Source organism: Maylandia zebra, linkage group LG15 (assembly GCF_041146795.1).
Source record: "Maylandia zebra isolate NMK-2024a linkage group LG15, Mzebra_GT3a, whole genome shotgun sequence".
Classification (NCBI taxonomy): Eukaryota; Metazoa; Chordata; class Actinopteri; order Cichliformes; family Cichlidae; genus Maylandia; species Maylandia zebra.
In genome coordinates, this window is record NC_135181.1 from 26,346,645 (window position 1) to 26,485,377 (window position 138,733).

Sequence of the window (138,733 nt, forward strand, 5' to 3'; positions counted from 1 at the left end):
CCATCGCGCTGTCCCAAAAATGTACCACTGGTGACGTCTGATGAAGATCCATACACCGGCAGCGGAGGATGGAAAATGCCGTCGCAGGAGGATAAGGTATCCAGACCATCCATAGAGGATCGAATAGATTGGAGCATCAGGCGATCATAGACTAAGGGAGCCAACACATCAGTGACAAAAAAGGAGAACAGAAAGGCCGAAACAAAACTGCACTAGAGCAGAGCAAGACAAACTGCAGCCGGCAGCGGCAAAGCCAAACACAGGCGCCATCATACCGGAAGCTGTTAAACTCTAACCATCTGGTACACTAGCTGCACAGTCGCTCAGAGGAAAGCACTCCAGAGGGTCATTAACACTGCCTAAAGGATCATTGGGTGCCCTCTCCCCACGCTGGAAGATCTACACAGTAACCGCTGTCTTAAAAAAGCCCAGAACATTATAAAAGATACCTCACATCCTGCCCACTCCCTATTTGAACTGTTGGCCTCTGGCAGATGGTACAGAGCACTCAGTGTAAGGACAAATAGACTCAAACACAGCTTTTACCCAACTGCAATAACATGTCTTAATGCTGCTACAAAATAATGGTCATCACGCTGCTCTTGAAATGATCTATGCACTGGCTGAGGTATGTGTGTGTGAATGTATGTGAACGTCTGTTTATACTGTTAGTGAAATGAATGAGGTGTATGATGTCTTTGTGCATGTGGGCTCAGGCCATTGTCTAGGTATATTATTCTTATTAGCACTTTAAAATGTTTATTTTTGATTTTAATACAACTTTTTATTTTATGGATGATGCACTAATCGGAAACCACTTTCAATTTCGTTGTACCTGTGACAATGCCAATAAAGACATTCTATTCTATTCTGTAGCACCCTCAAGGACTGACGTAGGCAAGATGTAGAGTAATAAAACAAGGTTTATTCTGGTCTTGACAACCAATGAGAACTGCTAACGGAAGAAAATAATAATAAAAAACATAACATCGAAATGCATTCTTGTACTTTGTGTCAATCAATAAAAAAGTTATTAATCACAGAAAAAAAAACATTTAAAGTACACAAACCTTGTGAGCGGACATCCAGGAGGGGTTAAATAGTCCTTTATGGCCTTAGTATCTTATTCTCTATCTTCTTCCTTACGTGTTTCTTCTGTTAATCTAATTTTGAATATTACTTTCTCCATGTGTGGAGCTAACCGAGAGCTGCAGCATACATACACCATTGCTATGTCCCAATTCATTGTTTTCCTCTTTACATTCTTTTAATGCAACAGTGATCTAAACTCTAAGTACTAGAAAACCTAACTAGAAGCTGAATCTGTTAACTAAGAGTTCAAAACAAGAACAAGGCACAGAGTCAAACTCTTACTGGAGTCAAGATTAACACGGAAAAAAACCTTAATACCTCAAACACTACTAAAAAAGAAAAAAGACTGTTTATCAATCTGTGCCACAAAGAGTTAAAGCTGAAGGGGGTGTGAAAGGTGTACCTAATAAAGTGTCCAGTGATTTTATAGGTACAGTTTCAAAATCTTGTTTCATAAGAAAGAAAAGTGAAAGTTAAAAGAGCTTTAGGATGTGGTGACTGTAACTTCACACTTTGGTATTTGGGCTGCAGACTGTCTACATCTCAGTGAGGGGGGAGAGATCAGCACAGCAAAGGTACGCTCCTTCAGATGTCTGTTTGCTGTTGGTCATTTATTTTGATTTAAGGCAAACATTAAATAATTCCTTTAAATCTAAAAATAAATGCTTTATGTTCCAGTTATGGGAGGATTGTTTTCAAGAGCTCCTCCAGTAAAATGTAAGTTTGGTCAGAGCTGCTATTTTCCATCCAGTGAACATCAGTTATTGTCCAATGATGTCATTCTTTCTTTAACATCTGTTGTCAGTGCTTGATGCACCATGGAGGAAGCACTTTAACTGGGGGTAAGCATTTACAGGCCTCTGAGAAACATTTGTTATTGTTGATTATCACTTCCTGTTTCAGCCCATCACTTGTTCAGTGTCCAGAATGTGATGTAATGTTTTGTTGTCTCCTCTGAGCAGAAATAAAGAGGACGATCTACAGTATGTGAACAGCTACAAGCCTCAGACTAAAGAACAGCAGCTCAGGATTCTTCTACAAGGCCCAGTTGGAGCTGGAAAGTCCAGTTTCATCAACTCTGTTAAAAGTGTCCTACAGAACAGAGCATGCAGACAGGTCTCCTGTCCGAAGCACCTCCCATTCATCTTGCACAAAAAAGGTATGAAGCATGATTGTGGTGATAAGACTGAGTAAGAAATTATTCTTTTTTTCCATTGTTTAAAAGTCTGTACGGAGTTTTAAAAAAAAATTGATGTTGCTGTCAGCGATGGCTCATTCAATAAAAAAGTAGTCAGTGCTTCCCACTTTACTCTCTCATAGTCAGCTGATTTCTTAAGAAGAATTCCAGAATAAATCAGATGAAGTGGTAGAGATTTCCCCAGGAATAGGTAGTGGTGACTGGAGTGAACATGGGTGATGAGGAGGTGCTGAGTAGGTTGAGTGTTATGGAGAGAAATGGCTGTGGTGAGTCTGTACATCAAAAAGAGGGAGGAGCACTGGGTGATGTTCAGTACTGTGCAAAAGTTTTAGGCAGGTGAGGAAAAAATGCTGTAAACAAAGAATGCTTTCAAAAATGGAAGTGTTAATCATTTATATTCATCAATCAATGATTGAAACGTTTTTTCACAAAACTTGTTTTGATGTTTCACTTCAGCTTTAGTTGTGTATAATAACCTAGGTCAGATAATTCCATTAAAAAATGTTCCAAAACGAAGTAAATGAATATATTTTGTTTTTATTGCATATTTTAAACCAAAATGATTTTTAAAAAATGAGATGAGAGATAGCTGTCATTTGTCAGTTGCAGGTCTTTTGCCCACAACCGAGATGACAGACCTTGCCGACCGTACATACAATACACAAACATCACATTGGGGAGACAGGTCAGGCTAGGTAGCAAGGAAAAAAAAACATCGAAATGTGTAACACAGAAGGATAATGCAGGAATGCACAGATATCAACACACCATAGCACAATAAACACAGACAGCAACATGGGAAAGAGTTCCAGTGTGTCCATCTGATCTGGGACCGCTGCAATCTTTCAACTGCGCCTCCAGCTGACCCGATGTCCACATCAGAGGGGAGGTAAGCGTTGGAGGTGGCGTTGGATCCGGGGTAGGGAGGGTGATGCGTCAGTGAGTGCTTATCAGTATCAGTATATGTATGTGTGTGCGTGTCCATAGTTCAGCTGAGACAGTGTCCTTCGCCCCGCCAGGCTAAGTAAACAGTCTTCCAGCCAACCCAGGTGGCCTTGTAGGGAATGGGAAGGAACAGACTCAACACAGTCGTTATCAGGGAGTTTTTGTTCGGCTCCAGCCTTGAGCCCACAGCTGGCGCCGAAGGGGTAGCCGCATTATGATGGTAATTTTTCTTTTGTGACAACTCATGAGAATTTCAAAGCTGTTCTTTAACACTCCGACACTGGTCTCTCAATCTCCCGTTGGAGAACCGCGAGCTTCCCGATGATGGTATCAAACTTGCTGGTGTTTTCATTCTTTTGCCCAAACAGCCGAATCTGAGAACTCACAACTGCAGTGAGCTGTTCTGCAATGTAATCCAACTTTCGCTCAAGGCTGTTATTTTGAGCAGGCCTCTCCTTGATCTATCCCAATATATGTTCAGAGGTGTTATTCTGAGTATTTACGGCAGCTGTAAACGTCTCCAAGGTCTTAACCATGCTGCTTTCGAGCCCGTTCTCAGAAGTCGCGCCTCGTCCCATCGTTTCAATCCCAGTGGGCAGCCTTGGGGGGTTTTGAACAGCCGGTTCCGCTTTCTTAATTCTCCGATAAGTCAGGGCCAAGCCAGCTCAGATCAGCAAGAACCCTGTTATCATGGTTCCGAATAGGTAGATATCTTCAGCGTCCTCGATCGACAGTCCCGCCAGGCACACGACCCTCCATTCCTGCCACCCGTCCATCGTGTATCCGGCAGGGAAAGTCCCTCCAGGGCACTCGGGCTCTCCCGAGCCCAGACTTCTCGTTGAGAAAAGGGTGTCAATAGCATTCAGAGACCAGTTGATCAAATCCATAATTCTCTTTAGGTTTTAGAAACAGACTGTGAGAGAGTGTTCCAGGGAAAGTAATACAAAAAACACGAGACTAGACAAGGACATAAGCAGGGAAGATAAGGGAGAGGAGAAAAAGTGTGTCTGCCTCCTCCGAGAGCCAAAGAGAAAGAATGTAAAAAAGGCACCCAGCAACTGCACGAACACGTGCAGAGGTCCATTTCTGGGACTCCTTTAGCTGAGGTGAACTTACAGGACATTGTTGGTAATGTTTTTGTTGCAGTCATGATGAAAATAAGACTTACAGGTCAGCACTACTCCACACTCAATGACTCTGATATTCTGGTCCACAGTATAAAGCCTTCAAGATCCAAAAGGGAGACTCAAACTGCTATTACCCTTTTGTCTTGAATGACATGGCGGGACTGAACGCCAGCAGCAGAAAAATCAGACAGTTGCATGTGAAGGACGTCAAACGGGCCCTGAAGGGACACATCAAAGAAGGTTACAGGGTACAGTTGCTGTATTTCTGATATTGAGTTTAAAGAATTCATTCATTTGGTCACACATCGATACATTCAGTTTGTTTTTCAGTTCAATCCTGAACGTAAACTGTCCAAAGATGACCCACACTACAACAGCAGTCCTTCAGACAGCGACAAAGTGCACATTCTGGTTTTTGTCGTTGATGCCAGCACTATACCTAACATGAAGCAAGAGGACATGGAGGTAATCGAGGACATCAGAGATGAAGCAGATGAAATGGGTAAGAGCACCTTAAACAGAATCAGGATTATCAGTGTTTTTAGTGACACCAGTAGAAGTGAAGTGATCTGCAGTCATTGAGCAACCCTGTGTTTGCTCTCAGCTCACGCTCACTCTGAGTGAAACTTCAGGTAAAACAGTGATGAGACCTCCAGGAGAGCTCATCCCTGTTTGAATGTCATGCTGCACTAACACGGATCTAATCCTATGTTCTGCATGTCAGAGATAGAAATTAGAAGTAAATTTATAAAACATTCAATTCAATTTTATTTATACAACGCCAATTCACAACAACAGTCGCCTCAAGGCACTTTATATTGTAAGGTAGAACTCACAATAATACATACTGAGAAAAAGCCCAACAATCATATGACCTCCTATGAGCAACAGTGGGAAGGAAAAACTCTCTTTTAGCAGGAAAAAACCTCCAGCAGAACAAGGCTCAGGAAGCGGCGGCCATCTGCTGTGACCGGTTAGGGTGAGAGAAGGAAGACAGGACAAAATCATGCTGTGGAAGAGAGCCAGAGATTAATAACAGGTATTCATGGGTCATGAGCTGAGCTTTCCTCTCTGGCCCTACATGAGAAATTCATTGTCACGAATTCCAGGATGAAAATGGATTCTGCTCTGACACTCGACGTTCGTGAAAGCACAGCAGGAATATTCTGTTTTTTTTTTCAGTTGAGGCAGCTGTGAAAAATCATCTTCTGTCCACCATGTGACCTCGAAACATTAATACATGCTTTTATAACCATCTTGATTACTGCAATGAGCTTTTTATCGGGTTCAGCCAGGCCTCCACTCAGTCCTCAGTCCAGTTTCAGCCTCATTTCACTGGCTTCCAGTTTGTTTCCAAATCCATTTTAAGATCCTTTTATTTATCTTTAATGGTTGTGGCCCATTTCACCTACTGCACCCGTACGTCCCGCCTCGCTCTCTCAGATCAGCAGACCAGATGCTTTTACTCTTTCACTCAGAGGTCACAGGGCTTTCACAGTCTCCACTGCACGTCAGGCAGCTCCTGTACTCGCTGTTGTAAAAACATCATTTAAACACACGTTTTTTTCTCGACCCATATTTATGTTTTGTGTTTCCTCAGAGGTCCCACAAATAGTCCTTTTCACCAAAGTTGATGAGGCCTGTCCGAAGATCAGCAGAGATATCAGGAACGTCTACAAAAGCGTATCTCTAAAGGAAAAGGTGGATTAGTTTAAGTATTTCAGTGCAAGCTTTGGTTTGGTCCAATCTCTCACTTCTAAACTAAAGTGTTGTGATTTTCATATGTAGATTACTAAGTTCAGCGCAGACACGGGGATCAACATTGTCTACATCTATCCAGTGAAGAACATCCACTCAGAATCTGACCTGAAGGATGGCGCTGATGTTCTAATTCTGCACGCCCTCAGACGCATCATCGAAAGAGGACATGACTTTCTCAACAAATCCTAAATCCAGATGTTCTCAGTTTACTGAGTTTATTTCTAGTTTCTTATTCTTTCTAAGCTTTTTAGCCCCACCTTTTCTCTTTCACACACTAACCTCTTTCAATAAGGTGCATGAGCACACAGGAAAGGTAGGGCAGGGGCCAGTTAAGCTAAGAGATTTGATTGGTCAATCCAGTGTCAGTAATGAAGATGCTGTTAGTGCCAGGAGCAGTCACAGTTCTGCATGAAATGATGACTCGGACAGAGCTGAGAGCCAAACTCAAATCATTTTTATTCTTTTTTTTATATTGAACTTTTTGATCCCAGCTTTTAGTTATATATGACATTTGTATTCAGTGTATGTGTGGTGTCTAAAACATGTTTCCTCTGCTCTGATGAGTAAACACAACTTAATGAAATGAACACCTTAGTGTTAAATTTGATAGAAAAATGTTTGTATGTTTAACATTATTGATCCATTAATAAAGCTGCAACAAGCTGATAAAAAACGACTCCTTTTTGTAAAGGTCATTTCTGAGTTCATTTCATGTCTTCATTGGAAAGTGAAGATAGAGCGAGAAACGTGTTACGACCTTAATTTGGAGGAACAGAAAGTAATATTTTTTTAAAAATGGGCCTCACAAAAACTGCAGCTCTGAGAAGTTCTGAACAGAGATGTTCTGATGAAGTTACAGACACTGATGGAGGACAGAGACTGAATGACTCATCTGCAGTTCTCAGCTCAGTCAGACTTTAACAGCACAGGAAGTTGGAAGCAAGCAGGTTTACATTTTTCACTCTTCACCGAGAGAAGCTTCACAATTTAGACATTAGAAACTCTCACAGTCACTGTTGTGTCAACAGTGCACTCCAGCACTGACCTGTATGTATATATGTGCCTGTGGAGGGGTCCAGTCATGTGTAAGTGAACATGTGAAACTGTCAAGCTGTTTGCTGTTGTGAACTCAAACACCACACCTGTGTTTCAGGAATGAAAGCTGCTGACATGAAGCTGTGTCTGCTGAGCTGGTTTTATCATTGTTCTTGCTGAACTGTTACCAGCTCACAAAAACGAAACCAAGAACACAGGAAACAGGAAAGAGTACACACCCTGTGCATCCTGTGGTTACACAGCTTTAGCTTTCTCTACTTCTCTGTTCAAAGACAAACTGTCTCATGCATGTGTTAGAAATGATTAGAAGGTTTGCCTTTAAAGCTCATCTGGGTCTGCAGCATCACAGCAGCTGAGCCTTAAACCTAAAAGTGTTTTGTTTTTTTTGTTTTTTTTTAGCTTTTGTCTTCAGGACCCCTCAGAGAAAACTTCTTCACTTCACACATTTATGGTCTCACTTTTATGTGAAGTCATTCTATGTAATGCATTTCTTTGTTGTCATTCATAATATTTTTCCTCATTGAATCATCTGCCTACATCTCCCCCTATACCAGCATCCTCCTTCATCACATCCATAGATCTCCTCTGATGTCTTCCTCCTTTCCTCCCTCCTCTGCACATGTCCAAACCATATGAGCCTCTCTGACTGTCTCACTGTTCTCATGCATGTCCTGCACCACCCTCACATATTTGCTCATGCTGTACCACAGTTCCTGTTAGTTGGTGCTCATGTTCAGAGGCAGGGTCTGAAAAAATTGAAAATCATGTAAAAGATTCCAGAATAATTTTCTCTTGAACAGAATATCTCTTTATTGTCATTGTACAAGTACAACAAAACTGTGGGTGCCCCACGCCAACTGTGCCACCAACCGATGTAGGCAATGTTTCACAAGAACTTTGAATAATCAGCAGGTCGTGAGTTTGATCTTAGTGTGCTGCTAAAGAGCTCCAGCAGAGGGCAGCATGCTTTTACTTTCTGCTCTTTCCTTTTGGTGCTGCTGGATTTCAGGATTTCATCTCAAAAGATTCATCCGTGATGGACCAAAACCCGCTCCAGACCCTGAGGAGCTTAATACAAGAATAACAGACAAACATAAAGTCTGAACCTTCCGAAATCTTTAGAGTCGTTCTGATTCTCAGGGGAAAAAGAATAAAGAACAAAACGCCTTCAGCCAATGTGTTTGAGCATTAAGGTCAAACAAGAAACCTGAAGACTGACTCTTGTCTGCAGAGACTGGACTGCAAAAACAGATTTAGGTCTACATTCAAAAATTGGTCCTTTTGAATTAGATCTTTGCAAAAATAATTCAATTTACATCAACATAACTGAATATAATCTTACATTACAGGGTCAACGTTGGCATATTTAACATGAACATAAAGCTACGACTAGGGATGGGTACCGGTGTCCGGTGCCATGATGGCACCGGTTCTGACATAAACGGTAGTAACCAGACCGAAAAGCAGCGCACATTTCGGTGCTTTATTTCGGTGCTTTTTTTTTCCTGAGCTGTGATACACTTCTAGCCAATCATTTTACGTTTCCCAGGATAGTAGGCGGGGCCAGGTACGTACGTTCAGTTAGAGCAGAGCTACAGATTAAAAATGTCCAAGGCGAAGCGGTCAAAAGTCTGGCTGTACTTCACAGTAAAAGATGCAAACTCAGCAGCAACAAGTGCTTTAAGCTGATACTGTGATATTGTCAAAGGAGGTAACACCTCAAATCCGATGAAACACCTGGCGACGCATAGCGGTTTTTTTTAAAAGCCGAGAAATGCGCCGTATTTGATAGCTTGCTGCGAGACCTCACACTGTGCACGTTGGGTGGGTTGCCAGTTATCGGACCGGAGCAACATCCCCCCAAAACCCGAAGAATAGAGTCCTGGCCCCTAGCCCTGCCAGTGTAGCAGAAATGATGACGGATGATGATGCAGCAGAAGCCGTTCTTCTCTGCGTGAGTCGCTTAATGTTGTCCGTGTGTAATTTACGTTGAGTAGGCTAACCACGTTATTACATTAATGCATGTAAGGTGAACTAGCAAACATCATCATAGCTACATGCAGCTGTCCTCTTGTTTGATGGCAGATACTCCCTTCACCCTGGACAAAAAGGCTAAAATGACCAAAGAAAAAGTGGAAAACAGCTGAACATGAGAGGATTTTGGACAAAGTTTGTGTTTTTTTTCCATTGTTTAAGCACTGCTTCCAGCCAAGAGTGATACCATATATGCCCCATAGCTGCAGAAAAGGCTAACATTGCTATCTTTTTACAAAAAAAAAACAAAACAGCTGAACATGAGAGGTTTTTGGACAAAGTTTGTGTTCTCCATTCTTTAAGCACCGGTTTGAGCACCGTTTAAGCACCGGCACCGTTTCAAAAGTACCGATTTGGCACCGGTATCGGATAAAACCTAAACGATACCCATCCCTAGCTATGACCAATAAATTGAAATCTGGTTTAACACAGCTGTGTGTTATTAGATGTGTTTCCAGCCTGTTACAGTGAATCATCATCACAAGACAAAGTCTTTATGCGGAGCTAAGGTCAGTAACTGAAGCATGTGAGCATAACCTGTTTATGTCCACAAAACCTTTAATATTCATTAAATGTGATACATTAAACTGGACCGGCTTCACTCACTCTCAGGTTGAACTTGAGGTGACATCATTAAATGTCTCCTGATGTTTTTTATAAAGTGAAAGAATGAAAATCATCACTTAAATATTTGCTAACTGTCTTTAAAAGTAACCTAATCAATCAATCGACCAGTGGAAATGCAGATTAATAATTACTGATGTGTGCTGTGTTGTATCTAACCTGTGCATGTGTTGGTTAATGTATGTCTAGCCTGTGTGTTGGTTGTTGTATGTCTAGCCTGTGTGTGTTATGGTAAATGGTAAATGGCCTGTATTTATATAGCGCTTTACTAGTCCCTAAGGACCCCAAAGCGCTTTACATATCCAGTCATCCACCCATTCACACACACATTCACACACTGGTGATGGCAAGCTACATTGTAGCCACAGCTGCCCTGGGGCGCACTGACAGAGGCGAGGCTGCCGGACACTGGCGCCACCGGGCCCTCTGACCTGGTTGTTGTATCTCTTGTCTGTGTGTGTGTGTGTGTGTGTGTGTGTGTCGGTTGTTGTATCTCTTGTCTGTGTGTGTGTCGGTTGTTGTATCTCTAACCTGAGTGTGTGATGGTTATGTTTTCAGGTTGTTGTCAGTTTGATTCTGGGTGTTGTGTTTCCAGCAGCAGAGCAGAGCGCTGGTTTCCATCACAGCGTTCCTGAGAGCTGCTGCTGCTTTTTGACCCAGTTTCTCTGCTTTACTTGACTGGGCTGCTCCCAGTGCTGTGGTGGAAGGTCCCTGATGGACCTCCTTCATGCTCGCATTTCTGCACGCTGAGGTGGAGACGTCCTCTGAGGCAGATGTTTCATTGAGGGCAGAGCAGCAGCTGTGCATGGGAAACCTTCATGTGGATGATTTCTTCTCTTCTCTGAGGCGCACACTTCAGATAGTTTCACTAAAAGGAAGCTGCAACAGCACAAACACGATCCAGAGCTCCAGTTCAGCTAGGTGAAGGTTAGCAGACAGCTAGTTAGTACCGGCGCCTGCGTCACCATCCAGGTTAAGGAGGCCACGCCCCCTATTAACACAAACTTTAAGCCTCAATTCAGTTTAAATGGGTGACTTATAAAAACATCCTCCCCCGTACAGGTAAAGGTGGAAATGGTCTACAGAGACCAAAAAATCAGTAAAAATGTATCAGGATGTAAACATGTTTGTTTCTGCTGTTAGCTTTACCATGGGGACTGACTCACTGCTGCCCCTGTTGGACACCAGAGGAACTGCAGGTTTGGCCCTAAAGGTGAATAATAAAAACTTAATCTCCAAACAGAATAATCCAGAGCTGGACTCGTATACACAGACTTTTTTATTGAAATAAATAAATGAATATAATACATAAATACATAAATATATTTACTCCTTTTAAATATTTAAACATGTAAACGATGCTTCTTTCTCATTGGTGCTCTTTTTACTAATATCCTCTGGTCATTAAAATAAAGAAGGTTTAACTCTGCTGCTCGTCTGAAGAGTACAGTGCAGTGAGGAAATGTGCACACAGGTCTGAGTTCAACTGGGATTTCAGGAGGGTGAAATGGTCCCTGTTTATCAGGCGGTGAAGTTTAAGAGCATGGAGAGAGCAGGACGCTGAGCATGATGTGGAGCTGTGAGAGTATTTTTAGTTTTGACAATAAAAGGGTCACCATAGCGTCTTCTCTCAGTCCCAGCCTTCACATTATTTTAATACAGCTGAAAAAACTAAAATGAGAGAAAAACCCTGCAAAAAGGATCCTAAGAAGGTTTTGAGCCATCAGTCAGACTCTTTCCTGGAGGGATGAACACCAAGCTTTTCTCACTTGGTGTTTTCATGGTTTTGAGATCGGCTAAAATCTCAGACTGGGTGAGATTGGCTGATTGTGAAGGCCTCTTATTCGCTTCATCCTCATCTTCATCAGCCTCAGTGAGGACTCATGGACGGAGAGGCCGCTGTGATCTGGTGACCCTCAGTGACTCGTTGCTCTAAGAGGACAAATAGACCCAAAACACGGCAGCAACTTGAACCCACAGACCCCCCACACCCCCAACCTTACAGCGCAGTGGTTCTCAAACTGTGAAGCAGGTCTCACTGATGGGACAGAACTACAGCAGGTGGATGATGAGGGTAAAAATATGGAGAGAACTTGATAAAATCTGAAATTTGTGGGGAAAATGAGTCATCTGATTCAATTGTGTTGGCCTTCAATTCACTAAAATTAAACTTGGATTCTTCTATACTGCAGCAGTGGGGGACGTAGATGGACTGCATTTACTAGAGTCAGAGGTTTTTCCTTTCAATTGTCAAATGTTGATGTTCTGCTGCTTGTTCGTATTTAATGTCCAGCAAAAAGAAGAACCTTAAATCTTTAGTTTCAGTATATAAGCTGAAAAATCGGACCCATTTTGTTTGTCGTTAGTCAGAAGGTGAGGTGATGTTTGAAGATCAGTGATGTTTGTGTTTTATTTGATTCTAAATAATAGAACGTAAACTCACATGTAAGCTGTTTCTGAGAATCAGAGAATCAGAAACTTTATTGTCATTGTCATGAGAACAACGAAATTAAGAATGGTCCCCGATCATTGCATCATCCCTAGCAATATCAAAATATAAATAAAACAATAAAATTCAATAAATAAAATAGATAGAATACTTAAAATACTAATAAGATATAACAGTAAAACATTCACATACATTCCCACACACATGCTTCAGACCGTGCATAGATTAACACGAGTGGCGTGATGGACATTTTTTTGTAGTATTCAGATGTGTTATTGCAGTTGGATAACAGCTGTGTTTGAGTCTATTAGTCCTTGCTCTGATTGCCCTGTACCGTCTGCCTGAGGGCAACAGTTCGAACAGGGAGTGGCCAGGATGTGAGGTGTCTTTTATGATGTTTTGGGCCTTTTTAAAACAGTGGGCGTTGTGTAGAACTTCCAGTGTGGGGAGAGGGCAGCCAGTGATCTTTTGGGCGGTGTTAATGATCCCTTGGAGTGCTTTCCTCTGAGCCCCTGTGCAGCTAGTGTACCAGATGCATATGCAGTAAGTTAGAACACTCTCAATGGTGGCTCTGTAGAAGGACACCAGCAGTCTCTGTGTGATGTTATTCCTCCTGAGAATTCTCAGGAAGTACAGTCTCTGTTGGGCCTTTTTCAGCAGCTCGGAGGTGTTCACACTCCAGGAAAGGTTCTCCTCTATATTGACTCCCAGGAAGCGGAAGCTTGCCACCCTTTCTACACAGTCCCCATTTATGAATAGTGGTTGGATCTCTGCCTTTTTCCTTCTGAAGTCTATTATGAGTTCTTTGGTTTTTGAAGTGTTGAGGAGGAGGTTATTGGCCTTACACCATGACGTCAGCTGCTCCACCTCGTCTCTGTACGTAGACTCGTCTCCCTTGGAAATGAGCCCCACCACTGTGGTGTCATCTGCAAATTTCACAAAGATGTTGCTGTGGTGGCGAGGAGTGCAGTCGTGTGTGTAGAGAGAGTAGAGCAGTGGACTGAGCACACAGCCCTGGGGTGAGCCAGTGCTGAGACTCAGGGCTGAGGATGTGTGATGGCCAACTCTGACTCTCTGTCTACGGCCCGAGAGGAAGCTATTGATCCACATGCAGGTGCTGTATGGAAGCCCCAGGTCTTGTAGCTTGGGCACCAGTTTGTGTGGAAGGATGGTGTTAAAAGCTGAGCAGTAATCCACGAAGAGCATCCGCACATAGCTACCATGCTCTTCCAGGTGAGTTAATGCAGCATGGAGTGCTGTGGCTACAGCGTCTTCCGTGGATCGGTTTGCTCTGTAGGCAAACTGGTGTGGATCCAGGCTGCGGGGCAGGGCTGCTGTGATGTGTCTGCGGACCAGCTTCTCAAAGCATTTCATTACCACTGGGGTGAGTGCCACCGGTCTGTAGTCATTCAGGCCGGTGATGTGGGGCTTCTTAGGCAAGGGGACTATGGTGGAGGACTTCAGGCAGAGTGGGACAGTCGCCTGTGCGAGGGATTTGTTGAAAATCCTGGTGAAGATCCCAGCCAGCTGTCCTGCACAATCCCTCAATATTCGACCTGGCACACCATCAGGACCCGCCGCCTTCCTCGGGTTAACAGCCTGCAGCATGCGCCTCACCTCGTGCTCTTCCAGGGTGAGGGTGGTGCTGCTATGGGTGGCGTGTTGCTGCTGTGGCTCCAATACCTCCGGTACCCTGGTCTCAAAGCGGGCAAAGAAGATATTCAGCTCCTCTGCCAGCTCCAGGTCACCGTCCGCAGCTCCGAGATTGATCTTATAGTTGGTTAGGTGCTGGATGCCTTGCCACACCTGCCGGCACACGGCTTTCAGATAATTATTCTCAGCTTTCGTGTTTCTTGTTGCTGATTTAACACCAAGATGATTTCCTCTCGTTGTTTCTGTCTGGTGAAGATTCAGGATGATTATGTTTTTGTTTTGTTTTTCTATTTGGGGAAATAAACTGCTTATTTCTACTGACCAACCCTCAGACTGTAAAAAAGATCATTTGTGCTCATGTTTCAAGCTTTGCACAGAGATATGTTTCTAAATAATTTTAAGCACTCGGGAACATCTCAGCTCTTTCTGTGGCTGCAAACAGGAAGGATGAGGAGCACGGTCATAAGATTAGTCACAAAACATGAAAAAGTGACTCCAACTCATCTGGTTATCAGACTTTTTTAAAGGAAAAAAAATGTCCTGGCATCAGCCCTCCACCTCCTCACAGAGAAGAAGAACCGCTGCAGCTGCTGATGGATGGCTCAGGTATTTCGGGGGTGAAAAGGTAAAAACACCAATCAGTGTTGCAGGCTTATCTGACCGGGGTTATTAGAGAGGTCATGGGAGGTGTGAGACCTGAAGAGTGGGTTTTTGGGCTTTTTATTATTATGAGAAATTTCTGCCACTGACCGCCCTCTTTCCACCTGTGGCCTTGCAGGTGGCATCAGCCCCCTGAGATGAGGAGAAGTGAAGGACTGGGATGAGTGATGTCAGTGGAGAACCTGGAGGGGGATACGAGATCGGAGAGGGGGGGGGACAAAAGGCCAGGCCGGCCGTGCCTCTGCTGCGGTGAGCAGGGAGACGGGGATGTTCAGTGGGCATCCAGTGAAAACGTTAGGTATCTGTGGTGCCACCGGTGGTGCTGGACCCCAGCCTCCTCCTCCTTCATCTTCATCATCGTCATCATCATTCTCCTCATTCCACCAAACACCTCCGTCGTTCAGCCAGCTTGTCCAGCAGCTCCACTTCCAACTGCAAACACACCACAACACAAACAACAACAACACCATCAGCACCATCAGCAGCAGCGTCCAGCAGCATGGATGCACAGCAAACATCCTGCAGGAGGGGAGCAGCCGAGCACAGGAGCTGAATCAAAGGGAGGAGGAGGAGGAGCGGATGGATGCCAGGCTGGGATCAGCCACCAGCAGCACCGACAACAACCCTCCTCCGACTGGGACCAGCTCCGAGTTTAATCATTATTATGGGAATGGAAGAGGAGGGCCTAGCTTCGATCAACATGGCGGACAACAAAGCCCAGGGACTGGGGTAAGAGCGGCGCGCTCCGTACTCAGCACCATGGATCAGGTCCACAACTCCCACGAAGGCTACAGCAACAACAGCCCCTACAACCACTACCCGAACTACCGGCCCGGGTACGGGAACAGTGGATACGGTGGCATGATGAGCCCGTCACGCCAGGGGAACAACCTGCTGGGCCCCGGCAGTGGCGGCGCAGGCTCGACCGCTGCTAATCACAGCAAGGCGGTGATGACTGCTAGCAGCTCCCCGGCTGGAGGCGGCGGCGGGTTTCAGCGGTTTCCCGGACAGGGTCAGCAGCAGCAGCAGCCACAACAGCAGCACCCGTCAGGGGCTACACCAACTTTGAACCAGTTATTAACTTCTCCGAGTCCGATGATGCGGGGTTATGGAGGTGGATATCCAGATTATAATAATCCCGCACAGCAACAGCCGAGCATGGGGCTGGCTAAAGACATGGGCTCCCAGTACGGCTCCGGGGCTCACGGCTGGGGAGGACAGCAGAGAAATCACCCGACCATGAGCCCAGGGAATCCCGGGCAGGGTGGCGGCAGGGCTCAGGTGAATAACAGCTTATTAACACCGTTTATAACCTGACTAATGACAGGTGGACATCGCACCACCGGTAACCTGCTAGCTGCTAACAGCCGCGATGCTAACCCAAATAGCTAACGGCAGCTAGCTGCTAAGCTAGGTGTGTGTTTTTCTTTTTTTTAATTTTCACTGCAGACAGATTCATTAATTAAGCACCGCACCCACGTGAGTCGTTTAGGACTCTAAAGCAAACAAATTGTATTGTGTGATTACTTGCTTTTATAAATGACAAGCATTGGCGACTGTTCGTGATGACAGAAGCTGGGGAAGTTTTCGATTGTGTCCAAGGTGACTTCGCTTTTAGCCCGCTAGGCTAAGCTATCATTAGCATATAGCTGTCGTTAACGGCAAAGGCCTTCGTGTGTGAAAGTAGGCAGCTTGCTGATTTTATAAGAGGTCGAATTTGTTATAAATATATATAAAAATGTAAACTGGGTGGTTGTAATCAGTTTTATTGTTACACTTGAAAAGATCGCGGTTTAAATGGTGACAGGGTTGACGGTTGACAGCTCCGCTCAAATCTGACAGTTCGCGTATGCTAATGATGTGTTTTGAGGGGTCACCGGTAAATAAAGCTCTTTCCTCGGATTTTATCTGTTTCTCTACCCCGCCGGGAGAAGACAGTGTGGCGGGGACTCGGGTCTAATCAGGTGACGCTTCCTCCTGCAACAGCGGCCACTTCAGCTTCTGATTCCGGCCACAACTTTCTTGGCAGGCAGCCTATTAATAGCCCCATCTCCGCTCGGGAGCCCTGACCTTCACTCATGCAGATTAGCCATGTGCCCATCACCACCGGCACAACACTGGGGCTAACACACTGGCTGACCCGCCGCTGCAGCCCGGCCTGCAGGAGGCCTCAACCCCGGTCATCCCTACTCCATGTCAGTGTCACTTTACCTGGACCGGCGGTGCACTGTAGAAGCTCGTCAGAGTCACGGTTTAACTGCAGTTAATAGACTCACAAGATCTTTTTTTTTTTTAAATGATTTCTTTATGGAATAATCGACAGGTTATTATTTCGAATTATTAGCAGGTCTTTAAAATAGCAGAAAACAATGGAAATGCCGGTCTGCAGGTGATTAAGTCACCATTGAATAATGGAATTATGATCCCTTAATTTATTTTCAGAATCATTTGACTGGATGCAAACAAGGAATTTTTCAGCTACTCAATAAATCAGCTTCTGTTTTAATAAAATGTGTTTTTAGTGAATAATTATCATTCACTAACCATCCGTTACCTCCTCCGAATGGGGACAAGAACACAGTTATTTGTTAGAAACGATGAACCATGCACAATTTTTTTTTTTTCACAGGTAGAAATCTTTGTCAGCAAACTGTCTGCTCCTGTGTCTGAGATCAGGTTCAATTAGCTAAACTTGTGTGTTGGCTTATTGGAAAATATGATGCAATACGTGCTTACATGAAGAAACTCTAACTTGCAGGCAGATGGGAGAGCACAGCTCAGTGTACAGGATGACACGAGGCAACAAGACTGATTCCTCTTTAAATTTGTTTCAGTTTTAATTCCACGTGTTGATGCCCTGAACAGAAATGAGGATTTGTGTAATCACACTGTGTTACACAAAAAAGAAAGAATGAATTCGTTGCACCCACAAAGACTGAACAAAGAGGGCCAGGTTATTTAGTGAACCGGAATAAAATCTATCTGGGTTTTTTGCTTCTCAGTTGGTGTACTGGACTTTCATATGGCAGTCAGCACAATCCTCTCCTCTCATTTGTTGTCTCAAAAGGGCCGAGGTTCATATATCGTATTATAACTAAACTTAAAACTAGTACTAGGTGGCAGTCAGCATTTTAATTAGCAGAATAAAAATTTTAAAAGTTGTGAAATTACTGTTACAGCAGCTCAATAAACCCAACTAAAAGGAGGTGAAATATGAAATGAATGCAGATGTTGTGTGTTTGTCCTCGTCTACGGGACTCTGAGTCAGCTGAGGACAAACTCTAAACATTTTCACTCTGTAAACCTCCCGAAACTTATATAAAAACTGAAATCAGAATAAATACTAAGGAAAATAGAAACTGTAATATCTCTGCTGTGGATCGGCCAGCTCTGCTTTGTCGTTTCTATCCGCCTCCTCACTGCCGGCCTCGGCCTGTGTGGACGCTCCTTGTGGAGCATGATTTTATGATTTTGTTTTCTAGTTGAAATAAAGACTTTTAGGGCAACGCCTCAGAGCCTGCACGTTTCATACACGAGTTTATTCCTGTAGTCGAGCTAATGTGTTGGTTTATGGAGCTGGTGATCGGATGACTGACATGCAGGAGTCACACACACGTTGGCTGTGTTTTCAGATATTAAAGTTTAAAATAGTTTAATTGTTGGGTCTTCTGTTAGTAACGGAGAACACCAAATAAAACCAATAAAATTGGTTCGGTAATACCGGTAATAACAACAGCCCGCTTGTATGCTGTACCAAAAAATGTGCTTTGGTGTGAATCTGATGGACAAAAGCCAAACCAGTTCCACATCACTGAAGTTGCACCATTTTTACAAACCATTTCTGGTTCATCTGTTTCATTCAACGATCCGCTTTCGCCCTTCTCATTCTCCGTTGCTGCCATGCTTTTTCCGCCATGTGCGTATGAAAACAAAAGTGCTGCGCATGCGCGTTTTACCCATATCCTATCGCGATTTTTCATTTTCTTATCATTACCTAACATTATACCGGTATTACCATGAACAGTATGATATGGCCCGGGCCCAGTAAGAAGGATGGAACGTTGATGGTGTTGTAGGTTATAAGCTTGTGAGTGAGAAGGCTGCAGTTTGTCCCTTATTATGTTTGCTTTGTTCTCGGCATCGTAGACTCCAAAAACTGTTTGGTTAGCTTTAGAAAAGGTGGTTTGGGTTAAAACGCGCCTCTGCAGTATTAACCCTGCGTGTTAATGATGCTGATCTATAGTGTTTAAATGTGACGTCAGTGGGTACATGATGAAGTGGAAGTGAGGGACTCGACATTTATCGACATAAACCCGATAAATCATAATGACTGCGTGTTTCTGTGAGATGCTGATGGCTCAGATGAAACGGCAGAATTTGATGTTCTGGGAGTAAAATTGGGCTGTTTGACTGGAAAAAGGTGCAGGCTCGATGTGATGCAGTTTTGTATGTTTAATAGAAAAAAAACAGTAGAAAATTGCGATTCCTGACAAACCTCCTGAGATTAAAGCAGTTCTGTACCACACCACATGGTGGCACTACTGTGGCCTATCTCTGGGTCATATTATTCATTATATTAAACATGCCTGTGGTCTGCAGGGTATTTGAGTTAATGTGATTTGTACTGAGCAATGTTATCTTACTTGAGCGCCACCTTGTGGTAAAACACGCTGACTATCAGCCGTTTTATTTTCGTAGTCTCTTTTTGACTTGATTTGGCCACACCCACCCGTTTGTTAGCCAGTCCCAATCTACGATATATGAAATGAAACTTGTGTTCAGTGATTTTATTTGCTGGTTTTTGATGATTAAAATTTATAATGGCTAACCGGCACCATATTGGATCAAATGCAACAGAGGAGGATGAAGCACCCCATTGAGTTTTAATCTTTTTCCTGCTTTTTCCAACAATTCCCATCAGCCTCCATTACAAGAAATCAGCCAGTAAAACACTAAATATTACAAATGTTGCGTTGACCACAGGTTTGTCCAAATAAAACACACGTTCTGCAGTTTGGGCCAGGGTCGTGAATCGTGATGATAGCAGTACTCAGGAAAATGGATCGCAGCAGCTTCCTGTCCTCCTGTTTTCATCCGGTCTGTGGATCCTCTGCCTGACTTGAAGCAGCTGTGTGGGCTTGGCAGCGCTCCAGCCTGAGGTTTCTCTTTATTTACTCTGCTCAGCTGACTGCTGTGTAGTGAGAGGAGATTAAAGGACAGGATTAAAAGTCTGCATCAGTTTGTTTTAAGCGTAAACTCCGTCAGCGGTTTCTATTTTTAGCTGCCGGAGCGGCGGTGAAACATCTGTTCTCTCTGAGTCACTCCTCTCACCTACTATTATTATGTCAGTGTGTCAAATACAGAGTGAGTGTGAATATTAAAGTGTACCCAGGCGTGACTGTTGACTCCGGCTTAAAGTGGCCTTGCAGGCCTTCAGCATGCCGCAGATGAGGGTTCACTCTCAGAGACACACCTGACCCCCTCACACCTGAGCACATGCCATGAACCTCAGTGAAAACAGACAAACCAAATCAGTGGGTAAGTTACTAGGATAATGTGTGGTGTGTTATCTGCAGCAGGTGGCAGTAGGCCAAGCCCCGAAGCAGACACACAGAGTGGAGCTTATATATAAAGATATTTAACTTTCCATCGGTCCATCAGTGTGAGCGTGCTCAGTCAGACGGATGGATATATAGATGGATATTGATGGATATAGAAGACTGAGCTAATGGTGGAAGAAAACTGATGAACGGACAGTTTGGATTTCTCATAGTGGAAACAAACAGAAAGATGCAGTACCTCCTCAGTCTTACTAATATGAATGTTGATGATGTCATTGCTCTGTAGTCATCAGAGGGTTTGTCACACTGATGAATCAGAGTCACGTGTTGTGTCTTTAAACATGGTGTTAAGTTCATGGCGTCACTAATTATCCACCGTGTTCTCCTCCTCAGGTGTCGCCCATGGACCCGATGGCGATGAAGCGTTCTCAACTATACGGGATGAGCAACAACCCGTACTCCCAGCAACAGGGGGCGCCGTACCCTGGACAGCCCTACGGCTCCCCTACCCCCCACAGATACCCAATGGGGATGTCCAGCAGGGGGCAGGTGGGAATGGGAGGGATGCAGTATCCTCAGCAGCAGGTAGGAGGCTCAGATGTGTCTTTAAGGTTCCATTTGGACGAATTAATGTAAAATAATTCTTTAGTTTAATTTAACTTGTAGTTCTGGGTGGGATTTCAAACTCTGCAGTTACAGGATCTGACGTCAATAAAACTGAACATCCATAAATCTGATCATAAATCAGACACCTGAAAGTCTTCAGCTTTACTTTTTTTATTGTCACAGTAAATAAGTGATGCTTATCAGTAATTTACAGGCTTTCATTTCTTTCTGTGGCTGCACTGGCCAGTTAGAAGCAGTTTAGTTGTATAACAGCATCAAGACCATCTTCAGATAATGAAAAATAGAAATCTACAATTTCCCTGAAATTACTGGAAAGGTGATAAAAATACATTTAAGATGGGATTTAAAATTTAAATGATTTGATGAGTTTATGCAGAGTTTAACTGGTTCCTTAAATCCACCCAGGATGCTTGGTTGACCTACGGCGCTGAAAGGATCCTGAGCTGCACACTGTGGGAGAATTTGTATAGACAAAAGTTCCCAATTAAAAACCTTCATGTTGGGGTGAAACCTGCCAGTTATCTGACTCCACCCTCCTTCCTGATCTCCCACCTGCCTGAAGTTAAGCGGGTAATGCAGACGTCTGTCTCTGCAGCATCTCGACATGGAGGAGCAGGAGCTCTCCTCTGAGCTCCTAAGCCTGCCTCTGTGGAGGAGCTCGTGTTTGTGACCTCACTCTTTCAGTCATTATAACTCTCATGACTTTATGTGATGTTGGAAAACTGTTAAATCTGAGTGCGAGGCAGCCCAATGTGGTGGGTGGTGGTGTTCGTCTGGGGTTGGTTACTGTAGGTGATAAAATAGACCTGATCAGTGCCCAAATCAGTGCTTTCATTGTGGCTGCAGAGCGGTGAGACATGTTTGCAGAGCAGCATCAGGCTGATATGTAAAACTCTGATTTCTGTAGAGATCAGGTTGCTTTACTACAGGCCAGAGGACCCGAGAGCTTCCTGTAACTCTCCACATTAGGATACACGTGTGAAGCATTAACCAGATACTCATTAACATGCAGACTGTTGGCTCGTTAATGTCCTCCCAGGATGACTAATGAGAACATCTCCTGTGAGTTTGCCGTCCCTGCTCCTGCTCTGCTGGTCTTCAGCAGCCTCTGAGCTGGTTTATGGAAACTAAGGCCTTCGTTCCCTTGGTGCTGATTCATCTGCAGCGTCACCGTTTTGTCACTGTGGACAAGGCCTCTGTTGATGCAGTCAGACCGCACGGCTTCTGCCGGGCCGGTCCGGGTCAGGCTATTTCTGGTACACCCTGGGCTCAGGCTATTTTTAGACTCCAGTTTGAGTCTGACGCTGCAGCTCAGAGCAGACTGGATCCTTTGGTGGGTAAACACCGCCGAATGCCACAGAGAGCAACAGACGGCGAAGCTTCTTCTCAGCGAACGAATCAGGAGGTAGAATAAATCTGTCTGTCCCAGTGATGATGGGTTAATAATAATCAGCCATCGCTGAATTCATCCACACATACTGTGGATTTTAAAGCTTTCAGAGAAGAATAAAGAACTAAAACACTCAGCAAGTGTTTATCTGTACATGTCAGGTCCTAACACTTGCAGTGAGTCCATGTGAGCTCTGTAGTTTTCTGGTATTTGATAAGGAGATAAAAAGTCCCAGTCAACAGAAGAGTTTTTAGAAAAGTAGCTTTGTTAGACTGACAGTGATTCAGTCTTCACCCAGAAGATGAGGAACTTTTAATTTGAAAAGTTACAACGGGAAGTTGTTTCAGTCTTTGATGAAGATTGGAGCCGCTGTGTAGTCATGTGTGAACTTTATTTTTTCTGACATTAAAGTTGAAAATTTGAAACTCTGGCTGTGAGCAGGACAAGGAGGAGTGTAGCCTGGCTGAACCTGCTGCTGTGAGCCACAGAACCTTTCTTCAGGTTTCATCACTGTTGGGCCTGAATCTAATTCTGAGGACAGTAAGAGTCTGAAATTGTCCTCCGTGGTTCAGCTGTTGGAAGTCTGCACCTGTTTGTGCTGGTTTGAATCTTCTAGCAGGCGGAGAAGGTGGAAACATCTTGTGGTTCGGCCTCTGCGCTGTTGTCAGGCCGTTGAGCTCCGATCTGAACCTGTGTGTTCTCGAGTTGGGTTTCTCTTCCTTATAAGATATATGTTCAGCTTCAGTCAGTGAATTTTCAGTTCAGGCTTCGTCTCACCTTTCTGTTACAAGCTCTAAGAACCTGATTGGTTTCAGAGCTGTGAGGAAGGCACCTGCAGGTGTTTCTCCCTCTGACTCTCGGGCTGGACGGTGTCATTATTGTTGCAGATGGTTTAAGCCTGAGGGATTTTGTGTCACCGCTGTTGTGTCTGATTACGCAGAGAGAGAGAGAGTAATGAGTTTCATGGGAGCGCAAGGCCCAAGTGGCCCCGGGACTATTATTCTCTGATTCCACACAAAATTTGACCCTTGGCTTCCCTGTCTGAGCGCCGCAGACTCAACCTGGTTTCAGGAAGTTACCGAGTTACTGTTAGAGCATGAACTCCGACTGTAATCTCTGTTTCAGTGAAGCTGCAGTATTGACGGACATGCTGGTGAGGAAATGCTCTCGATCAAACAATGTGCTGGAGGTGAGGTCGCTTAAAGGCCCGTCCAGGCTTTCAGAGTCCACGTGCAGCCTGAAGTCTGTCTGAGTCTTCCTGATATTTATGCAGACATTGCCGGCTTTCTGTCCCACTTTAGTGCTCTCGAGCAGGGCGGTTAATCCCGCAGCTGCAGCTCTCTCGGGTTGCACCGAGGTTGCATTATATTGCATTTTGCGGTAGGGCTGCTCAATTAATCGAATTTTAATCACGATTACGATCTGGGCTTTCAACGATCATTAAAAATGACTGAGCCGATTATTAGCCCCTCCCTCATTTATCCGCGACACCTTAAAGGCCGGTCCATGAAAATATTGTCGGGCATAAACCGGTCCGTGGCGCAAAAAAGGGTGGAGACCGCTGATTAAGAGGACCCGAGGGAAGCTCGGAAAGCTAAGCAGAAGTTATTTGGAGAGTGACTGCCGTTGGTTGAAAAGAGTTTAAAAAAAAAAAAAACTTCAGTGGTGTTGCACACTATTTTATATTATTTTTTTAAAGTCATTGTTAACCCTTTAAAGCCGGTCAAAGCAGCACGCTCGTTTTGTGTAACTATTTTTAAATCCCTGTAGAACCTGAACCATGTAAGCTAGCGCAATAATTTGTTTTGCATATGAAACCAGAGGAGTTGTACTTACATCTTATGCCATCAGCTTGTCCTCGGTCTCGGTTTCGTTCCACATATAGCTTTGCAAAAATTGCATAAAAAGCGCTTGCAGGAACAAAAACATAATATTCCAGAAACACGCTTTGCCGTTCCTATCAGCTGTTCGTAACACTTCCCACAGTGAAATGATGCACCTGCTGTTTTCTTTGCAAATTTGCATCATAGGATTGTTTTTTGTTTTTCCTGCAGTATATAAAAATTGCTGTATCTCCAAAATAAAACTATGAAGACACTCAAAATAAATTTCCTGTGGTGGGAAACTATTTTTTGCAACTTTATTGTATTTAAAGTTTTGAGGGATAAACCTCTTAAACTTCTCCAAGTAGAAATATATGTAAACAAAACAAAAGCGATTTTCAATTTTTTTGGTAGTTTATTGCACTTTTTTGCAATTTATGTAGTTACTATGCACTTAATGCATACATATTATTAAAATATGGGCTATAACAGTTGTATTGATGTATAGCAACTTGAAATGCTCCCACAAATGGCACTACAGCATGTAAAAAAGAAAAATAAAAATAATATAAGCTCTGGTGGACTTGGTTCTATAGTAGGTCTTAAAGGGTTAAATAAATATCGTCAAATAATCGTGATCTCAATTTCAGTGAAAATAATCGTGAGCCCTATTTTGCGGCATCTGCGTCGAGCCAGATAACAATCTGAGAGAGAAGCTGTGTGGATGAGTTTCAACACATCTGATTTTAAAGCAGGTTTTTAAGGTGGTATGAATTTTAATGAGGAGGAGTACGATGGTTGGTTTGGTATTAAGATTAGAGCAGGGCGATATGACCAAAAATATTTATCACGATATACATTTGAAAATCTGCGATAACGATATAACTGACGATATAATTGACACTAGACAAAACACTTTACAACTCCTCAACTTTATTAGTGCAAAAAAAAAAAACATCAATGTATTTTCACTTAAACAAGCAGCTGTTTTTTATGTGCATTAAAGTTATATAAAAATTTAACAGTGCAAATGCAAATTCCTTGCTGACAGTTTAACCAAAAGGCATTTTCATTGGAAACTGGCCGACATATCCTCAGCATAACCATGTATAATATCCACAAAACTTAAAAAGAGGTTATACACACACAATACGGTAATATTATGTTGAAGCACAGTACGTATCACTCCACAAGGCTCCTGCCTACGATAGCCGTAATTCTCCGACAATCCATCAAGCAGTCCGGGTTCGTAGCGTAGCAAAGTCGTACTAAAACATTTGACAGATTTTTGAGCGCCGTGTATGACATAAAATCGTTTCGAGGTCAGTAAACACAACCAGAATTCATACATAAGGCCCATTGGATTATAAGGGGCACTGTCGATTTTCAGAAAAATCAAAGGATTGATTTTAAGTGTGCTGTATTTTCCAAAAAACACGGTAATAACGACGGCCGCCAACCCGCTAGCACGCTCTACCAAAAATAGTGCTTTGTTGTGTATCTGACGGATGAAAGCCAAACCAGTTCCACACCACTGAAATTGCAGAATTTTTACAAAGCAATTCTGGTTCATCCGTTTCATTTAACGATCTACTTTCGCTCTTCTCATTCTGCGTCGCCGCCATGTGCGTATGTAAACAAAGGCAGTGCGCATGCGCGTTTTACCCATATTCTATCGCGATATTTCATTTTCTTATCGTTGCCCAACATTACACCGGTATTACCGTGAACGGTATGATGTAGCCCAGCCCTAATTAAGATGATCAGTTTGAATCAGTGAATTTATGTCTTTTCATCTGCCTCCTCCTCTTCTGCACTCTGCGTATCTGGAAGCAGACAGATCGGGTCTTAGAGGAGGAATGTGTTAAAGATCGGAAATGTGGCTCATACTGACGGTCATCATGTGGTTCTCCTGTGATGCTGCAAAACACGAGGTCAGGGGTCAGAAGTCTATGACCGGAGGAAGCTTCCTCCAGTATGAGAACAGATCTGATCTACAGAGGAAGTCTGAGATATTCAGGAAATTAAATTTAGAGGTCGCTTTCCAGGAAAAGGGCGGTGTGTGATTCCTGAGCGGCTTCACTGTAGAGCAGAACAGATTATTATTATCATTAGAGGAACAGAGATGCTTTTGTTTGGCTTTTAATTGACTCTTTAGCTAAAGCAGTGAAGGCTGGGGGCGTCTTGAGGAGGCTGCACAAGAGTTAAACTGAGAGCGTCTGTGAGGAAGAGCCACTGAAGGAAGTGTTCAGACTCTGTGCTTAAGTCTGAGTCTCAGTACTGCTTCTATAATATAAGTTTATGCATAAGTACTGATTATGCAGAAACATATTTGATATTATTATTATTATAATTATGATTAATTAATATGTATATGCGTTTCATAACTTCTGTACAGCTGAGCAGCTGCATCTATAGTAACACAGGATCGTGTGTTTTAAATTTTATATTTTAACTTTATATGAAGTAACTACTGTTCAGCAACCTCTTGGTAACCTTCGGTTGCTAGGGAAAAATCTGTCCTCCCCAGGTGGTTGCTGGCTGTTGCCGGGTTAAGCTGCTCACACAGACGGTGCTGTGCTAAAAACGTCCTGATGATTGCTCTGGTCGCTCAGAGCTTGTAAGAAGACACTGACTTGTCTGCAAACACTCACTAAACATGACGAAACACTGAAACACAAACTAGAAACACAACAAATCGGCCTTTTCCATATAAACTGTAGGAAACTGCAGCAGTCTGTACTCACAAGTGCAGTGCTGTATACCTGTTGGCAGCTAATGTCACCTAGCAACAGTTCTCCAATATTTAGCAATCAGTCACCAACCGGTTGCAGAATTTTTATTTTTCCAGAGTTAGTAAAATCACTGTGTGATCGAAGCAGTCACCAAGTGATTCTACTTTAGAAACATGACCAGGTAGAAACGCAGCCTGACTGCTCATCGGCGTGTTACCCGATGAGTTTGGGCTCTGGCTGCTGGACTGGGTTCTGCATACACTGCGTAGCATAATGCTCATGTTTCTGTCCTGGATGCAGTTCCCACTTTACTGTCCGCTCTGGTCCTTTTGTTCAATAAAATAGAAGTAAAATGTCGACATCCATGCTGCATACTGCATGGATGCATGGATTTAATGCAGGTGATGATTTTTCACAAAATAAAGAGTCATTCAACTTTAAAGCAGTGCTGATGCTTACTGTAACAGTACAAAGGAAAGACGTGATTTGTTGCTAAAGAATACAAATTGTAAATTTGAGTTTGTTTTATTTCTTTGCACTCTTCATGTTTCTGACCTGGAGTCTTTCTGTCTGTTTAGCCTGTGGAAATCTATCGGCCATTCAAAGCCGTAACCTTGTGTTTGTGGTGTTAACAAGGTAGTATCGATTGGCCTTGTGTCTCTGATGTCTGTGGTCTCTTCTCAGATGGGCTCTCAGTACAGCCAGCAGCAGCAACAGCAGAACATGAGCGGTTACTGCCAGCCGGGCCAGCCGCCGTACTTCAGCCCGCCACAGCAGCAACCCGCCGCCCCCAGTCAGCCACCGTACATGCAGCCCCGCCCACTGCCACAGCAGGTAGGACTGGGATTACAAACCTAAACTTTATTTTGTCTTTCTGATTTCACTGTTAATTCACTCAAATTCCTGCACATCTTTTCACAATAAGAGCCTTTTATAGGAGTAAAGGGAAGGGAATGAACCTCTTGACAATTCTTATTGTGAAAAATAAGAAAGAGGCTTCAACATATAACCAGAAATCAGAAGATAAGAAAACGAAAAGTTGTATGATAATGCTGTCAAATATAAAAGAAGTTGTGATGCTGCTGTGGATGTGTGGCTGTCTTCTGTGTGGATGTTTCGGAGGGGAAATGGCTCGAGGCCTCCAGAGAGCTTTAAGCTGCCAGACTCTCCAAGCCTCACAAGTTCAAAACATCTCAGAATGGCTCCTGAAATGCCTTCAGCTAGCAAGCTCCACTTACTTTTGTCTCTGTAGCACTTAAAAAAGACATGAAGTGTTCTACAGAAGTCAAAAAACAGTATCCAAACTGGAATTAAGCAGGAAAAAACTAAAAGAGCACAGACATTAGAAGTAATAGATAAATTTAATAGAAAGAAATTCCATCCATCCATTTCCTCCAGGCCACGGGATAGCACGTTAGTGAGACTTTAGCACGCCATTCCAGAGACCTGATCTGTCCACTGGGGTCTGCTCATAGCTGGGTGGGATTAAACAGCGACGAGGTAAATCCTCATCAGCTTCTATTGTGAAATTTTCCCATGAAGGAAGCATCGAGCTGAGCTTCGGTTCTCTGAAAAGACCAGATTAACTTTAGTATTTAGTTTGTATTTGCTGATAATGACAATCCTTTCTGTCCTGTTTCTGTCCTAAAGTGTTACTTCATTTGGTCTTTCTCCACAAACATGGCTGTCTTTGTCTTCAGAGGATCGTGTTACACAAGGTTTTGTGAAGACATGAAACAGAGAGAGAGAGAGAGAGAGAGCATCTCCTCGAGTCTGTTTTTTATCTGATCACTTCAACCATGTCAGACGTTCATGGTGTTTAAAAGGAGTTGGCTGCAGGCAATGGGGAAACCCCGACCTCCAGCTGCTGTTTTATCATCTTCATCTTCCTCAAGAAGGCAGCTGAGACTCTGACCTGCAGCAGGCAGCAGGAGCCGCGCTTTGAGACTCCCAGCAGCTACCACAGCTCCACCTGCAGCCGAGAGATGTCCAGGACTTCTCTGAGATCTGCTACAAGTGCATTGTGGGATGTCTTTCATTTTTTCTGAATGGGTTGTTGCGTCTGGCTCATTCAGGACACGTCAGAGAAGGGAGACCCGCTCAGCTCGGGTTTTCACCAAGTCCATTTATTAATTATAAGTTAAAAAAGGAGAACAGAAGAAAACTTGGTGCTAACCTTTATCCAGACTTCATGTAGAGACGACTACAGCTCAATCAAACCAAATGAGCAATTGTAAATTGACACAAATTGGTGCGATTGGGTCTTTTAGGAAACCAACATATTACTGTGGCCAGTGTCCATGTTTACCACTTAACTAGGCCTATGCAACACATCTATAATGAAAAATCCAACTAAACAAAATCAGCAAATGTGAAGAACAACCACTTTTATGCACCGAGGAAGACGTAATGTCCCGGCCAATATGATGCTTCAACCGCACGATCAACACAAAAATGCCACCGATGGGGCTTCAGACAGGATTTAGATAGAAAACATTATCCCATGTACTTCATCTGCCTCACGCCTGAGGCCATATCTAAAGTCACCATCAACCCAACAGAGCACACAGAGGAAACCTGCAGGCTCCACACAGAAAGACCTGAGCTGTAAAAAGAAGACAAAACTAAAATTCAGCTGCCCGAAACACAGCTAACTTTCAGCGACTTTGTTTTTGTTTTTTTTTGCCGTTCGTTCCTGTAAGATTTAAATGCTTTGTCTGTCTGTCACCCTGCAGGAGGTGCCGCAGGAAGCTTACGGGGGCCGGGGCCAGTCTGCCGCTATGACTCCTGGGAAACCAAACCACGAGGAGATGAGTCTGAGTCAACAGGAGAGGCCGTCCAGTCTGCCAGTGAGTTCGAACACACAGCTGCTCTCTGCTGGTCAGGCACAAAGACCCCCAACCCTACACACGCACGCACGCACAAAGTTCATCACCAACAACAAGCCAGAGTTTCCATTAGCAATGGACGATATAACCTCAGAATATTATCACAATATTCCACAGAAGGTTGTGATAATATTTCAGATGATATTGGAAAAAAGCAGCTCACAGGCAGGAGGATTTACTATTGCGAATGAAACAAGGACATTTTCCATCCTTCTGTCCCAGTGAGCAGCTGTCTCTGGGTCAAAGAGTGGATCAGTAACTGTAATAGTCCAGCGCTGCAGCGGTGCTCGGTGGGTCACTCATTACTAGCTGCTAGCATCTCCTACTCCTTGTTGCAATAGGCAACATAACAATATGATGTCACTATGTCATTAATATCATAATATGATACTTTAATAATAGCAATAAAAATTAATACCAGTATTATTACGGATGCTCTGAATGGTTCCCATCCCTGTTTGGTCAAACCATGCCAGAGTTCAAAGAGTAGAGTGATGGTCGTGGTCACCCTGGGTCATAAATCAGACTCACCTGAAATTTATCCTGTGGGGCTGACACACTGATCCTCAGTCAGTACCACATCTACACCACAGAGTTCTTGTCCTGGTCTTTGACTGATGGCGGATCTGAAGGACAGCAGGATTCAGCCTAAAAAGCCGTTTAGTTTTTATGTTAAAGCTTCCTCGAACTCCTGCTGCAGAATAAACCAAACCCAACCTGAGGAGTTTTCTATCAAACAGGCACGTTCCTGTATGGACGGGCAGTTTCTTAATCTGCCTGCACCACTTCTTAAAAAAACTGATGAACCATCTGTGCCTCACTACACACAGACAGACTCTGTGTTCAGTTAACTAATAATTAACTAATATTAATGCTTTTGGCTATAATAATCGAGTAGTGATGATCGGATATGGTGACAGACCTGCATCAGACTTGGTTTTTATATATAAAATATTATTATTGTAATAAAATAAATATTAATGATAATAATAAATGTTTAGTTTGAATGCAGTTCTAAGGCTGTGTTCTGTTGATCTGTGGAAAGTTCTGTTCATGAGGTTTGGAGGCCGAGGTCAGACAGTTTTCCTCCTGGTGGGTCGGCTTTCTTCAGTCCCGACTTCTTGTCCTGTTCTGATTCCGCAGGCTCGGTTTTAGCAGAATAAGAGCTGTTTGTTGTCAGGCTCATAGCTCGTGATTCAGCCTGCGTGACATATTGAACGCGTTTCATGCCCCCCCACTGTCCGCAGGCCGGCCTTGTTGTCGATAATGACGCCGTCCTCTTTTCTCTGAGTTGAAGCTCGCAGGTTTCACGCTCTGAGCGCCTGAGGCCCCCCGCCGCCTCAGCCTGTGTCGCTGCACCACTCAGAAACACACGACTGAAATAATGATGGCGACCTGCGACGGCTCTCGCAGGGAATCGCCATTTACATTTAAAATAGGTTTAACCCCGAAAAGACTCAGCCCATTAGCAAGCCAGCACGTCTGCTGCTGGATGAGCACGAGTCAGTTCAGACTGATTTTATTCACCACATTTCACTTCAGGCTGAATCCTGAGTTACTACAGAGGTTAGCTGCAAAACCAGTGGATGCAGAAGCAAGAAGATTGTAATCAAGAATACACACCATAGAAAATCAGGAAGATGATGATTAAAAAAACAGCAGAGACCATAAAAGAATAAAAGTGTATGAAGCAGAAACACATATCTGAGTGTTTGAGGAGGATGACGTGACAGCCAATAGAGCAGGGCGATATGACCAAAAATATTTATCACGATATACATTTGAAAATTTGCAATAACGATATAACTGACGATATAATTGACACTAGACAAAATACTTTACAACTCCACAGCTTTATTAGTGCAAAAAAAAAAAATCAATGTATTTTCACTTAAACAAGCAGCTGTTTTATGTGAATTAAAGTTATATAAAAATTTAACAGTGCAAATGTAAATTCCTTGCTGACAGTTTAACCAAAAGGCATTTCCAGTGAAAACTGGCCGACATATCCTCAGCATAACCATGCATAATATCCACAAAACTTAAAAAGAGGTTATACACACACACAATACGGTAATATTATGTTGAAGTCCAGTACGTATCACTCCTCGAGGCTCCTGCCTACGATAGCCGTAATTCTCCGACAATCCATCAAGTGGTGCAGCTTCGTAGCTTAGCAAAGTTGTACTAAAACATTTGACAGATTTTCGAGCGCCGTGTACCACATAAAATCGTTTCGAGGTCAGTAAACACAACCAGAATTCATACATAAGGCCCATTGGATTATAAGGGGCACTGTTGATTTTCAGAAAAATCAAAGGATTGATTTTAAGTGTGCTGTATTTTCCCAAAAACACGGTAATAATGACGGCCCGCTAGCATGCTCTACCAAAAATAGTGCTTTGTTGTGTATCTGACAGACGAAAGCTAAACCAGTTCCACACCACTGAAGTTGCAGCATTTTTACAAACCAATTCTGGTTCATCCGTTTCAATCAACGATTTGCTTTCGCCGCCATGCTTTTTCCACCATGTGCGTATGAAAACAAAGGCGCTGCGCATGCGCGTTTTACCCATATTCTATCGCGATATTTCATTCTTCTATTGTTGCCCAAAATTATACCGGTATTACCGTGAACAGTATGATATGGCCCAGCCCTAACAGCCAGGGCTAATTTTCATTTATATTTCTAAACTTTTTGGTCGCTGTAGTTGTTGGCTCTGCGTGTTTCTCCTGTTTGTACAGAGACGTGTGATCTCGCCGTTGGACAAACTTTACCCAAATGAAAGAAACGATTTCACCTGTTTGTGAGGGTTTAGGGTTGTTACCTTCTCACAGTGCCCAGGTGTATTAAAGGTTTTCAATTTAACCATCATCACCACCTCTGTCTGCAGTATAAACAGAGAGATCTCAGTGGTCATGGGAACTTAAAACCCAGATTATAAATCCATCTAATCATATTATAATAATAAAAAGTTGGCACTCAAATTTCTCTCACACAGACGTCACCATGAGAGAATCTAGAACAATGGCACAGCTCATCATCTTTAATTAAACTCATTATGAAACATCAGTGAGGCCAGAATGGAGCCTTGAGGAACACCAATGTGTGACTTTCAGTTCACGTCACACCTTCATCCCACTCGATGATTTCAGTCTGTTAATTTCCCCACCTTCAGCTGCAGCTCTGCTTCAACCTCTCCACCCATCTCCATCACTGCCTTCGCCTCTTTCCTTCACGCTCGCTTGTCCTCCTTCCCTTCCTTTTCTCTCCTTCTCCTCTCTGTCTCTGTTGCTGTGCCTCATCACCCCTCTCTCGCTGTTTTCCTCTTTATCTTCTGGAGCCTCCTTTTGAAGTCGTGCTGCTGATGCAGTTGCCATGGCGACTACTGGTGGAAAGATGAAGGCTCTGTTGCAGGAGGAGAAAATCAGCAGAAATCAGCTGCACCCGAAGGCCTCGCAGATTCTTTAATAAGTTGACTTCAGTTCAGAGTTGGCGATGTTCAGTCCCAATGTTTCAGTGACAAAAATCCAAAATGTGTTTGTTTTTTGCTGACGGTTGCTCATTTTTCCGTGTCTGCTCAGTCTGAAATGAAGAAAAGAACGCTTGACGCCTGTAAATGGGTTTGACCTAGCAGCGAACAAGGACACGCTTCCCTAATTCTCGGAAAGACATACGTGACAGAAACACTGACAGAGAAGAAGAGACGGGTCCACGACTACAGATTTGTTTCTGCCAGATAGCTTCACAGTTTTTAATCTTTTTTGTCGTTCAAACTCACGAACTGGTCCCTTTCTGTTTTAAAATGTTTAAACTTTTGAGTAGGACTGGGTGATTAATCCGATTTATTATCAACAATAAAAACATAACTTGCAATCATCAATAAGTACTTAGATTTAAAAATGAAACGTGAGCTGCTCTAAAATTGATCCCCATAGATCAATCAGATGATTGGAGCGCACCTCTGCACTTTTCCATGTTTGACTCTTTCTGTTCTGGTGTGTGATCACATGACGCCGGCGGTGTTCATCGCTGTTTAATGGAGAACCTGTTTCAGGGAGGTGCTGTCTGTTAGAGGAGGAGGAGGAAGAGGGCTCGCTCCTGTTGGAGAAACAAAGAGAAGCGTGTTGTTCTCTCTGCAGGAAAACTCCGAATGAGCGATGAGGTCGGAAAATTCTCTTCATCCAATCAGAGCCTGCGAGGCTTTAATGAAACAGGGTAATTACGGCCATAAATCACCGACCTGCAGCACGTCGCTCCGTGGCGGCTCCTTCACCTCCGCTTGCTCCTCCCTGTTCTTTCTCTCAGCCGCTCGGTGCTCTGCTTTTATTTCTGTTACTGATGTGTTTCTGCTTTAAAGTCCAGTCCTCTGTTTACTCTACGGACTCAGCCTCTCCTGATAAATTACATTTTCCACAAAGAACTCACATTTTTCCTCCAAGAACAAACAAAAACAGCCAGGCTGAATTTGAAACTGTGGAGATGTGGAGCACAGACAGTGGAGGAGTTGGCGTAGCCTTCATGTTTTAAGAAAAACTTAATGAAAGTCTGAAAACAGCAGAGCTGTGAGGCCAGATTGCATTTAAGACAACACAGTTCACCTGCTTTTAGCTGGCATGATTCGTGCTGATGGCAGCAAAGGTTTGTAATAAGAGACTGGGACTAATAATAAATCCTTATAAGAAGAAAAACCTTAAAATAGGTGTTCTACGACTATCCAGAGAGCATAGCAGGCTTTGGGACACATCCAAAGGTGCTTTCTCAGGTGAGGGTGTCCAGTGTTAATGACGCCTGTCCGCTGAGCCCCAAATGACTCTTTCGGTGGACTGAAATGAGGAGACTCGGCAGGTTTCAACTGGGGTGTAACGTTCCTTCATTGGTGTGCACATGAACCCTCGTTTTTACAGATGACAGCCGTTACATTGCTCTGAACCAATCAGACTCACAGATGCAGCCATTTGAATCTTTCCTCAGTGCTGTGTTTGGCTGTAGGTTCATGTTCAGCCTTTTTGATTTTTCCTCTTTTTAGTCAGCCAAAAAAAACTTTAATTCTTGGCGAGTAGTTCCTCCTTGTAGTTTTTGCAATTTTGTACACTAACGAGTGAATATTCAGGTTTTTTCCACCTCTGTACATGACTTACAGTCAGCTCTTGTTAATCAAAAACAGATGAAGCGCAGCTAGAAATCCATTTTCTCTGCACCAAGGTCCATGGTGACCTCTCTGTTCGAGGTTTGCCGTGACGTTCGCTCCTTCAGAAGCTGCAGACTCAGAGCAGTTTCCACTCAGCTCTGCTGCTTTGAGGTTAATGTGCTACAGCTGGGACGTTTCCACCTCCTTGCCTTATTATGGCGTCTGCTGAAGGAGGCGTTTACGAGCCGGCACCAAAGAGCGGTCAATGATCCTCCTGTGAGGGTGTTACTGATGTCATTTACCGAGCAGCAGCGGCTGTAACGATTCACCAGAAGACGAGTAAGAAATAAAACAGAAAGCTAAAGTCCAACGTGCATCAGAACAGCTGCTAGTTGTGGTTGGTTCACTCAGTTCAGGTACATATGAGTTTCTGTCAGTTTACTGTGTGGCAGGTTTTGTCGGAAAAGACTAAACTATGATCATAAATCACAGAAGTCAGCTGAGGTTGTGTCTTCAGTTTAAAGCACTCGGCCGTTTTCTGTCCTTAGAAGTCACTTGAGTTGATGCAAACAGGTAACAAGTGTGAAAAATGTCCAACAGGTGTTTTATCATCTGCTGCTCTGTGCTGTCTTTCAGGACCTCTCCGGCTCCATCGATGATTTGCCCACTGGCACAGAGGCGGTGGTGAGTTCGGGGGGATCGGGCTCCGGCAGTGCTCAGGGCGACCAGGGGACTCCAGCCCGTTCTCCATTCTCCCCGCACGTCTCCCCTCGCCTCCCTCCGCCACCTCGCACCGGACCCTCCCCCTCCCCGTCCCCCGCTGCCTCTGGCAGCCAATCGCGATCCGGACCTCTTTCCCCCGCCACCAGCGGACCAGGTGGGAGCACAGTTATGAGTGTTATCACAAGGTCCTGTGATGCGTTTGATGTTCCTGTGGAGTAACAACTCTGTTTGTTTCAGGCTCTCAGATGCCCCCTCAGGTCTCAGGTCCTGGTCCAGATGTTGGTCCCCATTCCTCCCAGTCTGCCATGACTCAGGACAGAGGTACAAGTCACCAGTACAACTGAGTTATTGTAGATTAACCAATCATTTTAAATCTTTGTATGTGAGCGTCTGAGGTTAAATGAGGTTTAAGGTTCATGGTTTCTGAGTTTTTACAGTCTGTCATGTTAGCTAAGCTACTGCTAGGCTAACCCTGTCCCTTCCCCCCACCACCTTTATCTTCATCTCCAGGTTTCCCACCCACCATGCAGCGCAGCACCTCTGGGTCTCAGTTTGGGCCCCAGCAGTCCTCTTCGTCAATGACCCCTCACCCAGGGCCGGGGGGGCCGATGCACCACAGCTCCTACCAGCAGGCCGGCCACTCCTATGGGCAGTACGGCCCTCCAGGTTGGTTAAATCACAAAAACACTTTGTTTTCTAACTTCTCACTGCATCTCTGATAACTTGTCTGGTCCTACTCAGGTAACTACCCGCGGCCCCCACATTATGGCGGGCCGGGCCTGGGCGCGGGCTCCAGCCTGGCCAACAGCCTGGGCTTGAACGCCAGCAGTCCCATGCACGGCCAGGGCCCGTCCACCCCAGCGGGCCGTGGTCCTGGCCCCGGGCCCGGTGTGGGTGGGCGGCCTTACCCTGCAGGAGGAGGCACATTGGCCCCGACCTCACCTAGCATGCCGCAGGCCACCGGGCAGGGCATGGGGCCCCCGGGACCCAACACCAGCTGTAAGCCACCTGAGGTTGTCCCAACCACCGGACCCGGTGCCAACTCATCATCAGCACCGTCTACAGCAGCCAATCAGAGCAGGTGAGTTGACCCACCGAGCTTTAGCTACAGTTCGGTGAGGTGGCCTGGTCCTCACAATCATCAGCAGCTTTTAAATATAAATCTGTGAAATGATGCTGTTAGTTCTTAATTCATCCTAACTTTTCTTATTGAGGGGTTAAAAACTAGAGTCAGTTTAAATCTGCTCAAACCTCCCAGTGTGTCCATGGAAAACTCCCAGAGGACGAAGCCGGCGCTCCTGTGGAGCCGACTGAATTGTGATGAAGCTTGTTTTTGATTTTTGGGCTCAGACTGATGAACGTTTGTTCCTTCTCTCCCTCCATCCTCCTTTCATTTTTCCAGACCTCCCTTCGCTCGCTCACCCATCTACCACAGCCCATCCTGGCACACCGGTCGACCTGCCCTCTCTCCCACCCTCCACCCCTCCCACCCTCTTACCCACCCTCATCAGCACCACTCCCAGCAGCTCAGTGCCAGTGCTCAGCCCCAGCAGCCTGCTGTGCAGGCCCCCTCTGAGCATTATGGGTAGGTTTGTTAGCAGACAGCTGTGAGGGTCTGCTATAGCTCACAGAGGGTTAATGACACGTTTTACTAACTACTTCTTCTGTGGTTCTGCTGGCTGCTGCTGCTGCTGCTGCTGTTTTATACCCACAGCTGAAGCTAACAGTCACAACATGTTTCAACTTTGATTCAAGCTCTCTTAAAAACATCATGTTCTTCTTCTACAATGCTTAAATGGTACCAGCGCCACCTGCTATTTATCCCACCAAGCAAATTTCTAATATAACAACAGCAGTTTTAAACTGGACACTGGATTAATATTTGTTCTGGATGGAAACCTGCTTGGGTCAGTGCTCTGACCTGCTAAGCCCTCAGCTCTGCTTCTTTGGCTCCTCTAACAACACAGTTCCAGCCTGTTCCACGCCTTTGTAATGGTCATTTATCCTTTTTCCTCTCCAGGCAGGGCAGCTACCCGGGCATGACACCGCTGGGTGCAATGGGCCCTGGAGGTCCAGGAGGCCACGCAGGTCCTGGAGGTCCTTACAGTCAACAGCCAGGGAGTAACTCTGGGAGGATGACGCCACAGGGACCCCCCTACAGTGCCCCACCATCAGGTAGGAACGCAGACCTGAGCACCTGTCAGAGACTGGTTGGACGTTGCGGAGGTTATGAATTCTGATCTCTTGGTCTTTCAGGCCCCGTGATGATGCCAGCTGAAGGGATGGGTCCTCACGCAGATGCCAAGCAAAGGGTGGAGCTGAGCAAAGAGGGTGTTGGTCCTGTAGGAGAGCCCAAACCCAAGGTTTCTCTCTTTGGATTTTTTTTTCCCAACAATATCTTTATTATTTTTTACATTTTAATGACTTACAAACAGTCAGACAGCAAAAAGAAAACAAAAAAGTAATCAGATTTGTCACTCCGTTAAAGGCCTAAATTTATCATTATCCCAAATCAAATGTCATTGCCCTCAGTCCTCGTCCTCCTCAGATAATACAAATCCTTCTACAAAATTCACAAATGGTCTCCACACCTTCTCAAAACCATCCAATTTCCTTTTCAGTATACATGTTATCCGCTCCAATGGCAAAGCCACCATCATTTGTTTTTTCCACTGTGTGATACTCGGTTTCCTTGTTCTTTTCCCATTTTAGTGTGATTAATCTTTTTGCTTGTAACAAACCCCTCTTTGGCTTTTTACTAACCAATTACAGCAGCTGCTTGGTCATGGTTCTGGCTGGTTTAAAATGGAGCACTGTAACAAAAAATAATTTCCCCCAGGGATCAATAAAGTATTCTGATTCTGATTTCAATTCAATTCAATGTCTTTATTGTCCCACAAGGGGAAATTAGTTTAGTTTAGCAGCAGGAGGATAAAAATAAACAGAACAATACTATAAAATAATAATAACAATAATAATGACAGAAAGTTCAAGGACAATTATTTGCCATTAAGGAGACAAGACGCAGTAGGGATAAAAGAGAGCTTTCTTCTCTGAGCACGCTCAGACAGATGCACGAGCGCCCAGTCTAACGTGAGAGCAGCTTAGCCTCTTCGTAACTGAAGTTCTTCTGATTTTACCACAGTTTAAGTCGGAAGTTTATTTGATGATGTCATTAAATTGCACCTGCCGCAGGTCCGATGCTAGCAAGTTAACTGCTGTTTTTTACACTGATGTGATTAAAACGGAAATAATCCGCAGAGAATTTGTAAAAAGTGATAAACCCGTCTGAGCGTGTCGGGGACGGCAGGTCTGTGGGCGGTTCCTGTAGGAAGTGATCCAATGAACTGCTGAACCATCAGTGCCTTAAGCCCCACCCAGTGCTGATGGTTGGCTCCTTGTGGACTCTAACATACTTACCAACCTGTCACCTGACAGTCAGCGGTATCCTTTAAAGAGTTTACCTTGAGAATGGTTATTTCACTGCATCTCTGAGGCTCTCTGTCGGTCTGTATGTGTGGACGGCCTTTAAGGCTTACTGCCGTGAAGGTGAAGGCTGTGTGGCAGCAGATGCTGAGCTGACGCTAACGTGCAAACGGGATCTATTTGTGTTTGTGAGAATGAAGCTGGGGGTAGGAGAGCGATTCCCCCAAGTTTCACCCTTCCTCTCGGGCAGTTCTCTTCATCATGGCTGACAGCACTGATCAGTTTACTCCTAGCAGCATGCCACTCATTACACCTGAACCCATCTTTGCTTCATCAGCTGGTTTGGAAGAGTAACAGAAACCCAAAATAACCAACACGAGGCGGAGAGCGGCGCTCTCTTTTCTCTTGTCTGTTTCTTCTTGTTTTCCTCACTCGGCTTAGCAGCTGCAGAGTTTCTCCTCCTCCTCACTGCTCTCTCTGACTCTCTTCACCTCGTTATCTAACAGCGAAGTGTCGGCCTTGATCACATCCGCTGCCGAGCTGTTTGTGGCAGTCGGGGTTACGCGAGGCGGTTCAGGTGATGAGCGGAGGCTGCTTTGTTTGCAGGAGAGTCTCAGCTTGGCTTCCTCATTAGACGCCGCCGCTGCTAATTTTTCCCAGTTTGCGTTTCATGCGGAAGCGGTTTGACACTCCACAAGTTAGGTGATGTTTTTTATGTCAACTGTCAGAGAAACTTCAAAATAGATGTGAGAAAACGAGGAAAGTGAAGCGAGTCGTCTGTTCTTGTTCCCTCGATAACGAGAGGAAACCCGATCGGCGTAAACCGTCACCACCTACAGGAGACGGCTTCATCAGCGTGAGCATTTATTGAATCTGTGTTGAGTGACATTTTATACAGGACGGGTTTTATGCTTGATGAGCACTGACAGGTGGAGAGAGCTGCTAAAAGTCACATTTCACTGAAATGAGAACATACAGGATGATGACAAGAGACGCCGGAACAACTCTGCTTACAAACGTGCTGCTTTTTTTGTGCGTTTCCCTGATTTGTCCTTGAGGGCCACCGTACCAGGCTATGTGGTTAGTTTAACAAAGGCTTCACATCCAGAGCAGCACACACCAAAAACCAAGGAGAACCAACCACACAAGTGTGTGTCTTCACTCCTTTCCTGTCGTCTCTAACAAAGACAGACACACACACACACACACACACACACTCTTCCGTGTTCGCTGTAATTAACCAGAGAGCAGCGGCTGGTTCTCTGCATTTAACCAGCTGTTGGCAGACATGTTGTTTCTGCTGTCGGCTAACTGCAGGTGCTCCAACCTAGACTGCTGCCGGCTGTGAGAATGAAAACCTGAGGAAGAAACAACTCCTTCTGATATGTGTGTGTGTGTGTGTTTGTGTTGTATCAAAGGACTACAGCTCACAGTGTGTGTCCCAGCCCCCCACCCCCTGCCCCATGTCCCCCAGCTCGGCCAGCCTGTCGTCCTGTCACGGCGAGGACAGCGATGGCATCAGCAGCCCCGCCTGGCTCAGGACGCCGAGCAGCCCGGTAAGCAGCGCAACGCACAAACACAACAACAGTTTGCACTAATTACATCGACACTTCCTGCTGCTCGTGGATGAAAAACCTCTGACTCCGGATCCCGTCACTTGCAGACGGTTTTTTTCAGACACAAACCGCATGAGATGAATCCGCGTGGTTCAGATGTTATTTTGTGTCCATTTCTTTATCATTCATTGAGTTCATTTGCTTAATTTCATGAAATGTAGCATGTGAGCAGCAAAAGAAACAGACCTGAGGGGTGGGGCAGTTGGTAGTTATATTAAAAGTCACAGAAGATCGTTCTGTGGTTAACGTTCACTTCTGAACGGGCTGCAGGTGATGTCACAGTCATGCAGGCGTCCACCTCATCTGAACTTCCTGTTTTTTTACCTGTTTCTGGAGATCTGAGATTTTCGTAGGATGAAGCAGCAAAAAGCTGAGGGTTGAGGTGCTTCTCCCTCCACGCCAGCGACTGCTGCCATGTTGACCTCTTGAACTCTGATTCGGAGTTTCTGGTGGATGTTTATTAGTAACATGGACAGATCTGTCTGAGTGGTTTTAAAGTGCCGCTCATGACTGACGTGCTGCAAACTGTCACCTGTAGACAGGTGTGGGTGTGTCGGTCTTATTTAGAGGTTCCTTTGCAGCTCTGACATGTTGGCTCCGCCTCTGTGATATGGAAAGCTGAAGGTGCTGTCTGTGTCTCTGCAGAAGCCCAGCGTGGCCACCATGACCAACGAGAAGATCACCCGGCTGTACGAGATGGGCTCTGAGCCAGAGAGGAAGCTGTGGGTGGACCGATACCTGTCTTTCATGGACGAGAGGGGCACGCCTGTCCCAAACCTGCCCGCCGTCGGGAAGAAGCCACTAGACCTCTGCAGGCTGTACCTGGCTGTCCGTGACATTGGAGGACTGGCCATGGTGAGGCAGCACTGATCCTCTCTCTGTCTCTGTTTCCTCTTCTTCCTCCTTCAGGGTTCAGCTAATGCCTCATTCATTAGGTCGTGGAGATCGATCGGTAAATAAATTTGGTTGTGCGTTCCTGCCATCTGCTTGTCTCTGAATCCGTGTTCCCGTTGTGGCTCTCAGGTGAATAAGAATAAGAAGTGGAGGGAGCTGTCATCCCTGCTAAACGTGGGGACGTCCAGCAGCTCAGCCAGCTCGCTGAAGAAGCAGTACATCCAGTACCTGTTCGCCTATGAGTGCAAGATGGAGCGTGGCGAGGAGCCACCACCCGAGGCCGCAGGGCCCGCCGGAGACGCCAAGAAACCTCCGTCACTCCAGGCCAAGATCCAGCCGCCCTCCCCGGGTAAGACAGATCTTCTGACACCGGAGAGGTTCACACTCAGCTTTGTGTCTGTTTCCAGCTGAAAGTGTAAAAATCAGAAACGAGAGTGAGACTGTGAGAAAGGAGGTGTTACTGATGCTGCTGTAGGGATCACACACACACACACAGCCAATTATGTAACACACACTGCGAGCTGTCAGGCAGGCTGGAGGAGAGTGTGAATGTAAACATCAGTGACCTCATACTGACCTAATTTCCCACGATGCCGGTCTTGCTCTCTCTTCACTGCAGAGTTGTCTCTTTGTCTTTGTCCTCTCAGTTTCCTTCTTTATCCTTGGTTTCACAGACACACCAACACCAAAGAAACACTGTAGACTGATGAGAGCGCTCTGAAAACATTTCGAACATCTTAAATTTAACTGTCAAATCACAGAATGATAAATAAATGATATTAGAGTAAGTGAATATTTTGCAGTTAAAATGTGATTCATTCCTCTCCTGTCGTTTGCTGGGGAAGTTTGCCTGGGACCCGAGCCCCATGGCTCGAAAGCAGTTTGCTCACTCTGTGTCTGTCATCCATTTTCCGTTTTGCTGGTGACAGCTACGTCTGCTCATCGATCAAGGGTATTCCCAACTCTGGAGTCGCCGCCCTGCCCAGCAGGTCCACAGGTTTAATTCAAGTACCGCTGCAGTCAGCTGTAGATTCTGCAGATAAACCGTCATCAATTCGGTTCGCCCTGCTAAACGTTCACTCTATAGTAGAGATGGCACGATACCACTTTTTTATGTCCGATACCGATATCATAAATTTGGATATCTGCCGATACCGATATGAATCCGATATAGTGTTTTTTAATCAACAAAACTGTTTTTTAAATATCTTGCTGCATTTTGTATAAGTTCATACTCAAGTTTAAAACAACAACTACACTAAAGCTATTCTGTTATACCTGTATGCAAAAAAAAATATTTCATAGTTCAGCAATACTGATCAATCTAATAAACTTAAACCTACACCATCCTCCCTATTCTGGTATTTTAAAGAGTACTTAGCGTAAATATTAAGCAACCTAACTAATAGGGTTCCAACTCCCAGCAACAACAAAAATAAATAAATAAAAAATAGGGAACCACCCCTCACGCTCCACCTCATGATGCTTAATCGACGTAATCAACCTTAATTTGATGCAGTGTGAAAAAAAAATACACAGAAATCAATTATTTTTCAAGAAATATTAAATAGATTCAACATCTTTCTTCAACAAAATTGCAGACTGCACAGATGGTACCTTCCCAAAGGAAAAAGTACTATAGCTTACTAGGGTATATATATTAGACTTAATAGTTACTATATACAGTAATTGACTTCTATTCATTTTACATCAAATTAAAACTTTGGGTGTCAGATAATTATTTATTAAAAGCTAGACATTTTAAATGAGAATAAGAAAGAAAAGTATGTCTTTGTGCCCCCTTTTCCCTGTTAATGCCCTATCGGCCCCCCTGGCTAAACTTTGCTAGATCCGCCCCTGCACAGTTACCAGCGTCAGCTACATAGAAAAAGATCCTCGAGTAGAAAGTAATATTAAATAAATTCTAACAATAGCTGATCAAGCTTAAACGTGCTGCTGTTGTTCAGCCGCTGGTTTCCTCTTTCTGGTGCAAAGTGGGCCAAAAGCAAACTAGAGACACGGACTCACGACAGAAAAGCCGATCAGCTGATCGTTAAGCAGTTTCATGATTGAAGTAGCAGCAGGAGAGGCAGTCGCTTGTTAAGCTTAACGCAGGAATGCTTTACAAACATTCAGAGATGGACTTACACACTTGCTTTACTTCTCTCGGGATAACTTTGTCGGAGATGAAATGCCGGGTTGCTAGCGAAGCTCCAAATGCTATCCAGACCACCGACAGGTCCAGCATGCCACAGCCGCTCTATCACGTGATGCATACTGCTCCGACGTGCTAACGTTCTGAGGTGAGTTACGGCGTGTTGCAAGTTTTGTGAGGTGCTTTCGTGATATTTAATGGATCGGATTACATTTTTTATTTTTCTCCGATATCCGATCCAGTAATTTAGGTCAGTATCGGACCGATACGTAATATCGGATCGGTCCATCTCTACTCTATAGCAAACAAATCATTTATTCTAAATGATCTTTTTATTAAAGAGTCTCTAGATTTTTATGTGTCTGACTGAGACGTGGCAGCAAAATAAGGATTATGTCCACTTGAATGAAATCTGCCCGTCTGGCTGTTCTGTCATTGGAACTCCGCGTCGTTTAGGACGTGGTGGAGGACTTGCTGCTGTTTACCAGGACAGACTCATATGCAAACTGATGACCTCGGACTTCTTTTCTTCATTTGAGTCACAGATGATGAAGGTCGGTTCTCTGAAAACCTTTTACTGTATTTTAATCTATCGACCTCCTGGACCTGCTGGGGTCTTTCTAACTGAATTTAACGACCTTCTGACATCGATCATTAAACTGGAGAAGGTTGTAATATTGGGAGACTTAAACCTTCATATTGATGACGCTTCCTGTAACACTGTTGCTGAGCTCATCACTATCACTGAGTCTGTTAACTTTAAGCAGCATGTTTCTGGCCCCACACATACAAAGGGCCACACTCTTGATCTTGTTTTCTCCCTGGGTTTAAATATACATGATGTATGTGTGGAAGATGTCCATGTGAGTGACCATAGTTGTATATTCTTTAATTTGTCATTTTACGTGGATCCTTCACCTCCTAAATTGATGATCCAAAGGCGGATTATAAACCAGGATGCTGCTAGAAGGTTTTCTGCCATGTTTGTCCCTCGCATGGCTCAAAATGATATGGATTCACTTATTTTGTCTTTTAATAATCAATGTAAATCTATTTTAGATACGGTGGCACCTCTGAAACTAAATGTTGTCCATTCTTCAAATTTCTGTCCTTGGATAAATGAAAATATTCGAAATTTTAGGAGATATTGTTGCAAATTAGAACGTTTATGGAAGGCTTCCAAGCTTGAGGTCCATAGGGTACATCTCAAGGAATCAATTTTCTCACTTAACGACATGATAAAAAATGCCAGAACGGAATATTTTGCTAATCTAAAAGCTTCAAAAAAGAAAAATCCCAGAGTATTGTTTGATACAATTAAAAACATTGTCTCTCCTGATATTCCTCATGTACCAGTCTATACTAAATCTGATTGTAATGACTTTTTTAACTATTTTGTTAATAAGGTCGCTGCTGTCAGGTCTAATATTTCTCCATCATCCTCTCAGTATCACACTGACACGTTGCTTACCTCTGATACCTGGTCCTCTTTTACTCCTGTTACCTTACAGGACATCAGTGCTCTGCTTGGTTGAATGAAACTGACTTCAAGCCACCTTGATGTACTTCCTCCATCATTTTTCATTAGTGTGTTTGACTCTATTGGCCCCTGTATTCTGGAAATAATGTTTTTTTTTTGTTTTTTTTTGCCTGTCCCGTTTGGCTCTTTTGCCATCAGAATTGTTGTCTAAAGGCAAAGAAAGATGCCCAACAGATTTACTTTACCAAATTGACCATCCCAGCCTTGCCGTAATGGTCCATTTGATTCACCTTTTATTGTTTATTTTATTTTCACTTGCTGAATACGGGACAGACTTGACTGGAGGAAAGAAGGGGAGAAAGAAAGAGGGAAAGAGAAACAGCTGAGAAGAGGGACGGGGGAGAAGGGCAAAAAACAACAGAATGGGCAGAAAGAAAAAAAGAAAAGAAAAGAAAATGCATATATCGATCACCTGGATCACCTGTTGAGAAAGAAAAAAGAAAACAAGCAGAAGAGAACAAGAGTAATAGAATAAACAACATCACAATGATATATGGGAATATGACAGTAAATACTAAATATTAAACATTATTGTGCAGCACATAAGATCAACAGAACACAGTGTGCTTTGAGGTAGGAGCCAAAAAGGGTGTAGTTTGTGGGTGTGATCACCCGTGTGTACACCTGTGAGCATGGACGCGCTTGTTTTTTTAAAGGTTCCTTCATGTAATGATCTGCTAGAGGGTGTGGGGGGGCCACAGCCCCGTCCTCCAGGGCATGAAGCAGGTATGGAGGAGATCAAAACTCCAGACATCCAGAGGCCCCCAGAACACAAGAGACCAAGGAAGACCAACAGAGGGGCAGCCGCGCCACTGTCCCAGAAAGAGCTGAGGAGAGTCCCAGATGAGGGCTCACTCAGCAGCCGCGGAGCAGAAGCCAGGGGGAGTTGCAGTGATGCGCCCGTGAGCTCCGCCGGCAGCCAGCCGTGCCTGAGTGACCGAGCCCCAGGCCGAGAGGCCGGGGGCACCCCACCTCCGAAGTGGCCCGAGCGAGCCCCAGGCTCCAGGCCCCGATAAGCGGCCGCAAGGAGTGAGCCGGTGTGTACCTGGACGCCCACCCCCAGACACAAAGAACCACCAACGCACCGATGTCTGAGGGAGTCCGCCACTGGCAGGGGAAGTGGTGGGGGGGGGGGGGAGATAGACCTCCAAACCTTGGAGGGCCTGAGATGTCCCCAGAGAGGTGGCGCCTGACACCCAACCTGACATATAGACACAGACATACAGGCACACACAGACACAAACATCCATTCCCACCCTCATGCTCTCATATGCACTTACTCCACACTCAACCAACGTGGAGACAGACATAAAGAGACGCTGTACACATGATCACACTCCCCAAGCGTACTCTACGAACCGGGTCTAGGTACCCTTGCCCCTGGAGGGGGGAACTGCACCCAGACCGTGTTACCCTTTTCCCTGCGGTGGGGAGAGGCAGACCGCCCCGACTCCGCAGCAGCAGGGAGGCCCCACACTCCAGACCGCAGTCGGACGGCCAACTCCTCCTAGCCCCCCCGCTCCAGCAGGTCGCAGAGAATGGGGGTGAGAGAAGACTCCAAACCTCCCTCCACCCGCTCATTGTAGTGTTGATGCATGTGTGTTCTAAGGTGCATTTAAAACCCAGGAGGGCTTGGAGCTACCTGCCAGAGAGCAGCAGGTAAGCGCATAGTCCCTCCTGCTAGCCCTCAATGTCTACATGTATTTAAAATTGAGAGGTGGGCAACGACGCCAGGGGTGAGGTGTACACCCTGATGGTCTTTTGGAGTCCGTGTAGCGTTCCCACCCCCAAGATCCTATATGTATGTGTAATGAGAGTGTGAGTAATGTGAATGTCTAAGTTGTGGGATAAAATTGAGGCAGAGGCAGCCAGAAGGGGACGGGGGGGTAGCCTCCTCTGCACCCTGGTGACATACCCCTACTCCAAGGCCCTGCATGTGTGGGTGGTTGTGGTGGAGCGGGAAGAGGGAGGCTGCTGGAGATGGGGAGGGAAGGAAGGGAGGGGCAAGTGACCCCTCCCTGGGGCCAGCTCCCCTGCTGACCCCAGTAGGCACCCCCATACTCCGCGACCCGCCAGGGAAAGGGGGCCCAGGCCAACCAGGACCCAAGCCCCCGAGGCCCGGCCAGGGCCCCAGCCCAGAGACGGAGAAATAATTAATACTTCTCTTTATACTGGCTCAGTTCCCAGCTATTTTAAACAAGCTATTGTTGAACCAATATTAAAGAAACCAAATTTGGACCCATCTCTTCCAAGCAGTTACAGGCCGATATCAAAATTATCATTGGTGTCAAAGATCTTGGAAAAAACAGTTGCAGAACAACTTAACAACTTTTTGGAAAAGAACAATGTTCTGGACATTTTCCAGTCTGGTGTCTAGTGACATTCTGATGGCAGCAGACTCTGGAGAGTACACTGTTCTGGTTATGTTGGATCTCAGCTCTGCTTTTGATACTGTTGATCACAGCATCATGATAAATAGGCTGAAGGACTTGTTTGGGATTACTGGTGTTGTTTTAAAATGGTTTATGTCGTATCTATCTGAGAGATCCTTTACTGTCTGTATAAATCATGTGCTGTCGGAAACATCAGTTCTGTCTTCTGGGGTACCTCAAGGATCTGTTTTAGGTCCTATTCTCTTTTTGCTGTATATACTCCCTCTAGGCCACATTATCAGACGTTACAATAATATTTCTTATCATCTCTATGCTGATGACATTCAGTTGTACTGTTCTTTCAAAGCTTCTGAGTTGTATAAATTGTCTTGTTTAAATAATTGTCTGTCAGAAATCAAACAATGGTTAAATGACAATTTCCTTCAGTTAAATGCAGATAAAACAGAAACCTTGATTATTGCACCTGATCACATGCTCTCAGAAATTAGGCAGCATATCAGTTTTTTAGACCCTTCATTTCAGTCGAGTCTCAGAAACTTAGGTGTTATATTTGACAGTTCAATGTCTCTTGAGAAACACTCTAAACAACTTGCCCGGAACTGTTTTTATCATCTAAGAAACATTTCTAAACTCAGGCTACTGGTGTCAAAGGCAGAACTTGAGATGATTCTTCATGCTTTTATCTCTTCTCGTTTGGATTATTGTAACGGTCTTTTTACGTGTCTCAGCAAATCAGCTCTGGATCGCCTTCAGTCTGTACAGAATGCAGCGGCAAGACTTTTAACTGGTACAAACAAGAGGTCACACATTACTCCAGTTTTGGCTTCTCTTCATTGGTTGCCTGTAAATTTTAGGGTTCATTTTAAAATTTTAGTTGTAACTTTTAGAGCTCTGCACAGTGAAACCCGTGCACTGATTTATCACAGAGTGGTGAAGGTCACAGCTATCGGCCGCATCACTTATCAAATCAATCAAATGTTTGGTTTGTAAAATGAGGTTTGAGTCGACTTTATTTATTTTGTCTTACAAGACGCAAACAAACCTAAAATGTTCCTATAAACTGTTTGAAAATATAAAATTCAGTGATTTGTGGGTCAGCCAATTGATTAGACAGCAGCTGATGAAGAAGGCGTGTCTGAGCTCTGGTGTGCGGTGTGATGTCACATGATTATGTAACTCTGGTCTGTGTCTCTGCAGCGAACTCGGGCTCTCTGCAGGGTCCAAACACCCCTCAGTCCAGCAGCAGCTCCCTGACCGATGCCCCCGGAGACCTGAAGCCCCCGACCCCCGCCTCCACCCCGCAGAGCCACATGGCCCCCCAGCCTGGAAACAGGTAGGGGCAGAGCTTCAGTGTTAAACACACCTGAGCAAACTGCACATGAAGAACATGAAGAAGCCACAACAGAGTGGAACTTAAAGGTTTTCGTTCGCATCACGATTTCACAGCTGCAACTGTGATGCCTCCGAATTACACATCAGGCTCAGTCTGTTGGTGCAGTAACCTCACAGGCGCCATGTTATTGGTCACATGATGTCACTAAAAAGGCTCCAGAAGGACCAGCTCAGGTGAAGCTAGCAGACAGCTAGCAGTTACAGCTGCCTCTGTTACCATCCATCTGCAGGTTTTATGCTGCGTGTGGAGGTAATGATGTGAACCCGAACACTTTCATGTGACTCTCATGTCTGTGTTTTATGTTTAGGAGCGTGGGAGGAGTCAGTGTGCAGGACCCATTCTCTGAGGGTAGCGATCCAGCCTTCCACAGCAAACGAGGCCTGGGACCCGGCGGTGCTCCCTACCAGCAGGGAGGTGGTCCAGGAGACCCTATGAGGATGCAGTATGATGCCAACAAAGACCCTTATGGAGGAGTGAGGAAGGGTGAGGAGGGAAGAACTGAGGAGGACGTGTTTGTTTGAGAACCAGGAACACTGATAACACTTTGTGTTTTCAAGAAGCAGTAATCCATGCAGTTCTACTGTATTTAGTCCACTGCTTCCCCCTGGTGGTTGAAGCTTGAACTTTCAGTCTGACTGCAGTCTTGACTGCAGGAGCTGCTGCAGATTACATCACATTATCGTACATCACCACCGAGCCAGTTTCACATCAGGGTTCATAGTTTAACACATAGCTCAGGATCAGTGTGTCTTTCTGGGGTTCACAGCAGGTTTTTGATTCTGCCGTCAGGTCCGGGTCCCGGCGAGGCCTTCAGTCCCGGTCAGATGCCCAGCGGTGGAGCCATGCAGGACATGTACCACCGTGGGCCACCCTCTGGACCGCTGGCAGGGATGGGCCCCAGATCCCAGTACTCCTACAGCCCCGGCTATGAGCGCAGGTGAGATTCTGCTCAAGATTTAAAGAAGCGTTAGCCCCACACAGATGTGAGTCTGTCTGAACTCAACCACTGTATTCCCACCAGTTAGACTAAAAAAATGTCTTTCGTGTTTCACAGGAGTCCAGTTTTTCTGAATGTATTTAAAATCTATGAATGAAAAAGTGCACATAACTGTGAGTGATTCAGTTTTGCCCTGCAGCACGTCTGCTGTTTGTACACACACAGTTTGGTTTCTTTTTGTTTGTATTAAAAAGTTTAGCCGTGTAACTGTTTATCATCATGGCACTGTCAACTTTATGAACCAATTATTAAAAATGTTTTAGAAGAAGAAATAATCTCAAAGTGCAAACAAGGCTTTAAAAAAGTCTTAGGTGACAACTTTAAACACGGGAAACCAGCTGAAGTGTCTCTACTGCAGGAGTTCACCTGTTTGTTTCCCACAGGCCGGAACATGCGATGGGCCCTGAGGGAGGCATGGCGCCCCCCGGAGGCCAGAACAGCATGGGTCCGTCTGCAAACGAAGCCAGCATGTTTCCCACCAACAGATTCCCCCACCAGAGGTGAGAGCGTGGATGTAACCAGCCCTCCATTATAGAGCTTTCATGTGATGTCATCTTTGTCATTTGTGTGACACTGTCTGTTCACGGGAGATTTGCTCCAAATATCAGATCATAGTCTAAACCCGGCCAAGTTTAAACAGTTTAACATGATTATGTGATCATTTAAGTTTCCTGTGTTGGCTCTTCAGGCACGGCCATGACGGTTATGGGCAGCAGTATCCTCACGGCATGGCCTACAGTTCCCATCAGTCCCTGTACCCTCAGCAGCAGGTAAGCGCCTCCTAAACGAGTCCCGATTGGTGTGATAAATCACGTCACTGAGGGGTCTGGGGGTACTTCAGGTCTGGATTCATTTCTGGTGTTTGTCTGCAGGGATACAAGCGTCCAATGGAGGGGATGTACCCGCCAGCGAAGCGTCACGAGGGCGAGGCGTTCGGCGTGCAGCAGTATGGCTCTCAGCAGCCCGACATGTTCCCCGTCTATGGGGGAGGAGGTGGGGGCTACATGGGCCCTGAGCGCCGGCCCATCCAGGGCCAGTACCCGTATCCTTACAGTCGCGACCGCCAGGGCCCCCCGCAGCACAGCATGATGAGCTCAGGGCCGGCGGCGGTGTCTGGGGGGTCCGGGGAAGTGCCGCAGGCCAACATGTGGCACCCCAGGACAGATATGGGCTATACGTACAGCCGGCAGGGTCAGGGACCCGCCTATCGAGGGGATGACCAGGAGAGCAGGGCTCCACAGGACGACCAGTGGGCCCCCGGTCACCCGAGCCAGCGCCAGACTCCATACCCCCCCCACTCTTCAGCCGCCAGCGCCACCTCCATTCCTCCTCTGCCCTCCAGACAGCCTCCCGCTTCTTTCCAGGCCACACCCACCATCCCCAACCACGTGACTCGCTCTCATAGCCCCTCCACATTTCCCCGGCCCATGGGGAGCTCGCTGTCACCCAACAGCGCACCCTACCTTCCCTCCATGAAGAAACCACCAGTGCTGGGAGCGCCGCAGGGACCGCTGACCTCTCAAACCGTCTCACTCATCAACAGGGAGGTCAGTTTCCCCCATGGCTCTGTGGAGGCCACGCCCCCCAAACTGAAACCACGGCGACGGCTGACCGCTAAGGACACAGGTGCGGCACACACACAGAGACACACACATCAGAGGGAGTTGTTTCTTCTTCAGGTTTTCATTCAGCCGGCAGGCAGCCGGGGTCAGCTGACACTCACTCTGTGCTGTTATTGGTCAGGAACCCCAGAGGCGTGGCGGGTGATGATGTCACTGAAGTCTGGCTTGTTAGCAGAGAGCACATGGGCATTGGACACCATCAACATCCTGCTGTACGATGACAGCACCGTCGGCTCCTTTAGCCTCCCGCAGGTCAGAGCCTCATCTTCCTCACTGCTCATCGTCCGTGTGTCTGATGTCTGTCAGTCTGACCTTTCTCCTCTTCCTCCTGCAGCTGCCGGGCTTCCTGGAGCTCATTGTGGAGTTTTACCGCCGCTGCCTGATCCAGATCTTCGGCATCCTCAAGGAATATGAAGTGGGAACTGTGAGGCAGGGTTCCCTGCTGGGGCCCCTCCCTGAGGAGGAGGTGACAGAGGAGCTGCTAGCCGCTGCGTCAGAATCCAACGGCCAGACAGCGTTGGAGCAGAAGATTCAGAGGTGGTCAGCTGAGCAGGCGGAGGACATGCCGCCACCGCTGCTCATGCCTTCTGAGGAGGAGGTGAAAGAACCTGTGGTCAAAGAAGAAGCACAGGTGAAGGAGGAGGAGCACATGGAGGAAGCAGAGGCCCGCCTCCAGCAGGCCAGCAAGTACGACAAGCTGCCAATCAGGGTTGAGACCGGCGATGGGTGGGAGGAGGTGGAGGAGCGCTGGGCCAAGTTGAACCGACCCAATGGCTTCATCAGCGGCCTCCTCCACTGGAAGGCCGGAGGAGGAGACTCCACCACTCACATCCTGACACACTTCGAGTCCCGCACAGGAGACTTTGTCCCTCTGCACCCACCCGAGTGGGAAGAGAATGCAGAGGGACAAGAGGGTGAAACAGGCAAGGAAGAGCTGGGCGGAGGAGAAGAGCAAAACCAGCCAGACGGAGGAGAAGGTAAGACCTGAAGAGAGGAGATATGGACATTTATCAATATTATCACCAATAAAATGATTAAAGTGATTATTGATTGTCAGACTTTAAAGGAAACTTTTTATCACCTTAATCCTGAAACTGTGCATCCTCTAACTTTCTTACATTTTGCAATTTTACATCTACAATAAATAAAAAATACATAAAATTATATAATTTAGTGACGGAGGAATAAAGTTACATTAAATACAAATTTTACATTTCTAAAAAATTTTATGTCACAGTATTTAAATTTTTTAAATTTTTCTTTAATTGCAAAATTTTAGTACTTAACATCATGAAGTTATGACTTGTTTCTCAATTTTAATTTGATGGAACATTATGTTTTGACATTTATAAATTTACATTTTTTGCAATTTAAAAAAAAAATTCAATTAATTTTTAAAAATCTACAATTTGTTCCACCACTAGGTGTCTCTGTTGCCCCTTTAATCTCACTCTGCTCTCTTTGTCCGCTCAGAGGTCAGAGGTCAGGATTCACAAGCTCAGAGTCCCATCAGCCAGCTGGAGGATGAGCCTCGCTGCTGGGATGAGGCCCCGCTGTCCACCGCTGAGCCGTGGCAGGACGCGCTGGCCAAACGCTGCGTCTGCATCTCCAACATCGTGCGCGGCCTCTCCTTTGTGCCCGGGAACGACGCCATGCTATCACGGCATCCTGGGCTGGTGCTGATCCTGGGCCGGCTTGTGCTGCTGCACCACCGCCACCCCCGCAGGAAACGGACTCCGCCCACCTACCAGCGGGAGGAGGAGCAAGGTCTGGCATGCAGCCGGGACGAGTGGTGGTGGGACTGCCTGGCGGCGCTTAGGGAGAACACACTGGTGACGCTGGCCAACATCTCGGGCCAGCTGGATCTGTCGCTGTACCCAGAGAGCATCTGCCTGCCTATCCTGGACGGGCTACTGCACTGGATCGTGTGCCCATCTGCCGAGGCGCAGGACCCGTTCTCCACGATGGGCGGCTTCTCGTCACTCACGCCACAGAGACTCGTGTTGGAGTGTTTGTGCAAGCTGAGCATTAAGGACTGCAACGTGGACCTGCTGCTCGCCACGCCGCCCTTTATTCGCCAGCAGAAGCTCTTCTCCACACTGGTGCGTTTGGTGGGCGAAAGGAAGAGTCAGGTGTGCCGGGAGATGGCAGTGGCTGTGCTGTCCAACCTTGCGCAGGGCGACCCCACGGCGGCAAGGGCGGTTGCCCAACAAAAAGGCAGTGTGGGCACACTCATTGGCTTCCTGGAGGACTGTGTGGCCATGGCCCAGTACCAGCAGAACCCGCACAGCCTGCTGCACACTGCTGTGCCGCCAGAGCCGCCCAGCATCAACATGATGTGCCGCGCCGCCAAAGCATTGCTGGCCATGGCACGGGTAGAGGAGAACCGGACGGAGTTTGTTCTATATGAGAGCCGGCTGCTCGACATCTCACTGTCATCCGCACTCAACTCCTCTGTGGCGGCCATCATGTGTGAAGTACTGTTTAAAATCGGCCACTCATGACACAAACACCACCACGGAGCGTGCTCAGTAGCACTGTAAGCAGCTCCGCCCGTGTGATAAACTGGCTCCTATTATATTTTTATTTAAGAACAGAAAAGAAATGTTTTTACATACAAATGAATATATATAGAATCTATAAAGCTCCGACTCCATCTGCAAATGTTTGTTTGGAATTTTTAAGTAATTTTAATACAAAATATTTAATACTTGTATTTTTAATTTTCTAATTGTTTCGTCGGTTTCTTGTTTCGTTTGAACCAAAGTGTGACGGTGGCTCGGGTTCCGGCTCTCTTCAATGTTTTTTTTTAAACATTTGTGGTTGTTCCTTTCTGTTTGCAAGGCTGTTTGGGGGGGCGGGGTTATTTAAATAGTGTTGTAGATAGGTCTTTTTTGTTTTTTCTCACGTGGTATGACAGAGGAAATACTGATGTTCAGTCACGTACTTTGTTCTGGTGCAATATGTTTGCTTGGGCGTTTTTTTTTAATGTGAATTATTTGACCATCTGCCGTTTGACCATCAGTATTTTTGCCGAACCACAGCAGTATCAGCCAATGGGTTTTTAAGAACTTTGTTTTGTCCACCAATCAGATCCCTCCACCGTCATCCTCCTCCTGTAAATAGTTGATGTGCATTGAGCTCCAGAAGATGGCGTCCCGACTCTCTATGAATTTATAATCACAACTCTGAACATTCGAGTTTCTGTATTTAAGGACAAAAAAACTCATCTTCAGGATGTTTCATGGGGTCTGATCTGACAGGGTGTGTTTGATTTGAGAGACTGTATGTACAGGAGGTACGGGGGTCAGTTGGGGCAGGGCAGGCAGAACTGTACTTATATCATGTTGCTGACATCAAAACAGTTATAAGAAATGTAAAGAGAGAGGAAAAAAAGAAAATCTCTACATCCAGAACGTCTCCTGTTTGATTTGACAGATGCTGTTTCTTCAGTATGAGATCTTTATATGTTCCACGACATGTTAAAGAATAAATGTACATGAACTCTGGTTGAGCACTGTGAGCGCAGCTCTGAGCTTGTTTACTTTGGCCTTAATTTGGTGCTGACTTTCATGTAGGACCTAAAAGAACCACATTACACCAGTACATCTGATAGATTTTAGTTTGTTGAACAAGGAGCCACAAAAGTTAGCTGTGGAGTTCCCCTTGGCTCTGTGCTGGGACCTCTACTTTTATTAGAAAAACAGATATCCATGGCTACGCAGACGTTATAAATTCATACAGCAGCTGAGAATGCAGCATGTACAAACTGTATACTGGAGTACCAGCATGACGAAGAAACAGATAACTTGGATGTGATGAAGCTGCTGCTGTCAGATACATGCTGTGTATGCTAAGCTAACCTTAGCGTGCTGATTGACGCTGTCAACATCCTGAGTACTTTGAATAGAAATTAGTTGAGGCATCAGAGCGATACATAAAGAAAAAGGTGCAAAGAGCACATTTCATTAGTGATTTCTGTTGTAAAAGAATAACTGCCTGCAGCTGCTCAATATTAACTGCATTTATCTTTTCCTTAAATATTTCAACTCCACTGAACGTTTTCTCAACCTCTTATTCCTGATTTTGATCCTTTCACACAGTATTTTCAGAAATGTTCTACCTTCTTTACATTCATCTCACAGCTTTGAACACTGCCAGCAGCAAAAAAAACACAAAGAAAGCAGCAACTCAGAATGAAATTATAGAATCACATTCAGAGAAAAATATCATTTCCATGGTCTTTACTAGAACTGCTTCCATCGGTGGGGAAAACTAATCAGAACTCAGTCTGTTCGTCTTACAGCTGATCCATTATCGACAAGCTGGAACCAAATTAGAACCAAACTGGGATCAAAGTGGTTCGTAGGTTCATTCGGCTCCTCCACTGCTTCCAGAAAAAAACAAAAAGCTGCCAAGTGTCTGAGAAACGCCGGCGTACACGTTCGATTTCACCCCACTGATGATTTGAGTCACTTCGACTTGAAGACTGCATCCCAGTCCAGAGGTTCAGATCCAGCTATGTCGCTCTTTGGGATGGACGGGAAGAAGGACTGCATCTTCTGTCTGAACTCTGGGAGCTGAAACATTATACCAACAAAAAAGAAAAAACAGATAAAGACAAGAATGAGAACTTTTCATATTCTTTCAGTAAATTGAATATTTGATAACATTAAAATGTGCAATTATTTTATTTTTCTAAATAATTTAATTTTACAACTTGATTTTTCTTTATTAAGAAAGTTTTAATTAGTTTAGTTTTACGAAGTCTAACTTTCTCATCTACATCAACTACTCTCTCTTTAGACCTTTTTTTTTACTTTAACAACTAAAATTCGTTCTCAGAATTTTAGTTCAACACTTTCTTCTGAAAATGTTTCAAACATTATGTCCAAATTGTAATTTTATTGGTAGGATTGTAGAAATTATTCATAAATAAATTGCCTTTATTTCACAAAATTTATTGTTCTTCCTCTCAGAGACTATAATCCTTAAAGAAAAGTTCAGGTAAAGAGGTGATAAAATCCTGACTGAATAAAGCTCATTATTTATGAAATAAACATAAAAGTCAGCACTGAGCCATTTGCAGGTACATACGCTGTGAACGCCGAGGACTTTCCACACGCTGAAGCCGAGCAGGCCTACTCCACACCAGGCGAACAGCGAGCCCCACCCCAGAGCTCTGAGGGCCAGAGATGCGCCGCTCTCCGGGACTGCCGCCGTCGCTGTGACGCCCTGAACAGGAAACAAGCAGGGAAAAAATCTGACATCAGGTTTTACAGCTGCATTTGGTCTTACGGGAATTCTCCAAAAGTTGATTCTGTTCATCTGGACGTAGCGTTTTCAGTGGGAGAAACGTTTCCCCGTTTCTTACGGGAATTATTTCTCCCAGAAGCTGTGAAATTACTTTTACAGCCAAAAACATGAGGGAATTCAACAAATAGCTGAAACGGACGTTAAAGTGTCAGCTGCATGTCCGGTTGGTGGAGCAGTGTGAGGTCATCCTCTCTGTCACATGATGGAGGAATCTGAACTGTGCTGAACCAAACTGGAACAATTCCAACAAACATGAACCCCTTCCAGCAGCTCACAGATAAATATCACAGAATCACAGAAATGTTTTTGCAGCATGTCCTGGACTGCGTCAGCTCTCGGTCTGTGCCGTCCCTCCACATCACTTCCTGCTGCATCCTGAAGCCCGGTTCGATCACATGTGGTCCGAGCGTGGCAATCTCTCTCGTTTTAACGCATCAGCTCCCGGTGCTCCCTCTCGCCGAGCTCATCCGCTTCACACCTCATGATGATCGCTTGGACGGCTCCAGCTCTAAAAGAAAAACATCTCTGTAGCTCCTCGAGGCTAACTGGCCTAGCAGTAGGAGTGGCAGCACGATCTCCTCGTTAAGCTTCTCTGGGGCCAAGAGTGCAATGTAAAGCAAAAAAAAAAACTATAGTAGATCTGTAAAACCTGTCTTTATAGAAAAATAAGTAACTTTCACCCTCAGAGTGAGCAAAAAAAATCCAAGAGCTGCTGCTGAAGGTCGCCAATCAGACAAACCTGAAGGGTTCTCGAAAACTAACTTCAGCTCTTCACTCAGGTGTTTTGGTGACTCATGGCTAACAGGTGCTTGAAGCTCTGAGTGACATCAGGTTAACTCCTTCAGTGTGAAAATGACCCATACAATCGCCATGAACTGCAATAGTGTTACACCTTTATCTCGTTTTAATGGATGCTCCAGTGCTCGGGTTCTCCAATTCTTCAACAGTTTGGTGCTGGTGGCCATTATTTCCTCAGAAGGAAATCTGAGGAAAAAATAAAAGCTCATCTGTGCAAGATGTTCTCTACACACCTCCATCACCTCCCTGAAGGATTTACAACCTCCATGTTTGAGGACAGGAAGCACAGCTGACGTCTTTCCTTTTCAGCTGAAACGGAGTAAAAGCTGCACTTTAATGACCTCAACCCTCTAATCAGATTTTACATTTCCTAACTGAAGCTCAGCCTGAGGCTTCGATTCAGAGACGACCACAAAGACGAGTCTGTGACTGAAATAGATCCGTCTGTGCTTCCACGCCAAATTTATCTCACATGTGCGTCAGCATTAATCGGATCCCGCCAGTCGCCAATAACTCAAACAGCTGTGGCCGCCACGCGCCAGGACTTCACGGAAAGTCTATTTTCAGGTCGAGACGAGTCAGGAGGGAAGGCGGACGTCATCGCAGATGTGCGGACAGCCATCGATTGTCTTCAGGAGGCTGAGGCCATAAACAAGCTGCTGTTAGCATCGGTAGCTTCTCACGCAAGCATCGCTGAAACCTCCGAATGGATGGGAAAAGGACCGGAAGTAGTGTGTGCCATCCATCAGATCCTCAGTCCAGCTACATTTTCAAGTTAAAATATCCACAATTTTTAAGTTTCCAAAGACTGATGATTAGCCTCAGCTCAATAAAATTATAAATACTGCCGGCGCTGCCTCCAAGTAGACACACCTACGGCATTAATTTCAAAATCCTGCATCATCGTATCGCATTCACAACATTTTAGGGAAACTTGACGTCTGACCTTGAGGTCGATGTCGAGGTCACTGAGATTTGAAATTTAGTAGGTAACAATTTGAAGAATCTACGTCGCCTCGTTTTTCACAAACTTTGGTGTCCACGCCGCCCGCCCGCCGGGTGACAACGTTACTCCTTCTACCTTTTAACAAGTGAAAAGTATGGAGATTCTCTGTGAGGTTCTGCAGTTAGAACGTTTTCCTGCTGTTTCTCAGAGGATTTATAGATGTTTATTAGTGATGACAATCTACAAATGTGTGCTTCATGAATGAGTTTCTGACTGAGTTATGATTCTGAGAGAGAAACAAACACCTGCACTGTGAGCTCAGGTTAAGTTTACCTTGTTGAACCACTCCGGGCTTTTCTTCTTGGCGAGCGCCAATGTGGAGCCGAATCCTGCGATCATCCCTGCGGACGCCACCGTAGTCAGAAATGCTGCACCTGCACACAGGAAGTGATCTCACTCAGGTGAGAAATCACCACAAGTTCACAACCACTCCATTAAAGCAGACACAGGACATGCTTCTACATGTAGCTTCTCAAATGTAAACAGCAAAAAACCTTTAGGAGGAAGAGTTAGAGTGGCTAACAGGTGCCACTCTGAAGTTTCACCTTACAGTCTGAATCTTTTTGCACAGCTGCTGATGTACAGGGTGGGTCATTTATATGGATACATCGTAATAAAATGGGAATGGTTGGTGATATTAAAGTCCTGTTTGTGGCACATTAGTATATGTGAGGGGGCAAACTCCTCAAGATGGGTGGTGACCATGGTGGCCATTTGGAAGTCGGCCACCTTGGATACAACTTTTGTTTTTTTCAATAGGAAGAGGGCCATGTGACACATCAAACTTATTGGTAATGTCACAAGAAAAACAATGGTGTGTTTGGTTTCAACGTAACTTTATTCTTTCATGAGTTATTTACAAGTTTCTGACCACTTATAAAATGTGTTCAATGTGCTGCCCATTGTGTTGGATTGTCAGTGCAACCCTCTTCTCCCACTCTTCACACACTGATAGCAACACCGCAGGAGAAATGCCAGCACAGCCATCCAGTATCCGTAGTTTCAGGTGCTGCACATCTCGTATCTTCACACCATAGACAATTGCCTTCAGATGACCCCAAAGATAAAAGTCTAAGGGGGTCAGATCAGGAGACCTTGGGGGCCATTCAACTGGCTCACGACGACCAATCCACTTTCCAGGAAACTGTTCATCTAGGAATCCTCGGACCTGGCACCCATAATGTGGTGGTGCACCATCTTGCTGGAAAAACTCAGGGAACGTGCCAGCTTCAGTGCATAAAGAGGGAAAAACATCATCATGTAGCAATTTCAAATATCCAGTGGCCTTGAGGTTTCTATTGATGAAGAATGGACCCACTATTGTTGTACCCCATATACCACACCAAACCATCACTTTTGCTGTTCCAACAGTCTTGGAGGGATCCATCCAATGTGGGTTAGTGTCAGACCAATAGTGGTGGTTTTGTTTGTTAACTTCACCATTCACATAAAAGTTTGCCTCATCACTGAACAAAATCTTCTGCGTGAACTGAGGGTCCGGTTCCAATTTTTGTTTTGCCCATTCTGCAAATTCTGTGCGCCGATCTGGGTCATCCTCGCTGAGATGCTGCAGTAGATGGAGTTTGTAAGGGTGCCATTTGTGAGTAGCTAATATCTGCCAAAGGGATTTTCGACTAATGCTACTCTCCAGTGACATGCGGCGAGTGCTACGCTGTGGGCTCTTGCTGAGTGAAGCTAACTGTAGCATGGGAGATGGGTGGTCTCGTAGGGTGTCTTGCATTGAAATCTGCTGCAATGACTCGGTTACTGCGTTCACCAGATATCAACACAATTTCGATCTGCTCCTCACGTGTTAACCTCTTCGACATGTCAATGGCTGTGAACAAAGAGAAACTTGTAAATAACTCATGAAAGAATAAAGTTACGTTGAAACCAAGCACACCATTGTTTTTCTTGTGACATTACCAATAAGTTTGATGTGTCGCATGGCCCTCTTCCTATTGAAAAAACAAAAGTTGTATCCAAGATGGCCGACTTCTAAATGGCCACCATGGTCACCACCCATCTTGAGGAGTTTGCCCCCTCACATATACTAATGTGCCACAAACAGGACTTTAATATCACCAACCATTCCCATGTTATTACGGTGTATCCATATAAATGGCCCACCTTGTATTTCCGAAATCACAAGAACCTTAAATAGAACAGAGTTTGAATCGTGTTGGGTCTGTGTTTCCACAAACCCCGCTAATTCTAGACTTATTCATCATGAAGAAAACAAGACAGTCGATCGATCGATTATTTGCGCAAGGGAGGCCTCGTCTGTGTCCACCACGAAAATGACCCCCAGATCTGACCTCCTCCTGCTACCTTTTATTGAGAGACCGTTCACACAAAACACGTCAGAACAAAGCCACGCCCACATGGTCCTAAGACAAGGCATTTGTATGCATATGTGTGTGAACTTCTGTAAGAATGTGTGTGTGCGTGTGTGTGTGTGTGTGTTATGTGAGAATGTGTGTGTGTCAGACCTCCTGCTGACCAAAGGGTCGTAAACCCAGGAAGCCTACATCAAAAGAAACAGATCTTTCAGATAGGATGTATCTACAATTAAACTTTCCCCAGCACAGAGTGGTTGGAGAGGTGGTCAGGATCAAAGGAATGGCTTTGATCCTACTGCTTGAACTAAGACTGTAAAAATTTAACAAACACAATGGCTGATTGGGACCCACACCCAGTTTCACACCTTGGCTCAGGCGATTAGAGGATCATCAGGGGGTCCTTTTGTCCCTCTGTGGGGGGTCACTCCCACTAGGTTTATATCTGGGACTCTCCACCATTTGACCTTAGAACTGAAGAAGCTTCTCGGCTGAGAGGTGAAACGTCTTCAAGTAACTTCTTTAAGTTACTTGAAGACGTTTCACCTCTCATCCGAGAAGCTTCTTCAGTCCAGACGCCCCTCTTTACAAGCTCCTTTGACTACGATGACCTGGATGACTGAGAACCTTCACAGACTTAAAATAACTGTTTGTTCCAAAGAAAATTCATTAAACAGCCTGAGTAAAATAACTTTATAACATTTCTCAAATGCTCCTTTATAAAGACAACCCTTAAAATGCAATAGTTCTGAACTGAGTCTGGCGTCGTCTAGAAAAAGATATTATTTGCAGGAACACACGAGTCTCTGTCCTCGATGCTGGCGTTCCTGAAAACTGATGTTTTTTGAATGAGGTCTGGTGGCTTGCTGTGAATTCAAAACAACGACAACAATCCCTATCACATTTGTTCTGTGCAGAACTCTCAAAGCAAGTTCTTTATTTCTACAATTTTTAATTACAAGTACTAAAACACCAAAACTCGTGATACCCGAAGTTACTTTTCGATTAGACATTAAAATAATTTGACTTGAATTTGAGAACAAGTGTCTGATCTGCTGAAAGGGACTGAAGACGAAAATAATTTAGTAACTACATCAGAAATAACCAATCAACTCGACTTTTTTGTTTAGCGGAACTGAGCAGAAAACATTTAAGCTTCAGGAAAAAATGCTTTATCTTGTGTTTCTATGCGGCGGAATCCTTTAACAGCGAATCAAATCTGAAAATGTCCGATTTTTTAGCGGAGTCTGGCGCAGCAGCTCGACATTGTCGTGGCCTCGAACAGAAAAACATACAGCAGAAACCTACGAACACCTCCTGCCAGCGTGGACAGCAGTCCGGTCAGGTGACCCCCTCAGGTACCTTTTAACACCTGCAGTTTGGCCTCTTCATCTCGTTCTGCTCCCGCGGTCACATCCAGGTCTTCCTCAGCTGTCATGTTGCTTCGGTCCGTTTCCGTAAAACGTCCGAGCAGAAACAAAGCAGCTAGGAACACAAGTGTGTTTATGTTAAAGGAGAACACAGAATAAACTTAAATGTACAAATAGTACAACAGCTTTATTTTATGATTTTTTTAGTTTGTTTTTTTTTTTCACAGAGCAAAGAACCACAGAGACGGAATCCCGAACCAAAGATCGTCTATTTTTAAAAAAGATTCGATGTCGGGCTCATACAGGAAGTCTCACTCCCAAACATTTTAAAGGACACAAAAAGGAATCTGTAGTCCGGATATGATTCTGATACAGCGACCACAATCCTGAGACTGTGCAACACCTCTTCTGGATCTGTTCATACGCTAGAACATTTTGGAAAGACTTCAGTAGATTCATTGCTGGACATCTCTATAAAGACTTTACTGTGAAATGAGAAAATGTTGTATTTTGTTTCTTTTGAAGGCAAAAAAAGAAGATGTTTACTTTATAATAAACTTGTTAGTTATCTTAGCTAAATTTTATTTTCACAAATGCAAATACAGTAACAAAAAGCCTAATTTTAAACATTACTATAATGATGTTTTATGTTACATAAAATTGATTAGTGGATCACTTAACAAAAAGGCTATGAAAACTATTACTATTTGTAGTAATTACCAATTATTTGAATGTTTGTAATTCTTTGTATTACACCCCCTGGTATATGTTAATTTTGTTCTGGTTGTACACATGTTCTGTATACTATTTCTTAATAAAGTTTAATATTTAAAAGAAAATGTGCATGTTAGCATATGCTACTTCCGGTGCGGAAACTCCTGTGGGGAGCTTTGTTTCCGGTGTCCTATTCATGCCCTGTTTACGGTCCAAAACAAGTTAAGCAAATGAATGAATCAAGCGGCAATTTACATTTCTATAGATGTCTCGGGCATTTACCCAATATATCTGTAAATGATGTTCATCGACTTGTCGATATTTTCCCCCCGCGCCTCAGAGCAAAAGAGAAAAGGGATTCAAATGTTATATTTCTCAGCTGTCCCTCGTTTATCACGGGTGTTATGTTCTAAAAATAACCAGCGATAGGTGAAATCAAGTAGCCAATTTTATTTTTTGTGGTGCAAAACGTTTCATCCTTATCATGAGCATACAGTACTGCACTTCAGAGTCACACTGCTAGCGATCGATGCAGCGATTCTGTACTGTACAGGAGAGACGTCACGGAGGAGATTGTCTGCAGCAATCGGGACGCAGGACACAATGTGATGTAAAAAAAAAAAAGCATGCAAACTTGCACTGAAAATTCTGCGAAACAGTGAGGTGAAAGGTGAACCGCGTCATAGCGGGGGACCGCTGTAATTTTGAAGGTAAGTCACAAAATACCCTTTGTAAATACTAATGTATAGAAACCGTTACCAGCAATCATTCATTTTTTGTGTGGCTTTTTTCACGGTTTGTTAACATGCTGTGTAGGTGTGTACTTGACTAGCTGATCTCGACATAACGGGAAACATCTGGTTTGACTATTCTTCACCTGTAGTTTGAATGCTGAACATTTGCCTGTTTAAATCATAAGACCAGTCACTATACAGAGATGTGCTTCTGAATGTGGACGATGTGTCTTCTGCATGTAGTGATGCAGTTCTGCTTGTGTTGAGTGATGTAAACAACTAATCGATCTAAATGCTTTAAACGTTAAAATTGATCATTAGATATTTTATGACACAACACTGGTGAGTGTTCCCACCTTCTGCTCTTTGTAACTTAACACGATCTTTCCGTTTTCAAATTTTTTTGAACATGATTTTGGAGTATATCTTCGACCGCAAAGTAAAGCTACCGGAAATGTACAACCCCACATCCGGTCTCAAACCAGGAAGTTAGCATTTTCTCGTGCACAGGGTCTATTAAGCGACCACTTTCAGTTACTTTCAGAAATCGCGAACCCGGAAATACGAATGATACTCATAGAAACTCACCAGTCAGCGTTTAAGTAACATGAAAGACAAAGCCCAGAGAGTACAGTAGAACAATGATTAATTATTATTAATTATCGAGGGCTCGCTAAATCCTCTGCTTTGTCTGTGAGGTGAACCTCCTCCGTGTTTATTCTCCTGTCAGAGTGGATCACCACCTCAGTGGAGGATCTGTGCAGCTCTGCGGAGGATCGGGATGCTCTCCATGTCCTCCTCCTCCTCCTGCTGCTGCTCCTCTTCCTCCTCCTCCTCGCAGACTCAGACCATTCAACACCCTGGATCCTCTCCCGTCCTCAGACCCGGACCCGCGTCCTTAACCCGGGATTTAAACCTGGACTGCAGCCTGTGAGGGGCAGATCAGGGTGCGAGGCGGGGGAGCTGGGGGAGCTTCTTGGACGTGGATCCAGCGCGCGTGCGTCTGACCACGAGTTCGTGTTTGTTTATAAAATAACGCGAAACAAAAAACGTGTTTCTCCTTTTAAGATGACGGATCCGTTGTCTTTTTTCCGACTCCTTATTAAAAGATTCACGCGGAGACCCTGAACGCGGCACCGGCAGCGCGCGTACACCTCCGGTTTATGTTTCAGTCTTTTGTACCTGCGCGCTCACCTGTGTGGACGCATGTCTCAGATCCAGCACGCGGCTCTGGACCAGCAGGGCCGGTACAACCAGATCTGCACCCGTGGCGGCAGCTGCCCGCCCCCCGCAGACGGTTCCGAGCCGGCCCACTGCCCCGGCCACAGGAGCCGGAGTCCCCGCAAGAAGTGGCAGGTGTTCCCAGGCAGGAACAGGTTCTACTGCGACGGCAGGATCATGATGGCCCGGCAGACCGGGGTCTTCTACCTGACCCTGGTCCTCATCCTGCTCACCTGCGGCCTCTTCTTTACCTTTGAGTGAGTAACAGCAGCTTATAGTCTAACGTGTAAAGGTTTGAAGGTGACCTTTGACCCCAGCTGAAGGCCCCTGTGAGGTCACAGAAATAAAAAGGCCCTAAAATAAAACTTCAAATATCCGGTTAAGAGTTTCAGGGAGGATTATATTTTGTTCCTGAATGACTAAAAAGAACTAAAATAAACAGATCAGAGTCATCAATCTGGGATTAAATTCACATTTTCTAAGTTAATTTCAGCACTTCCTAATAATTTTAATAATTTAATGTTCTGTTTTCAATAATTTCACCAAAGTAGTTCGGAAAGATTAAAGTCTAATATATCGTTGTGGGAGGAATGTTCTTTTATTTTGAAGCCATCATTCTGGTGCTTTTATTTTTTTGTCCAGCTTGGTGAAGAAGAGCAGCAGTTTTGTCTCTGAGCTCAGGTGTGTTTACCTAGATCAGGCTGAAGTCATCTTCAGTTTCTTCCTGATGTTAGAACTCATGAAAGCTAAAAGGAGACACCGAATCCTACTGACTGTTAATCTGAAAACACTGAAAAGGGCTTTGAGTCTTTCACTCTTTGACTCTTTGATGCTTTGGGTCTTTGCCCTGTGTGTCTGATTTTGTTGGGTTTTGTGTAAAAACAGTGAACAGTTTCAGGTTCAGCTTCAGCTCATAATAAATTATTTTTTAGTAGAAAATGAGAGTCAAACTAAATGAAGCGGTGCTGTAATAAATCCTCCTTCAGGTTAGTTCCTTGGTTCATGCAGAGCTAATTATCCCGGGTTTTACCTCCGACCTGATTTAATAACAGTGTGAATAAAAAAGAAAAGAAAGTAGCCCTCAGGGACGTCTGGAGGGTTAATTTTATTTTATTTTTCTTCCTCCCACATTCCTCTTGGTGACTTCCCTTCAACAGCATCCCCGTGCTTCCCGTTTCCACGGTAACTGTCTCCTGCAGCTCATGTCACTACGGTAACAGCAGGAGATGGAATGGGGGTGGGAGGTGGGGGGGTTGTAAACCTGAGACGTCTCTGACGCCTCCGCCAAAGACTCAAAGTACCAGCGAAGAAAGAAAAAGCTTGGTGAGAGTAACATGAATTTAAAAACATATAAACCTAAAGAAGTCTGCAAACCAGATTCAAGGCTGATAGGCAGTATAGATACGCATGCACTGATACGTTACCATATAAAGTACACCGAGACTAAATTTCCTAAATGATCTGAAATGTAAAAAGTGAAGAAAAAAACAAATTATTTTTGGGGCTCTTCTACAGGGAGTGCAGAATTATTAGGCAAATGAGTATTTTGTCCACATCATCCTCTTCATGCATGTTGTCTTACTCCAAGCTGTATAGGCTCGAAAGCCTACTACCAATTAAGCATATTAGGTGATGTTCATCTCTGTAATGAGAAGGGGTGTGGTCTAATGACATCAACACCCTATATCAGGTGTGCATAATTATTAGGCAACATCCTTTCCTTTGGCAAAAGAAGGACTTGACAGGCTCAGAAAAGTCAAAAATAGTGAGATATCTTGCAGAGGGATGCAGCAGTCTCAAAATTGCAAAGCTTCTGAAGCGTGATCATCGAACAATCAAGCGTTTCATTCAAAATAGTCAACAGGGTCGCAAGAAGCGTGTGGAAAAACCAAGGCGCCACATAACTGCCCATGAACTGAGAAAAGTCAAGCGTGCAGCTGCCAAGATGCCACTTGCCACCAGTTTGGCCATATTTCAGAGCTGCAACATCACTGGAGTGCCCAAGAGCACAAGGTGTGCAATACTCAGAGACATGGCCAAGGTAAGAAAGGCTGAAAGACGACCACCACTGAACAAGACACACAAGCTGAAACGTCAAGACTGGGCCAAGAAATATCTCAAGACTGGTTTTTCTAAGGTTTTATGGACTGATGAAATGAGAGTGAGTCTTGATGGGCCAGATGGATGGGCCCGTGGCTGGATTGGTAAAGGGCAGAGAGCTCCAGTCCGACTCAGACGCCAGCAAGGTGGAGGTGGATTACTGGTTTGGGCTGGTATCATCAAAGATGAGCTTGTGGGGCCTTTTCGGGTTGAGGATGGAGTCAAGCTCAACTCCCAGTCCTACTGCCAGTTTCTGGAAGACACCTTCTTCAAGCAGTGGTACAGGAAGAAGTCTGCATCCTTCAAGAAAAACATGATTTTCATGCAGGACAATGCTCCATCACACGCGTCCAAGTACTCCACAGCGTGGCTGGCAAGAAAGGGTATAAAAGAAGAAAAACTAATGACATGGCCTCCTTGTTCATCTGATCTGAACCCCATTGAGAACCTGTGGTCCATCATCAAATGTGAGATTTACAAGGAGGGAAAACAGTACACCTCTCTGAACAGTGTCTGGGAGGCTGTGGTTGCTGCTGCACGCAATGTTGATGGTGAACAGATCAAAACACTGACAGAATCCATGGATGGAAGGCTTTTGAGTGTCCTTGCAAAGAAAGGTGGCTATATTGGTCGCTGATTTGTTTTTGTTTTGTTTTTGAATGTCAGAAATGTATATTTGTGAATGTGGAGATGTTATATTGGTGTCACTGGTAAAAATAAATAATTGAAATGGGTATATATTTGTTTTTTGTTAAGTTGCCTAATAATTATGCACAGTAATAGTCACCTGCACACACAGATATCCCCCTAAAATAGCTAAAACTAAAAACTACTTCCAAAAACATTCAGCTTTGATATTAATGAGTTTTTTGGGTTCATTGAGAACATGGTTGTTGTTCAATAATAAAATTATTCCTCAAAAATACAACTTGCCTAATAATTCTCCACTGCCTGTAGACTAGATTCTCTTTATAATCCTTTATTTTAAACATGAACCCTCAGCCCCCAGTCTGTAACCCAATGAGTAAAATATATGTAATAAATCATTCATGTCACTTTTGTTCACTGTGTTTGGTTCAGTACTAAAGTACATATACTAGTGTTAAAAATACTGCAGTAAAAGTTGAAGTACTGATTCAACTTCTTTACTCGAGTAAAAGTAAAAAGTACTGGCTCTGAAATGTACTTAGAGTAAGAAAAAAAGCAGCTCTTTGGAAGGCGTTTCTGTTTTTGGAAAAAGCTAACAGCTTTGTGTTATAATAATGTACTAATAAAATAGTATCAGTAGATGGGAATACAAACTTTACTTTAACTTGTGATGCTAATTACACTCAGCTTAAATCTGCAGAAAAGAAAAGTAAAATAGAGATATTTATGTTTTCTAGTGCCTCCACTGTAGAGGGGGACTTTACCTCTAAACAGGAAAATGTGTACATTCATGGGTTAAAGTGGATTCAGCAGGTGGGGTGTGCGTGTGTGTGTGTGTGTGTGTGTGTGTGTGTGTGTGTGTGTGCGTGTGTTTTTGTAGTGTACAGGCTGTGATCACCTGACCTGCTTCTCTTTGTGGATGTACACACCAGAATTCAAACAGATGTGAGCAGATGTTTCCTGAGTTGTCCTACTCTGACAGTACACTGTTTGTACTGTCTTTATATTAGACACTATACAACCATCATCAACTGAAATTCATATGAATCTCTGCTACACTTGATATAAGCTAACTGTGACCATGAAACCATGCACCAGTCACACACTGTTCTTTACTGTAAATCCACCACAGTGCAGCAAACTAACCTGATTTTCATGCAGCCTTTAAATAACACAGTCTGCCTCAGTTTGTCACATGTCACATGTACAGATTTAAAAACACGAGGACTTACATGTGAGCTGTAAATGAGCAGTCCTTCCCTTTAAATCTAAGCGCTCTTCTTCCTCTCCTGTCCTGTCTTTCTTATCTTTCTCCATCTCTGAGTGAAGCTCTCTTTCTTTTCTCTCCCTGTGAAATACAGCAGCTGGATCTTTACCTAGCAACACACTGTGTCAGATTACCTGACACCTAAAAAAACGTTACTCCCTTTATGCTCACTCCTCTTCTGCAGCACTAGCTAGATGCTGAAGTACCGGGAACACAACTTACCTGTAGTCATTTCAAACAGAAAATTGATCCTCTGCTTTTTAATATTTACATTTTTCACCTATTTAAGAATAAATCAATCATCTGAATAATGTAGATTACATCCATGACTGATTCTAATAGTTGCAAAGTTTCCTGTTGTGCTGTGGTGTTGCAGAGTACAGGGACTGTTTGTATAAAAAAGGAAAATTAGTTTTTCCTCCAGTTCATCCTTCAGAACGTTATTCTTCTCCACCAGGAAGAAGCTTCGTCCCCAGCTGTAGAAACTCTTACATCAGTTTAGAGGAAAACTGTCTCATGGGATCCATTTTTGGGCTACAGCCCATTTCTTCTATCTCCTCACCAGCTAGCCTCAGTTAGTTAGCTTAAACTGCTAACAGACTATAACAAAAGCACCGAGTCTCTGTAGTAACTGAGAAGCTTCAGCAGAGCAGCATATGTTGTTTTTATCAATATATTTGAAACATTTATTAAACACTTTATTGGACAAAATAAGAGTATCTTTCCTCCCTTCCAGTATCACAGTGTACTGATTCATGTCATGATCCATGTCACCAGACTGTGGCCAAAACAAAATCCAGCTGATACCCACATTTACCTTCCTGAATGACCCAGAAGCCCCAATTCCACAGAGTCTGTGAAATACTAATGGCACGACCATTTTCACTCAATTTAAAAAACACCAGAAATGTGATTTAAAACCGTTTCTGTCCTCGAAGCTAAAAAACGAAGAAGAGACAGAAAAGCCTCCTGAAGTGTCCTGAAGAACTCACATTTGTTCTCATGTTTCTCTCCGTGTTTCCTCAGCTGTCCTTTCCTGGCGTCCAACCTGACCCCGGCCATCCCGGCGGTCGGCGGCGTTCTCTTCATCTTCGTGATGGGGATGCTGTTCAGGGCAAGTTTCAGCGACCCCGGCATTTTACCCCGAGCGACACCAGACGAGGCCGCCGACCTTGAGCGACAGATTGGTGAGCAAAGAGCGACGGGCGTTACGAGACGTTAGAAACATGGTCGTTATATGTTCATGTTCCTCTGCAACACTCACAAGTCTGATTTAATAAACATTTAACAGTTTCTGACAGAAAAAACAGAATTCATACAAAAACTGTAGATTTGTTTAAAGTTTGCTAACAGGTTTTTCCTGAACCTTTCCCAGCATAAAGTTACAGGAAAGAAAAAATGTTAAAGATTATAAGAAGACAAATTAATGGATGAAAATCAGAAAGAAATTTTCTGTAAAAGACACAAAAAAAATTTGTATTAAAATATTTTTAGAAAGTGACCTTGATGCAGAGGTTTAGTTGCTGCTCGCTCGCTTTCTCACATGTTTCTGTGAAGATCAATCAGAAACATTCGATAAGTTTTACAGTTTATGGTAACTTAATGAGGCATACGTGAACAGTCTGTATTTTCAGTCCTCATCTTTGTTACTTGTGCAGTCCTCTGTGGTGTGCAGCCTCTGGGCCAAATCCTGATTGATGGAGATCCCGCCTCATCATTAAAAGGACTGATCACAGACTCTCGATAGGATTAAAATCTGGGCATTTTACTGGCTGTGAATCCAAACTGCTGATTTGATGATCTCCTCTCAGTGATGTCTTTGGCCGATTCTCAGACTATCACCAGACGGCTCCTGGATGATGGAACGAGCTGGTGTTTGAGGACATTTTTAGTTTGGTTCATCCATAAAAAAGCTGGTGAGCTGAAAACAAAATAAAAGTCGGCACCCTTTCAAAGTAAAATGCTTGGATTAGATAAAGGTGAATGTGCCGAGTCACTTCATCACAGTTCTCATGATTATAATGAGAACTTCACAGGTTCAGCGTCTGTCAGACTCACTAATTATCTGAGTCACTGCAGGTCTGTGTGTGTGTGTGTGTGTGTGTGTGTGTGTGTGTGTGTGTGTGTGTGTGTGTGTGTGTGTGTGTGCGCTCAGTCACATGTCTCCACTCTCGTCTCTGTCTCAGGCGTTTCCACAGAAACTGAAGCTCTTGTATATTTTTAGAAGCCTTTTATTAAATTTTCTGGGTTGATTTATTTACTTTTTTCCTTCATGCTGGATCCAGAATCTGCTGCCGGTCAGCATGCCGCCGCTGTGCTCGCAGAACGACCAAACTTAGGCATCGCCTGCAAAACTCGCTCAGCTCAGTGTGTGAGAAATATGAGAGAAGGATGGAAATAGAAAGAGAGGTCAGGAGTGTTTTCTGTGACGCACAACTTAAAACAACATCCTAACATCATTTTTCAGGAAAAAAACCAAAGGTGAAGTCTTTAAAATTTTACAATATGAAAAATAAAAAGGTGAATTTAACAACTGTTTACAGAGACGGCGTTGATCTTTAAACCCTTTTAGACACTTTTAGCTCCTGGTTTTTGGTTTTCTGGCACATTTACAGGAACATCACAGAAAATCATTTAAAAAACACTTAAAGGCATTTCATAATTTTGTATAATTTTATGTGTGTGTTGCTGCACAGCTGTCTTTGTGGAGACTTGTGTTCAGTCTCTATGAGGACATTTCTGGAAGGCAGGGATATTTTTTGGAAATTCAGAATTATTTTTTAACTTTTGCTTTATGGAGAAAGACAGTTGCATCGTCAAAAGTGGGCCCATTTCTGAGAGGAACATGTTTGTTTTTGTTTTTTTGCATAAAATGGGGCCATTTTCTTCGAAATTCCCAGGCAGGGCCACAGGCTGGTCCCAGTGAGGGTTGCTTCAGGAAAGCCATTCAGCATAAAATCTTTGCCAAATCAAACATGTGCGTCATCAGTAAGAGCGACCACTGCTGCCCAGTTAGGACACTGGTTTGGAAAACGAGGGCATTAAGTGAGATCCTCACTTTGGGACAGACTTTTAACAGTCTGTTTGAAGGCTCCCACACTCGTTTCTGTCGCACACTGTTCAGGTCCTGTTAACAAAGCACCAAATCACAGCAGCAGTCGTCTCAAAGTGTTTTATATTGAAGGTAAAGGCCCTACAATATACAGAGGAAAGCCCCACGATCAGACGACTCCCTTTGAGCGAGCACTTGGTGACAGTGGGAAGGAAAAACTTCCATTAAGGTCTCGGGAATGTATTAAACTAATGAGAATCCCCACAAAGGCCCAAATACATTCCTGTGTGAGTGAAATCAGCTGATTTTATCTTAGAAAGAAGAACAAAACTCCAGATTTACTGAAAAAGAAAATAAAAATAATTCTGTTCTGAATCTGAAAGGTCAGGGCGAAATGTCACGGGCTGCCTCTCTGTACGGGGTCGTCACATTACCCATCTGCTGCGCGCTTTCAGACTCTGCAGGATGCTCCAGGCCGCCTCCTCGGACCCGAGAGGTTCTCATCAACGGGCAGGCGGTCAAGCTGAAATACTGCTTCACCTGCAAGATCTTCAGGCCGCCCCGAGCATCGCACTGCAGCCTGTGCGACAACTGTGTGGGTCAGTGCGTGTCTCCCTGTGTGTCACAGCCTTAGCTCAGTGCTAAAGCTGCTGGCTGTGCTGCTTGATTCCAGCTTTAAATTAAACATGAGATCAGACTTTCTGATGTTTTTCCTCCCACAGAGCGCTTCGACCATCACTGTCCGTGGGTGGGGAACTGCGTCGGGCGGAGGAATTATCGCTTTTTCTACCTGTTTATCCTCTCCCTGTCCCTCCTCACTGTCTTCATCTTCGCCTTCGTCATCACACACGTCATCCTCAGTGAGTAACGGCACCGCCCCCGCACACATTTTCCTCTGTGGTCTCTACATCGACCGTAGTTCTGTTAGTTAGGTTAATGTTCTGCAGAGATTCGTGCATGTTTGCGCTCAGACGACATAAAAACTTTATTTATAGAAGCTCCTCTGATACTTTTTGGCAGGAAGTAAAAACTGAGAAAATATTTCAAAGAAAAAAGGAGAAGAAGCAGAAACGTGGACGAAATAAAGACTCTGATCAAACCAAAGCAAAGTTCTTTTTAGAGACGATCCTGGTGACCAAGTGAAACCGAAGAAAACCATCAGACAGGAAAGTAATCATCATTCTCCACAGTAAATAAAATAAAATATCTGGGCACACGGTTTTGTTGTTGTGCTGACGATGACAGGATATGCAGAGCTATCAGGAAGTGTTCAGGAAGAGGTCAGTTGACCAGCGAGCGCTGTGTCTCTGCAACGGTTTCTAATCTGTGTAATGTAACTCACCCATCAGTGACCTTCAGCCCCACCCACTGTCCTGTGATTGACAGGCTGATCAATGCGAGTCAGACAGACTGGGCCAGTTTTTTATGCTCAGAAAGCTGCAGATCAAAGTCCTGTTGGAAGAAACTCACCAGCTGATTTAAACGTTTCCTCACTTTGACCCAAAGGTCGTTCTTCTCTTTGCCGTCTCTGTTTCTGGCTCGTATAGACTCAAACAGTCTGAATAGGTTCAGTCGTCTCATCATAGGTTCATTCTCGTTGGTCCCTCTTGTCTCACTCCGGGTCCTCAGGTTAGTGCCAGTCTTTGTTTGGTCGTGACTTTGATTCTGGCCTTGCAGGAGTTCTCGGACTTGTTTCAGTGTTGTGGGTCTCGTGTTGGTTTTGTGAGTCTTTAAATTAAGATTAGTCCAGATCTTAATTGTGATTTTCCTTGTTTGAATCTTGCCTGGTGGTCTTTTTGCTGTGGGTGTTTCTCAGGCTAAGCTTCATCCCTGTTTGACGACAAAGATGTTTGATTGTGAAACCATGTTTGTGGAATTCTCTTCTTTCCTGTTTTTGTGGAAATCCACATAAACTGGTTGCTGCCTGGGAGGAACTGTAGCACAGATCATTGACTTTGTGTTTCTGGATCTAAAAGCGCCTGCTGATTTCTCTCTGTCTCTGACCTAATTTTGCACTTAGGCTGCGGATGTTTTTTTCCTGCCCTGCATGTCCAAACCGTCAGGAACCCGAAGCCTCGAGCTGCCGCCGTCTGAAACTAATGACTGGCAGACTGGCTGAGATGAAGACGCAGCTTCCTCTGAGGGCTGCGCCGCTGGTTTTCTGTTTTTGGCTGTTGTGACTTTGATATAAATGCAGGGAGCTGTGACATCAGCCATCTGTTTTCAGCAGTTTACATCTTTAAGATGACGACCGAATAAGCAGTTGTTGCCTATCCTCACTGACGCACCCAAACATAAATGCACTATACACAGGAAAACAGAGGGTTGGTTGACACCAAGGCAGAGGAAGATCCGCAGCAGCAACTGAGCCCAGAAATGTATTCATGTGGACGTAGAAAATAAAGACACGTAGATGTTTCTACCTGGTCACATTGAAACAGAGCATTCAGTCGGGCTCTGTTTCAGGGCTCTTTAATGATTGGATGCTGTAATGTTCTTTATAATGAGAGCAAGACTGTAGGCAGTGAGGACTGAACACTTCAGCCCAGATGATGGTTTTCTCTCTCTGTGTTCTGCAGGATCGAACCAGACGGGTTTCCTGGGCGCGCTCAAAGACAGCCCAGCCAGATATCCTTCCCCATGGACAGATTCAGCTCCTTTTTATTCTGAAAACAACTTTCAATTGTTCACATGCAAAATATTCCTCCTTCTTCTTTTACTCCATCTTGGTGCAGCCCTTCAGACCATCCTCTGTCTGAAACAAGCTGTTGTAGCTCCTCCCCCTGACAGCCCACTCTCTACTAGCCTCTGGAAGCCTGTTGAGGGGCAGCACTCGGTGCTTTTCCATTGTAAGTGTGTAAGGAGCTGATGGAGGACACATTCAGATATTTTCATAGAAAAATAAAAACAGGTTCCATTTGAAGACTGTGAACTTAAACATGCCTCGTATTACAGGAAGGTTTGGACGCACTCGTACTCTTTAGTCATTTTACATTTTCCATAAATGATTGCAAGCATTTAGTTTTGGTTCTGTAATATCAGCACAGTCATGGCCACGTTCACCTCCTCAAGCATCTACAGTCTGATTCATTTGGTGCGCAGCCATAAAGACACCAGCCGGTCCTCCATCACTGACGTGCATTACATTTAACATCAGGTTAGTTTGTGTTTCTTACAGTAATTGTTCTTCCGGCTTCTCAGTTGTGATTTTTCCAGTTTTGTTGGAGAAATAAAGAGTAGAGTCTGCCTGCAGCCGCCACAGAAAATCAAACCCGGGCGTTAATTACCCCTCATACGGCTTCCTTCCAAAATCAATCCGTCTGTTGCTGTCACCATCAGCTGTGACCACTGGTCAATATGTCCCACAATGTACTGCCAAGGTCAAATTCGCTGACCCTGTCACACCAGAAACAGTAAATCTTCTGTTTCTGCCATTTTCAGTTTTTACTGCAAATAAAATCACTTCAGTTCGTTAATGCAGACGCACAGAAATCCTCCCGTAGCGCCACTTTATCCCCCATCCAAAGACCCGAGTCAGTCCTTGACCCTGCTCTGCACCGTCCTGGAGGTGGTGGTGTGTTTCTTCTCCATTTGGTCCATTGTCGGCCTGTCAGGCTTCCACACCTACCTGATCAGCTCCAACCAGACCACCAACGAGGACGTGAGTATACCTGAGGTTCGAGGACCTAAACGTGAAAAGGGCCTGCAATGTTTCTGATACTCTTGTCTGGTCCAGATTAAAGGGTCCTGGTCCACCAAACGAGGGAAGGATAACTACAACCCGTACAGCTACGGGAACATCCTGACCAACTGCTGTGCTGCCCTCTGTGGACCTCTACCTCCCAGGTCAGTAACCAGCTCTAAAAACAGGACTAGACTCTGTGCTTATAATCAGGACTAAAACCAGGAATACAGAGAGTTATGTGCAGGGCTAAAAGAGATTAAATGAAGAATTGAGAGTAGGAGTAACTCTGGGCTGCTCTGAGGTGAAACTGATCAAAGTCTGAAATCCAGCATGAGCTCTGCACTGATCACTGAAGGTGTTACTAAAATCAGGACCGACTGATAGTTTTCAGGAATACATGAAATGAATCCCGGTCTAAGAAGGATTAAATAGATCAGGATTATAAAAGACTTAAGTGCACTGACATTAGTCCTAAAACAGGGCTCAAATTTAGACTACAGTTAGGACTAAAAACAGGATTAACATTTGAACTAAAATCAGCACTGAAACCATGACTAAATTAAGCACCAAGCTTAGAACTAAAGTCAGGACTAAAGAGAGTTCTTCAGGACTTTACTTTGAGCTAAAATTGGGAATAAAAAAAAATCTGGAGTACTTTGCATTGTATTTAGAAATGACCTGTAATCACTGTAATCTGTGCTTAAAGCTGAACTGAGGTCAGGATTGAAATGACTTCAGTAATAAACAAACAGCCGTGTTGTTGGATTCGATGGCTGGAGCTTTGCAGCCTCAGTTGTTTGTTCCTGGAAGTCGGAGCTCCGAGAAACAAACAAGCTTTTCTTTCTTGGTTTACGCCTGAAAACTTTGCCTTGCTGCTCCTGCTGAAGCTGCTGATGTTTCGCTCTGCTGGTCTCTGAACATAAAGGTGCTTCAGGCGGTCTCTCTTCTTCCCCCTCCTCTCCGCAGACGCCAAGTTTCTGTGTTTAACGAGGACAGTCTTCAGCTGAGACCTTGCACAGAGTAATTACAGCCCTCACGGCTTCCCGTCTCTCAGCTGACTGTCGGCTCGTCTTCTGCACAGAATTAATCAAAAGAACGATCAGAGCGGCCGAGCGATGGCTCTCCTTCATCGTTACCGCCTCCTCGCCGCTTCCATGAGCTCCTATGTTTCCATCCCACCTGCCGTATATCATCATTACAGCGGGAGACCTGGGCTGGGACTCTGCGACACGCTGCTGATACTTTTTATCGGTTTGTCAAAGCAGCTGATCGATGACGTCTTGCTCAGCACAAAGTTAAGCTTTGGTTTCTAACTAAGCGCAGGAACAGACACAGACCGCATCCCAGTGCTTTTAATTATCTGATATATATACTGCATACTCGCCTTCTTTTATTCTCTGTGCTGTTGATCATTTCACCTCTGGTCAATGAGCTTCTATTGACTTCAGGGCTAACATCAGGTCTGTCTGCTGTGAATTTAAAGCTAAACAATCAAAAAACAGGATTAAGAGATTAAATAATCTGAACAGAATCAAACTGATTCCGGACTAAAGTTGGAACTAAAAGTAGAAATCATTTAACATTAGCTCAGGACTGCATTCATCACTGAAGCTAAAGCCAAACAGAATAAACTAATCAGGGTTACAGTCAGGAATGCTAGTACCTGACTTCAGCACTTAGCAGGACTAAGATCTGATTTGTGGTCTAAATGAAATAAATGAACCGGTGAAATCAGGACTAAGTCAGGCCTGCAGAGCACTCTTCAGAGAATTTTTGCAGTAAGCCCCAAAAGACACGACGGTTAGCACTAAAATCACTCATCCTTTGAACAGGATTGCATTAATATCCTAATTCAGGACTAATCCATACAGAGAGCAGCAAACAGTTAGTCCAACACAGAATTAGATAAAAGAAAAAAATTAAGCCGAGCAGCAGAAAGTATCTGTGTGCAGCTTGAGTGATCAGATCCCTGCAATGTGCACGGACTTTAAATTTCATTCTTCAGGAGCTCTCAAAGGAAACGTTGATCGGCCGGCCAGAAGCTTTTCTTGTCTCTCAGTTGCTCTGTGATCCGGCTGCTTTTAAAAAAATGACTGTTTGTTTTTGCAAATGAAATTTCTCTTTTTGTTGTCGTTAATCTTTGTGAATGTTTTTGAAATTATCTCCAGGAAAAATGTTTTGTAATATTTTCACATTTTTTCAGGTTTTTCAGGTTTGATCGTTGATCCGGCTCACTGAAGGACGCCTCTTATTTAATAAACATCGTTTATTGAATGAATCCAACTGAAAAGAGTCTCGAGTGTTTTAAACAGTCAGTGAAGAATGTTGTGTAGAGAAGTGTTGGTGTTTGCAGCCCGGTGCCTCTGTGGAGATTCAGTTAAAGAGAAAACTGTGAAAAGAAAACAGTGACGAAGGGTTTTCCTCTGTGTCCGTGTTGTTTCGTCCTCTGAGGTCACAGACGGAGGAGACGAGGCTCTGATGATGCGTCCAGACGGGTCAGCAGGAGCTCTCTGACGAGGCACCAGCTTTAATATTAATATTAATAATGATGATGGTGTGTAACAGCGAGCTGCCTCTGGGAGGATATGCAAGGAGGATTTTCAAAGTAAAAGGATGATGAGCATATGGAGCCTCATTATACAGTCTGCTTGTTTACTCATGGCTGGCTGCTCGCAGCGTTTGAACATGTCGACTCCACCTGCTTACAGGGCGACAGGTGGCGGCGTCCATCTGCATGCTCACAAACACAAAAACACACGTTTCAGGTCAAACTCACTTTTCCTGCAGCCACAGACTGATTTATTTAGCTGAATCTCCCAGGATATTACTTGATCCTGAAGCCAGTTTTGGCCCCCAGGAGGGCGGGGATGTGCGTTTCTGGCCAGGCTGAACTGATCCCCTGGTCTCTTTACTGGTTTTGATTTCCTCAGAATGTGATTGTTTGTGATTCTTCTTTATCAGTCTGATTGACAGGAGAGGTCTGATCCAGTCCGGCACGCCGCAGACCGTCTCCCAGTCCAATGGCACCAGCAACAGCAGCTATGCCTCCACTCAGCTCCACAGCAACATGGTAGGTGAAGGACGCCGTCATACTGCCCGTTACTGATGCGTCACAGAGAAAAATCATCATAAGGATCTGAAACGCACGTATTCAAAACTGTTTGAATGTAGATTTTTGTTTTTCTTTACGTTTCTTGGGTGTAGAAAAGAAGCTAAAGCTGTTTGGCTGGTGTAACATAAAACAAACTGATAATAAAAGGTTAAAGGGGATAAAAATAAGTAAAAAACAGTAAAATGTGACTTTATTTTAATTATTTTAATTATTATACAGCACATGTTAAACTTCCAAAATTGATCAGAATGAACTGATCAGAATGACGTAAACATCGAAAGAGTAAAAACCTCTGATTGTTCATTTAAAGATGGCCTGGCTTAAAGCTGCATTCTTTCTTGGGTCCAGCAGGGGGCTCAGCCCTGATGATGCGCTGGTTTCGGTCTTTTCACTCATCCTGGAAACTTGAGCAGCTTTTGTGGCCATTCAGGTGAATGTGTTGTAAATAAAGTTTTATGGTGTTGAATGTCTCTCAGTGTGATCAGGATCAGTGCATCCAGAGCACTAAGTTTGTGCTGCAGGCTGCCACCACGCCTCTGCTGCACAGCGACCCCGTCGTGCTGGCCCCGCTGCCAGGTAAGACCACCACTCTGGGGGGCCCCTGCGCCTACCTGGCCCCTGCCCAGCCGTCCCTGCCATCCTGCGGAGGCGATGTCCTGACGCTGAGGGACGCCGCTGTCGACTCCCGCTGTCACCACCACCTGCACCTCCATCACCACCATCACCACCACCACTTTGTGAGTCCGGAGGAGACGCCATGTGCCACGCCACAGGGTGCCCTGCCCTGCCCCGCCCACCTGCACCTCCACCACCAACCCCACCCTGCCATCCCCTCCCCCATTGCCCTGTACGACCCTGCCAGTCAGGACGCTCTACACGAGGACTCGGTCAGGGGGCTAGTGAAGCTCAGCTCCGTCTGAATGTGACGTCCGTTGGACAGATTTTTACTGTCTATGTTAAAAAAACTAAACAAATAAAACAAACTGTTTCCAAATCGTGATGATAAAAACGAACACACCTCAGTAAAACATCTGATCACAAACTCAGCTGATGGGCTGGTGTCTCGGGTGAAGATTGTCCTCAGAGCAAAGACTTGTCTCCAGACGCCAGAGAAACGCTGACACTTTCTCCCTTTTAGACTTTTTGTCTTTGACGCTTCTCGATTTCACATTTTTTGTGACTTTGTTTGGCAGCTTTTAGAAAGTCCACCTGTTCTGCCCCGTTTGTCCTGTATTAAATATTACTTTAGTAAACTCAAGACACTTTCGCACAAAAGCACCTTTTCTGTTTGGACTTCTGTCTGAGGACCAAAGCTGGACTTGGTCCTCGTCCACTTTCCGTTCGTGTTTCATCCTTCGACCAACCTTCATTCTTTGAATTCCTGCTAAAAACGTTGAATCCAGAATAAGCTTCTTCAATGCCAAACGTTCAGCTGCAGCAGCAGCAGGACCAAAACTACAAACTCTGACTTTTTATTTTATTACATATAATAAATAATATTTGATTGTTTTTTGGTTCTGATGGTAACTGGTTGGTGTTCTGAGACCAGCATTTGCCTCAGCCAATCAATGTTTGTGATACAATGTCAACAAATAAAAAACAAAAAGCCAATTCAAAGATCAGTTTGAGCTGCATGATGATATTCAAATGTCTTCATGTCATCATGTTTCTGAGTCAGAGGAAAACTGAAGGTTTAGTGTTTGGTTTAAATGATGGACGAATCCATCATGCGTGTTTTTCCTGAGTACACATTCATGCGTTAGGATGCCCAGATGCACCACAGCAACGTGGAGTCTTCATGTAGGCGTCTGTGTGCTGCATGGATGAGTTAACAAATTCCATTAACCTCCAATTAAAAGCTATACTCAGATGTAGGGATGGGTATCGTTTAGGTTTTATCCGATACCGGTGCCAAACCGGTACTTTTGAAACGGTGCCGGTGCTCAAACGGTGCTCAAACCGGTACTTAAAGAATGGAGAACACAAAATTGGTCCAAAAACCTCTCATGTTCAGCTGTTTATTTTGTAAAAAGATAACAATGTTAGCCTTTTCTGCAGCTATAGGGCACATATGGCATCACTCTTGGCTGGAAGCAGTGCTTAAATAATGGAAAAAACACAAACTTTGTCCAAAAACCTCTCATGTTTAACTGTTTCCCACTTTTTCTTTGGTCATTTTAGCCTTTTTAGCCAGGGTGAAGGGAGAATCTGCCATCAAACAAGAAGACAGCCACGTAACTACGACGGTGTTTGCTAGTTCACCTTACATGCATTAATGTAATAATGTGGTTAGCCTACTCAACGTAAATTACACACGGACAACATTAAGCTACTCATGCAGAGAAGAACGCTGCTGCCATCATCATCCGTCATCATTTCTGCTACACTGGCAGGGCTAGGGGCCAGGACTCTCCTCTTCGTGTTTTTGGGGGATGTTGCTAACTCCAGGTCCGATAACAGGGACCACACCCGCAGTAGATGCGCTCGGTGTGACTCGCAGCAAGCTATCAAATACGGCGCATTTTTCGGCTTTTAAAAAAAAACGCTATGCGTCGCCAGGTGTTTCATCGGATTTGAGGTGTTACCTCCTTTGACAGTATCACAGTATCACCTTAAAGCACTTGTTGCAGGCTGCTGAGTTTGCATCTTTTGCTGTGAAGTACAGCCAGACTTTTGACCGCTTCGCTTTGGGCATTTTTAATCTGTAGCTCTGCTCTAAAAGAACGTACGTACCTGGACCCGCCTACTATCCTCGGAAATGTAAAATGATTGGCTAGAATTCAAAGTGTATCACAGCTCAGGAAAAAAAAGCACCGAAATAAAGCACCGAAATGTGCGCTGCTTTTCGGTCTGGTTACTACCGTTTATGACAGAACTGGTGCCATCATGGCACCGGATACCGGTACCATCCCTACTCAGATGTTTATCACATGACAAGTAAATGGTACAAATGAACGAGCTAAGAAGCCACAAAGACGATCCTCAGCAGCTTTTTATAACAGGGGTGTTGTCATGAACACTGACTGGCTGAGGCAGATGTTGTCCTACCATATAGATGTTTATTTCTGAGGATAAGAAATTTCTGGAAAACTTGTGCAGATCTGAGTGGAGGGAAGCAACAACACTGCCAGACGTTCAGCCGAGGATTGCAGGTGCTTTTTGGAGGTCCCTGCGTTTAAAGTTGCTTCGTTTTTAGGCGAATAAATGGCCAGTATGACTTTATATGTTGTGTTGAAGAGATGTAAACTCAAGCTGAATGCTAGCTGGGCCGGGTGTTAACGTAATACCAGCTCTTACCACATGATGGTGCAGTCCCTGAGGGAAACCTTTAATTAACCTAGTAAGTCGTTAAGAACAATTTTATTTAAAATGACGACCAAAGTAAAAGGTCAAGTCTGTGACAAAATGGGGATACAGCTAAAAACACACGTGCTGGTAAAACGCTGCCCCCTGGTGGTGAAAGCTTTTGGGGATAATGACAAAAAGCACCTTTAAATCATTGGGAAAACTTTGCTTGTGGTGTGGAGTGACAACGAACCAAACCTGTCTTTTATTCATACAACATAAACCACCCAATAAAACAAGTTTACACTCAGTTCATTTTCACACTTTTCCAAAGCTGTAGAACCAAAATAATCACCAAATGGTCCTATAATAAAATCATCAAATGAATTTAAAATCACATACACATAAAAAAAAGCCAGACTCTCAGTGTTGGACCTCCTCCTGACCTCCTCATACACGCTGACCATGATGTGGAGCCATCTCTCCATCATACCTGTCCCTCTGATCTTCATACCTCAGCCTTTCCTCCTGTTCCCCTACGTTAAGAACGGCTTCCTGACAGGCGTCCTTCCACTGAGATCATTTCTGAAGAGGCTTCGGTGAGCAGTGGATGATCAGCTGAAGGTTCAGATCATTTCTCGGGTCCTGTTTCAGGTCTTTTTTTTTTTTTCCTGTTTCAGTAGTTTTTAAGGTCAGGACTTTCAGATACTGTTTATCAGTTATGCACAATCTTGCACTTAAGTCGTCATCATCCATCACTAATTAAAAAGCAACAAGAGAACAGATCTGATAAAGGACTTGTGCAAAAATATCAATCACAAAAGCGTGACAACTTCTCTGACTGATCTCAGTCTACCAGGTGAGGGTGCTCTTTATTCTACAAAACAGATGATTAAAGATACGTTTTTGGACAATGAGAAACAGTTTTTAAACTTTGCCTCTGTTCACCTCCATAGTCGATTTTAAATAAAACTAAAATGATGCAATGAAAATGAAGACAGCTTTAAATTAAGGGGTTTAACAAAAGTATTACATTAGCTATTTTGGAATTTTAGCCATTTTTATTCATGGTCCCCATTTTCAGAACTTTCCATAAAAGTAATTGAACAGTTGGTTGGTGAGGACACCTTCAGAGTCTTCATCAGCAGGGGGAGAAATGGACTCACTGATGATCGCCATGTTGGGTGGCCCTCACAGACTTTGTGATGTTCTCACTCCTCTCCTTTGAGAAAGTTTTTTTGTTTCATGTTCAGATCTTATTTCAGGACAAAATGTATATCACTGTTGTGTTAGAACAGCGGTCCCCAACCCCCGGGCCTCGGACCGGTACCGGTCCGTGAGTCGTTTGGTACCGTGCCGCGAGAGTTGAGGCTCAGATGTGAAATGTATGGTTTTCAGGGTTTTTGTCGGTTTTCAGCGTTATTTTGTTATCGTTTTTATCGTTTACTCGGTTTTCCTGGGTCTTTCCACGTGTGTTATGAATAAATCGTTTATTCAGTACCGGTACTAGTTTTATTTTGTTGTATTTATCCGCAACACCTTAAAGGCCGGTCCGTGAAAATAATGTCGGGCATAAATCAGTCCGTGGCGCAAAAAAGGTTGGGGACTGCTGTGTTAGAAGACAAATCCAGATAACTGTAGATTATTTATTGGCTGGAATCAAACAGTTTGAAGAATAGCTAATATTTTATTGATTTCTTTAGAAAGAAAACTGTTTGAAAAACATCATCTCACTATTAAATTTATACGCAATAAGATGACATCAATGTTTGTTAGTTGTGTTGTTAGTTGTAATGTGTCTTGTCAGTTTATTACATTCTTCCTAATATACAGTGTTTCGCTAACATGGTTCCAAGATTCTGTCAGTGTTTCTGTGACTGTCTGGCTGCTTTCCATCCTACTGAACATATGAAGGAAATATAGATGACTGACTGTATAGCAGCAGCCTTCAGATGAGTCACTCGATAATTGATTGACAGGAAATTAATCCTAATTATTCAGATTGCAGGTTGTATTTTGTGCTTCACACAGGCTGTGTGCTGGCAGGGTTTAATGGATTTATTTGTTGTTGATGATACTAAACTGAATATTTTCATAATGATGACTCTGAATTCAGCTGCTGGAACCTCTAACTGATATTTGATGGGAAAACATTCAGTATAGAAGAAAACCAGAAGCCAGAATACTTGGTGTGAAGGTTTAACACTGCTGATCCTTTTGAATTGACTGAATATTAATGGACTGACGTTTCCAGTGACAGTGACTCAGTGTGTGTCCATGAATGCATCATGTATGCTGCAGTTTCATGGCTCCATCTAATGGACTGATAGTAGAAGTAGAGCAGCTGAAATAAATAAGATAATGATAGAAGCCAGGATGACAGGAAAAGAACAAAACACTGTCAGAGAAGACTGGAAACAAGCACTAAAGACTCCAAATTCATCCATGTTTAAAATTTCAATATATACAAAAATTGTTTTTACCCAGACGGAATCACAGCTACAAGATGATCCTGGTATAAAATGTAGGTAAAAAGTATTTCCTTCATATGTTCTAACCTATTCTGAGCAGCAAGCCAAGATGAGTCCTGAAAGTTTGCCCAAAACACACTTTTTGAAGTTTGAAGTCCAGTGAATTATAAGATACAGATTCAACATCCAGAGTACTGGTGCTTGTTTCTGTTCCTCTGCATCACTGACATTAAGCTGGTGTAGTTTATTCACCTCCCTATCCCTGGCCACCTCCTCCAGCTTATACATCTCCTACACTAGGAGGAGTAACGGCTCTACTCTGAGGGAGAGGCCAGCCATCCTTCAGAGAAAGCTCATTTCTACAGTATGTATCCACAATCTCGTTCCAGTCACTACCCAAAGCTCGTGACCATAGGTGAGGGTAGGGACATAGATCGACCGGTAAATTGCACGCTTCACTTTTACACTCAACTCTCTCTTCACCACAACGGACCAATACAGCGTCCGCATCACTACAGCTGCAGCACCAATCCATCTGGCTCCCACCTTTACTCGCATCTTCAACAGATCCCTGGAGCTGTGTGAAGTTCCCTCCTGCTTCAAACGCTCCACCATCATCCCTGTTCCCAAGAAACCCACCATCACAGGACTGAATGACTACAGACCTGTTGCCTTGACGTCTGTGGTCATGAAATCCTTCGATCGACTGGTGTTAGCCCATCTGAAAGACATTACAGGCCACCAGCTGGACCCTCTGCAGTTTGCCTACCGGGCAAACAGGTCAGTGGATGATGCAGTGAACATGGGGCTGCATTACATCCTGCAACACCTTGACCGCCCGGGAACTTGTGCCAGGGTCCTGTTTGTGGACTTTAGTTCGGCTTTTAACACCATTGTGCCTGAACTTCTCTCCTCGAAACTCTCCCAGCTCAGCGTGTCACCAGCTACCTGTCAGTGGATCACCAGCTTCCTGACAGACAGAAAGCAACAAGTGAGGCTGGGGGAGATCACCTCTGAAACTCGGTCCCTCAGTATTGGTGCCCCTCAAGGATGTGTTCTCTCACCACTACTGTTCTCCCTCTACACTAACGACTGCACCTCCAAGAACTCGGCTGTTAAACTCCTTAAGTTTGCAGATGACACCACTGTCATTGGCCTCATTCAGGATGGTGATGAGTCTGCATATCGGCAGGAAGTTGAGCGGCTGGTACTCTGGTGCAGTCAGCACAATCTGGAGCTGAACACTCTGAAGACTGTAGAGATGACAGTGGACTTCAGGAGACATCCCTCAACTCTGCTCCCCCTCACCATATCAGACAGCCCTGTGTCGACTGTGAAGATCTTCAAGTTTCTGGGTACCACCATCTCCCAGGACTTGAAGTGGGAGACCAACATCAACTCCATCCTCAAAAAGACCCAGCAGAGGATGTACTTCCTGAGACAACTGGGGAAGTACAGTCTTCCACAGGAGCTGCTGATCCAGTTCTACACTGCGGTCATTGAGTCTGTCCTGTGCTCCTCCATCACAGTCTGGTATGGAGCAGCCACTAAACAGGACAGGAGCAGACTGCAGCGGACTGTACGGGCAGCAGAAAGGATCATCGGTGCCCCCCTGCCCTCCATCCAGGATCTGTACCTCTCAAGAACCAGGAAACAGGCAGGGAAAATCATCACAGACCCCTCACACCCTGGACACAGACTTTTTGATCTGCTGCCCTCTGGCAGACGGTACAGAAGCCTACCCGACATAGGAACAGTTTCTTTCCCCTGGCCATCTCCCTTCTTAACAGTTGACCTGTCACATTGCTCCCACTGCCAGACTGCAACTGCACCTTATGTACATTCTGTAGTATTCATTCCACCTCATTTCATTTCTGTATTTTATGTATATAAGTTTAGATTAGTTATTTATAGTTGGTTTACACAGCTTTGTGTATGTATGTGTACGTATGTGTAATGTGTGTATATAGACACGTGTGTGTGTGTGTGTGTGTGTGTGTGTGTGTGTGTGTGTGTGTGTGTGTGTGTGTGTGTGTGTGTGTGTGTGATTTACATTGCTGTGCTTGAGAGCCACCATCTGCCGGAACCAAATTCCCTGTATGTGTCTGTGCATATACTTGGCCAATAAACACGATTCTGATTCTGATCTGTCAATCTCCCGCTCCCTTATCGCATCACTCGTGAACAAGACCCGGAGATACTTGAACTCCTCCACTTGGGGCAGGAACTTGTCCCTGAGCCGGAGTTGGCACTCCACCCTTTTCTGGCTGAGGACAATGGCCTCAGATTTGGAAGTGCTGATTCTCATTCCCATTCTGAGACCCAAATGAAAGCCTTCCGCAACTTGGCTATGCCTAGATATTCTGTCCATACAATTATGAACATAATTGGTGACAAATTGCAGCCCTGGTAGAGTCCATCACCCACCGGGAATGAGTCCGACTTATTGCCGGCTATGTGGACCAAGCTCTTACAATGGTTGTTTAAGGATCGAATAGCCTCTAGCAATGAGCAAGACACCCCATACTCTTGAAGCACCTCCCATAGGACACTCCGAGGGACACAGTCGAATGTCTTCTCCAAGTCCACAAAACACATGTAGACTGGTTGGGCAAACTCCCATGCACCCTCAAGTATCCTCGAGAGGATAAAGAGCTGGTCCAGTGTTCCACGACCAGAACAAAAACCGCATTGTTTCTCCTCTATCCAAGGTTGGACTAACGGATGGATTCTCCTTTCCAGTACACTGGCATAGACTTTCACAGGGAGGCTGAGGAGTGTAATCCCCCTATAGCTGGAACACACCCTCGGTCCCCCTGCTTAAAGATAGGAACCACCACCCCGGTCTGCCAATCCAGAGGTACCACCCCTGATCTCCACACAGTATTGTAGAGGCGTGTCAACCAAGACAGCCCTACAACATCCAGAGCCTTCAGGAACCCAGGGCAGACCTAATCCACCCCTGGTGCTCTGCCACGAAGGAGTTGTTTAACTGCCTCAGCCACCTCACCCCTAGAGATAGATGAGCCGTCCCCCTCGTCCCCAGACTATGCTAACTCCACGGAAGACGTTCCAGTGGGATTAAGGAGGTCCTTGAAGTTTTCCTCCCACTGCCCAACAATGTTTTCATTCGAAGTCAGCAGCTTCAGCAAACAAGGTGTGGAACATGGTGCACTCAATGTCCCCACTCTCCCTCAGAATGCTGTTGAAGCTCTGCTGGAAGTGTGAGTTGAAGATCTCGCGGACTGGGGCCTCTGCCAGGCATTCCCAGGTATATACTATACGTTTAGGTGCACCAGGTCTGTCCAGCATCCACCCCCACCACCCGATCCAACTCACCACCACCCAATGTATCTCACCACCAGGTGGTGAACAGTTGACCCCTCAGCCCCTCTCTTTACCTGAGTGTCCAGAACATATGGCCGCAGGTCTGGTGATACAATTACAAAATCAATCATCGACCTGCAGCCTAGGGTGTCCTGGTGCCACATGCACTTATGGACACTCTTATGTTCGAACATGGTGTGGACAAATTGTGGTTTGGACAGAACAAAACACTGCTCGGGTTCAGATCCGGAAGGCCATTCTTCCAGGTCTCACTCTTGTTGCCCACATTAGTGTTAAAGTCTCCCAGTAGGACAACAGAGTCCCCTGGTGGAGCACAGTCAGGACCCGTTCCCCAACCCGAAGGCACAGGGAACAAACCCTCTTGTCCACTGGGAGAAACCCTAAAGTACAGGCAGCAAGCCAAGGGGATACTAGGATACCCAACCCAGCCCACCGCCTATCACCAAGAGCAACTCCAGACTAAGATAGAGTCCAACCCCTCTCCAGGAGAATGGTTCCAGAGCCCAAGCTATGCATTGAGGTGAGCCTGACTATATCTAGTACCTCTCAGCCTCATGCACTAACTCAGGCTCCTTCCCCACCAGAGAAGTGACCTTCCAAAAAAAATCACAGTTGTAAATAAAGCACTACTGAACTGACAAACGCAGAAGTGTCCGTCTGTGGGTCATGTGTCACAATGAATTTCTAAGGAAATTATATGGTTACAGTTGCTCCAAGACAATAATAACAGTAACAGACTGATATTTTTTGTGGTGGTGTTTTTAACCCAGTTCAGTTCATTATCTGTGTGTACCCCGAGGTATTTATAGTCCTCCAAAATGTCCGCATCAACCCCTTGAATTGAAACGGGGGTCACACGTTTCCTGGTCCTCCTACAGTCCACAATCAAGTCTTTGTTATTTGTCACACTGATACTGCTCACACCATGTGACAAAGGAGTTGACCACAGCCCAATACTCCATCTCAACACCCTCACTAATGTATCCACCCACTGCAGAGTCATCAGAAAATTTCTGAAGATGGCAGCTCTCTGTGCAGTAGCTAAAGTCTGTGGTGCTGAGGGTGAAGAGGAAGGGGGAGAGGACGGTCCCTTGTGGTTCCCCTGTGTTGCTGATCACCTTGTAAGACACACAATGTTGAAGATGCACATATTGTGGTCTTCCTGACAGGTAATCAACAATCTGGGACATGAGAGACACATCCACCTGCAACGCTGTCAGCGTATCATCCAGAAGGGTTGGCCTGATGGTACTGAATGACTGGAAGGCTGGGGACTCAAACGACAGTCAGGACCCGATCCTCAACCCAGGGTATGAGGGACCAGGCAGCGAAGGCATAGAGGACACAGGAAAAAAATGTCTTCTGGGCACTCCAGATTTTCATGTCAACCAAAAGTATATATATGTACTAATACTGTAGCCAGAAGAACACAATGAACAGTTTCATACAGTTTTATGACTTTCAAGGTTTTCAAAGTATTGCCTCTCTGTTTGAAAACCTCACATATTACATACGAGGGATTTTACATACATACAACAAACTGTTGATTTTCTGAAGCTCCAAACTTTGCATGACCATCTCATAAAATAAGGTCTACTATATAACCCTGATGACACAGACGCACAAACCTGTTTGTTTGTCCTTCCTAGACCCCCACCTATTCACTGTGTTGTCTCCTCCTGAAGTTAAAATGTTAAGCCACATCTTTATGTCATTATGTACCAAAAAAAAAATCTGCAAACAAAAGAAAAATTTAAGTAAACCAATCTATAAACAAATCTAAATTTATGCTTGCCTAACTGATATTAATGTTGCAGTTCTGGAATGCAATGCCTTCTCCTTAAATTACCCTCGATACACACTGACACCATATCCTGGGGATTCAGCGCACGAATGGCCTCAGGATAAAAACTCCTCTTGAGCCTCTCTGTTTTTGTTCGGATGATGCGGAACCTTCTGCCTGATTTCAGAAGCTGGAACAGTTCGTTACTGGGATGTGATGGGTCCTTCAAAATCTGAGCTGCTCTAGTCCAGCATCTCCTGAAGTAAATGACCTGTAGGGAAGGGAGAGCAGTCCTGCAGCAGCATTCTGCCATACGGATCACTCTCTGAAGAGCTTTTTTATCCTTGACACAGCTGTTTCCATACCAGGATGCAAGGCTGGACTGGGACAAAAAATCGGCCCGGGCATTTTGACTAGAGACCGGCCCACCAGGATAAAGATTGAAAATGTGATGTCATTCAGGGGTAAAACCGCAAAGGATTCTGGGAACTTGTGGCAAGAGGTACTAGCGCACGCAGGCTTTCAATTGAACTCAGTTACACAGCGCTTAAAAGAAACCCAAAAGATGGCAAGAAGCTGTTGTATTATTAACTGCAATAGCCGGTCGCATGACAGCCACGGGAAGCCGACGGGTAAAGAGATCGGTTGTTATCAGATTACGTCGTTGAAGAGAAATTGTTCGAGCCATGTTTCCGAAGTAACAAAGAGGCGACAGATGGTCTGGATATACCAAATATAACGTCTCAGAACACTCCAGCTCACATGTTAGTCTGCTCCAAGCATTCCCACAAAGGTCAGAGTTTTGTAGTAGTTAATACGTCATTTTTCTTAACATAATTGGTGATATAGGTTACAAGCAAGTCTGGCGCTGAACAGAAATTGTCGCGCTATGCTCCTTTATTTATTGTGCATAAATAGTGAATTGTCCTGACACAATATTGCGTTTCGCTTCTGTTATTATGGTACATTGACAAAAACATATACTTTTATTCACAGGATAAAACAGTTGTTTTGTATCACTAATTGTCCATTGCGATTACAACATACAATATTATTGTCACTGCTACATTTCTGTAATGCTACCAGAAATTATTTCCACTACTAATCAATTAAATGGTAAATGGCCTGTATTTATATAGCGCTTTACTAGTCCCTAAGGGGGCGACCGTGGCTCAATCGCATCTGTAACCGGAAGGTCGCCGGTTCGATCCCTGGGCTCTCTGTCCTGGTCGTTGTGTCCCTGGGCAAGACACTTTACCCTACTTGCCTACTGGTGTTGGCCAGAGGGGCCGATGGCGCGATATGGCAGCCTCGCTTCTGTCAGTCTGCCCCAGGGCAGCTGTGGCTACAACTGTAGCTTGCCTCCACCAGTGTATGAATGTGAGAGTGAATGAATAGTGGTATTGTAAAGCGCTTTGGGTGCCTTGAAAAGCGCTATATAAATCCAATCCATTATTATTATTATTATTAAGGACCCCAAAGTGCTTTACATATCCAGTCATCCACCCATTCACACACACATTCACACACTGGTGATGGCAAGCTACATTGTAGCCACAGCCACCCTGGGGCGCACTGACAGAGGCGAGGCTGCCGGACACTGGCGCCACCGGGCCCTCTGACCACCACCAGTAGGCAACGGGTGAAGTGTCTTGCCCAAGGACACAACGACCGAGACTGTCCAAGCCGGGGCTCGAACCGGCAACCTTCCGATTACAAGGCGACCTCCCAACTCTTGAGCCACGATCGCCCCCCTAATTACCGTTGAGCTCAAAGGTTATATTAATAAACGGTTAACAAATGTGTATGTCTGTGAAGGTTTTCAGTCATCCAGGTCATCGTAGTCAAAGGAGCTTGCAAAGAAAGGCGTCTGGACAGTGTTTTAGGTGTTTAGCAATGTTATAAGTGGCTGAGTTTATGCTACTGACTATGGGTCTGAGTGGGACAGCTTCCTTGTGGATTTTAGGAAGTCCGTAAATGCAGGGTATCGCATCCCCTGGGTAAAGGCGGTGATATGTAAGGTGGTCAATAATTTTGTCCTTTTCAAAGTCTTGAAGGCAAGCTATAACTTTCTTTTTGTAGCTGCTTGTGGGGTCTCGCTTTAAGGCTTCGTAGGTATTGTTGTCACTGAGGAGAGTAGTGATCTTTGTATGGTAATCTGTAGTGTTTAGGACCACGGTGCATCTTCCCTTATCAGCTGGTAAAACAGTGATGTTGTGGTCTTTGCTCAGGGAAGCGACGGCCTTCTTTTCCTGTATTGTGAGGTTGGATGGAGGGAGCGTGGCTGAGACTTTCATCCTGATTTGCTCTGCTTCTGTCTGTGATAATTTATTAATCCGTATGACAGATTCTGTGGCTGTGATGAGGTCCACTATGGGCAACTGTTGTGGAGAAATGGCAAAAATTGCTACCATCCTTGCTCCTCTTGTGGGGAACACCCCACACCACATCAAGAACTCCACCGACTTCACCGACAAGGTCCAGAAACTTACCCTGGATCCAGATGAAACCATGGTGTCCTTTGATGTAGTCTCTCTCTTCACTTGCATACCCACCACGGAGGCCGTGGAGACTGTCAGAAAACGACTACAAGAAGACAGCTCCTTAGAGGACAGGACCAACTTCACACCCGATCAGATCTGCACACTGTTAGACCTCTGCCTCACCACTACATATTTCAAGTACAACGAAGGCTTTTACAGAAAAAAACATGGCTGTGCCATGGGCTCCCCCGTGTCACCTATTGTAGCCAACCTTTACATGGAGGAAGTGGAAAGGAAAGTGGAAAGTTCAAAGGAAGAGTACCCAGCCACTGGTACAGATATGTGGACGACACCTGGGTCAAAATCAAGACACAAGAAGTGGAATCCTTCACTGCGCACATTAATGTGGTGGATAAAGACATCAAGTTCACCAGGGAAGACACAAAGGACAACTGTTTGCCTTTCCTGGACTGCGCTGTGCACATTGAAGAGAACGGCAACCTCAACATCGAAGTTTACCGGAAGCCCACACACACGGACCAGTACCTCCTCTTTGACTCCCATCACCCTCTGGAACACAAACTTGGAGTAATTAGGACCCTACACCACCGGGCAGAACATGTTCCCTCTAAGCCTGAAGGAAAAAAGAAGGAACACACACATGTAAAGGAAGCACTCAAAACGTGCGGCTATCCTAAATGGGCGTTCTTAAAGTCAGCAAAGAGGCACAGAAAAGAAGTCCAGACACCAGCGAGGGAGGATAAGAAAGACAGACGCAACAACATTGTCATCCCCTATGTAGCCGGTGTATCAGAAAAACTCAGGAGAGTTTTCTCCAAGCATGACCCAGCAACACGCTCAGACAAAAACTGGTTCACCTGAAAGACAAAACGCCAAAACACAGACTTAACAATGTGGTGTATGCTGTACAGTGCAGCGAGGAATGCTCAGACCTCTACATTGGAGAGACCCAACAGCCACTTCACAAGCGCATGGCACAACACAGAAGAGCCACCTCCACAGGACAAGACTCAGCTGTCCATCTGCATCTTTCTTAAGGATAAAGGACACTCTTTCGAGGATGCCAATGTTCACATTTTGGACAGAGAGGACAGATGGTTTGAAAGAGGAGTGAAAGAAGCCATCTATGTCCACTGTGAGCGACCATCTTTGAACAGAGGCGGTGGTTTACGACACCAACTCTCTGCCATCTATAATCCAGTTTTGAGATCCCTTCCCAGACGCCTTAACGCCCACTCACATCCTGGGCCATCTGATCTCAGGAATTCGCATGATAAGGTGGGGCCAGGTTTCACAATGAACACACCCGAAACTCTGGCTGATTGGGACCCACACCCAGTTTCACACCTTGGCTCAGGCGATTAGAGGATCATCAGGGGGTCCTTTTGTCCCTCTGTGGGGGGTTACTCCCACTAGGTTTATATCTGGGACTCTCCACCATTTGACCTTAGAACTGAAGAAGCTTCTCGGATGAGAGGTGAAACGTCTTCAAGTAACTTAAAGAAGTCCAGACACCTTTCTTTACAAGCTCCTTTGATTAACGAATGTGTATTTATGACGATGATTTGTGAGACTGGTAAACTTACCTTTGTTCGTACGATGGTCTTTCGTTCTACACGGTGCATTTCAAGGTCCTGTCCCATCCGTCGGTAAACTGTACCTGGGCTTGTTGCAGTGACCTGAAGTTACTAAACTTCATGAGTGTATGCACTCACTCCAAGAACCGTATAATTATAAATCTGAGCGTGGTGAAAGTTGGGCAGCACGCTAACGTCTTTTGTCCACTCTGTGTGCTCCTAAGGGTCTGACCCTTTCACTCCTTTTATTTTTTCCTCGTATCTTTTCTTTGTCTTTTTGTCGAGTCTGTCTTTGTACGGACCGGCATTGTTCTCCTTTTGTTTTGTACATTCCTTTTTTGTGCGGCAAAGAAAAAAACAAGAAGGTATTGGAACCGGAGAATGAACGTTTTGCGGTGCTGCAAATGCTTGCATTTGATGCGGTGTTTGGATTGTTTTGCCACGAGTTCCCGGCATGCAATGCGCAAAAATCACGTGATTGCTAAACAAGGGGGAGGGTGCATCCGGCCTCCTCGGCTGTAATTGGTCCAGCCCAGAGTCGATCATGACCAATTGGCCAATCCAACACCTTTCATTATATATACCCTTCCTAAAAAAAAAAAAAAAATCCATCGGCCCATAAAAACAAAAAATCGCCAGCGGCCCACCGAGCAAATGCCCGGTATGCCCGATGGCCAGTCCAGCTATGCCAGGATGTGATGTTCTGTGTGAGGATGCTCTCCACAGCGCCTGTATAGAAAGTCCTGAGGATCACTGGAGAGACCCTGAACTTCCTCAGTTGTTGTAGGTGGTACAGGTGCTGCCTAGCCTTCTTGGTCTGGACCTGAATGTGGGCAGACCATGTCAGGTCTGAGGAGATGTGGACACTGAGATACTTGAAGGACTGCACTCTCTCCACTGGAGCTCCATTAATGATAATGGGCTTGTAGTCCCTGCTGACCCCTTCTGAAGTCCACCATCAGCTCCTTGGTCTTGCCGACGTTCAGCTGGAGGTGGTTGTCCTGGCACCACGATGCCAGATTCTTCACTTCATCCATGTAGCCCGCCTCATCGTTGTTGGAGATATAATATAACTAATTTGCATATGACTATTGCTCAAATGAATGAGTTATGAAATCTGACCAGCTTAAAAGTATTATTCAATTACATTTATCAATTATCATTATTCAATTACTCGCCTCTGTCAGTGCGCCCCAGGGCAGCTGTGGCTACAATGTAGCTTGCCTTCACCAGTGTGTGAATGGGTGGATGACTGAATGTAGTGTGAAGCGCTTTGGGGTCCTTAGGGACTAGAAAAGCGCTATACAAATGCAGGCCATTTACCATCATGTGAAACACTGAATATAAAATGAACACAAATCAATTAACAATAAAAAATACATTTATGCTCGGACAGAGTGAAGTGTAAACGGAGCACCTTCATGCTTAACAAGAAGGAATGTCCGAATATCAGTGTGATGAAATGAGTCATTAGAGTCTTAAAAACAAAACAGCACAATCATAATATTTCTATTAATAGCCTACCCATTTATAAATCCAGCCAGAAGACAGTCATCCACATGAAAAACAACCACTATACATTACTTAGAAATGCATTAGCAGAGTAAAGAAAACTTTTTTAAATATAAAGTATCTGGAGTTTTCAGGAAGCCCCACCCCTTCCTGGTACTTTACTAGACTATGGCTGTGTCCCAATTCAGGATCTGCATGCTTGAAGTACGTGCACTACGCACGGTGCGTACTATAAGTACGAGAAGTGCCCGCGAGAAATGTTTCATACAGCATTGTGTGACATAAATGAAAGAGAAAAAATGTTTTGTTGGTCATTCAGCATTCATAGCATGCAGAAGTTGCATTTCACTTACAATGATGCAATGAGAATCCTACCTACCATCTACCTAGAGGAGGGAGTGCCAGTCAGATGTTTATGTTAGGTTAGGGTGTTTGTACTTTTAAAGTACTTTTGAAGAAGTTAATGTTCACTTTTGTAGAGTATTTGGATGCTCCGGCTAACGCTATGATTTCAGCACTCACAAATCCTACTGTGAGTTATTCCCATCATTTATCCAGTCTGAGGAAGCTGGTTTAAGACTTTATGTGTAAACTGATTTCTTTTAATTGTACTGTTTGTAGCATTGGGCCTGTGTTCATTATATTTGTAATATGGTTTAATGTTTAAATATATTTTTATATTTTCATTTTGGTTTTATAAGTTGTGCTTTGTGTAATCATGGACTTAAGTCTTTTATTAAAGCTTTCATTGATTCATTGATTCATAGTTGTTTATTATTACTGAAGATATTTTTGTTATTTGGAGATAAAGGGTCAGATAAGGGTTTCTCATCCAGACAGATTTAGTTATAGTCAAATATGTTTACAGTTTGATTACAAAATGCATCAAAAGGATCATGACTGTTGCCGACAACAACTGGAAAACTGAGTCACTAAGTCCATCCCGCACAACAGGGGGCGAAACTGAGCGACCCGATCTCGTCAGATGTAACCCGGAAGCAGTAACACGAAGCTCTCAAGCTGGAAGGAGATGTAGGTTTAATAAGATCGGATTCATGAGGAAAATGAAATTCAAAGTTTGTCTCCAGAGGCTGACAGCTACTCAGACCGCAGTTACAACACATTCAGGTGATGGGAGCCAGAAAGACTCAATAAATCTCCTTTTAAATCCATTTTTTCTGCTCAAGTGACCGACATTCCTCCAGAATCCTCTTGGCGCTTTTACATTTTTTGTTGATGCAAGTGTTTGTTTTCTGATATGACAGCTCATTTAGATGAGAGGAAATCAGAAATGGCGGCAGCAGAAATAAAGACTGATTCAGGTTAAATAACGGCGAGTTGATGGTAGACCCTTTAAAGCAGAAATCGGTTAGTATCCGTTAATATGTGTGGATCCAGCCACATGATTTAGAACAACCCGCTGAACTTAACCTGCACGAAAATAGATGTAATTCTTGATTCTTTAGGCGCTAAAGTCTCATTATTACAGAAGCGTTTTTTCTTTGAGAAACATTCTAAAGTGTTTTTGAATCACAGTATAAAATGTTTAATATGAACCAATGCAATATTTTTTATCAAAGTCTGAAAGGTTTCGTAAGCACTCGTTTTAATCATTTTGTAAACAGCAGTTACGAAAGGTTTTGTAACCCGCACAAACAAAGAGTTTGAATTTCCCGCAATCGTTTAGGGGTCACGAGAGCACTTCTCGCGACCTGATTGGCTCGGTCCCTCCCGACTGTTTAAAGGGGCTCATTTAGCTGCGTGCCCATTGGCCAGCAGTTCTAGCGCCAAGATTCCAATAAAAGGGCGAGCAGCGGAAGCCCTATACTGTCTCCGTCTATCTGCAGCTACTAAGCTTTAGCTTTCTGCTCCTTTTAGCTTCTTAGTGTTTTTTCTTTGTGTCCGTTTGAACCCGAAAAGTCACAATGCTGACCGCGCGCTCCCCGCTCTCCGTGAAGAACGAGCAGACCCTCAGCGGGCAGCTGGACAAAATGTCTCTGGACAAAGAGAACACGGTGAGGCTGCTTCAGGTTCCCGCTCACAGAGGCCGCCGATTCTTTAACGTCACCGAACAATTACAGGTATCGATAAAGAGTCGCTGTGTGTGCTGACGGTCTGTGTCTCCTTTCAGCCTCCGGGCCCGAACAGCAGCCGCATCCTGGCGTCCAAAACCGCGCGGAGGATCTTCGACGCTGCTGCGGTAAGTGAGAGAAAAGCCGCAGGAAGCTTCGCACATTTAGCGGATTCCTCATATCAGCGGACCGAGTTGATGCTGAGCTCACTGACGGCAGCAGATGTGGCGCCTAAACTGTGGCCGTGGCGCCAACAGTGAGCGGCAGGGCTGAGGTCGGTTCAGGGTTCTAGTTTATTAGGAAGAGCTGCTGTGGTGTTCAGGTTTTATGCCGTTTCTGTTATTTTGTCCACCACCTTCAGATCAGTGAACGATACAGGCAGGAAATCTGCACAAACTTTAACTTTTCACTGTTTTTGCTCCAGAATCGATGAATAAGCTAATCAATAATCCTGAGCAATGATCTTTGTCTTCAGCCCAAAGTGAAAAAGAGCAGCAGCTCGCAGGAGGAGGAGCCTCTGCTGAAGGACAACCCTCGCCGCTTCGTCATCTTCCCCATCGAGTACCACGATATCTGGCAGATGTACAAGAAGGCAGAGGCGTCCTTCTGGACGGCAGAGGAGGTAGGTAGAGCTGTAATGGGGCGGGGCTTGATGCTGGACGCCGTGATGCTGACGTGCTCTTTCTGTGCAGGTGGATCTGTCCAAGGACCTGCAGCACTGGGATGCCATGAAGGACGAAGAGCGCTACTTCATCTCCCACGTGTTGGCCTTCTTTGCCGCCAGCGACGGCATCGTCAATGAGAACCTGGTGAGCCGCTGCGCCTGCTCTTACAGATGGTTTTGAGGTCACGGACCGCTGTAACACTCTTGTTGTCGCTCTTTGACCAACAGGTGGAGCGCTTCATGCAGGAAGTGCAGGTAACGGAGGCCCGGTGTTTCTACGGTTTCCAGATCGCCATGGAGAACATCCACTCAGAGATGTACAGCCTGCTGATCGACACGTACATCAAGGACCCCAAAGAGAGGTACGCAGGAGGCGGGGCCAAATACTGTTCTGTAGTGGCTTAACTGGCCTGTACTGATCTAACTGGTGAGTCACGATGTGTTCCCGCCCTCAGAGAGTACCTGTTTAATGCCATCGAGACGCTGCCGTGCGTGAAGAAGAAGGCTGACTGGGCGCTCAACTGGATCGGCAACAAGAACGCCACCTACGGTAAATAAGCTGCTGCCCATTAGGCCACCTGACGCAATGGTTCCACCTCAAGCAGCTTCATTGATTATTGTCTGTTTATTGATCTGCAGGAGAGCGCGTGGTGGCCTTTGCCGCTGTGGAGGGGATCTTCTTCTCGGGTTCGTTCGCCGCCATCTTCTGGCTGAAGAAGAGAGGCCTGATGCCCGGCCTGACCTTCTCCAACGAGCTCATCAGCAGAGACGAGGTGAGGCGCCCTGTTGGTGTCAGATTGCAGGTATTGATCCAGTGATGATGTCACTCTTAACGTGTGTTTGTGTGCCTGCCGCGTTTAGGGTCTGCACTGTGACTTTGCCTGTCTGATGTTCAAACACCTGGTGAACAAACCGCCCAAGGAAACTGTCATCAGCATCATCAAGAACGCCGTGGAGATCGAGCAGGTGAGTCCCAGCTGCAGGTGAAGCTGCTCTGCTGGGCCCACTGGTTCATGGTGGATTTACTGGTTCAGGATGGCTTTAATGGGTTTATTGGTTTGTGTGCAGGAGTTCCTGACTGACGCTCTGCCCGTCAAGCTCATCGGGATGAACTGCGACATGATGAAACGGTACATCGAGTTCGTGGCCGACAGACTGTTGCTGGAGCTCGGCTTCTCCAAGGTAACGCCCCACACAGGTCATGTAATCATGTGACTGACTTAAAGGCAGAAAAACAGCATCACAACACTCATCTCAGTGACAAGCTAAACTTAAAATAAAACATGATCAGTTCTCCACACAGACACATTTCAGGAACTCTTTGACCTCAGAGAGCAACATGATGAAAGTGATGGTGTGAGTGATGATGAAGTGCGCAGGGGTACGGACCTCAGCCAGTGATGGGGGCTGAGTGCTGCTGCAGAGTCTGATCAGAGGACGAGTGGTTCTCTGATGGGCAGCGGCAGTGCGACACAGACGCCTATCTGAACTCGCCCATGGGTGGGGGCGGGTGACCTCAGGGTGGGGGCAGTGGGTGGAGCTGACTGACATGGTGTTTCTGTGTGCAGATCTACCGGGTGGAGAACCCTTTTGACTTCATGGAGAACATCTCCCTGGAGGGAAAGACCAACTTCTTTGAGAAGCGGGTGGGCGAGTACCAGAGGATGGGCGTGATGGCGACGCCCACGGACAACACCTTCCGGTTGGACGCTGACTTCTGATGGTGGAGCGTCCCTGCCGTCACACTACCTCCGTCCCGGTGCATGCTGGAACAGACTCTTGGACTTTTAGGGTCAAATGATGAACTGAATCTTTATTTACAGACTTGAGTCTGTGAGCCGCAGCATTAGACCTGATCAAATCTAACTCTGTGGCTCAGCGCTTTGTAAATATGTCAGGGCTTTAAATGTGTACAGTTTACATTTGTTTTTTTTAGTGTATTTTTAATACTGAGCTTTAATAAATGACTCCGTGAACAGGAACCAGCTCTGGTCTTTTTCTTCTGACATTAAGTTGAACTGAAAAGTTTAAAACATTTTTAAAATCTGGTTCCTCAGGTTTCATCTGATTTGACTGCGTAAACTTAAAGTCATGTTCATAGAGAAAACTAATCTGAACTCAACATCTGACCCAGCGTCACGGCTGGGCGATGATCTGGTCCCTGTTGTGGCGCCAGCACCACTATCATCAGCAGCTGCTTTTGGAACAAAACAGCTGGACAGATGTGAGGAATGACAGACTTTTATTTTGAAGACACTGGACAAGACATGGGTTTTTAGTAAAAGAGGAAATGAAGTTAGAATCTGTTAAATGATTGGTTACGGAGGAGGCGTCAGTGGTTTTTTTATGGCTTCGTGTTCATGATGGTTAGCAGGCGCTCAGAGGACTCTGACGACAAGCAGTGTCACATCTCCTTTCACCTCCACCTGGTTGATGGCGCTCAGTTCCTTCATACGGTGTTTGTAATCGAGCTGGTGCTGCCCATTCATGGCAACTCTGAAGTGCTGCGCGTCGCAGCGGATGATCATCTGTGGGGAGATGACAGCAGGTTTTAAAAATTAAACAAAAAAACCCATCACAACATGTGGATGTTAAGGCAGGGGTCAAAGGTCACCTCAAAGTACTGCCCCGCAGTAAAGGGAAAGGAAGCGAGCGCCATCTCCTCATGACCCCAGCAGTCGGACAGAAAGGAGTTCCTGACAAAGACACGCTTCTTCAAGCGAGGGTTCAGGTGGAGAGCGATGTCGGACCCGGTCGCTGGACGCAAGTTCACGCAGAAACTGTAACAGGAAGTGATGTCATTAATGAGCCATGAAAGGCTAAACCGAAACTCTGAACTGCTTCATGTTTACTTTCTCTGCAGGTTCATGCAAGGTGGTCTGTGATGATCAAGTGACGGTCACATAACTCAATTTAAATTTATATTTAAATAAAACCTGTAAACTCTGAAAATGTTTCAGTGACTTTAATCCAAACATTGCACTTCAGTTTAAGCTAATCAGTTTCTACTGGCGCCAGACTTCAGGTTTACTACATAGAAGTTATTCATCACAGTCAGGTTTTCATTGTGTTAGTTGGCTCAACAATACCTAAACCCCACAAACATAATGGTAAATGGCCTGCATTTGTATAGCGCTTTTCTAGTCCATAGGACCCCAAAGCGCTTTACACTACATTCAGTCATCCACCCATTCACACACACATTCCCACACTGGCGATAGCAAGCTACATTGTAGCCACAGCTGCCCTGGGGCGCACTGACTGATAATGTCTCTGAGCAGCTTGTGGAGTCAGCTTGTAAATCAGAGCCTGTATTCACAAAGCTGTGATTAATTTATTATGAATTTAAGAATATAAAACTTATGTTGTTATTAACAAGAACAAAATTTTTACTAAAGTTAATTTAAGTTCTGATCGATGCCTCACTGATTGTCGCTTTGATCAGTTTCTGTACTGGGCTCCCACAGCTGTTTATTATCCTTACCTCTCTGCGTTCTGATTGGTCTCTCCTTTGATGATGATGCTGCGTCCGACTGTCAGCCCATTAACCAGCTGACCTCTGAACGGGATACTCTGTAGGAAACAGAGAGTCAGACACACTAAAACATTTCCCTTTTTTTGGCTTTATAGTTTTAAATATAAATTTAGATCTGTGTTAAAAGTTAGAAGATCATTTGGTATCAAATAAGATCAGTGATCTCACTGATTAATGTAAGATCAATGGGTGAAATATGATAAATCATTTTCTTTACCAAAATATGATTTCAGGCCAACCATGTGGGCTGATATAATATGACTGATATAAAAAACAGATTTTAATTGATCATATTTATGTTAAGTAAAATAAGCTAAAAGTTGCTTTAAAAATAATTCATTCAAATTTCTTTGTATTAAACTGTTGTTATTGTAAGAAATAAATGCATCATCAATCAATGATTTGATCAGGAAAACTCACCAAATCACCTGATGAGGAGAACACTGGCTGAAACGCATGGAAAAAAAAATCTGATTAAAATCTGATCGACTGATGCATAACTCTAGCCAATCAGACCACATCCGACGCTGATCAAAAAACAGACGCAGTTTCTCCAGAAAGGTCCACATTTCCGCTGCCCTGTGATGACTCGTGTCCTGTGCTATGAAGATACCCACGTTATCTTTCTGTTATGATCCACTTAAGCTAACAGTGAGGGTCAGAGTTCACACCAAGCTGGTTATCAACTGGGTAAGTAACTCAGGATTTGACCTGTGCAGTCACATGAAAGGGGCGGGGCTTTCATATTTGGAAGCATTTCGCAGATCACGTGACTTTTCTTCCACAGAAAACAATCCTTATGAGTGCCAGCCATCCAGAGATGCTATCAGACAGTGATTTCAAATCTTTAGCTAACATAAAACTATACTAGTGAAATGCAACACAGATATTGAAAGGACACCTGATCAATTATTGCTGATTCGGCTGTGTCCTTATTGGGCGGACTGCCAGCGGGAGAGGTGGGGCTCTGAAACAAACAAACAAACAAACAAACAAACAGGTTAACCCTCTGATGGTAAAGCTGCAGGTTGCCACGGGTTACAGAGACACTCACTGAGCTCGGGGAAAGGATGCCCACAGCCTGAACTTTGACTTTTCCTGAGATGCTGATGGTGTCAACACGCTCCAGCTCCACTCTGTGTTTGTACTCCAGCAGGTGGGCGCCATTCACAGCCACCTGAACACGCACGAAAACAACACATCGCTGGACACCAGTTTGACTTGCATTGAACAGTTAAACTCTGCCGTGCTGACTCTTCTCTGACACCTGATTGGTCGGCTCGTCTCTCACCTTGAACTGGTCTTGGAGGATGAGGATGATGAGCTCGAAGTCGACCTCGAGCCTGAAGGGCATCTCGTAGTGGATCTGTTCGCGGCCCCAGCACTCTTTCGTCAGCGTGTTGCACACGATGGACGACTTTTTGATCCTCGGGTTGAAATGGAACGCTACGTCGGCCCGCGGCTTCACGCTGCTGCCGCAGGTGAAGTCCACCTGGAACCTGTGAGACAGCGAACAGAGAGAGAAGATCCCGCTTTAAGAATCTGCACCCCGACTCTGACGTTTGTTTTTTTTTTAAATATCCGATTGATGATGAAGATCGGCATCCTCACCTGTCAGCACCAGACGGCACAGAGCCCTTGATCAGAACCATCTCACCTGGCAAGAACCCACCCAGGATCGTCCCAGCAAAGGGAATCGACTGTGGACAGAACACCACAAACATGAGGAGGGTCAGATGACCACAGAGAACACCTAGAAACACCTGAGAGGAGGGACTAGATCGGTGTGAATGAACCAGAGCTCAAAGCTCCGTCAGCAGCTGATCAGATTAGAATCTGAAATTAGAATGTAACAGGAGAATCACAGAAATTCTCCTGCTTTCACTTAGAGACGCTCAGAGAAAACCTCCACCTGTTTAAATATATGAAATTTGTAGATACGTGTAGAGGTTTTTCCAAAAGTTTGATTTGGCACAGATTTTATGCCGAATGTCCTCCCTGACACAACCCTCCTGTTTACCTGGGCTCTGACCCGGGGATGGGTGTGTCTCCCCTCCTGGGCTTGAATGTGTTACCCTGTATGCAGCACAGATCCACGTCTGTGGATTTGAAATAAAGTGAAATAAACGTGTCTAAACAGATTCAAGAAACGTGAAGAAGTGAAGTGAAGAAGCTTTTCCATGAGACGAGGTGAAACGTCTTCAAGAAACTTAAAGATGTCCAGTCGCGTTTCTTTCCAAGCTCCTTAGACTACCATGACCTGGATCACTGCGAACCTTCACAGACAGCTTTGATTTGATTATAAAAAGATAACTAAAATAAAAGCAGAGCAGTAAATAATCTGCTCTCAGGTCTTTGGACTGTCTGTCTGTATCAGGCCGTCAGTTCCGCTTTCAAGTCCAAAGTATTCTCATTAAGCTTGTTCCGCACTTGTAGTCAAACGATTCTGACTCCAGGTAAAGACACCTGCTAGCTCACTTGAGTCACCACAGTAAGACTGTGTGACGAGTCATGTGCAAAGGTGGCAAAAGTGCTCGCTCATCTTGGCTAACTAGATGCTGAAGTACAGCAAGCGCAGTTTACGGACACCTGCAGTGGTTCTGGTCTTCATGTGACATCCTCAGGGGACTAATAAACGAATAGGACTGCCTGTCATGTGTTTCTGTTCAGGCTCAGATAAGTTTGATGTTTGAGGCTCATAGTGATAAAATAATAACTCCCCCAAAGACGTCAAACCTGAAGTCCGTTCTGAAAATGTGAGGAGCAGAAGGTTCAGGTGTTTGTTTCAAATGTAGGGAGTGAAAATAAAAAGAAGTCAGGAAAAAAAAAAAACAACAACTCAAGTACCAACAAAGTATTTGCACTTTACGTCCCACCTCTGGTCATGTGATCATTATTATTAAACTTCAAACAGTACTCCACCTGCAGGAGAATATATAAGTTTATAGGTGGATCTGAATTGGGTGACCTGTCCACCCAAAGACGACTGTAATTGTAAACTGGTGCTAAAGAAAGAAAGTTGAATTGAATTACAGTCCTCAAGTTACTTTACTTTTGCCCACAGCTCTGCTAACATCCCAACAAAGAATCTCTGTTGTTTCTCACATGTTTGAGCTGAATTCAAACCTTTTTCTTTTTGACTGTTAATAATCATATCAGCAGTTTTATGAAGGGCAGCTTTCAGCAGCTGAGTCACTGATTTAAAGCTGGTTTTGTTCTCTCAGCAGGTCAAGACTTCCTGCAGGTTTTATTTGTCTAGATCTGAAGGCCTGTTTTTACCTCCTCTTGTTCACTGTGAACATTTTCTTCCTGCTTTCATTAGTAGATTTTATCCTGGCGGGTGACTGAATTTTTTGCACGAATCACATGTTTTATTCATATTGGAGTTTTTTGCTTTTAGTTTGAATCATTTAAAAAAAAACTTCTCCATTCTCAATCTTCATGCACAAATATCTCCTCTACATTTCAGAAGAAGTTATAAAAAATGTAACAGAAAGACAGAGCACATTTCTCCTATACTGACTTCCCTTCATTGGCACTCTGTTAAATACAGAATTCAAAATCCTGCTCCTCACATACAAGGTCTTAAACAATAAGGCCCCAACTTATCGTAATGACCTTATAGTACAATATGTACCATATATCACACTGCAGACTTACTTGTTGTTCCTAGAGTATTTAAAAGTTGAATGAGAGGCAGAGCCTTCAGTTTTCAGATCCCTCTTCTTCTAAACCAGTTTTCAGTTTGAATTCAGGAAACAGACACCATTTCTACTTTTAAGTTCAGGCTTCAAACTTTCCTTCTTGCTAGTTACGGCTGGATCAGGTGACCCTGAATCCTCCCCTAGTTGTGCTGCAATAGGTGGAGGCTGCTGGGGGATTCCCACGATACACTGGGCATTTGTTCTTTGCTCACTATGTGTTAATAGACCTCTCTGCATTTAATTATTAGTTATTATTAATATCTGGCTCTCTTCCACAGCATGTCTTTGTCCTGTCTTCCCCCACAGAGCAGATAGCCGCCCCTCCCTGATCCTGATTCTGCTGGAGGTTTCTTCCTGTTAAAAGGGAGTTTTTCCTTCCCACTGTTGCCAAAGTCCTTGCTCATAGGGGGTCATATGATTGTTGGGTTTTTCTCTTTATGTATTATTGTAGGGTCTGCCTTACAATACAAAGTGCGAATGCCGTTGTAATTTGGCACTGTATAGACAAAATTGAATTGAAATTAATTGAACTCACTCCTTAAACTAGACGAAAACCCACTAAAATTTTTGCATATTTTAAATTTTCTATATATCCAACCCACCAGATCAGATCAAATCAAACTGTGCCGACCTGTTCTTTAATTCGGTCTAAAATAAAACACGAACAGGGTGACATGCGACTCTAAAAATGATGCTGGGCGGAGGCACTAATCTTTAACACAGTTTGTCCAAAAAGGTTGACGAAACAAAGTTTTCAGTGGATGACACTAAAGCCGGAATCCCAGGGGTCAGTTATTATATTTACACGATGTCACACGTGATGTAGAAGAACGATTCATGATAAATAATCAGTGTCAAACGAGCCAAAACACCGTCGCCAAACTGAATACAATTTTGAAGATATTTTACAAATTGTCTCAGATGTGTTCACATCTAAACTCAAACATACTTAAAATCACACTTTAAATACATGGTCTCTAATTCAACCTGAAAAAACAAAACAAAAACACGCTTAACCCACACAGCATCTCATGTGACCGAAACTCATGTCAAGCCAGCCTCTCTGAACGTGTGTTCCGCAGTGCGGCAGTACCAAAGGTTTCCTATAAATAAAGTTTTTAGCGGATGATATTGAATCCGAACTCTTTCCGTTGTTTGTCAGTGTATTTAAAACACTTCGAATATTTTTTAAAAGAATGTTTAACATAAGATAGTCATTGTTTAAGGCTGTTAGGTGAGCTAAAATGCTAACTGGTCCCTTCACAGAAGCATCGTCGATCAACAATCGATTTATCCTTGAAAATGAGAATGAAAACTGATGATAGAGATCAATTCGAAACCATAGGATATCTTACCGGGTTGTGGAACACCTGCCTCGGGTTGGAAATCGACATTTTTGCGCAGAATAGCGTCTCCGCAGCTCTTTCTGACTACTTCGTTTGTTTACTTCCGTTTATGACGTCACGCGGATCACGTGTTCAAAGATAAGACCAAAGACTACAGACCCGAAGATAAAATCAGAGCACACAGTAATGTCAACTGAATTCTCGTAGAAATATAGTTAAACCCACTTTAAACTAAAAAGCGTGTTTTTGGTCTAAACTGTTGTTATGTAAAACACGTTGTGGTCCTTGGTGATGACGTCACTGTCCTCTCCTTAGAGACTGCGGAGGTGGAAAAATCAGTCTCGTGGTTCCAATAAATGATTGATGGGAGACTGCGAGGTTTCCGATTGACCTCTGAGAAAAAAAACAAACAAAAAAAAAATATGAGGAAATCATCTCAGTGAACATTATTTTCAAAATGTGGTTTGCTGAGTGATTAACACTGAAAAACTTCTGGAAAATGTTTTTATTTATTTTGGAATAAAATGTATAACTGCTCAATTATCTCCAAACCTGCTGTCAGCCACCAGGACAAACAAGACATGAATATTATCATGTCTGAGTCACATGTTTATAACGTATGAACACTGAAGCGCCAGCCTTTGAATTTTATCCAGAACAGAGACAGGTTATATCCTTCCTTACATCCTCCTGTGAGTGACAAATTAAAGGAAAATCCTTAACCTTTGACCCTCCACATCACATGTTGCTGGCGGCCTTGACATCAACTTGATGCAGCCTGTTAGTTTAACAGATACAACACTGGACCTCAAAGTGTACACTGAGTACAAACTACATATCCCATGAGTACATCCAATTCTGTCTCACAAAGAGATGCCATCCCACCACTGGACTGCAGGGTTTTTGTTAAACTAGAAACACCAGTGCTGTCTTCATTATGAAAATAAAATATTCTCAAAAATGATCAATATCTGAAATATTTAAATGTGCAGATTACCGCTGTTGTTTTAGGACAAACTGCCACGGCTGTTGTTCCCTCTACAACTCATTGTGTAGAGAAGTCAGTGCATTGTCTTCATTTCAAGAGGCTGCAACCATGATGGGTAAAAACTTTGGGGACACTTGGGGAAATTTTTGTAGATTCTCGGAAAACTTGTTTAAGACTAAACAACCCCAAAAGTCTATTTATACACGGCTGTGGTTGCTCAGCCTCAGAGTCTTAATTCAGATCAGATGAGTTGTACAGAAATGAAGATCATCTCCATTTCTGTACAACACATCTGCAACTGTGACAGCAGCAGCACATCATTGGCTAGGCTGTCCAGTGCAAGTCGCTCACTTCCAGCCTTGTCCGGCCTGAAATGATGGGACTACGGTGATTTAGAAAGATGTTACAGATGTGAAACTGAAGAGTCTGCTTTTTACAAACAGTTGCTTTATTACAAAAATGTACATATTTAAAACTATAATAAGACTTAATAAAAACTCTACAAAGTCTATGTACAAAAAGAAAGAAAAAACAAACAAACAAACAAACGTTTGAACCCGACTGCAGTCCTGCCTGCAATCCAACTGGCTGAAGTCCAAAGAGCAGCCGCCGCCTCAGAAGTCAGCGTCCAACCGGAAGGTGTTGTCCGTGGGCGTCGCCATCACGCCCATCCTCTGGTACTCGCCCACCCGCTTCTCAAAGAAGTTGGTCTTTCCCTCCAGGGAGATGTTCTCCATGAAGTCAAAAGGGTTCTCCACCCGGTAGATCTGCACACAGAAACACCATGTCAGTCAGCTCCACCCACTGCCCCCACCCTGAGGTCACCCGCCCCCACCCATGGGCGAGTTCAGATAGGCGTCTGTGTCGCACTGCCGCTGCCCATCAGAGAACCACTCGTCCTCTGATCAGACTCTGCAGCAGCACTCAGCCCCCATCACTGGCTGAGGTCCGTACCCCTGCGCACTTCATCATCACTCACACCATCACTTTCATCATGTTGCTCTCTGAGGTCAAAGAGTTCCTGAAATGTGTCTGTGTGGAGAACTGATCATGTTTTATTTTAAGTTTAGCTTGTCACTGAGATGAGTGTTGTGATGCTGTTTTTCTGCCTTTAAGTCAGTCACATGATTACATGACCTGTGTGGGGCGTTACCTTGGAGAAGCCGAGCTCCAGCAACAGTCTGTCGGCCACGAACTCGATGTACCGTTTCATCATGTCGCAGTTCATCCCGATGAGCTTGACGGGCAGAGCGTCAGTCAGGAACTCCTGCACACAAACCAATAAACCCATTAAAGCCATCCTGAACCAGTAAATCCACCATGAACCAGTGGGCCCAGCAGAGCAGCTTCACCTGCAGCTGGGACTCACCTGCTCGATCTCCACGGCGTTCTTGATGATGCTGATGACAGTTTCCTTGGGCGGTTTGTTCACCAGGTGTTTGAACATCAGACAGGCAAAGTCACAGTGCAGACCCTAAACGCGGCAGGCACACAAACACACGTTAAGAGTGACATCATCACTGGATCAATACCTGCAATCTGACACCAACAGGGCGCCTCACCTCGTCTCTGCTGATGAGCTCGTTGGAGAAGGTCAGGCCGGGCATCAGGCCTCTCTTCTTCAGCCAGAAGATGGCGGCGAACGAACCCGAGAAGAAGATCCCCTCCACAGCGGCAAAGGCCACCACGCGCTCTCCTGCAGATCAATAAACAGACAATAATCAATGAAGCTGCTTGAGGTGGAACCATTGCGTCAGGTGGCCTAATGGGCAGCAGCTTATTTACCGTAGGTGGCGTTCTTGTTGCCGATCCAGTTGAGCGCCCAGTCAGCCTTCTTCTTCACGCACGGCAGCGTCTCGATGGCATTAAACAGGTACTCTCTGAGGGCGGGAACACATCGTGACTCACCAGTTAGATCAGTACAGGCCAGTTAAGCCACTACAGAACAGTATTTGGCCCCGCCTCCTGCGTACCTCTCTTTGGGGTCCTTGATGTACGTGTCGATCAGCAGGCTGTACATCTCTGAGTGGATGTTCTCCATGGCGATCTGGAAACCGTAGAAACACCGGGCCTCCGTTACCTGCACTTCCTGCATGAAGCGCTCCACCTGTTGGTCAAAGAGCGACAACAAGAGTGTTACAGCGGTCCGTGACCTCAAAACCATCTGTAAGAGCAGGCGCAGCGGCTCACCAGGTTCTCATTGACGATGCCGTCGCTGGCGGCAAAGAAGGCCAACACGTGGGAGATGAAGTAGCGCTCTTCGTCCTTCATGGCATCCCAGTGCTGCAGGTCCTTGGACAGATCCACCTGCACAGAAAGAGCACGTCAGCATCACGGCGTCCAGCATCAAGCCCCGCCCCATTACAGCTCTACCTACCTCCTCTGCCGTCCAGAAGGACGCCTCTGCCTTCTTGTACATCTGCCAGATATCGTGGTACTCGATGGGGAAGATGACGAAGCGGCGAGGGTTGTCCTTCAGCAGAGGCTCCTCCTCCTGCGAGCTGCTGCTCTTTTTCACTTTGGGCTGAAGACAAAGATCATTGCTCAGGATTATTGATTAGCTTATTCATCGATTCTGGAGCAAAAACAGTGAAAAGTTAAAGTTTGTGCAGATTTCCTGCCTGTATCGTTCACTGATCTGAAGGTGGTGGACAAAATAACAGAAACGGCATAAAACCTGAACACCACAGCAGCTCTTCCTAATAAACTAGAACCCTGAACCGACCTCAGCCCTGCCGCTCACTGTTGGCGCCACGGCCACAGTTTAGGCGCCATATCTGCACAGTAACACACACGAAGCTGCCGTCAGTGAGCTCAGCATCGACTCGGTCCGCTGATATGAGGAATCCGCTAAAAGTGCGAAGCTTCCTGCGGCTTTTCTCTCACTTACCGCAGCAGCGTCGAAGATCCTCCGCGCGGTTTGGGACGCCAGGATGCGGCTGCTGTTCGGGCCCGGAGGCTGAAAGGAGACACAGACCGTCAGCACACACAGCAACTCTTTATCAATACCTGTGATTGATCGGTGACGCTAGAGAATCGGCGGCCTCTGTGAGCGGGAACCTGAAGCAGCCTCACCGTGTTCTCTTTGTCCAGAGACATTTTGTCCAGCTGCCCGCTGAGGGTCTGCTCGTTCTTCACGGAGAGCGGGGAGCGCGCGGTCAGCATTGTGAATTCGCGGGTTCGAAAGGACGAAGAAAAGAAAAAAACTAAGAAGCTAAAAGTTGCCGAAAGCAAAGATAGCAGCAGCGGACAGACGGAGACAGTGAAAGGCTTCTGCTTCAGCTCGCCCTTTTATTGGAATCTTGGCGCCAGAACTGCTGGCCAATACGAGGAGTCCCTTTAAACCGTCGGGAGGGACCAAGTCGGGTAGTTGGTGGCGGTAATGCATCATTTTGCTGTTTGCCAACTGCCAGTAAACCCTATATAGAAGAAGAAGAAGAAGAAGCAGCCAGTCAGGTCGAGAGAAGTGCTCACGTAACCCCTAAACGATTGCGGGAAATTCAAACTCTGTTAGCGGGTTACAAAACTGTAGGTAACCGCTTTTACAAAGTGATTAAAACGAGCGCTTACGAAACCTTTCAGGGCTCCTCGCATTTTTTCATATTAAGCATTTTAAACTGTGATTCTAAAAACACGTTACAATGTCTGTCAAAGAAAAGAAAAAGGCTTCTGTAATGAGACATTAACGCCGAAAGAGTCAAGATTTACATCTGTGTTCGTGCAGTTGAGTTCAGCGGATTGTTCCAAATCATGTGGATCCTCATATGGACATTGAATAACTGATTTCTGCTTTAAAGTGTCTGTCATCAGGGCTGTCGTTTAAACTCACATTAAAGCTCAGTCAACGGCGCCTTTTCTGCTTCCCTCTCATCTAAATGAGCTGTCACCATGGAGATTTAGCGCCAAATACACGTAACACGCCCGACATTACAATAACTCTCCATTTACAGGCGTCCTGTGTGTTTGCATATCAGAGACTGGCATCAACAAAAATCTGTAAACATATGCAATATGTAAACGAAAAACGAATCTGCAGGAATTAGTCGGTTTCTTTGAGTCACTCGAGCAGAAATAAATTGATTTAAAGGCTGATTTATGTTCTGTATCTTTGATCTGAGCAGCTTTTAGCCTCTGAAGACAAACTTTGAGCTTCACTTTCCTCAAAAATCAGACCTCATCAAACCCATATCCAGCTGGAGACCTTCCTGTTACTGCTTCCGGGTTATCTAATTGGCTGCAGGAGAAAGGGTCGCTCAGTTTCGGCCCCTGGTGTCCGGGATGGACAATGACTCAGTTTTGCAGTTACTGTCTGCTACTGAGCAATAATGGTAATCAGTTGGATCAATTTTAATCGAACTGTGAACATATTTGATCATAACTGAATGTGTTTGTTGAGAAACCCTTACGTGACCGTCTATGGTCACAAAAATAATGTAATGAACAGATATTTTAGAACAGCCTAGGTGGTTCTAGAAGGAAATTAAATAATTAAGTTTTATTAAATAATGCTAAATAATTGCATTACAGATATGATACTTATGTACAGTGGTTTATTAAGTGTTGTAGTAGAAATCTCAGTGTTAAACGATGATAAAACATAATGTTATTTTTGTTGTTGTTCAATTAAAAATAGCAAGTTACCACAAATTGTTTGACTCACATTCACACCTATGGGCAATTTAGCATATTCAGTTAACCTATCCCCACAAACTGCATGTCTTTGGACGGACACCTGGAGTACCCGGAGGGAACCCACGCAAACACGGGGAGAACCCCAGGCCTTATGGTGGAATTGAACTCAGGACCTTCTTGCTGTGCTAACCACTGTGCCACCGTGCTGCCCTATTTATTTATGTATCATTTACCAGTAAAACAGTTTCCATAGTTTTTTACTGCAGCTTTTGCAAAAGTGCATGATAGTGAGCATTTTCAGTGATGTTGTATACTATAATCTGATTGCTTCATCACAATGTGCCAGAACAGACTGATAGTTACTTTTAAAGTATTGTGAAAATATGAGATCAAAGCAAATCTGCCAAAAATTTTATTAGATTATGAAATTCTGTGTTTTCACAGATGAAAATGCTTCAGTCTTGTTAGAGAACACTTAGCAATACTAACAGTGAAAATTATGTTTAAAAGGTATAATGTTTACAACATCTTTTCTCATTGGTTATTTTCTCAAAGAATCAAAAATATCTCTTGATCTGACCTGACAATTGTACACTTGGGACTCCTCAGGTGCTTCACCCTTGAACCGCACAGTTCGTTGTGACTCAAGTCCAACTCTCTAAGACTTGGACAAGGAGCTGAGAGCTGAGGACAGAGCTTCACAGCTTCTCTGTGAGAGTCTACAATTTCTCGTCTGGAAGAATTAATAAGAAAAAAAATAAGACAACACTGGTTTTAACACGTAATCATGGTACAGGAAGAAGTATATTCTGCAATATTTAATCTTGTTTCGGTGATGGTTAAAAAATTCCCTTCCCAAAGTTTGTTTAGTTAAGCAGTTAAGAAATTTGACAGTTTAAGTAACGTAGATAGAAGTAAAACATAACACATAAATTAACCTGTATTTGGTAGCTACAATTCTTATTTTTTAAATTTCTGAAGGAATAAACAAATGTATATGTTGATCTGACCTGAGAGTTTCCAGTGTACAGTATGAACTCTTGAGTCCTGTAGACTGTTGCTTCACTCCTGAATCCTGCGAGGTGTTCTTACTAGAGAACTGGGAGCTGAGCGCTAAAGAAAGCACTTCACAGCTTATCTCTGAAAGATTGCAGCTCCTCAACCTGAAAAGTAAAATAGTGGACAAGAGAAAAAACAATGTGTTAAAATATTTTGTTAGAACTTCTGAGTTTGTGCGTTTTTTAACTCTTTGCCCTTATCACAATAAATCCCTTAGCTTCCAATAATTTACTAATTAAATAAAGAAATATAAATACTCCAAGAAAAAAAGTTCAAATAAAATGACTAGATTTTTTTTACCCAACATAGGTAATGGGAAAGAAATGAGTGGTGATAGTGTCACAGGGTACTGATTTAAGCAAGTTTACCATTAAAAAGATAAAAACAAAGCGACTGAAACACACACACACACACACACACACATTCATTAGCCTAATACTGATAGATACATTTAAGCAGATGACCCTACTTAATTACATTTACAAATATTGAGTGTGAAAAGCTAAAGTGCCAAGAGTGCAAGCAGAGTTGTTGAGCTGTTTGGGGCAACCAAAAACAACCACCACAGTCTTATTCTCATTTAGACATATAAAGTTTTTAGATCACTTAAGCAGTGGTTAAAATGACCCTTTGTCATTTTCTTTGACTGGAATATAGTGTTGAATCTCATCGGCAAAGCAGTGATAACAAAAAAATTATACCTTTCAAAAATATGTCCCAAGGGAAACATATAAATGGGGCTTATAAACTGAATAGAAGATTCCTGATGCTTTTATCTCTTCACATTTGGATTATTGTTATGAAGTGTTTTCTGGTTTGATTGAAGCATCTATTAAATGCCTTTTTCAATCTGCCCTAAATGCTGATCAAAGGTTTACAATTCACTCTGTTTTATTAATCACACATTACCCCGCTTTTAAAGCTTTTGCACTGGCTACCTGTTAGGTTTAGATTTCAATTTAAAATATGGATTCTTACTTTTATGGCCATATGGGTTGAGGCACCCACTTACTGAATGGCTCCGAGCTTACACCCTAGTTCCTGCATTTACCCATCTAAAAAATAAGGTCGATTGGCCAAATTTTCAAACTTTAGTTTCAAAAACGTGGAATAGCTTTGTGTTCATTTTATTTGATGTATGTGTTTCCCTATTGTTTTGGGGGCATTGCTTTGGTTTTATTGATACTACTGTAAAGCACTTTGTCTGTTTTGTGTTCTTACGAAGCACTAAAACCCCCCAATTTACTTACTGAAGTAAATGTAATGTCTATTTGGCAAACAGATCTCAAATCCAACAGTGTGATCTAACCTGAGAATTTCCAGTTTACAGTGAGGACTCTTAAGTCCCAGAGACAGCAGCTTCACTGACAAACTGCAGCAACATGTTCTGAATAAAAAAAAAAATCAGAATATCAGTTAATGCTTTATAAAGTTTACATGACAATTTCTTTCCCCTAAAGAGCAAAAACAGTAATCTTTATAGAAATCTGCTTACTGCTCTGCAGTTGATCGCCCAGCTCCTCCTGCTTCATTCTCCTCAAGAAGTACAATGTGATTGTCATGAATGACTCTGTGCACCTCCTTTGCTCCTCATCCTTAATCTTCAGCACCTCCTCATCCTTCCTCTGTCTCTTTGAGCATTTTGGATAATCTGGACTCAGAACCTTCTGGATCTTCTTCCGCTCATTCTTTACAAAAGTGATGATGTTGTCCTCCAGAAGCTGGAACAGAATACTTTATGAATGACTCAGTCAGACTGAAGACTCACAAACCAACCTCAATCAGTCCAACTTGGGCCCAACCTCTCAACACCACTGTCACTCAGCACCGGATCCCCACAGGATCAGCCCCCTTCTGTGCACCTACCCACCCAACCAACACCATCATCAAGTATGCCAATCACACCAATGTGGTTGGGCTTACCTCTGATGGAGATGAGAATGGGGAGGTAGAGAACTTGTGCTCAGAAAATAACCTGAAGCTTAATGTCCTTAAAACAAAAGAACTCGTCATTGATTTCAGGAGGCACAGACAGGTTCACTCCCCTCTCAATGGAGAATGAGTGGAATCTGTCTCTACCTTCAGGTTTCTGAGCATCCACATATTTGCTGATCTCAACTGGACCCACAACACCATTGCCCTAGTAAAGAGGGCCCAGGAGCGGCCGCACTTCCTCCATGTCCTGAGGAAGAATAACCTGGACCAGAATTTGCTGCTGGCCTTCTACAACTCCTCACTGGAGAGCGTGCTCTCCTCCAGCTTGATGTCTGGTACTCAGGGGCTATGAGTAAGAACAGGAAGGCTGCACTGAGGGTCCAACCAACCCTGGAGGCCATCGCCAGATCTTCCTGTCTCAGGTAAACCAGGGCCATCACAGGTGACACCTCACACCTTGCCCAGTACCTGTTTGACCTGCTTCCCTCTGGTCAGCAACTCAGGTGAATCAGGTCCCACATCTCCAGACTTACTAACACTCTTGGAGTAGGATCAGTGACAGTTTCAAAGAGTCGAAATACAGGTTGACTAAAGTTGTGAGAGAGGCTAAACACCTGTTGAAATGAAACACTAAATGTATAAAGGCTAATTTACATCAAAAATGGACATAGATGTATCTCTGTCTGTTAACAAATTTCCCACGTGTGGGACTAATAAAGGTTATCTTATCTTATCTTATCCTATCTTAACGAGTTACAGAACCAATAATTCTGGGAAAAATAAGGATGCTAAAACTAAAAATCAGTTTAAGTTGATCACTTTTGTGCTGCCCCTCGTCACGTTTAAGTTAAAACCAAAGAGTGCGCATTACCACTGCTCAGGTACAGATAGCAGAAGAATACAAAGAGTATACCAAGAATATAAAGTCAAATATACTGTCCACTTTCACTGTCTGTCTCTTTAGTAGTAAGTGATTCCTCATTGTTTAGCTAGCTGCACTGGCACTGGAAAATCTGCCTGTTAGTTGGAATGTTCAGGCTTGTAAAATACCCCCTACAGGTTTCCTCCCTCTTGAGTGTTTAATTTTGAGTAATATTGTCTAAAACGTTTGTTACCCTGTGATCTTGTGTGATGTGTCCAGATGCATCTTCTGTTGACGATTTTTCTGATTGTTTATTTTTTTAAATTAGAGAACAGAACAGTTTTCCATTTTATTGCTGTTTAAAAAAAAAAAAGAAAGTATTTAGATTCTGTGTTTTTAATAAGTTTACAAATAATTTCTGTTGGCATGTGGCTGAATCAGAATCAGAATACTTTATTAATCCCTAAGGAAGGGTCTCCAGTTTCTTCACCTCCTGAAGTGCATGTTTCAGTGTCTTAGTTTTTTATATGAAGAGTATGAAATTATTTTACCTCTCCAGACCACCTTTACATTAATGTATATGCAGATAAAGCTGGTGTATTGTTCCTCTCTAAAAAGGAAATCCATTGTTCTTCAGAATAATATAAAAATTCAGGATCTTTGACTTTTTTTTAATAGAATAAATGAATTCCTTGCTCAGTGGCTTCCTTTGAGATGCTGGTTAGAGACTAGAAACAACATCAGATGTTCAAAACTGACAGCTATCAGTGAGTTCCGAACAACAGCTCCTCTTTCTGCAGTACAGGGTTGTTGGCTTACACCGTTTAAGTACACACAGCTGGGTCCAGGTCCAGGTTTACATTACATCAGGAAAGAATCAACTCAGAACAACATCTCTGGGTGGAAGCTACATCTCGGATCAGTTGGCTGCGGTCGTGAGGTCTCAGAATCTGCTATGTGAGCAAAAAAGAGTGACAAGACCACAGAATCGACGGCTAATAACATCACGGAGAAACTCGCAGCTATTAACGGGACATTGAGAGACCAGTGTCGGAGTGTTAAAAACAGCTTGAAATTCTCATGAGTTGTTTGCAAAATAAAAATTACCATCACAATCCGGCTACCCCTTCGGCGCCAGCTGTGGGCTCAAGGCTGGAGCCGAACAAAAACTCCCTGATAACGACTGTGTTGAGTCTGTTCCTTCCCATTCCCTACAAGGCCACCTGGGTTGGCTGGAAGACTGTTTACTTAGCCTGGCGGGGCGAAGGACACTGTCTCAGCTGAACTATGGACACGCACACACATACATATACTGATACTGATAAGCACTCACTGACGCATCACCTTCCCTATCCAACGCCACCTCCAACGCTTACCTCCCCCATGATGTGGACATCGGGTCAGCTGGAGGCGCAGTCGAAAGATTGCAGCGGTCCCAGATCAGATGTACACACTGGAACTCTTTCCCATGTTGCTGTCTGTGTTTATTGTGTTATGGTCTGTTGATACCTGTGCATTCCTGCATTATCCTTCTGTGTTACACATTTCAATGTTTTTTTCCTCGCTACCTAGCCTGACCTGTCTCCCCAATGTGATGTTTGTATTGTATGTACGGTCAGCAAGGTCTGTCATCTTGGTTGTGGGCAAAAGACCTGCAACTGACAAATGACAGCTATCTCATCATCTCATCATCATCATCAGGTAGGTTCCTGTGAATATTGATAGAGCAGTGATGTGAGTGCTGAGCTGTGACCTGGAGAAGAGTCCTGGCAGTCAGAGATTGTCCTCTCACCTCCAAGCTTTGGTCTGGCTCTCATATTCCCCACACAGGGTGGATTCAAGGGTAGGAACTCCCTCCTCTCTGTGCTCACACTGCTCCATGCTGCTGAATTCACATTCACATCCGCTCACGCTCACTTTCTAAGTTCACCTGCAGAGGAAACACAAATCATTCATGTGCACATCAACTGAAGTCCTCCTTTCCATCATGTGTGTTGTCCAAATATCAGCCAGTTCTTTTCTGCTTCCTCTCAATGTCAGCTGAATGCAGTCAGACACCAGTGCGAGGCAGAGGAAGCTGCCATCAGCTGCTCTACTTCTACTATCAGTCCACTAGATGGAACCATGAAGCTGCAGCCCAGCACACGCAATGCATTCACTGACACACAATGAATCACTGTGGCTGGAAGCTTCAGTCCATTAATATTCAGTCAATTCAAAAAACAATCAGCAGTGTTAAAAGCTTCAGATTTACTGTTAATGAGAAGCTTCTTCCATCCCGCCTCTGAGCTCAGTCAAACCTGCTACCAAACATTACTTTTATTATTGATTAGTCTGCCAGTTTTCTTCTATACTGAATGTTTTTCCATCAAATATCAGTTGGAGGTTCCAGCAGCTGAATTCAGAGTCATCAATATGAAAATATCCAGTTTAGTATCATCAAAACAAATAAATCCATTAAACCCTGCCAGCACATAGCAGTACATTTCCTTCATATGTATAGCAGAATGGAAATTTAATGGCGAGATGTTGTGTTTTTTTTCCCAGCAAATAAAAACACAACACAGTGATCCAAAGTGTGTCTTGAAATGAGAGCTGAACATTTTTGCTCAAACATTACAGAGAAGAAACAAACTTTGAAAGTCAAATGTAGAGACTGATCTAGAAGTCTGTGCAGCCATAATCAGAGCTGATTGAATCCTCTAAATACTGAGGAAAGGAGCTTCAGTGTTTCCTTTATTACCTCCTTTAGTAGAGGAGACACTGAAGGATCCTTTATAGAGGCAGAAGAGGCCATTACATCCCATAATTTATAGCAGTACACCATCAGACCATTCATGGAAAGATTAGGAAAACTGACCAACTGAGTCAGTAAAATTTAGAGTTTGCAGATGACACCACACTCATTGGGCACTTCTCAGTTAGAGATGAGTTTGGCTATAGGAGGGAAATACAACAACCTGGAGCTTCTGCCAAACAGTGGAGATAATGCTGGACTTCAGATTGAAAACAGCCCTTCCAGATCCCATTTTCCCGCTTGCCTGCCAAATGAGTAGCCATTATTTCCCAGTACCTAAAGTGGGAGCATCAACAACAGTTCCCTCATCACGAAGGAAAGCCATGTGTGCAGTAGCCAAAGCTCCCAATCCAGGAGCATCTACCACTGACTGGTCAGCATTCTTTAAATCTTTTCTGTACTTGATGCAGAAAAACACCAGTGTTGAGGCATTTTGAGAGTCATTTTTATATTTGTCATTAGACATGAAAACAAGAAGCCACATCAGAAATATTCTGCTCCAAAGGTTTGTTGTCAGATTTCCATCTGGAGAGGGGTGTTTGGCTTCACCCCTCTCCCTCCAGTGTCTCCTCCCTCCATACCCTTGTTTTGTTTTGCAAATTGAAATATTAAATGTGTCATTTATTGAAGATTTGGGGTTGATTTTAATCTGTTTGGGGGTAAAATAAATCCTCTGAACCCACCTTTTGAAATCATTTGTGGATCACAGTATTTTACTGCTGAATAATATTCCCCCCATGTGTTAAGGTTTACATGGTTTTTGTTCAGGTTTTTAATGTTATGTTTACTTTTCTCCAGCGCCCACTGGTCATTTGCCATAACTGAGCCAGATTAGGCTCATACATATCTGCTCTCAGGGGTAATACTTGTGATTATGTCATAATCGTTTGTTTTATTGTCCTGTAGTGCGTTTAATACCTCACATTACCACATGGCGTCACTGTTTCCCCGCCCACGGCCTCCACCAGACTCCACTGTTTTTTCTTCTATTTTTACTTTATATTTTACTTTGGCTCCAGCCGAATGTCGGTCAGTAAGACAAAGGGGCGGAAACCATTCCACACAGATGACACGCCCCCTCTCACGGGCCAAGTCATGACGACGTGTGCTCCCATTGGTCACACCCCCTCAGCCCCACGTGGTGATTGGATGGCGGTTGCTACCTGGTGGTGTGGGCAGAGAGCGCGGAGCTCAGGTTGTGTAACTCTGCTGTCGTGGAGCAGAAACTTCACACACGGAGGAAACGAAACTGTGAAGCCGGAGAATTAACCTCATTTATCTCCACACAGCGCAACGAAGCCGCCATTTTACCCAGTGAAGGACTTAAAATCAGGAAAATAAAGAGGACTGGCTGTGATTTATTTAGGAATGCCGCTGACTGAACACGGTGGGCGTTTAAAATGATCCAAAAAGACAAAAAATAACAACAAAACATACGAGTTTCACTTGATATGTGTGAGGCTCATTTTTTATGCATTCCTCTGAATGTATAGGAACAACAATCAGAAAAGTGAGCGTGAATGTTTGCATGTGAATGAAATGTTTCATTTGTAATGTGATATTGGATTGTGAGCATTAGCTAACCTTCACACAGAAGAACCTGTGTTAGTTTAAACAGTTTATTATTTATTAGCAGTAACCTTTATAAATGTCCACAGGGACTCTGGTTATGTGCCATCCACAGGCGTCTTATTGACAGCTACGATGTTTGAAGAATAACACTCTTATTAACGATGTCGAGAAAAAGAACTACTCTACCCACAATCCTAAACTCAAAAAGCAATGTCTCTGATTGGTACAGGGTGCTGTTTCCATGGAAACGTTTAACAGCAAAGTCAAAAAGTGGGCACTGCAGTCAGGAACAAAACGCAGCCCCAAATACAGTTACACACAACAGTAAGTACACAAATTACACACTGTATTTTGTTTTTACTGAAATCAAAAAAATTATCAGAGGTCATTCGTTGGGATGCATTTTGGGATGAGCAGTTCCAATGGTCATTTTTTTCCCCGTCCCTTTCCTTTGTTTTTCTCCTGAGCGCCAAACTTTATACCGGAAATATATAAAAGCATTGACTTTGTGGTGTCCGACTTGTTTTCACATAAAAATAAAAACATTCAACCAAATCTTCTTTTTCGGTCCTGCTTTGAGGGTTTTCTTTGTGTGGTGTTTTCAGAATTACCCTACAGTCAGTTTTAAACAGTTGGATATTTCTGACCTGTGGATGAAGCCAGTACTAGCTAGCTTTATGCAACGCTAACCTGGTTATGTCCTTAATGCCAATTAATGCTTTAATTTTTTGTGCCCAAACTATTTTTAAAAAGTATTTTAAACATAACATAACATTTAAATTTGCTATAGCAAGCCTAAAATATATATATTTTATAAGCAATCTTTACTGTTCTATTCTGTTAATCTAATATTACAACATTAAATATTCCTTTAATTTGTGAAAACATGCTGATGTCGTTTATTTTTTACCATTTTAACAGAAACATTACACAAGTGCGAGTTAGCCTAGAACAGGTGCTAATTTTCATGTATTAATGAGGTTTAAAATGTTTAATAGTTCAGCCGATAACTGAGCTTTACAGGAAGACTATTCCTGGGGGGATATAAGTACACACACTTATCTCTCTCATATATGCCAGCTAACATGGAGACTATCCATCCAGCTGTCAGAGAGTGAAGAGATTCACATTCACATTCACAGCTTTGGCCAGGAGTTACCAGTTAACCTAAACCACATGTGTGAGGAAGCTAGAGAACCCACCAAGGAACAGGGAGAACCCCGGCTGGTGCATTCAAAGCCAGGATCTTCCTGCTCTGAGGCCACATCAACTCCTTTATTGTACAGTTTTGTTTTTAAAGCCCACCAGCCATTTTAAAACTCAAGATGGTGGCCATTTTAAAGATGGCTGTCCACTGGCAAATGAAAAAATAATTTTAAATAAGTAAATTAGACTTACCTTTTAATTGATCTTAATGTCAGATCATAAAATCACATGTTTGTATGTGTAGAAGTTGAATTTAGAGGTCATTTGTTTGTTTGTAAGGGAGGAAAGCTTTTTAAGTGGCAGGAAATTTAAAATCCAACTTTTAAATGAGTTCATCAAATATAAGCAAACACAGACTCTTAGTGTGCAGTTTAGCTCTCAGACATGCTGTGTGACAAAGGCCCAGCTGCTGTGCAACAGGCAGGAAGACGAATGAGAACCTCACTCCGAGATGGGGAAAAGGAGGACAGTTGAGCAAGATGAGAGATTATTTTTAAAGGTAAGCACTGCAGAGCAAGTGACGTGTTAAACTGGAAATGTAAATGTTTTATGTGAACATAAAATACATTTTTTAAAATCAGATATTGGATCTGTACAGGATGTGCAGCTGCTGAATTATGTTAAACATGGTGAAAAACAGATTGAAGTATGGTGATTACATACAGACAGGTCAGTGCAGCTTGTGGTGGAGTTTACACACCAACAAATCAGACATCAGTTTATACTGAGGTCAACAATGCTGATTATTCACTGAATTCACTCACTCGCCTACATGCAAAGAAACATCCAGTATGGGACTTTACTGAAAAGCTACACCCGACCTGAGGGTTCCCCTCCAAAAAAAATGGTAAATGGTAAATGGCCTGTATTTATATAGCGCCTTTAAAAATCACGGTGCTTAGACTGGCTCAAGATTTAGAGCGAGATGCTAATCACTCTGAGGTTCCTCAGCTACTGCATCCATCTGAAGAGTCCCTGAGCAAGTTACTGAACCCCAAATACCCCCGGGGCATCCACGTGGATTTAAAATGTGCTGCATGTTTACTGTGGAGTTGGATCAGTAACATGAGCCAGGCTGGAGCAATGTGCTTCACTGCAGCGTTTTAGTTTTGCTTAAAACACAGACGCCAAGTACAAAATTCGACTTTTAGTCAAAAATCACAAAAGTATTGATGAGTAAAGTTTTTCCAGCTGTTGAAATTCTCAGTGAAACAATGACTGCAGACAAACGCAAAAAACAGCTGGTGCCAGCCTCGTGGTAACATTTTATTATAAAAGCCATTTTCTTCACCATCACCGTGGTGTACAGGTAAATGTTCGAAAGAAAAAGAAAAGGATTATTTTAATATAAGCTGTTATTATTAAGAATAACATTTAATAACATGAGGTATTTTTACTGGCTACACTATGGGCCAAATCAAACTATCAAAAACAGCACTTTCCTCAACGAATGTTTATTAAATAATAATAATAATAATAATATTAACAATGATAATAAGAATAATAATAATAATGTGTAAAGCAAAGATAGTAGGTAGTATCACAGTAATGAATACTGTCCACAGACTCTTAAAATATTAATATCTCGTACTGTGAATAAATGTAGATTGGATTACACATAACACTCATATAGATATCAAGATATTTACAGTATTTACAGTCAGAACAGAAGTGGGCTAAGAAGCATGATACTGAGGCTTTGGCAAACAATAAGAGTGTACACGAGTCGCTAACAGGTCGCTAACGAGTCGCTAAAAAGACGCAGCCGTGATGGTACACGGCGGGGGAGAGAGAGAGAGAGAGAGAGAGAGTACAAAAACAAGTGAGATTCAAAAATATTCCAGTGCAACATCGGCTTTGTGTGGATGTCTGTGAGTGAGTAGCAGCCTGGTGCCTTCAGGTCCTCCTCCTCCTGCGGCGGTGTGTTTGTGGATCGTGGGAATAAAATGTCCTGAGAATGGTTGAGAAAGCTTGCCGTCCTCTGCTGATGACGGCTATGTCTACGTTAACAAAAGTAACAGGAAAACGGCGGCACTCAGATCGTTCAACTCTCGGCAGCATGAACATAGAAAAGAACTGGATTCATCTGAGCGCCTCCTCCACTCGAAGGACGGCCTTAAACTCCTGAAGGGACCTGCTCTGCTCTCCTGTCTGCGTCATACATGTGCTGAAACTTCAAACATGGGACCAACAGGGTTTTTGGGTCTTTTTGGGTTTTTTCCTGTCACTTCTGTGACAAGCTGACAGCAGCTAGTGACAGATCTCCTTATATAGAAGGGCAATCACTTCCTGGTAATAAAGGTCCTTCAATTTTTCTCACAGTGAAGCTGATTGGTCGGTTAAGGACAAAACGCCCTCGTTCAATGGCGCCTGTTTCCTGAACTTCCATATACTAATATAGCTTATCTATAATAGTAATATAGTAAATCTACTGTTCTCCCCTCAGCAGGCTTCCAGACCCTGGCCAATGAGAAGCCAGTAAGAACTGAGCCATGGCGTCTTTTTTTAGAGAGATCATGAATGGATGGCTTATTTTAAACTGCCATTCATGCTAAGCTACCGTTCAGAGCAGGAAGTGAGCAGGACAGGTCCCTGTAAAATGAGTCCAGGTGTGTCTGACCCTGTTCTGAGGTCGTGTAAACGTAGCCGAGTACAAAACATCGTCCTGATGTGGTGGGCGGAGCTGATTGAAACAACCAGTCACAGTCACTCTTTAAGAGTCTGGTCGGTGTTTGGCCCCTCCCCCCGGGGCTCCTGAGATGGCCCTGTGAGTGACACTAGTCTGTTAGTTAGTTGGCAGCAGGAACCAGCACGCCAACGGGAAGTGCCGGTCCTCTGTTCTGACCCTTTGGCAGGGCGCCTTTGCTGAGGTCTCGGGTTTCGCCGGGCCACGATGACGGCCTCTTGGTAGTCATGTGCCGTCGGGCGTGTTTGGTCAGATGGTCGCTGCGCATGAACCGCCGTTCACACACGCTGCAGACAAACTTCTTCTCACCAGTGTGCGTGCGGCGGTGGCGGGAAAGCTCATCGGAGCGGGCGAACCGCTTGTCACAGCCCTCCCAGTGACAGCTAAATGGCTTCTCACCTGTGGAACAAGAGGACACGTAAGTGGTTAGCTCATGTCTATAAGACAGGTGAGTGTCTGTCTGTGGTTCTCCTTCCCCTGAGGTGACTCATACCTGTGTGTGTGCGCAGGTGAGCCTTGAGGTGTGAACTCTTGAAGTAGGTCTTTTTGCACCCAGGGAAGGTGCACACGTAGTCCCGTCTGCGAGAGAAGTCTGCCTGCGAGGTGCCACTGTTCGCTCCTGACGGCATGTAAACAGGAGCTGGGGCGAGTGGGAGGAGCTTGGTGTTGCCCAAGGTCATGACGGTCTGCGGGCCTGGTTGCGGCTGGGGCACGGGTGGCTGTGGCACCACAAACATCACAGTCCCTTGTGGCACGGCGGAGCCCAGCAGCAGCGGCTGGGCGAAGCTGGAAGTGGGAGACTGGGGAAGGATTGGCTTGGGCCCGCCCGGCCCCTGCACCTGAACTGGGGCCTGGACGAAGGCGGAGATCATCCCCGTTCGGCCGTTCACCGGGAAAACCTGGCAGAGCAGCGGTGAGGAAGACAGCGAGTGAGGTGGAGAAGCTGAGGCGGGAGGCGATGGGGGGGTGTCGGGAGTTGGGGGAGGGTCGTCCTTCTCCTCTGGAAGCGTCTGCAGAAGTGGTGGCAGAGGCTGCGTGGAAGTTTCTGACAGCTCGGTGTTGGGCAGAGGAAGGCTGAGGCTGTCAGCGGTGTGGCGGATGACACTGGTGGCCATCGCTCTGCTGGGCGGAGCCACACGGGTTGACTCTGAGTGAGGTGCAAGTGCTGAGGTCTCTGAAGTGACGGCATGGGGGTCACTGTGAAGGGCGGGGGAGGGTAAGTGCGGTTTGGAGGCGATGGTGAGGATGGGGGTTGCAGAGGCCTCGGCGAAGCTTGGACTTTGAGGCGGAGTTATACACTGAGAGAGAAAGCAGGTGTTAGACAGACGGATCCCAAATGCTACGAATTCATTCACAGAAGAAAATTACTTAAAACAAATTAAGTAGTTAACTAAATAATGAAAAACCTAGAAAGAATTTTTTGTGTTACATTTTTATAAATATGGTAACGATGTGTCTGATGAGGTCATTTAGTCATGCGTGTGCATTTAACATTTTCTAACGTTCTGACTGTATTGGTTCTTACCAGCGAGGAGAGGGCGATCAGGTCTTTTGGTGTATCTGTGCCCTCCGAGTGGAGTTGGATAGAGTCACAGGAGTCAGAGGTGGGCGTCAGTGGGCGGGGCTTGTGCGACCTTTGACCCCAGAAGCTCATGCTGACGAGCGCTTCGGCAGCCTCCAGGTCATGGTACTCGACGTACGACTTCTGCTCCATGGCTGCTGCTGTCTGTCTGTCCACACGGCTGACCTGAGAACAGTCGAGAGGTCAAAGGTCAGTTTTAAAAGACTTTAGCATTTCTCGTCACTTTAATCGGATTATTTTCTGTGATTTTAAAGCAAAAATCAGCTCAGAAGCGCAGAATTACGACCAAATGGCGCTGGTGGCCCGGAGAGTGGGGAGCCCGGGTTCAAGTTCGACCCGTGGCTCTTTGCTGCATGTCTGTCTCTGCCCCATTTTTTGTTTTGGGGCGATCGTGGCTCAAGAGTTAGGAGTTCGCCTTGTAATTGGAAGGTTGCCGGTTCGAGCCCCGGCTCGGACAGTCTCGGTCGTTGTGTCCTTGGGCAAGACACTTCACCCGTTGCCTACTGGTGGTGGTCAGAGGGCCCGGTGGCGCCAGTGTCCGGCAGCCTCGCCTCTGTCAGTGCGCCCCAGGGTGGCTGTGGCTACAATGTAGCTTGCCATCACCAGTGTGTGAATGTGTGTGTGAATGGGTGGATGACTGGATATGTAAAGCGCTTTGGGGTCCTTAGGGACTAGTAAAGCGCTATATAAATACAGGCCATTTACCATTTTGAATGCTGCTGGAGCCTCTGCTGGATGTTAGAGGTACTGCAGTTTTTGGCACATTCAGCTACACTCTACCCTAAAAGCTAGAGCCTGAGTGTGTTTAAACCTGATTCAAAATATAAAAGTAAAAATTTAAAACACAGGAAACATGAACAAAGTTCCCAGACGTTTGTTAGGTTGTTATTTATGAGTCTCTGCAGCAATATTATGATGATGGAGTAAAAGTAACCTTATTTTATTATCACAAGTCAAGGATCATTTGATTACACTCCGCCCACCTCCGCATGGATCAATAGCTGGTTGCTATTCGTTTCTTAAGTGATGACGTATGAACCCTGCTTCCGGGTTCAAACTGCTGTGTGTTTATTAAGCTGTTGTCTTTTTAACATATTTTAATGTTTTGTATCTTGTTCTATTTAATATGAACAAGACCCAAAAATGGTCAGTAATCACTGTCGGTCTCTGGGTTTTTATTACCACTGTAGCAACTTTTAAACATGGAAGCTAGCGAGCTAACTCCCTGCTAACTTCAAACTCCGTTAAACTTCATAAATTCAGTTTTCATGGATGCCCGGATGTTAAATGTAATTGTTACACCTGGTAAAGAAACCACACTGACCATTTTATTGAACATGAAAGAATTTAGACAGTTTTTAACTCTCAGTTATGCCACAGTGTTCATTTGACTTTGGGACCTGAAGCAAAGTTTGGACCCGGAAATGGCTAATAACATCAGACTTAAAGACTGAATTTGGTGGGAGTTTCCAAACATATGTTGCCAACAGGGAAGTTGCAGAGTGTCCTCTCGTGGACAAGTAATCGTTTCTCCCGTGTCTTCCTTACTTTGATTTATTTTTCGGCTGTTATACATTCTGATAATGATATATTGGGAAATAGCCAATATCAGCTTCACAGGTATATCAGTCATGCTCCAATCAAAGCCCACTTTCATCTGACTGGACTGCTTCTGGAAACCTAAAGAGGGGCATGGGTAGAGACATGGGCAGAGGGTAGTTCAGCCACAACCAGCTGCTTCTTCTGGTCTCATCGAAGTTTCTGTTGGGCTTTAGCTACACAGGCAACTTCTGGAAGCTAATTGAGGGTGATGGCAAGCAGGCAGTGGACCGTCTTCTTTCTCCCATATGACTTAAACGCACTGTTAGTGCTCACTATCCTATAAACTGTTGAGCGTCTGCCTCACAGCCCAGCTTCTTTTTCTTTCTTTCTTCCTCTTACTCCACGGATAAAGCCAAACACCTCCCATCTAATGACCAATGATGTCACAGTTTTCCCACCTCCGGCTGAGCTGCATCTACCACGTCAGGAAATAAATGAATTAATTAAAGGGGCGAGAACTGTAGATGGGAGGTGACTCGGGGACAAAGGGCTCCTGGCTGCTTGGCTGGCATCTGCTTAGCAGCACGTACAGGAAGGGAGGAAGAGGGGGAGGAGGGCAAGCAAGGGGCGAGAGATAACGATGTAAACAGAGAGAACAGGCGGAGGGGGGGGGGGATATAGTGGGTACACCCAACCTCTCACCCTGCCTGACGGGGAACCTCACTGCACCCAGAATAGATTGCGGGAGGTGCTAACAAAAATAGGAGAAAAAAACAAAACAAAACAAAAAACCCCCATCATGAACAAGCCCCGCCCACTCCTCCTCCCACACTGACATGAACCAACTCTCCCTGTGAGAGAGAGAGATAGAGAGAGGAAGCTCCTGACAGGAAGTATAGTTGGACAAAACAATCCATTTCAACACAAACACACACAGACCCCGCACTCTGATTCCCCACGACCACAAAAACACACCACACCTATTGACAGAGAAACAACAAGGTTTACTCATAAATGAACGCCGCTCGCTGCCTTTAATGTGCTAATAATCAACTGGGCTCCACGATTAATAACACCTGTTCCCCGACACACTCACACCTGATTGAGAAGCTTGGGATGCATTTATTGCTCCAGACACACTTTCTGTTTTTAATTCTGAGATCTTTTTTTCTGCGTGACTCGGATTGATTCCTGGTGTGTTGTCAGGTTTCTCTTCCTCTGCATTTTCTTTGTGTTCAGTGCAGATTTCTGGGATGAAACTGAGGCTGAGTCTGATTCACACAGTCAAATCGCAGGAAAATCAGAGACGCCACATTAGGATTTATTTTATGGAAAATAACTTTAACTGGTTTTTAGAACAAAAACACACAGAATTTTACACGTCAGCTTCAGGTGCAAATATTTGCTTTACACTGTTTAAACAGGTAAAACATGCACTCATGAAAACGTGATTATTTTAAATCAGCAGTAATGAAGCAGGCGTTTCCTATTAGAGCCAAATGCAAATCAAAATGAATGTAAATGATTTTAACATTTTATTGAGTCAGTGACAGTGAAACCGATCTTTAATTACTACAGTGAGCTCAGACCAAAGAATCTAAATTCATGAGAGTCATCAAATTAATAATAGATTATTTTGCTCAACAGGTTTACAATTAATGGATTAATTGTTTAGTCAAACCAAAGAAAATATCATCTGATCATTGTCAAAATAATTAATTTACAGTCACATTAAGAGGATGAAAATCAATTTAACTGTTTAGCCAAAATATTAAAGGAAATGAAAAATTTGCATGATCAACATCAAAATAATCAAATTAATGTCATGTTTAATAAAGAAAAACAAACTGGCACACGAGAGACTGAAACACACTTGCAAAAACAAACTTAGACAAAAAAAAAATGTACTAAAAAATTTAAAATCGGATTAATCAATTAATCTGTGTTAGAGAACAGTGAGAACATGCCAGGTGAAACTCAAACTACTGGCTTCACTGTCACAAGCCAAAGAAACAAACTGAACACAACGACGCTGAGAGCCGCTCGAAAATATCAAAATCAATCAAATCAGTCAATCCTGTCCGGCTAATTAATCGACGACACGGAACCGAAAGCATCAACTGTACCAAAACAAAGAAAACATCTGTAAAGTTTCTGCAGCGGTGAGCGATGCACTGCAGGGATGCAACTGTTGGTACTGCTCACGCGCGCGCGCATACACAGGAGTGACTGGGTTCACTGTGACCTCAGATAAACCAGCAGACAGCGCCAACACAGCCCAGCCGAGCCGAGCCGAAACAACCCGACCGGGGCTGCAGAACCGCTCCGTCCCCGGACCCCGAACCCGGAGGTTCTGGAGCCCCGGGCGGTACCGCACAGTTCTAACATTCCAAGTTTCTGGAAACTGACCTGACAGCAGCGAGGCTGAGTTGACGAAGAGAAAGAGCGGACGGAGGAGTGGAGAAAGGGTCGGCGGCAACTCCGTGTACAGCTACTGGAGCTTCAGTCGGAGCGCTGAGCCGCTGCCAGCAGACTGGCTTCAGCTGAGAGCACCGGAAAAAAAACAAAAAACACAGAAACGAAATTCAGAGCGGTCTGGCGGGTGGTAACACGCAGCCAATCAAAGTCAAAGGTGTAGCGGGCCGCGGCCAATCACGGGCGAGGCGGTGCGTGATCGCTACGTGAGCGTCACGCGATTGGCCCGCGGCGGGGTGCGTGGCTGTCGGGGGGCGTGGCCGCGGAGTCAGCGGTGTCAGAGTAAACCCGGTGAACCCAGCGGCGCGCTCGAACTGGGGGAAAGGTTGGGAGGCGCGAGGCGGGACCGCGGGGACGCGCGCGACAGGCATGTAAACTGCAGATGGAGTGAAAAAGGAACAAAAAAGGACAGGTGAAAGCAGGTAAAACCGAGGAAAACACACTGCAGACACACGGCCACACCAGAAACACCGCGTCACCGGCATGTTTTTAAACGTTTACGGTTAAAATCATGGTAAAACGTTAGTAAATACACTGAGTGTGGAGCGTGTTGACTGTCTCAGCCTCTCTAAATATGGAGTATCATTAAGAAATACCTGTTTATTCACACTCATTTACCTAAAATACAACAGTTATGGTGCATTTACACTATTCTATATTTAACTGAAAACTCAGAATCTTATTTTTGAGTGTTTTTAATGAGGTCTTTTCTGTCAAACACAGGCACATTTACTTTCACATGTTTTCTATTAGGAATTAATTTGTGTATATACATACATATTCTTTGAATCGTGATCATGTAAAACAGAAATAGATTTTAAAAATGCTTTCTTATGATTTAATGTCAGAAATGAGACACACTGCTAAGACAAAAAAATAATTTTACTGGTGACATGATAGAAACAGCTTGACATTACTGACATGTTGCTGTCAATACAGAAAGGATTAGACACAGGTGTATTTCTGGAGAAAAAAATTTAAATTTTGGGTTTGTGGAAAAGTTGAAGCTTTAGTGGCTGAAATGACAAATGCATGTGAACATAATCTTAAAAAGTGAAAAACACTGACGACGTGAGCAGATTTTCCTTCTTTAGTGAAGCTGGTGTGGCGTGGCTGTGATGTGCTCACTGTTTCATGCTGCAGCAGGGACATGTAAACACTTTCTCTTCACTGCAGAGCTGAAACTACACAATCTCGTCTTCTTCTCCCTCCTCTTCCTCACGTGCGCGCGGAGCCTCAGACATGTGCACGTTAAATTCACAGAAACGAGACAAAGAAACAAAGCGGCGGCTCTGGAGGCCTCACCATCGTCTCTTATTGTCTTCTTCCTGTAACATTTCTCTCCTCGCTCTCGTGAGCCCTCCTCCTCGCCCCCTCCCCGCAGGGCTGATGAACCCGGGGACTCCTATGCGGCGAGGTTGTAAACAGCCTCTCCAATAAAGAATTTCAGGGCGGGGCTAAAAGGCAGCACCCACTGCCTCCTCTTCCTCCCTCCTTTGTTGTCGCTGCAGGTTAACCCTTTAAGCAGCCGCATCATTATCATCACCGCAGTCGTCATCGTTCTGACACGTGTGGTGGAAGTGATGACATCCTGTCTAAGTCAGACAAAGATGCACCTTCAGCTTCACCTGCTGCCTCACAGCACCTTCAGGTCGGCGGTGGCGGCTCAAACACATCCTGGATGTCAGAGAAGCTGCAGAGATGAAAGTGGAACAGAGGCAGCAGGCCGGGGTGATGTGAGTTCATTTTCAACTCCAAGTTCAGTGAGGTTGTGAAGTAAAAAAAGAGAAAAAAGGGGGAAGGAGGGGGTAGAAAAACACAGGCGGGCGATCCATCCATAAAAAACGGTTTCCAGGCAGAAAACAGTCGCAGGCTTGTGCAGTAGGAGGCTGAGCTCAGCTGTTTGCAGCATGAAGTCAGAGTGCAGAAACCACAGCGCGCGCTCAGTGAGCCATGTCCCAGCTCTGCAGCAGGAAACTCACCTGGACCTCACCTGAACCTCAGCGCTAAGCCTAGAGACACAAGTCTAGAGACACAAAGGAGAATCTGTCTTCAGGGTGACGGCACCCTCAAACCTCCTCAAATTTAAAAACTCTCCAAACTCAAGAGAGGAGGTACAGAGGTAGAGGTGCAGAGATTTTCAAGTATTCAAGGACACGTTTTCACTTTACTGATTATAATTCATAGAAACACTGAGAGTCTGAATCATGACATCACACACATGTAATAAATCTTTGCATTTTTAGTGACCATGGTTCACTAAAGTGAGTCAGTCCTATGTTAAAATTTTACAGCAGAAATAAACATGTTTACAGCCTGATACACCAACTGTTTAGTCTCTGTAAGTAATTTCCTTCTTCATAAAACTGCCGTTAAACTTTAGTTACAGAATAAAGAGAAAGCAAAAGAGAGGAATAAGCAAAAAAAGGGTATCACTATATACAGGTGGCACAGTTTTATATACTGAAGACAAAGGAGACCAACAGTTTATCTTCATATCAGAAGTCAGAGACAAATATCACAATTGGCTTCAGTTTGCATTATTAGGGAAGTGGCTTCTTTGACTGACAGGTGGCACGTAGCTGCTAGCTGTCTGCCATCTTCACCCTGAACTGGACCTCGGGACCGTGTTTGTGCTGTTGGAGTGTTTTAAAGCATTTTTCCTGACATTAAAAATGCTCCATGTCATTGGTCATTTTTAATGACCTGGCTGCTGTGAGGTTGCTGTACTAACAAACCGTCTGAGCAGTAAAATTCTAGGATTTCATCTCTAAAGTGATGTCCTGTAAACACAAGACTTTTCTGCAACAATAAAGAGTAACATGAATACAAGTATAATGTTCTTACAACAGAAATGTAAAGTACTTTGTTTTCACATACCTGTGAAGAGAGTAAAGTTTTTTTTAATATATAAAATCTTTTCTAGAAGCAACTCTGAACATGTGAACCTTCTGGAGTGAAAATTTGCGATAACGATATAACTGATGATATAATTGACACTAGACAAAATACTTTACAGCTCCACAACTTTATTAGTGCAAAAAAAAAGAAAATCAATGTATTTTCACTTAAACAAGCAGCTGTTTTTTTTATGTGCATTAAAGTTATATAAAAATGTAACAGTGCAAATACAAATTCCTTGCTGGCAGTTTAACCAAAAGGCATTTCCAGTGGAAATTGGCCAACATATCCTCGGCATAAAAACATAGAAACAGCTTGACATCACTGACATGTTGCTGTCAATACAGAAAGGATTAGACGCACGTGTATTTCTGGAGAAAAAAAATAAAATTTGGGTTTTGTGGAAAAGTTGAAGCTTTAGTGGCTGAAATGACAAATGCATGTGAACATAATCTTAAAAAGTGAAAAACACTGATGACGTGAGCAGATTTTAGCTGCTTTTTATGTGCATTAAAGTCATATAAAAATTTAACAGTGCAAATGCAAATTCCTTGCTGACAGTTTAACCAAAAGGCATTTCCAGTGGAAATTGGCCGACATATCCTCGGCATAACCATGTAAAATATCCACAAATAGAGCCGTAATGCTCTGACAATCCATCAAGCGGTGCGGGTTCGTAGCAAAGTCGTACTAAAGCATTTGACAGATTTTTGAGCGCCGTGTACGACATAAAATTGTTTCGAGGTCAGTAAACACAACCAGAATTCATACATAGGGCACACGGGATTATAAGGGGCGCTGTCGATTTTCAGAAAAATCAAAGGATTGATTTTAAGTGTGCCGTATTTTCCAAAGAACACGGTAATAACGACGGCCCGCTAGCATGCTCTACCAAAAATAGTGCTTTGTTGTGTATCTGACGGACGAAAGCTAAACCAGTTCCACACCACTGAAGTTGCACCATTTTTACAAACCAATTCTTCAGTTTCATTCAACGATCCGCTTTCGCCCTTCTCATTCTCCGTCGCCGCCATGCTTTTTCCGCCATGTGCGTATGAAAACAAAGGCACTGCGCATGCGCGTTTTGCCCATATTCTATCGCGATATTTCATTTTCTTATCGTTGCCCAACATTACACCGCTATTACCGTGAACAGTATGATATGGCCCAGCCCTAGACTCAGTTTCCATGTCGGTTACAGTTTGTGAACAGCAGGTAGAAATCCTCGGCTCCACGGGAGCAGGGGTGCACATTACTGCAAGGTCAAAGGTCATTCCTCCTCCCAGACTTCCAAGAATTACAGCCCCCCATGGCAATGTTCCTACAGTCTTTAATGGGCGTCCACTGCCCGGCTCAGGCGTGTCAGACTGTTTGTGTTCGCACATGAGCTGACCTCCAACCAAACCTGACCCAAACAAACCAAGCTCAGCGGGTTTCGTCTGGTTTATTTAACCACTGACAGCTGCTCATAAGTTAGGATAGTTAGTTTAAGGCTGGAGATCCACTCGACTCACACAGTGATGAGTTTAAAGAGCTTTGATGAAAAACTAAAACTACAACTCTGAGACCAACAAAACAGCAGCAGGGTTTGTGTTCAGCCGCTGCGAGCAGGTGAATGCTGACTACAAGAAGGTCAACACAGTCAGTGTTCAGCCCACTGCATCTGTTGCAGACGAGCTTAACAACTTCTATGCTCGTTTTGACGCAGACAACAGAGAGCAGATCCTCTACCCTCAGGAGGACAGTGAGGCTGCAACTTTAACTCTGAAAACAGAAGCTGTGAGATGGACCTTTAAAAAGGTAAATCCTCACAAAGCTCCAGGACCAGACGGCATCCCAGGCCGACTACTCAGAGTGTGTGCAAACGAGCTGGCAGAGGTGTTCACCAACATCTTCAACCTCTCCCTGAGGCAGTCAGTGGTCCCCACGTCCCTCAAAGCATCCACCATCATTCCCGTTCCCAAAAAATCAGTGGTCTCCTGTCTGAATGACTACCATCCTGTTGCACTGACATCCGTCATCATGAAGTGCCTCGAGCGGCTGGTCAAAGGTCACATCTGCTCCTCCCTCCCTGACACACTGGACCCTCTTCAGTTTGCCTATCGGACAAACAGAGCCACAGAGGATGCCATCGCCCTGGCAACGCACACCACCCTCACTCACCTGGAGAAAGGGAACACATATGCAAGGATGCTCTTCATCGACTACAGCTCGGCATTTAACACCATCATCCCCTTGAAACTTGCCACGAAGCTCGTCGACCTTGGGCTGGGAACACCGATCTGCAGATAGATTCTAAACTTCCTCACAAACAGGCCCCAGGTGGTGAGAGTTGGTAAGCACACCTCCTCATCACTCATCCTAAACACAGGTACGCCACAGGGTTGTGTGCTTAGCCCCCTCCTATATTTCCTGTTCACACACGACTGTGTTGCTAAACACGACTCCAACAACATCATCAAGTTTGCGGATGACACAACCATCATAGGCCTCATCACAGACAACGATGAGACGGCCTATAGAGAGGAGGTGATGGCACTGTACAAGTGGTGTCTGGAAAATAACCTGACTCTCAACATCAGCAAAACTAGAGAGATGATAGTGGACTACCGGAAACGACCAGTCAGAGAACACCAGCCCAGCCACATCAACGGTGTCAAGGTCGAAAGGGTCAGCAGCTTCAAATTCCTTGGAGTCAACATCACTGGGGACTTCTCCTGGACCCTTCACACAGACACTGCTATCAGGAAAGCTCGCCAGCGGCTTTACTTCCTGAGGAGGCTGAGGAAGTTTAGCATGAATGCCAACATCACCTCAAATTTTTACAGGTGTGCAATTGAGAGCTTGCTGACGAGCTGCATCACAGTTTGGTACGGAAGCTGCTCTGCCAGCAGCCGTGAAGGCAGCAGAGCACATCACTGGTACGAGGCTTCCTGCCATTCAGGACATTTATCTCCAGCGATGCCTCCGTAAAGCACACAGCATCATCAAGGACCACAGCCACCCAGCACATCAGCTGTTCTCCTTGTTACCATCTGGCAGACGTTACAGGAGCCTGTCTGCTCGGACTACAAGACTTAAAAACAGTTTTTACCACCAAGCCATACGACACCTCAACCACAACACTTAAACACACACAACACAGCACTCAGAAGCTACCCTGCAGCTTCATGAGTACTCTGTTTAATCTGTACTGGTCACTTCACTTCATTGTTATTGATATTTATATTTAAAAGTGCAATACTGTAATTTTCTGCTGCTCATTCCTGTGCAATATCCCATCTGCCCTCCCGTCATATTTCTTTTCAAGATTTTCTTATTTAATCACTAGTGTACATATATTTATATTTATAGATACATATATATTTAGTCATCTTTTCTCTTTTACCATGTCTCTCTAATATTTTGCTCCTTACTATTTTTCTATTTTTTTTATTATTTTATTTTATTTTATTTTATTTTATTTTATTATATTTTCTCCTACTGTATCATGCTGCTGAGTGACTGCTGCTTGTCAAACACATTTCATTGCAATGTTGACCCTGTGCTAACTTGCATATGACAAATAAAACTGAAAACTGAAACTGAATGCTGCTGAAGGTGACTGCCTGCAGCAGAAAACGGCTCCAAGTTTATTTCTAAGGTTAGTTCTGAGCCCGTTCCTGAGTTAAGCTCCTGACCAGTGACCAGTGTTGGCGTGCCGTCAGCTGACGTGGTCTCTGTCACACATTAAAGTGAACTGATTAAAGTTGTTTCTTTACTTTTCCAACACACCTGGCCTCCTCTGACTGGCTGTGGCTGCTCTGATTGGTCAGAACCGCCTCAGTATACAGGGAGTGCAGAATTATTAGGCAAATGAGTATTTTGTCCACATCATCCTCTTCATGCATGTTGTCTTACTCCAAGCTGTATAGGCTCGAAAGCCTACTACCAATTAAGCATATTAGGTGATGTGCATCTCTGTAATGAGAAGGGGTGTGGTCTAATGACATCAACACCCTATATCAGGTGTGCATAATTATTAGGCAACGTCCTTTCCTTTGGCAAAATGGGTCAAAAGAAGGACTTGACAGGCTCAGAAAAGTCAAAAATAGTGAGATATCTTGCAGAGGGATGCAGCAGTCTCAAAATTGCAAAGCTTCTGAAGCGTGATCATCGAACAATCAAGCGTTTCATTCAAAATAGTCAACAGGGTCGCAAGAAGCGTGTGGAAAAACCAAGGCGCCAAATAACTGCCCATGAACTGAGAAAAGTCAAGCGTGCAGCTGCCAAGATGCCACTTGCCACCAGTTTGGCCATATTTCAGAGCTGCAACATCACTGGAGTGCCCAAAAGCACAAGGTGTGCAATACTCAGAGACATGGCCAAGGTAAGAAAGGCTGAAAGACGACCACCACTGAACAAGACACACAAGCTGAAATGTCAAGACTGGGCCAAGAAATATCTCAAGACTGGTTTTTCTAAGGTTTTATGGACTGATGAAATGAGAGTGAGTCTTGATGGGCCAGATGGATGGGCCCGTGGCTGGACTGGTAAAGGGCAGAGAGCTCCAGTCCGACTCAGATGCCAGCAAGGTGGAGGTGGAGTACTGGTTTGGGCTGGTATCATCAAAGATGAGCTTGTGGGGCCTTTTCGGGTTGAGGATGGAGTCAAGCTCAACTCCCAGTCCTACTGCCAGTTTCTGGAAGACACCTTCTTCAAGCAGTGGTACAGGAAGAAGTCTGCATCCTTCAAGAAAAACATGATTTTCATGCAGGACAATGCTCCATCACACGCGTCCAAGTACTCCACAGCGTGGCTGGCAAGAAAGGGTATAAAAGAAGAAAAACTAATGACATGGCCTCCTTGTTCACCTGATCTGAACCCCATTGAGAACCTGTGGTCCATCATCAAATGTGAGATTTACAAGGAGGGAAAACAGTACACCTCTCTGAACAGTGTCTGGGAGGCTGTGGTTGCTGCTGCATGCAATGTTGATGGTGAACAGATCAAAACACTGACAGAATCCATGGATGGAAGGCTTTTGAGTGTCCTTGCAAAGAAAGGTGGCTATATTGGTCGCTGATTTGTTTTTGTTTTGTTTTTGAATGTCAGAAATGTATATTTGTGAATGTGGAGATGTTATATTGGTTTCAATGGTAAAAATAAATAATTGAAATGGGTATATATTTGTTTTTTGTTAAGTTGCCTAATAATTATGCACAGTAATAGTCACCTGCACACACAGATATCCCCCTAAAATAGCTAAAACTAAAAACAAACTAAAAACTACTTCCAGAAACATTCAGCTTTGATATTAATGAGTTTTTTGGGTTCATTGAGAACATGGTTGTTGTTCAATAATAAAATTATTCCTCACAAATACAACTTGCCTAATAATTCTGCACTCCCTGTAGTTTTGCAGTAGTCTGAAACATGTCTGCAGGTTTCAGTTGTGCAGTCAGACCAGCTGACCTCATCGACCAGCGACACACCCAGCCCTATTAAACATGTGTGAGGGAGAGGAAGGAGGGGGTGAGGGGGTGGGTGGGGTCACTCAAATGTAGGTCAAACTCCATCCGTCATCCTGTACAAGGCGGGCGGCGCACCAAACGCCCTCAACACATACACTGTAGAAATGTTTTCTTTTTCTGTGGTGCTGCAGAGGGGGAAACAGAGGCTCAGAGCAGGGGCCGGACCGAGGGCTCTCAGAGACCCCTGTTTTCCTTCCCTCCTTCTCTTACTTTGTTTCCTTCTCCTGGCCTTCTTCACTTCGTCCTCCACGGTCAGTTCATCAGTTTTTATGTTTTTGCTTTAGCTGAGTCAGTTGATTCCAGGCC

General features: G+C 44.4%; 8 protein-coding genes and 2 non-coding genes across 12 annotated transcripts; 5 read left to right on the forward strand and 5 right to left on the reverse strand.

The window, feature by feature from the left end:
- The first annotated feature begins 1,602 nt into the window (after nt 1-1,602).
- On the forward strand, nt 1,603-6,791 carry LOC106674931 (interferon-induced protein 44). Its single transcript, XM_076874534.1, has 9 exons — nt 1,603-1,667; nt 1,771-1,809; nt 1,898-1,934; nt 2,055-2,251; nt 2,894-2,949; nt 4,437-4,610; nt 4,693-4,864; nt 5,963-6,063; nt 6,151-6,791. The coding sequence occupies exons 2-9, from the start codon at nt 1,773-1,775 to the stop codon at nt 6,310-6,312; spliced, it is 936 nt and encodes a 311-aa protein (XP_076730649.1). The 5' UTR covers nt 1,603-1,667; nt 1,771-1,772; the 3' UTR covers nt 6,313-6,791.
- Nucleotides 6,792-14,832: 8,041 nt separating this feature from the next.
- On the forward strand, nt 14,833-55,023 carry arid1b (AT-rich interactive domain 1B). 3 transcript variants are annotated; one of them, XM_076874209.1, is made up of 23 exons: nt 14,833-15,880; nt 20,554-20,745; nt 27,420-27,569; nt 29,471-29,584; nt 35,392-35,632; nt 35,716-35,799; nt 35,989-36,144; nt 36,220-36,559; nt 36,881-37,063; nt 37,499-37,653; nt 37,735-37,841; nt 40,323-40,460; nt 41,166-41,375; nt 41,544-41,763; nt 48,700-48,835; nt 49,203-49,378; nt 49,685-49,832; nt 50,276-50,392; nt 50,581-50,662; nt 50,765-51,518; nt 51,636-51,766; nt 51,849-52,491; nt 52,988-55,023. In XM_076874209.1, exons 1-23 carry the CDS (start codon nt 14,867-14,869, stop codon nt 54,016-54,018), a joined length of 6,522 nt encoding a protein of 2,173 aa, XP_076730324.1. In that variant the 5' UTR covers nt 14,833-14,866; the 3' UTR covers nt 54,019-55,023. The 3 variants fall into 3 exon arrangements, with proteins under 3 accessions (XP_076730324.1, XP_076730325.1, XP_076730326.1); XM_076874210.1 differs by having other exon boundaries at nt 40,350-40,460; XM_076874211.1 differs by lacking the exon at nt 36,881-37,063.
- A 720-nt stretch (nt 55,024-55,743) lies between these two features.
- On the reverse strand, nt 55,744-62,487 carry tmem242 (transmembrane protein 242). Its single transcript, XM_004561104.2, has 4 exons — nt 62,336-62,487; nt 58,908-59,008; nt 56,612-56,749; nt 55,744-56,094 (listed from the first exon to the last, which is right to left on the reverse strand). Exons 1-4 carry the CDS (start codon nt 62,409-62,411, stop codon nt 55,987-55,989), a joined length of 423 nt encoding a protein of 140 aa, XP_004561161.1. The 5' UTR covers nt 62,412-62,487; the 3' UTR covers nt 55,744-55,986.
- A 1,843-nt stretch (nt 62,488-64,330) lies between these two features.
- LOC112429959 (palmitoyltransferase ZDHHC14) lies at nt 64,331-82,776 on the forward strand. The gene is made up of 9 exons (XM_076874216.1): nt 64,331-65,269; nt 70,054-70,214; nt 72,535-72,678; nt 72,802-72,939; nt 74,659-74,707; nt 75,638-75,740; nt 75,816-75,925; nt 78,726-78,834; nt 79,353-82,776. The coding sequence occupies exons 1-9, from the start codon at nt 64,998-65,000 to the stop codon at nt 79,794-79,796; spliced, it is 1,530 nt and encodes a 509-aa protein (XP_076730331.1). The 5' UTR covers nt 64,331-64,997; the 3' UTR covers nt 79,797-82,776.
- A 14,335-nt stretch (nt 82,777-97,111) lies between these two features.
- Nucleotides 97,112-100,074, forward strand: LOC101469208 (ribonucleoside-diphosphate reductase subunit M2). The gene is made up of 10 exons (XM_004561108.5): nt 97,112-97,371; nt 97,488-97,556; nt 97,904-98,050; nt 98,121-98,237; nt 98,321-98,454; nt 98,548-98,642; nt 98,732-98,865; nt 98,954-99,058; nt 99,161-99,274; nt 99,661-100,074. The coding sequence occupies exons 1-10, from the start codon at nt 97,282-97,284 to the stop codon at nt 99,811-99,813; spliced, it is 1,158 nt and encodes a 385-aa protein (XP_004561165.2). The 5' UTR covers nt 97,112-97,281; the 3' UTR covers nt 99,814-100,074.
- LOC111500615 (small nucleolar RNA SNORD94) lies at nt 99,450-99,585 on the forward strand. Its single transcript, XR_002721181.1, has one exon. It is a non-coding gene; the product is annotated as a small nucleolar RNA SNORD94 (small nucleolar RNA).
- A 243-nt stretch (nt 100,075-100,317) lies between the features above and the next one.
- On the reverse strand, nt 100,318-106,824 carry LOC101468903 (galectin-8). The gene is made up of 9 exons (XM_004561107.4): nt 106,687-106,824; nt 103,239-103,327; nt 102,919-103,126; nt 102,682-102,804; nt 102,529-102,594; nt 102,048-102,074; nt 101,577-101,665; nt 100,707-100,872; nt 100,318-100,620 (listed from the first exon to the last, which is right to left on the reverse strand). The coding sequence occupies exons 1-9, from the start codon at nt 106,723-106,725 to the stop codon at nt 100,471-100,473; spliced, it is 957 nt and encodes a 318-aa protein (XP_004561164.1). The 5' UTR covers nt 106,726-106,824; the 3' UTR covers nt 100,318-100,470.
- A 1,268-nt stretch (nt 106,825-108,092) lies between these two features.
- On the reverse strand, nt 108,093-111,058 carry LOC101468603 (ribonucleoside-diphosphate reductase subunit M2). The gene is made up of 10 exons (XM_004561106.4): nt 110,741-111,058; nt 110,556-110,624; nt 110,043-110,189; nt 109,856-109,972; nt 109,639-109,772; nt 109,451-109,545; nt 109,228-109,361; nt 109,035-109,139; nt 108,819-108,932; nt 108,093-108,432 (listed from the first exon to the last, which is right to left on the reverse strand). The coding sequence occupies exons 1-10, from the start codon at nt 110,828-110,830 to the stop codon at nt 108,280-108,282; spliced, it is 1,158 nt and encodes a 385-aa protein (XP_004561163.2). The 5' UTR covers nt 110,831-111,058; the 3' UTR covers nt 108,093-108,279.
- Nucleotides 108,508-108,643, reverse strand: LOC111500614 (small nucleolar RNA SNORD94). The gene has a single exon (XR_002721180.1). It is a non-coding gene; the product is annotated as a small nucleolar RNA SNORD94 (small nucleolar RNA).
- An 11,908-nt stretch (nt 111,059-122,966) lies between the features above and the next one.
- On the reverse strand, nt 122,967-130,126 carry klf11a (Kruppel like factor 11a). The gene is made up of 4 exons (XM_004561109.5): nt 129,948-130,126; nt 125,940-126,161; nt 124,908-125,712; nt 122,967-124,813 (listed from the first exon to the last, which is right to left on the reverse strand). The coding sequence occupies exons 2-4, from the start codon at nt 126,126-126,128 to the stop codon at nt 124,518-124,520; spliced, it is 1,290 nt and encodes a 429-aa protein (XP_004561166.2). The 5' UTR covers nt 126,129-126,161; nt 129,948-130,126; the 3' UTR covers nt 122,967-124,517.
- Between the last annotated feature and the right edge of the window lie 8,607 nt (nt 130,127-138,733).

Coding starts and splice junctions, on each gene's coding strand:
- LOC106674931 (XM_076874534.1), top strand. CDS start 1,773: ATGGGAGGATTGTTTTCAAGAGCTCCTCCAGTAAAAT. Junction 2,252..2,893: donor ATTCATCTTGCACAAAAAAG/GTATGAAGCATG, acceptor GTCATTTGTCAG/TTGCAGGTCTTTTGCCCACA. Junction 6,064..6,150: donor GCGTATCTCTAAAGGAAAAG/GTGGATTAGTTT, acceptor TTTCATATGTAG/ATTACTAAGTTCAGCGCAGA.
- arid1b (XM_076874209.1), top strand. CDS start 14,867: ATGTTCAGTGGGCATCCAGTGAAAACGTTAGGTATCTGTGGTGCCACC. Junction 37,064..37,498: donor GCCCCCTCTGAGCATTATGG/GTAGGTTTGTTA, acceptor TTTCCTCTCCAG/GCAGGGCAGCTACCCGGGCA. Junction 40,461..41,165: donor TCAGGACGCCGAGCAGCCCG/GTAAGCAGCGCA, acceptor GTGTCTCTGCAG/AAGCCCAGCGTGGCCACCAT.
- tmem242 (XM_004561104.2), bottom strand. CDS start 62,411: ATGACAGCTGAGGAAGACCTGGATGTGACCGCGGGAGCAGAACGAGAT. Junction 56,750..58,907: donor GCCCGGAGTGGTTCAACAAG/GTAAACTTAACC, acceptor TTTCCTGTTCAG/GGCGTCACAGCGACGGCGGC. Junction 56,095..56,611: donor AAGTCCTCGGCGTTCACAGC/GTATGTACCTGC, acceptor ATAATGTTTCAG/CTCCCAGAGTTCAGACAGAA.
- LOC112429959 (XM_076874216.1), top strand. CDS start 64,998: ATGTCTCAGATCCAGCACGCGGCTCTGGACCAGCAGGGCCGGTACAAC. Junction 74,708..75,637: donor CTCAAAGACAGCCCAGCCAG/ATATCCTTCCCC, acceptor CCTGCTCTGCAC/CGTCCTGGAGGTGGTGGTGT. Junction 75,741..75,815: donor ACCAGACCACCAACGAGGAC/GTGAGTATACCT, acceptor TGTCTGGTCCAG/ATTAAAGGGTCCTGGTCCAC.
- LOC101469208 (XM_004561108.5), top strand. CDS start 97,282: ATGCTGACCGCGCGCTCCCCGCTCTCCGTGAAGAACGAGCAGACCCTC. Junction 97,372..97,487: donor CTCTGGACAAAGAGAACACG/GTGAGGCTGCTT, acceptor GTCTCCTTTCAG/CCTCCGGGCCCGAACAGCAG. Junction 97,557..97,903: donor GGATCTTCGACGCTGCTGCG/GTAAGTGAGAGA, acceptor CTTTGTCTTCAG/CCCAAAGTGAAAAAGAGCAG.
- LOC101468903 (XM_004561107.4), bottom strand. CDS start 106,725: ATGTCGATTTCCAACCCGAGGCAGGTGTTCCACAACCCG. Junction 100,873..101,576: donor ACCAATCAGAACGCAGAGAG/GTAAGGATAATA, acceptor TTCCTGTTACAG/TTTCTGCGTGAACTTGCGTC. Junction 100,621..100,706: donor CTGCGGGGCAGTACTTTGAG/GTGACCTTTGAC, acceptor ATCTCCCCACAG/ATGATCATCCGCTGCGACGC.
- LOC101468603 (XM_004561106.4), bottom strand. CDS start 110,830: ATGCTGACCGCGCGCTCCCCGCTCTCCGTGAAGAACGAGCAGACCCTC. Junction 109,973..110,042: donor CCTTCTGGACGGCAGAGGAG/GTAGGTAGAGCT, acceptor CTTTCTGTGCAG/GTGGATCTGTCCAAGGACCT. Junction 109,773..109,855: donor GCATCGTCAATGAGAACCTG/GTGAGCCGCTGC, acceptor TTTGACCAACAG/GTGGAGCGCTTCATGCAGGA.
- klf11a (XM_004561109.5), bottom strand. CDS start 126,128: ATGGAGCAGAAGTCGTACGTCGAGTACCATGACCTGGAGGCTGCCGAA. Junction 125,713..125,939: donor TGATCGCCCTCTCCTCGCTG/GTAAGAACCAAT, acceptor TTTCTCTCTCAG/TGTATAACTCCGCCTCAAAG. Junction 124,814..124,907: donor TCACCTGCGCACACACACAG/GTATGAGTCACC, acceptor CTTGTTCCACAG/GTGAGAAGCCATTTAGCTGT.